This window comes from Opisthocomus hoazin, chromosome W (assembly GCF_030867145.1).
Source record: "Opisthocomus hoazin isolate bOpiHoa1 chromosome W, bOpiHoa1.hap1, whole genome shotgun sequence".
Lineage (NCBI taxonomy): Eukaryota > Metazoa > Chordata > Aves > Opisthocomiformes > Opisthocomidae > Opisthocomus > Opisthocomus hoazin.
The window spans coordinates 25887145-26031323 of record NC_134453.1 but is presented as its reverse complement, the minus strand read 5'-3'; the positions used below and the strand labels follow the sequence as shown (position 1 = coordinate 26031323).

The 144179-nt window shown below is 46.5% G+C and overlaps 1 protein-coding gene, 1 non-coding gene and 2 pseudogenes across 2 annotated transcripts; 1 reads left to right on the top strand and 3 right to left on the bottom strand.

Annotated features, from left to right (window-relative positions):
* Nucleotides 1-40588: 40588 nt before the first annotated feature.
* LOC142365728 (U6 spliceosomal RNA) lies at nucleotides 40589-40687 on the bottom strand (annotated as a pseudogene).
* Nucleotides 40688-46468: 5781 nt separating this feature from the next.
* LOC142365472 (complement component C9-like) lies at nucleotides 46469-66798 on the bottom strand (annotated as a pseudogene).
* A 14595-nt stretch (nucleotides 66799-81393) lies between these two features.
* Nucleotides 81394-81554, top strand: LOC142365727 (U1 spliceosomal RNA). The gene has a single exon (XR_012766594.1). It is a non-coding gene; the product is annotated as a U1 spliceosomal RNA (small nuclear RNA).
* Nucleotides 81555-88266: 6712 nt separating this feature from the next.
* LOC142365569 (disabled homolog 2-like) lies at nucleotides 88267-126860 on the bottom strand. Its single transcript, XM_075446451.1, has 15 exons — nucleotides 126708-126860; nucleotides 106886-107005; nucleotides 105609-105748; nucleotides 104775-104873; nucleotides 104330-104461; nucleotides 101100-101183; nucleotides 100835-100857; nucleotide 100769; nucleotides 96252-96314; nucleotides 93867-94502; nucleotides 92866-93019; nucleotides 91778-92284; nucleotides 91165-91256; nucleotides 90419-90486; nucleotides 88267-89694 (listed from the first exon to the last, which is right to left on the bottom strand). The coding sequence occupies exons 1-14, from the start codon at nucleotides 126718-126720 to the stop codon at nucleotides 90424-90426; spliced, it is 2127 nt and encodes a 708-aa protein (XP_075302566.1). The 5' UTR covers nucleotides 126721-126860; the 3' UTR covers nucleotides 88267-89694; nucleotides 90419-90423.
* Between the last annotated feature and the right edge of the window lie 17319 nt (nucleotides 126861-144179).

Genomic DNA, 144179 nt, shown 5'->3' with positions numbered 1-144179 from the left:
CCGGCCCTGCAGTTGAAGAAGGAGGCCAAAGGCTCTTCTGCTAAGCCAGACTCTACCCTGGGCTGCAGGAGAAGATACTGTGAATCTCCTGCTTCCTCCTTACTCTGCAGGTACTTAGGTAAGAAAAGAGTTTGGGCTCAGTTTCAGCTCCACACCCCACATAGCTGTATGGCGGGGATGGCTAGCACACTAAACGATGCATACTGTGCCTAGCACAGACCGAGTCCTCCCAAGGAGAAATTAGAAGGCAGACTAAAATTCTGTGTGTCACAATCTGATTCTCTGGCTGCTCCTGGTACAACTCAACGACTCATTTCCTCTTGTTGAAGTCAGACCACAAAGCAACATTAAAAGCACAATCAACAAATTATTTATTTGTCAGGTATAAAACAATGCCTGCTCCACCAGAGCACACAACTTCAACTCTTAAAGAGCAGCATTCATATTGGTTCAGATTTGAAAATCTGGCAATTTACAGTCCCAGTATATTTCTAACAAGAAAAAAGGGAGAGAGAGTGGAGATATTTAAAGCAATTCCTGAGAGTCTGTCATATTAAATATAGAACTGTTAGTGTTATGAGACAACTGTCTTGACCCATAAAACTGCAGAACCAGCATAATTAGTAACACAAGTCACTCATTAATACAATGTGCTTTTGCTTATCTTATAAATACAATATGGTTACAGCTTCATATAGCTGCCATTAATTAAAATGTATTCATCTTACCCTGTGGAACAAATTCAACATCATCATAATTTTCTTCATTGTCTAGACTTCTATAAATATGAAAAAGGGGAGATGTGTAACCTATGAAAATTGTTTAATGATTGCACGTTCATTCACCATTGTTCTGATGCTTTTTTTTGTTATTTTATACAGTGGCTGGACAGTCTGTTCAGCCCTATATGCAACTTAAGTACCCATGAGATTCACTAAATTGTTATTCCTGACTGTAACTCGTTTTTTCACATGGGGATACCTTGATCTTGAGTATAAAAGGGGAAAATGACCCAAAGGTGTTCAGATACCATGGAGATGAACGTGGTATGAAAAATATAATAGACAGATGTAATGGACATTCATCCAGTGGTACTGTTCTGGTTTGGCTGTGGCCGGCAACAAAAGCGCCACACGGCCACCCCTCCCCGCCGCCGGGGTGCAGAGGAGAGTGGAAAGAAACAGGCAGAAACCGGTGGGTCGGGATAAGGGCAGTTTAACAGAACAGCAAACAAAGGGAATAGGAACAACAACGATACAGATAAGGAGAAAACACAACACAAACCGCACAACCCAGAGAGCCGTTCTCCCGGACCGACGCCACGTGCTCCCCAGCCATGAGAGAGTTCCCGCCGCCCAGATACCCCCCCACCGGAACCCAGCATGACGGCACATGGTATGGAATACCCTGCTCTGTTTGGCCAGGTGGGATCAGCCCGCCTGGCTGTGCCCCTTCCTGGATTCCCCTGAAAATTAACCCTGTCCTGGCCAAACCCAGGACATTATCCACCCCTTATTCCATACCATCTACGTCATGCCCAGGTCCCCCATGGTCCAGTTGATCACCACCACTTCTCCTGTCTCCAGATATCATTTCCTTAGTCTATGGATCATCACTCTGAAGTGTCCGCTGAGTTCATTTAATCCATGACTTCAGGCTCCATTTGTCGTAATGGTCTTCCGTGGCAGGAGAGGTGATGTGTGGTGATGGGCGGTCACTTGCTGCATCCGGAGCTCACGGCTGATGCATCTGGTGCGGCCCGTGCCCACAGTCTGCAGGAGATGTTGATCTTGATGAAGTTGCTGGATGCCAGTTGTTGAAAACCTGGTCCAGTCCCATCACCGCTGTGCTCTGCTAGGTTCTCATCGACAAAGTCCATCCTTCTTTAATCTGTACGATTCTTACTACGATACTACTGATATAACATATAACAGTGATAACAGACAGTGACAGGGTGATTTAACAACTAACTTTATACAATTTATTTATGGACTATTCTCCCCCAAAATCAAATCCCCATGAGGTACACATCGGACTTGCCCATCCTTCCGCATTACCCACCAGGTACACCCAGGTCCTTGAGCAAAAGCAATCCCGCGGACGGGCTTGCCTTTGCCAGAGGCAGGACTAACCCAGACCGTCTTCCCTAACATCTTCCGCATGTGCACTACGGGGACTTTATCCCCTTCTACGGGGTGCTGAGGTTTTGACTGGGCAGGACCAGCCCGGTTGGTGGACCCTCTGGTGTTAACCAACCAGGTGGCCTTTGCTAAATGAGTATCCCAGTTTTTGAAAGTCCCACCCCCCATTGCTCTCAAAGTGGTTATTAGCAGCCCATTGTACTGTTCAGTCTTTCCAGAGGCTGGTGCATGGTAGGGGATGTGATACACCCACTCAATACCATGTTCTTTGGCCCAGGTGTCTATGAGGACATTACGAAATTTGTGGCATCACGCCACAATAAGTTACGGCAGTCACAAAGCAAGCAAAAGCAAGCAGAAGCAGCAGCAGAAGCACTTTAATGGTTAATCATAACATTTTTATATCCCCTTGTCCCCCACCCCCAGAGTCTCATTGGTGAGGGTCTTTTGGCATGTAGCTCCTTTGTTCTTCTGATTGGTCATCATGCGTCCATTCCCACGACGTTCATGCTTATCGAAGATTTGGATTTTCCCATCCTGTTTCTTCGTTCCTTTCCTCCTGTTTTTCAACCACAGGTGCACAAAATAATTAGCTCATATATATGGCTCTAATCCATCAAGATCGTCAAGGCCGTCCATGGCCCAGCCGATTCCCACATCTCCCCCTTTTTGTTTTTCTACCAAAAATGCAGTGTTTACCATCTTCTGCAGGGCCCTTTGCAGACAGGATAGCAAACACAGAATGATGAGGAGGCCACAGATAACACACAGTGGAATTAACCCAATCTTCATCAAACCTTTAAGCCAACCACTGATTCCCCAATCACTAAAAAGACTTTCTATCCAACCCCATCCATCATCAATCTGCAGCTTTTTAACTTCCTCTTTCTGTCGTTGAAGGCTACGATGAATAGATTCCGAGTGATCGGAGAGATTCATACAACACATACTGTCAAATTCTTCACACCCATGCCCTTGTGCTAAAAGTAAAAAATCAATTGCCACACAATTTTGTGAAGTCGCGTGTCTAACCAAATCAACATCTAAAAGAAAACTACTTAAGGCCTGAGAAGTAGCATTAGTCTTCTTGGTTAGCCAACATCCCAATTTCTTTGGGGTAGCTAGAGCCTGAGAGGCTGCAGTCCTGGGAGCTAAAAATGACGCAGTGATTATTTCACCACTATTCCAAAATCTGATGTTACCTTTGCGATCTGAGGTAAAAGCGTGAATTGCTCTTTTCCCTCGGTATCATGTATTTCGGTGGCCAATTATCATGATCTGATTTGGTGTTAAAAGCGTTAATCTCCCTAGACTACAGGGACCTCCCTTTATATGGAATGGGATGGGATGGCTGGCCAAGCATGGTCCCCACAAATGAGAAATACTCCATGGGGTAAAGCAAGTGGTTGATTAATCGATTTAGATATGTTGCTTGTGGTATAGTTGCACCAAGCGCTTGCACTGCAATGTATAATGTTTGATGTATTAACGCTCCATGCATGTGTTCGATTTCTCCCTGTATAGTTAAAAAACAAAAAAAAGTCCATTCATATGCAGTCAAGTAACTCTGTCTTTTGAGGCTCTAACTGGGCCAATGGCAGTTGAACAGTCCATAGCTCCCACATGTCAGTGACTGTGCCGTTGTACGGGGGGACCACAATGGTCAGTGCTGGTGGTATGGGCCATGAATCCAAAGGGACACCAACAAGGCATGTTGAAAAAGGGGTTTCCTGGAGGAGCAATGGACAGGCAAATTGAATCTTGTCCTGTTAGATTTGCTAGCATGACCCACACATTCGGTTTTGGTTGTGGTGGCACCCATATTGCTTGAATACAAGCTTAAGAGGATTGTTATCATTTCAATCCTATATACCGGTCTGCGTTACAGCAAAAATAGCGGATTGAATAGATCTTACTTACAGTATCGATTCTTTTACAGCGAATGCACAATGGTGTTAAGGTACGATTCAGATAAATGTGTTGATTACCATTAAAACAAATCACAGAATCACAGAATCACAGAATCACAGAATGGTAGGGGTTGGAAGGGACCTCCGTGGGTCATCTAGTCCAACCCTCCTGCCGAAGCAGGGTCACCTACAGCAGGCTGCACAGGACCTTGTCCAGGCGGGTCTTGAATATCTCCAGAGAAGGAGACTCCACAACCTCCCTGGGCAGCCTGTTCCAGGGCTCCGTCACCCTCAGAGGGAAGAAGTTCTTCCTCATGTTCAGACGGATCTTCCTGTGCTTCAGTTTGTGCCCATTGCCCCTTGTCCTGTGGCTGGGCACCACTGAAAACAGCTTGGCCCCATCCTCCTGACACCCACCCTTCAGATATTTATAAGCATTTATAAGGTCCCCTCGCAGCCTTCTCTTCTTCAGGCTGAAAAAGCCCAGCTCCCTCAGCCTTTCCTCGTAGGGGAGAAGTTCCAGTCCCCTCACCATCCTTGTAGCCCTCTGCTGGACTCTCTCCAGTAGCTCTTCATCTTTCTTGAACTGAGGAGCCCAGAACTGGATGCAGTACTCCAGATGAGGCCTCACTAGGGCAGAGTAGAGGGGAAGGAGAACCTCCCTCGTCCTACTGGCCACACTCTTCTTGATGCACCCCAGGATCCTATTGGCCTTCTTGGCAGCCAGGGCACACTGCTGGCCCATGGTTAACCTGTCGTCCACCAGGACACCCAGATCCCTCTCCACAGAGCTGCAAATCAAATGCCTTTTACAAAATATATCATGTGCAATAATATATTCACAACAGCGCTTACAGACTAAACATATAGACACCTGCAGCCTAGTGAGGCCTGACACACCACTCTTTACAGTCTCAAATGAATCACTTGCCATCAAACAGTGTGTTATTACTCAAAATGTCTTCTGATGCTTCAGCAGGTGCTTCAGGGTCTTTTGTGGTTGCCTGTTGTTTGTCTAGCGCCGGCTTAACGCACTTCGCTGGGAACCATTTAGGTCCTACATCTGTGGAAACACAAGCATACCTGCGCCCCCACATTAATAGTTCCCATGGGCCTGTCCAAGCTCCTGACTGCAAATCCCATGCCAACACCTTTGCCTGAGGCCGTATATCAACATTCTGTAAAGACAGAAAATGAGTTAGGATAGGAGGCGATTCTCAAGACATCGGAAGCGTTAGGTGGTTCCAGGTGAACACGGCTATGTGCAAACGGTCATGTACCCGGATGTTAGTTCCTGGGAACTTTCTATCCCGATCAGGCAGCTATTTGCACGAGGGTCTCTGTTCTACTTCTGTCCAGTCCGTAGCCATATCACATGCCAGGTCAGCCGATGAGGTTGCTGATCACGTGCTCTCCATGCGCTGGCTGGCAGTACACAACCGCTGTTTTTTAACTCCTGATCATGTACTCGGCTCCTTCAGCACATCCACAAGTCCTGTTTACATCAGCATTTTTGTCTTCTGTTTATTACAGCAACCTGCTTTTGTCCCGTTCCTCTACATCTCCCCCGTTTTTATTTAATGAATTTAAAGCAAGCGCTACATTGACACGCGTGAGCATCACTCTTGGCATTATGATCCAGTAACAGCCCTGCTACATTGCAATACTAAAAACAAACATAAGAACACAAATGCTCATAAAAAGACATAGAGATGTGAAGCACATACCATAACCTGCCGGGTGTAAAGAAGGGTCAAATTAGCCTGAGAATGGTACATATTGATGGCAAATCTGTTATGTAACGTATGGGTGTAGATTGATTTACTTGCATCCAATGTTCTTCCTGTGTGGATGGTGGGACCCAAGCACCGCCTGACCACAACATATCATTATTGCCAATTGGAGCGGATGCATCCCCCCTGCCAGGCGTCGAAGTAATGGTGTATCAATAATATGAGCCCAGTAAATTTGCACTTGGGTTATAGGTATACTCATCACACATACAAACATCCATAACATTCAGTATTGGCTATCCATATTAATCACCTAGGTTAAGATCAATGTATCTAGAAGCATGACTCATTAACTATATAGGCTAAAATTAATGTACATAAAAGCATAAAGCTGCAAACATCACCACATCTATTCCCTGCTGCATCAAATGCTTCCAAAGTCCCGATAAATCAGAGTCCAAATGCAACAGTCTAAAGTCAAAAACTGAAATAATCAATACCTGCAGAACTTACCAAACCGGAAGACACAAAACGATTACTTAGTCCAGACAAATCCGTTAGATCACAGAAACCAAATAAATCCATCAGATCACAGAAATACAAACACTATGACAACAAACACATAAAACCACACAATTATAGTCGCAACCACACACACACAGGCACAGCTAGTGTTCAACATAAATCTAAATATTGCAAAGACTTATGAACAGACAAGGACTTACAATAATATTCAACATTTAACAGACAAATTCCCAAGGCTCGGTTTCAGGAAGGGTACTCTCTTTTCAATTCTGTTTTAGGAAGGGCACTTTCCCTTCTCCCCAGGGATATAGCCCAATGCTGTGAAGCTTTCACTACGACTAACAGGCAGGCAACAAGAAACAATACTGGAAGAATGCCTTTACCTTATTAATGGTCCGTGCTCAGAACTTTTTGGTCCAGGGATCAGAGGTTCTCCGCGAGAATCCCTTGGTGCCGGCTGGAGGTCCTGCGATCCCTCGGACCATTGATGTTCAAGAGCAGGGTCCTACCTGGGTACCCAAAATCTATTACCAGAAAGCAGCAAAATAATTTACTTTCCAAAACTTAAACCCTGAAGCCCTAGAAAGCAGCCACTCTCGAGAACTCATTAGCATGCATTAATATCATAATTAGCTAGAGCGGCCTGCAGCAATATGGATTCTCTATTTAATACCACAAAGTCATCTTTAGCCAGCAGCAGGTAAATAGCATCAGGATCACGTCCTGTCAATTGCTGACAACGATTCCGACCTTGTGCTATTAAGGACACTATCATGTCTACCTTTGTGGTTAATGTTTACATGGGCGTATGAGACAAAAAGATCCATTCCAGAGTCTTCAACTCCTGCATGTTAACACACCACTGACCTAAAAGAGCATAAGGCTGGAAAAAAACCACATAAATTATATACAAATCTATTGGCAACTTGACATTGATTCTGGAGGCAAAGGAAGTTGTGATTGTATCCGAAACTTTCTGCAAGACAGTTTTCGCTTCTGGTGTCTATCTCCTGGAAGGTAACAAATCTGAGTCCCTTTCAACAAGGTAAATAGAGGGGACAACTCTTCAGTCGTAATGCCTAAAAGGGGTCGGACCCAATTAATTGTTCCTAATAATTTCTGTAGATCATGAAGCGTGGTGGCCTGGTCAAAAATATGCACTGGTTGTGGGAACACTTGTGAAGTAAAAAGTTTCCATCCTAGATCCTTCCAGGGCTGCTCTGTCTGCACCTTTTCCGGGGCTATCTGTAACCCGAAGATCTTTAATGATGATTCTAATTTAGCGAAAGCAGTGAGCAGCACATTTTGTGTTTCAGCAGCAAGGAGGATGTTGTCCATATAGTGACAGAAGTAAATCTGTTTAAAAGATTGCCGTACCTCTTTTAGTGCTGCATCTACGACTACCTGGGAAATTGTAGGGCTATTCACCATGCCCTGTGGCAGAACGACCCAATGGTATCGCTGCATGGGTTTACTGTTGTTAATTGAAGGCACAGAAAATGCAAAACGAGTACAATCATCAGGGTGCAAAAAAAAAATTGTAAAAAAGCAATCCTTTAAATCAATAACAAAAAGAGGCCGATCTTCTGGGATCATAGCTGGGTTAGGGACACCAAGCTGTAGCGGCCCCATTGGGCTCATTACTGCATTTATAGCCTGCAGATCCTATAATAATCTCCATTTACCAGACTTTTTTGGAATGACGAATCTAGGGGTGTTCCATGGGCCAGTAGATGGTACCGGGTGACCTAATGCCAGCTGCTTGTCCACAAGGAATTTTGCTGCAGTAATGGAACTGTACACACTTTTTCCAACCAAAGGCGTGAATGTAAGGAAGACGGTTCTCGCCGCGCCGCTTCTAGGTCGGGCCGGGCCGGGCGGGCGCGTCGGGGACGGGGGGGTGGGGCGGGGGCGAGGCCGGGCCGGTCCGCGCCACCGGTTGCCGAGCGAGGGGAGTCTGCCGGCTCGGCGGGAAGGGGCGGCCACGGGAGGGGGGCCCAGGCCCCAGCAGTGTCCGGTTCGCTGACCCGTCCGGTGCGATGACCGCTGGCGCTGCGGCCAGACCCGGCCCAGCGCTGCGGCCGTGCTGCATCGCAGGGATTGCGCGGCTTTACGCTGGAGTTCACCCTGCTCTGATCCCGGGTCGGGTACGCCGATTGCTGCAGAAGGACCCTGTTGTATACTTTCGGGATGCCGGGTTTTGCACCCCACTTCCCGTTTCTCTGGATTTAAAGGATGGTCAGGTTCTGGCTGATTTACTTCCCGCATTCCTCGTGTTGGGTTAGGAATTTCATCGTATGTGGGGTTAAATATTTCAAAAGACTGCGGCTCTGTTCCTGCTTTTGAGATAACGGTGGAGGAGTAGCAGCTGCTTTTAAGAGAGTTTCTGCGGGGTTTAGAGCATTTAAAGCGGTATGCACTGATTTCCAAGTAATGATTTCCTCAGGGATTTTAAGCTGCAAGACTGTTCTTTCAAAATTCTCTGTAAAATCTTTTGATGGAGCTTTCGTTCCTTTGTAGCTGACTGTTCCATCCTTCAGTGAGCCGGGGGGGGGGGGGGGGGGACAGACCCGATTCCTGCTCAGGGTCTGTTGGACCCATCCCCTGCTCATGGCCCCGGCCCCTGCTCACGGGGCCGGCCCCTGGTTAAGATGGTTTGTGCGATACCCTTGCAATCATGTGGTGTGAGCTCAGTGGTAAAAATTGAGCGTAATAGTGACTGAGCATACGGGGATCCTAAGCCATGTTGCATGCATGTCAAACGCAATTCCTTGATGACTCCCCACTGAAAATGTTCCCATTCTACTGCTGCACCATCAGCCCCATAAACCGGATAAGCAGCTATTTCCCCCCTCATTGCCTTAGCTGTTTCAACATCACCATCATCCCAAGCCTGCTGGCATAGGTGTTTCCAGAACTTAGCTGGATCAGGACCAGCGATAGTTACACTTGCGGGGGAGACACTGAACAACTCAGTAACAACAGAAGACTCAGGTGCCCTGGCCCTATTAATACAAGGTGTACGTTCCATCCCAGTACCCCCCGTATCAGAGAAGTCAATCAGCAGAGGCTCAGGTAATGGGGGATGATGAGACTCAGGGAGAGGTATTGATGCAGCATCAACCGATTCTCCCGCAGTCTGCTGAGACCCTTCAGTAGGGGGGAGTTGTGGTGCGTGGGCACAGGGAAGATAGAAGGCGACACTGGCTGACAAGGCTTGGGGTCAGTAGCACTCACAGCAGCAGCTTTTGCTTTTTTATCCACCCGCAGCTGAGCTAGTGAGTCTTTAACCAATTGCCACGTCTTCAGAGAATGGGTTGCAACTGGATCCTCTTTAGAAGCAGCCTCAAACAGTTTTTTTCCTGCTTTCTCCCATGTTTCTATATCAAAGGCAGTTTTAGCAGTAGCAGGCAACTCATTACACTTACACCATAGCAAAAGCGTGCACACAGCTCATTCTTCATACTTAATGATGCACTTGTTGAGTATACGCATTAGTATATTCAGGATAGACATTTCTTCTACAGAAATTTGCACGCCCATGTTCCCAACAGCTCGTCTCTCCAAGTGTTGAAATTGCTGGCCGGCTGCGGACTCTCCTCGTCCAACCAATAGCTTCGTTGGGCTCTGCCATCACCGCTCACCGTCCGCGGTCGATGCCTCAGCGAGATTTCCTGACGTCGGGGTCACCATTTGTGGCAGCACGCCACAATAAGTTACGGCAGTCACAAAGCAAGCAAAAGCAAGCAGAAGCAGCAGCAGAAGCACTTTAATGGTTAATCATAACATTTTTATATCCCCTTGTCCCCCACCCCCAGAGTCTCATTGGTGAGGGTCTTTTGGCATGTAGCTCCTTTGTTCTTCTGATTGATCATCATGCGTCCATTCCCACGACGTTCATGCTTATCGAAGATTTGGATTTTCCCATCCTGTTTCTTCGTTCCTTTCCTCCTGCTTTTCAATCACAGGTGCACAAAATAATTAGCTCATATATATGGCTCTAATCCATCAAGATCGTCAAGGCCGCCCGCAGCCCAGCCGATTCCCACAGAAAGTGAGTCCCGTTGTCCGACTCAATTCTTTCGGGGGTGCCATGTCACCACAGGACTTGTTTTTCCAGGCCCAGGATGGTATTCCGGGCAGTGGCATGGGGCACAGGGTAGGTTTCCAGCCATCCGGTGGTGGCCTCCACCATTGTAAACACATAGCGCTTGCCTTGGTGGGTATGTGGCAGTGTGATGTAGTCAATCTGCCAAGCCTCCCCATACTTATATATTAGCCATTGTCCTCCATACCACTGAGGCTTTACCCGCTTGGCTTGCTTGATTGCAGCGCATGTTTCACATTCATGGATAACCTGTGCAATGGTGTCCATGGTCAAGTCCACCCCTCGGTCACGAGCCCATCTGTATTTCGCATCTCTTCCTTGGTGGCCCGAGGTGTCATGGGCCCACCAAGCTATAAAGAGTTCACCCTTATGTTGCCAGTCCAAATCCACCTGAGCCACTTCAATCTTGGCAACCTGATCCACCTGCTGGCTGTTTTGCTGTTCTTCAGTGGCCCGACTCTTAGGGACATGGGCGTCCACATGACGGACTTTTACAACCAACTGCTCCAGACGGGCAGCAATATCTTGCCACAATGGGGCAGCCCAGATAGGTTTGCCTCTGCGCTGCCAGTTGTTCTTCTTCCATTGCTGCAGCCACCCCCACAAGGCATTGGCCACCATCCAGGAGTCGGTGTAAAGATAGAGCCCTGGCCACTTCTCTCGATCAGCAATGTCTAAAGCCAGCTGGATGGCTTTCACCTCTGCAAACTGGCTGGACTCACCTTCTCCCTTGGCAGTTTCCGCGACTTGTTGTGTAGGGCTCCATACAGCAGACTTCCACCTCCGCTGCTTCCCCACAATGCGACAGGACCCATCCGTGAACAGGGCATACTGTTTCTTATCTTCTGGCAGCTTGTTATACAGTGGGGCCTCTTCAGCACGAGTCACCTCCTCCTCTGGCGATGCTCCAAAATCTTTGCCTTCTGGCCAGTCCATGATTACCTCCAGAATTCCTGGGTGACTGGGGCTTCCCATTCCGGCCCGCTGTGTGATCAGCGCGACCCACTTACTCCACGTAGCATCAGTGGCATGATGCGTAGAGGGGACCCTCTCTTTGAACATCCAGCCCAGGACCGGCAATCGTGGTGCCAGGAGGAGCTGTGCTTCAGTGCCGACCACTTCTGAAGCAGCTCGAACGCCTTCATATGCTGCCAGAATCTCTTTTTCAGTGGGAGTATAGCGGGCCTCGGATCCTTTGTATCCCCGGCTCCAAAACCCCAGGGGTCGACCTCGAGTCTCCCCTGGTGCTTTCTGCCAGAGACTCCAGGTTGGGCCATTCTCCCCGGCTGCGGTGTACAGCACGTTTTTAACATCATGCCCTGACAGGACTGGACCAAGGGCTACGGCATGAACTATCTTCCATTTAATTTGTTCAAATGCCTGTCGCTGCTCAGGGCCCCATTCAAAATCATTCTTCTTCCGGGTCACGTGGTACAGAGGACTCACAATCTGGCTGTAATTTGGGATGTGCATCCTCCAAAAACCCACAACACCTAAGAAGGCTTGTGCTTCCTTTTTGCTGGTTGGTGGAGACATAGCTGCTATTTTGTTGATGACATCCATTGGGATTTGACGGCGCCCATCCTGCCATTTTATTCCCAAAAACTGGATCGCTTGCGCAGGTCCCTTGACTTAACTTCGCTTAATGGTGAAACCAGCTTTCAGGAGGATCTGAACTATTTTCTCCCCTTTCTCAAAAACTTCCTCCACTGTGTCACCCCATACAATGATGTCATCGATGTACTGCAGATGTTCTGGAGCTTCACCATTTTCCAGTGCAGTCTGGATTAGTCCATGGCAAATGGTGGGACTGTGTTTCCGCCCCTGGGGCAGTCGATTCCAGGTGTACTGGACGCCCCTCCAGGTCAAAGCAAACTGTGGCCTGCACTCTGCTGCCAAAGGGATGGAGAATGCATTAGCGATGTCAATTGTAGCGTACCACTTGGCTGCCTTTGACTCCAGCTGATATTGAATTTCTAGCATGTCTGGCATGGCAGCACTCAGCGGTGGTGTGACTTCATTCAGGCACGGTAGACTATTGCAGTCTCCACTCTCCAGTAGATTTTCTCACTGGCCATATGGGACTATTAAAGGGTGAGCGAGTTTTGCTGATCACTCCTTGACTCTCCAGCTGGCGGATCAGCTGATGAATGGGGATCAGGGAGTCTCGGTTGGTACGGTACTGTCGCCGGTGCACCATTGTGGTCGCGATTGGCACCTGTTGATCTTCAACCCTCAGCAACCCCACAACAGAAGGATCCTCCGAGAGACCAGGCAAAATGGACAGCTGTTTAATTTCTTCCATCTCCAAAGCAGCTATGCCAAAAGCCCACCGATACCCCTTTGGGTCCTTGAAATACCCTCTCCTGAGGTAGTCTATACCAAGGATGCACGGAGCCTCGGGGCCAGTGACAATGGGGTGCTTCTGCCACTCCTGCCCAGTGAGGCTCACTTCAGCCTCCAATACACTCAGCTCTTGCGACCCCCTGTCACTCCCGAAATGCAAATGGACTCTGACCCTTTGAACTCTGATGGCATTACAGTACACTGTGCACCAGTGTCCACTAGAGCTTGATACTCTTGTGGATCTGACGTGCCAGGCCACCGAATCCACACCGTCCAATAAACCCGGTTGTCCCTTTCCTCCACCTGGCTGGAGGCAGGGCCCCTCTAATCCTGGTCAGAGAATTTGCTGCTCCCCTGCTGTAAGAATGACTTGGAGGTCCCTTCCAGAAGATCAGAATCAAGATCAAACTGTCTACCTGGTCTGGAGAGCTGGCTGCTGGAAACTGGAGTGGCATTTTTCCTAAGAGAATCCCCTTTGGTGATTGTTTTACCTCGCAACTCACGCACTCGTGCCTCTAGACTTGAGGTAGGTTTTCCATCCCACTTCCTCATGTCCTCTCCGTGGTTATGCAGGTAAAACCACAGGGTGCCCCGTGGTGTGTAGCTTCTGTATTCTCTCTGCAGAGCAGTGGAACGCTTGCCCCTAATAGCTGAGATGCTGGCCCGTACAGGTGGGGAGTAGGACATGTTCTCTTTGTTTTGCTGGACCTCCCGGGCAAGTTTCTCCACAGCTGAGACAAGGGAGGAAGAGAGACTTTCCTCATATTGCCGGAGTCTGACAGCCACCTCACCCACTGTTGGCGCCTCCTTACCTTTCCAGTTTACAACTGCCAATGTGTTGGCATACGAGGATGGTACGCTCCACACAAACTTCCTCCACATGTGCCGTGTGCACTGGACTTCATCTGGGTCTGTGGGTACCTGCTCATCGTCTGCTTCATAGTAAACCAGCTCCTGCACAGCTAATTCCCTCAAGTACTGAATACCCTTTTCCATATTGGTCCACTTGCCAGGATAGCATACAAAATCATCACTGAAGGGGTACCTCTCCCTCACGCCTGACAGAAGTCTCCTCCAGAGGCTGAGGACTTGTTCCTTTTTCCCAATGGCCTTGTCAATGTCCCCTTCCCTGGCCAGGGATCCCAGCTGCTTGGCTTCCTTGCCCTCTAATTCCAAGCTGCTGGCCCCGTTATCCCAGCACCGCAGCAGCCAGGTGACAATGTGCTCGCCTGGGTGGTGGCTGAAATCTTTCCGCATGTCTCGCAGCTCGCTCAGGGATAGGGACCGGGTGATTATCTCTGTCTTTATCGCCTACGATGACCCTGGCTCATTGTCATCCTTCCCGGAGCGATCTGCTCTCTTTGCGTCTTTCTTTAGTTTTACTGGGGCGACTGCTACCAGCACAGGTTGGTTATTGGGCTCAGCCGCGATGCCTGCTGCCGGAGCTGGGGCTGGAGCAGCTGCCATTCCCATCGGGGCAACCGGGGCTGCCCCTGCAACTGTGGCAGTCGTGTTGTTGGTCTGGGGCGCTGTGACTGCCTGCTGGGCTGGAGGGGCTGCAGGGCCGCCTGGGGGAGCAGCGCCAGTCACAATGCCTGCCGCTTTGTTTCCCCCCCTTTCCCCTTTAGAGCCCTGAATCAGGTTTAACAGGGCTCGGTAGGCATGGGCCAGACCCCAGCACATGGCGGTGATTTGTGTCTCTCTGGAGTTCCCAGGGTGGCAGCACACTTTCTGCAGATATTTTACTAGTTTGTCCGGATCCTGCACTTGTTCAGGGGTGAGTTTCAAAGACACCGGGGGTGCCCACCTCCCTAGACACCTGCCCATGCTGTCCCACACACCCAGCCACTCACAGCTATCCAGCCCCGGGGCAGGTCTCTGCATGATGTTCTTAACTACTTGTTTAACCCTAAACAAAACCTGCAACCCATCCCACGGGTACTCGAAATTCTCAAAAGCTGTTAGGACTAGCCTGAAGGAGAGAGGGGGGGCAAAAGAGTGGGGGGAGGTATCCCCTTCGGTTTTCCCCACAGATTGGGTTTGATTATTCACAAATTCTAAGAAATAGGATCCGAGGTACGGAAATGACCGCAGTGCCGCATTCAAATACAAGCCTAATTTCATGCACAGTGATGTTATCATGTCATAAGTCGACATCATACTGTACAGCAAAATCGTCATCCTGATCCTTTTCCCCGAGGTAATGAACACCACCACAGGGAACATGTACACCAGATACGGATTTACATACCACAGCCATTTGATCAAAGTCAGAAACATTTTTTACCCACGACTGTTTAACTAACACAGTAAATGCGTATAAAAAATTATAACAAAATCTAAGAAAGCTGTTTTAACACCCTCTGCTCAGCCCTGCCGTTATCCCCACCCCACGCTTGGGCGCCAAATTTAATGTTATGGTTTGGCTGCGGCTGGCAACAAAAGCACCACGCGGCCGCCCCTCCCCCTGCCGGGGTGCGGAGGAGAATGAAAAAAACAGGCAGAAACTGGTGGGTCGGGATAAGGGCAGTTTAACAGAACAGCAAACAAAGGGAACAATAACAACAACAATACAGATAAGGAGAATACGCAAAACAAACTGCAGAACACAGAGAGAGCCATTCTCCCGGACCGATGCCGCGCGCTCCCCAGCCGCGAGAGAGTTCCCGCCGCCCAGCTCCCCTGCACCGGAATCCAGAATGACAGCACATGGTATGGAATACCCTACTCTGTTTTGCCAGGTTGGGTCAGCCCGCCCGGCTGTGTCCCTTCCTGGATTCTGGTGAAAATTAACCCTGTCCTGGCCGAACCCAGGACAGGTACCTAACCCTTATACCTTGCTAACTAGTATAACTGATTCCAATGTTTATTTTACATTATTAGACCTGAAAGATGCTTTGTTCTGCTTCCCCGTAGAAGAACAAAGCCAGAAGCTGTTTGCCTTTGAGTGGGTAAGCCCCATGACAGGATGGAAAATGCAGTTGTGCTGGGTGGTACCTCCCAAGGGATTCAAGAACAGCCCTACAATTTTTGGTAACATATTTGTGAAAGACCTAGAACAACGGCAAGGTAAAGAAACTAACATTACCTTATTGCAGTACGTAGATGATATACTGTTGTGGGCAGACACAGCTGAAGAATGCAAAGAAGCGACCATAAGTTTACTAAACTTTATGGGGCTGGCTGGGTATAGAGTGTCATGGAAAAAGACACAAGTCGTCCAAACAACTGTAACATATCTGGGATTCGAAATATCCCAGGGAGAGAGAAAGCTGGGGACAGAAAGAAGCAATCTGTCAAATTGCACCCCCCGCAGATGAAAGAAAGAACTTAGAACACTTGGGGGAATGGCCGGATGGTGTCAATTGTGGATTCCCAATTTTGGATTAATGGTCAAGCCCTTGTATGAAGCTGTTAAGGGGCCAGAAGAGCTCCTGGAACAGACTCCAGACTGTCGAAAGTTGCTCTCATGAGTGCCCCGGCTTTGGGCCTCCTGAACCTGACAAAGCGTTTCGAACTCTATGTACATTAGAGAGAACACCAAGCGTTAGGAATACTTGTGCAGCCCCTGGGAAGCTGGAAAAGGCCTGTGGCTTACTTCTCAAAGCAACTAGACAAAGTAAGGGCTGGATGGCCAGGGTGTCTGAGGGCAGTGGCAGCTGCTGTACTGTTAATTCAAGAGGCACAAAAGCTAATCTTGGGGCAGATAATTACCATCTATGTACCACATGCTGTTGCAGCAGAGTTGGATCAGAAAGGATATTACTAGCTGTCTCCGAGCAAGATGGTACAGTATCAAGCAATACTGCTTGAATAAGGGGATGTGATAATGAAAGTATCTAGTGCCTTGAACCCGGCATCTCTGTTGCCTTTGCATGAAGGAGAAGAATTAACACACACGACTGTTTACAGACTATTGAGCAAGTGTACTCCAGCCGTGGGAATCTGAGAGATGTCCCCTTATGGGATCCTGATTGGGAATTGTTCACTGATGGGAGCAGCTTTGTCATCAAAGGGGAACAAAAAGCTGAATAAGCCATTGTCACTCTGGAAGAAGAAGTAGAAGCATTATCATTGCCAATGAACACTTCTGCCCAAAAGGCTGAATTAATTGCATTGATTCAGGGGTCGGTACTGGGGCTGGTGTTGTTTAATATCTTTGTCAGCGACATGGACAGTGGGACTGAGTGCACCCTCAGCAAGTTTGCAGATGACACCAAGCTGTGTGGTGTGGTTGACATGTGGAGGGAAGGGATGCCGTTCAGAGGGACCTGGACAGGCTGGAGAGGTGGGCCTGTGTGAACCGCATGAAGTTCAACAAGGCCAAGTGCAAGGTCCTGCACCTGGGTCAGGGCAATCCCAAGCACAAGTACAGGATGGGCGGAGAGTGGCTCGAGAGCCGCCCTGCCGAGAAGGACTTGGGGGTACTGGTGGATGAGAAGCTCAACATGAGCCAGCAATGTGCGCTTGCCAACCGTATCCTGGGCTGCATCAAGAGAAGCATGGCCAGCAGGTCGAGGAAGGTGATTCTGCCGCTTTACTCCGCTCTCGTGAGATCCCACCTGGAGTACTGCATCCAGCTCTGGAGCCCCCAACAGAAGAAGGACATGGATGTGTTGGAACGAGTCCAGAGGAGGGCCACAAAGATGATCAGAGGGCTGGAGTACCTCTCCTATGAGGACAGGCTGAGGGAGTTGGGGCTGTTCAGCCTGGAGAAGAGAAGGCTCCGGGGTGACCTTACAGCAGCCTTCCAGTACCTGAAGGGGGCCTACAGGAAGGATGGAGAGGGACTTTTCACAAGGGTGTGTAGTAATAGGACAAGGGGGAATGGCTGTAAACTAAAAGAGGGCACATTTAGATTAGATATAAGGAAGAAATTCTTCACCATGAGGGTGGTGAGGCACTTGAACAGGTTGCCCAGAGAAGCTGTGGATGCCCCCTCCCTGGCAGTGTTCAAGGCCAGGTTGGATGGATCTCTGAGCAACCTGGTCTAGTGGAAGATGTCCCTGCTCGTGTTAGGGGGCTTGGAACCAGATGATCTTTAAGGTCCCTTCCAACCCTTACCATTCTATGATTCCATGATTCTATGATTCAAGCTCTAGAAATGATAAAAACATACGCAATTGGCATTAATATGCTAAAAATTACCAAAGGTATTACACTGGGATGTGAAACTTGTTTGAGAAACAACCCCAAAATTCAAAAAAGACCTTCCCCAGGAGAGGTAAAAAGAGGCTTTGTACTTGGGACTTATTAGCAAATTGATTTTTCAGGATTACCTAATTGTAAAGGGTATAAATATTTATTGGTAGTTGTTGATACCTTTTTGGGCTGGCCAGAAGCTTTCCTGTGTCGCACCAACAAAGCTAGGGAAGTAATCAAAGTGCTGTTAAAAGAGATAATAACTAGATTTGGAGTCCCTGAGAGATTTTTGTCAGATAGGTGACCCCATTTTGTAGCAGAAATTATTCAAGAGGTTTCAAAATTCTTACAGATTAAACAGGATTTACACATTCCATGGAGACCACAATCTAGTAGGAAAGTAGAAAGAATGAATCAAATGGTTAAACAACAGATTAGGAAATCATGTCAGGAAACCCAGATGAAATGGACCAAGGTGCCTTTGGACTCACCAGTACACCCCTTCAAGTCCAGAGATTCAGTATATCTATGGACATGGAAAGATGAGCCACTTGTAGAAAAGTGGAAAGGACCTTACCAGGTGTTGCTGACTACGAACACAGCAGTGAAACTTCAAGGGACTGAATCTTGGATCCATTACACCAGGATAAAGAAAATGCCTTCCCCACTGCAGATCTCCACACTAAAGGAACATTGTAAATATTATTTGAGAAATCGAAAATGAAATGGTTGATTGCTGATTCAATGTGCACCTCTTTGTATCCCAGGGAGATATAAAGGAATGAGTTGAGACTTAAAGGTGTTAATACATATTAAGCCTCAAAAAGGGGGAGATTGTAATAGAACAAGTTCTTCCCTTGGAAAGAAGGGGTATGGTTTGTGTTTAAGTAGCGTTCCTTCGATCAAGTATTGCATGACCAGAATCATGTTAACGTTTAACCTAAGCTTAGAGACAAAATATCTTGTCCATCTGTACTATCCACTTAATCAAAGACAAATGCTCCTTCTTGAAGGAACAAAGGAAAGTTGGCAAGAGAAAGTAGCCTTAAGTTGTCCTTAGATGACATGTGACCATATATGGTTAGGGTACTTCATCCGGGAAGATCACCGGGGACCACCAGAGACACCCAAAAGGAGGAAGACATGCACAGAAGGGTCTGAAAAGGAGCCAAGAAGAATGACGCCACGTGGTTGCACAACTCATGTAGATTAGAATTAATATGTATTAGATAGGTAGAATATGCATGAATTTAATGTATAAATGTAACAAAGAAGCCGGTCTTGAGTGTGCTTGATTTGTGGAAAATCCACCAAGCACCCAGGCCTGAATAAAACAATATCTCTCCTGAATGTGTGAGGATTGGCTTATTGCACACCGGGAAAAGAATCTGCTTTTCAGACAACAGGCTGGCTGAATTGGTGGTTTTGGTGGGCACCTGGCATTTATCCAGGCCAAACCAAAACACCATACTGAAAGACAGACAAACTACTGACAGAGCTTTGGGAGTCTGAAATTCTATCATTGGGACAGACAGGAAAAGGGGAATTGATAACTATTAGAAGAACCTCTCATATGTCACACAGAAATCAAACCAACATTACTAAGCCTGTGATTTTTCTGCTTACTAACAAAGAACTAAAAAAAATTATGGATAAACTGGGCTTCATGGCTCCTTGGAGCAACTTGTCAACATATGTGTCAACAACAGTGCATTAGAAACTTAAGTTCCTCCATTAAACAGCAAAATACTAAAAGTCCTAACACTGCTAATTACACAGATGAATTAATTGGTATTCCTGCCAAGGAACATTCATCTTGCAAAATCAGACCCTTACAATTTAAGATATGCCAAGATTAAAGTTGCATGGTATCACATATTTTAAAGCCAAAAGCATGATTTTTGTTCAAAATTATAGTCCAAAAGTCAAGTGAAATAACCTTTTGCTTAGTACTGAAGAGGCTACATTAAGGATAATGTGTGCTAGCTGGAGAGAGCCCAAAGGAGAACAATGAGAATGATTAGAGGTTTAGCAAACATGAATTCCTGGAGATATCGAACAAATTGTGGTTGTTTAGGCAAAGATGATAAGACTGAGGGAGAACAAAATAAATACCTAAGTCTCTGTCAGAGAAGAAAGGGATTTTTTTTTTCTGTGGCGGAGAAGGCAAGAAGTAATGTGCTTAAAGGCCAGCAACATTTGTTAGGAGGCACTTTCTAATAGTGAGAGTGGAATTTCCATGGCTTGAGGTCCATTTTGAATAAGTTGGATAAACTTATGGCAAGAATAAGCTCTAGTACAGTTGTTCTTACCTTGCACATAGGGATGGACCAGACAACTTCTTTAAATCCCTTCCAATTCGACGATGTCATCCTCTGTTGTCCTATATTTTACAAGGCTTTACATTTCAAAGACTTGTCCCTATATTGAGCCCAACAGACAGAGATCAACTAAAACATCATTTTGGCTAAAACTTGTCTTCCAGAAAGATGTCCTACTTGTTTGAAGACAAGAAGGGAGAAAGAATGTACCACTACAGAGTTTGTTTGGTTAAGTCCGCTCACTGTTAAATTCTTATTTTTTTCGAAGTTCATCAAGCTTCAACTTCTATTACTTTTGTTTCTACGTTTGCTTACTAGATCAAAAGCCTTTCTATATCCACTGTTTTCTACCCATAAGGTATTGATACCACTGAACTTAGCCAATATCTCAGATTTCTTTTTGATAAGTTTAAAGACCCAACCTTTTAAGTCTCATCTCAAGACATTGTTTTTTTCCATCTCAATTAATTTGTAGCTATTTCTGTAACCTCTCAAACTTTTCCAGCATTGTATAAAATCTGGCACTGGAATTCTACACAGCATGCAGTTGTCTGCCACATGCGGTGATGAAAATTACAAGTTGTTCTTCGTCTGGCCATATCTCTACTGATTGCATCTAGGGGGATTCAGTACATTCTACAATTCTCCCTCCTGCTGTTTTGGAAGTGCAGACACTTGAATATTAAACTAAGCCCCATTAGTAAAAAGCTTTTTTTCCCAAAACTATGTAACTATATGAAGATTCTTTAAGGGTAAAACCCCACGAATTTAGGGTTACAGGCTGAAACCCACTATGCATTAGACTTTTCTGTCACATCGTTGTCCTTACTCAATTGTAGAGTTGTTTATTCTCTCTCATGTCTAGATTTTTTTACCAAGACATTACACTAGTTTTGCAGGTAAGGTTTACATTTCTTCATTCTACACGTATATTTGCATTTGAGCAAAGACACTTTGTTTAAATGAGCCAAGATTACAAATGATTGTGCTCTCCTTGTATCCGAGTCTCTGAGGACTTTGTGTTCGTATTTAACTCTTCACAGTCTTTATTCATCCAGACTTAATCGGCTATAATCTCTTATTGTTCCAAAATCCCTGATAAAGATGAATAGCACTAACAATCTAAGCATGTATCTGCAATTGAATTCTTTCAAGCAGCTTCTAACCAAAGAATGAAGCCAGACAGATTGTTTTCATAAAAGCCATGTTAATTGGTATTAATTATACATTCCAATTTTTGTGTTTTAACAGTGAATCCTATATCAGTTTTTCCATGGTTATATTTATGTTGCCCTAATGCAGGTTGTGCGTATGGATACATGCATTATATCATCATAATGACTCAGTAGCGGAGGCGAGCAGCTCCAGTGCCAGCATGATCCACAGTGGAGTGCTCTAGCACAGTGCACAGGGGGGTTTCCTGAACCGGGGAACCTCAGGGAGAGCCAGAAGAGCTGCCAGAAACCCGCAGCTCGTTCGATAGTGGCTGACGAGACCTGGGCGGGGCCAAGCGCCCTCCCCCCCCCCCCCCCCCAAAAAGAAACCCCTAGGGAGCACTAGTGATCAGGGTGGGTAAACGCAGTGCGGCAGTTTGTGCAGGAAGGATGCTGACGCTCTACCAGCTCGACCAGGGAGCAATGGTATCCACTCAGCAGAAAGCCATGACCCCTCTAAGCTCTGCAGCCGCCATGACTGATGCAGGTTCCCAGACAGAGCTCCAGTGGGAACACGCTGCTACCCAGGTGTCAGGCTGCAGGGTGTGCCCTGCTCTTATGTCTGTACCGGGTGGCAGTAGTGAGTACACCTGTGGGAGGTGTGCCCAGGTAGGGGAACACCTCTGCTTAGTGACAGAGCTCTGGGAGGAGGTGAGTAGGTTGAGGAGCATCAGGGAGTCTGAGAGCTAGAATACGAGAATCACACCGTAAGTTCCCTGAGACAGGCCTGACAGGATGCATGATATGAAGGATTCCCTATCCTCTCTCTGCCTGGCTGAACACAGTGACTTAAGGCATAAGGGGCAATGGTGATAAGTTCCTGCCCAGCGCAGCAGGTGGGTCTCCTCCATGACTACCCCACCTTCCCAGGTGCCCTTGCATAATAGCAATGAAGCTCTGCAAGTGGAACCAAGCAATAACAAGGATGATGGTTCATCTAGCTTGGAGATGTTTCCAAGGTTAAGGTGGCCTATGCCCTGCATCAAAACTGCTTCCATAAAGAAAAAAAAGATGTATCATTGTCATAGGAGACTCCTGAAGGGAACAGAAAGCCCAATATGCAGACCGGACTCACTTCTTAGGGAAGTCTGCTGCCTCCCTTGAGCCTGGGTTAAAGATGTGAAGAGAAAACTTCCTACCCTGGTATGGCCCTCAGATTATTATCCGTTATTGATTTTTCAGGTAAACAGCCATGAAGTTGCAATAAGAAATCTGAGGGCAATTAGAAGAGACTTCAGGGCCTTGGGATGACTGGTTAAGGTATCAGGAGCACAAGTAGTGTTCTCCTGTGTCCTTCCAGCTGCAGGGAATGATGAGGGAAGAAACAGGAAGAGCCAGAAGATCAATACCTGGCTCCAAGCCTGGTGTCACCAGCAGAATTTTGGGTTTTTTTGATCATGGGTTGGTTTACATGACACCAGGCCTGCTGGCAACAGATGGGGTATACCTGTCTCAACCAGGGAAAAGAATCTTTGCACAGAAGTTAGTAGGGTTCATTGAAAGAGCTTTAAACTAGATTTGAATGGGGGAAATAATAGATAAAACCAGACTTGCTACTGATAAGCCTGGGGGTGACATGCCAATGTTTGAGGGACAGTGTGGTAGCGAGGTCCTTCGGTCTGCCGTTTCAGTGGAGGTAGGGGATGGAGATCGATGCGGCAGCAAACATGCAAGGATTATTGATGTTAGAAACCATGGAAGCACGTGAGAATGGTCAGGTAGGAACTGGGACTTCTCCTGCCAAAAAAGGTGGTGGGATCAATAGCCCAGCTCAAGTGCATCTACACCAATGCATGCAGCATGGGCAACAAACAGGAGGAGTTGGAAGCCATTGTGCAGCAGGATAGCTATGATATAGTTGCCATCACAGAAACATGGTGGGATAACTCTTGTGACTGGAGTGCTACAATAGATGGCTACAAGCTCTTCAGAAGGTACAAGCAAGGAAGGAGAGGGAGTGTTTTGACTGTCTAGAGCTTAATGACGGTGATGAAAGGGTCGAGTGTTTATGGGTAAGAATCAGGGGGAAGGCCAACAAGGCAGATATCTTGGTGGCAGTCTGTAACAGACCACCCAACCAGGATGCAGATAAAATATTCTATAATCAGCTGGCAGAAGTCTAACGATTGCTAGCCCTTGTTCTCCTGGGGAACTTCAACTAACCAGATGTCTGCTGGAAATACAATACAGCGGAGAGGAAACAGTCTAGGAGGTTCCTGGAGTGTGTGGAAGATAACTTCCTGATGCAACTGGTGAGTGAGCCAACTAGGGAGGGCACCCCGTGGGACCCGTTGTTTGCAAACCGTCTTGGTTTAGCCCCGGCCAGCAACAAAGAACCACGCGATCACTCTATCACCCCTCCCCCCACTGGGGTGAGGAGGAGAATGGGAAGAAAAAAAGGAAAAACTTGTGGGTTCGGATAAGGACAGTTTAACAGAACAGCAAAGGAAGAGAAAAATAACAACAGCAACACTGATAAGAATATACAAAACAAACAACTGAATACACAGAGCAACTCTTACCGCCCAATGCCCAGCTCATTTCTGTGACTAACCTCCTCCCGGCCAGCTCGCCCACTCAGAATAGAGCATGACGGCACATGGTATTGAATACCCTGTCTTTCTGGCCAGTTTGGGTCAGCCGTCTGGGCTGTGTCCCCTCCTGGCTTCTTGTGAAACTTAACCCTACCCCAGCTGAACCCAGGACACAAACAGAGGACTTGTGGGTGATGTGATGGTTGGAGGCTGTCTTGGACACAGCAGTCATGAAATGATAGAGTTTTTGATTCTTGGAGAAGTAAGGAACGTGGTTAGCAGAACTGCCACCATGGACTTTTGGAAGGCAGACTTCAGCCTAATTAGGCGTCTAGTTGACAGTGTCCCTTGGGAGGCAGTCCTGAAGGGCAAAGGAGTCAAGGAGGGCTGGACATTCTTCAAGAATGAAATCTTAAAGGCGCAGGAGGAGGCTGTTCCCATGTGCTGATATACGAGCCGGTGGGGAAGACGACCAGCCTGGCTGAACAGAGCACTTTGGCTGGAATTCGGGGAGGGGGGAAGAAGACTTTATGACCTTTGGAAGGAGGGGCAGGCAACTCAGAAGGACTACAAAGATGTTGTGAGGTTATGCTGGATAAAATTAGAAAGGCCCAAGCCCAACTAGAACTTAATTTGGCTACTGTGGTAAAAGACAATAAAAAATGTTTCTATAAATACATTAACAACAAAAGAAGGATTAAGGAGAATCACAGAATCACAGAATGTTTGGGGTTGGAAGGGACCTCTGTGGGTCATCTAGTCCAACCCTCCTGCCGAAGCAGGGTCACCTACAGCAGGCTGCACAGGACCTTGTCCAGGCGGGTCTTGAATATCTCCAGAGAAGGAGACTCCACAACCTCCCTGGGCAGTCTGTTCCAGTGCTCCGTCACCCTCAGAGGGAAGAAGTTCTTCCTCATGTTCAGACGGAACTTCCTGTGCTTCAGTTTGTGCCCATTGCCCCTTGTCCTGTATCTGGGCACCACTGAAAACAGCTTGGCCCCATCCTCTTGACACACACCCTTAAGATATTTATAGGCATTTATTAGGTCCCCTCTCAGCCTTCTCTTCTTCAGGCTGAACAAGCCCAGCTCCCTCAGCCTTTCCTCATAGGAGAGATGCTCCAGTCCCCTCACCATCCTTGTAGCCCTCCGCTGGACTCTCTCCAGTAGCTCCTCATCTTTCTTGAAGTGGGGAGCCCAGAAGTGGACAGAGTACTCCAGATGGGGCCTCACTAGGGCAGAGTAGAGGGGAAGGAGAACCTCCCTCGACCTGCTGGCCACACTCCTCCTAATGCACCCCAGGATGCCATTGGCCTTCTTGGCAGCCAGGGCACACTGCTGGCTCATGGTCAACTTGTCATCCACCAGGACACTCAGGTCCCCCTCCACAGAGCTGCTCTCCAGCAGGTCCACCCCAAGCCTGTACTGATGCATGGGGTTGTTCCTCCCCAGGTGCAGGAACCTGCACTTGCCCTTGTTGAACTTCATCAGGTTCCTCTCTGCCCAGCTTTCCAGCCTGTCCAGGTCTCGCTGAATGGCAACACAGCCTTCTGGCATATCTGCCACTCCTCCTAGTTTTGTGTCATCAGCAAACTTGCTGAGGGTACACTCCAACTCTTCATCCAGATCACTGATGAAGAAGTTGAACAAGACTGGGCCCAGTACTGACCCCTGGGGGACACCACTAGTTACCGGCCTCCAACTAGACTCAGTGCCGCTGATGACAACCCTCTGAGCTTGGCCATTCAGCCAGTCCTGTATCCACTTCACCGACCACTCATCTAGCTCACACTTCCTGAGCTTGCCAAGCCACTTTCAATCATCTATCAGCAGTCTTGGCTAACAGGGGAGGTCCCAGATGACTGGTGATTAGCAAATGTGATGCCCATGTACAAGAAGGGCCAGAAAGAGGATCCCGGGAACTACAGGCCTGTCAGCCTGACTTCGGTGCCGGGGAAGGTTATGGAGTAGATCATCTTGACTGCCATCACACGGCACATAGAGGACAACCAGGTGATCAGGCCCAGACAGCATGGGTTCAGGAAAGGCAGGTCCCGCTTGACTAACCTGATCTCCTTCTGTCCTTGACAGTATGGATTGATGGGCTGAGGCCAGTTGTGTGAGGTTCAACAAGGCCAAGCGCCAGATCCTGCACCTGGGTCATAGCAACCCCATGCAACACTACAGGCTTGGGGAAGAGTGGCTGGAATGTTGCCAAGCAGAAAAGGACCTGGGGGTGCTGGTTGACAGCTGGCTGAACATGAGCCAGCAGTGTGCCCAGGTGGCCAAGAAGGCCAACAGCATCCTGGCTTGTGTCAGGAATAGTGTGGTCAGGAGGAGTAGGGAGGTGATCGTGCCCCTGTACTCGGCACTGGTGAGGCCGCACCTCAAATACTGTGTTCAGGTTTGGACCCCTCACTACAAAAAAAGATATTGAGTTGCTGGACTATGTCCAGAGAAGAGAAATGAAGCTGGTGAAGGGTCTAGAGCACAAGTCTGATGAGGAGCGGCTGAGGGAGCTGGGGCTCTTTAATCTGGAGAAGAGGAGGCTGAGGGGAGACATCATTGCTCTCTACAACTACCTGAAAGGAGGTTGTAGCGAGGTGGATGTTGGTCTCTTCTCCCAAGTAACAAGCCATAGGAGAAGAGGAAATGGCCTCAAGTTGTGCCAAGGGAGGTTTAGCTTGGATATTAGGAAATATTTCTTCAACGAAAGGGTTGTCAAGCATTGGAACCGGCTGCCCAGGGAAGTGGTGGAGTCACTATCCCTCGAGGCATTTAAAAGACTTGTTGATGTGGTGCTTAGGGACATGGTTTAGTGGTGGACTTGGCAGTGTTAGGTTAACAGTTGGACTTGAAGATCTTAAAGGTCTTTTCCAACCTAAATGGTTGTATGATTCTATCATACAGCATTACTTCATTGCGATTAGTTTGTAGGAGTAAGGTAAAAATTCTGACCGAGTTCCCGTGCATAATACTTTTTTAATCTGTTGTCTCTTGAGAGCCAAATCCAGGCAATAGGAAACTGAGCCAGGAAAGGACAGCAGATACATTTTAGGTTAAGTGCTTTTTTTTAAGTATAAGGGCTGAATGACCTGTCTCTTTTAATCTATGTGCAGAAACTGAAGCTCTTAGCAAAGAAATGAAAGAATGGATGAAAAGGAATGAGTTCCTCAAAACCTGTGCATCTGTATAGCTGCTAAGAGAATCTTGCCATAGAAACTCTATAGAAAGTACCAAATATCACATTATGCTGCTGCTTGTGGTATTAACCTTCTTTAATTGTCCTCAGAGCTTTAGCACTTACAGCAGAACTGTGCACAAAACACTGCAAACACTTCTCTTGTGTTCTTGGGGAACCATCTCAAACAACTTCCATACATGCAGTGACCAAAAGGTCACCTGTGTTCTTGGAGAATGTTTGTTTGTCAGGAAGTTCAGGACACTGAAGTTGTCTTGATGTAAAACTTGTGACTTTGACCCTTGCCGTTCCTGACTTGTGAAAGAGAAATGCTGATAGCTCTTTGGTAGCTAATGTAACATCTAAAGAAAGAACCCATCTTCCCTTCATGCCCAGGTATTCTGTGTTCAACAACCTCAGGAGAAATCAACCTGAGTATAACAGTTCTCAATAATGTCCATGCCTCTCCTCCGTGAGCTCAAAGAGAAACTAGTAAAAAACCCAAAATAAGTCCAGCTATTTGGAATCCATGTACTCTATGTAATCACAAGCAATTTTCAGGGCAGGATGAGAAAAAGATATCTGTTCCCACCTTGCTAAAATCTTCAGTGGCTATCCTGAGATGCTAATACCAGAAAAGGGTGACACACTCTGATGGGAAATCCCAGAAGTGCCTGGAGTCCTTACTGGAGGAATACATATAACAAGCAGCACTGAGGTGGGATAGGAATCTGATGGGAACCAATACTTTGGCCAGGACAAGTTCTCCCCAGTCCTTTTCAAAATAGTAAGATAAAGCGGACTCATGTGCAAGGCTGATATGGGCTCCAGTACTGATAAAGCTGAAATGACATGTCTCTATTTATCCCCTCCCTAAATATCACAGTGTCTCACTGCTTGGATGAGCGATTGACACATGGATGAAGAACAGTATCTAATTATCAACCTGAGCAGAACAGAAGCAGTCAAAGAAAAAAACATTTTTAAGCAGTCACACCTGCAGTTCAACATCCATTGGTTGAAGATACAAACCCTGGTGATCAATTAAACCTGTATTGCAATAGTATGTGATTATTTGGCACAAAGATTTTAATTGGCAACAATGAAAAATAATAATTTTGATAATCTCCCTTGAAGTAGGAAACTATCCCATCCTGGCAGAGGGCAGCCTGACTTCAGTTATTCATATTTTTTCGCACCTTGGCTGGATTGCAGCAATAATGTATACCTGCTCTAGACCACTAGAGCTTAAAAAATTCCAGTTAGTTCAGAACAGCTGTATTGTATCTTCTCAGCAACACAGTCTCTTGCAAATGTATTATCCTGGCCTCCATTCTCTATGCAGTCCAGACTCAACTGCAAAGACTTAACTCTTAATTATGCTTAAGATATCAGGCTGTAGCATCTAAGGTGTCCATTGCCTTGATCAAGAAATTTCTAGTCCACAATTGCATAATAAACAAAGCTGGAACTCAACAGCAATGCATGCCACACTACCTTCCATTTCAAGTTCACTCTGATTGCACCTACTTTACCATAAATACATAGAAATAGACATATGTAAGAAAATCCCTTCCATAACAAGGCAGTCTCTGGGATGTACAGGGGAAAAACTGTTTTTTCACTTCATATCCTAAAAATCAGACCATCTCCCTCTTTCTTTGGCCTAAAATATGGCCTTTGGCAAGACCTTATTCCCTTTAATGTAAAGAAAAACTGACAATGATCACCTGCTGCAAGGAGACTCCAAGCATTCTACAGGAAAAATGCCTAGAATTTTACATTTCTTAATGAATTTCACTAGTTTTTATAAAAAAGGACTTCAGGATTTTTCAAGCAGTTACACTATTGGACAAAAGTTTTGCATTTTGAAAGCATTCGTTTTATAAAACAAAATGCTTTTGAGATACTCTGCAAATGCAACATCGATTTTCAGTTTTACTGCAAAACACATCACCATTTCTACATGCAAGATCTGGGAAGATTTCTGGGTTTTACAGAAGGTTTGCCAAGAAACTGCAACAACATTTGTGGCAGCTGATCACTTACTTCCTAGTTTATTCATAATTTGCAGGGAGCTGTTCTCTTCTCTGCATCCCTAACCTGCATATTCATTTAGATAGAAGACATAGTTTCAGGTGTCCTGGTTTTGGTTAAAACAGAACCAATTCTCTTTTAGTGAATCTTCCTTACAGCTAAGTTCTTCTAAGTAACTACATTTTTCTGAAGTTGGCTGCATATTTTACAGACGCTGTCCAGTCCAAAGCTGATAACACCTAATGTTTGTAGTTATACTGAGCTAACAGTAGGAATGGAAGGCAGTGAAGGCCCATGTTTAAAATTATTACTGTAGCAGCCAAGATCACTGATAGACCTCTTATGTTCCACAAGTGAGGAGTCGTAAAGGGTCATACTTGCAGGGAGGGGTGGACAGAACAAGTGACCCAGTATTGACCAGCTAGGTATTCCATGCCATACATGTCATAGTTTAAAGCTGGGGGTTCATGAGGGTCTCGCTCTCTTTGTCCATAGCTGGCTTCTGAAGAGGACCCTGCTCATTGTCCTGCCTGAGATCCTGATCCGGATTCTGATCTGTGCATTCCTGAGTCCAGTTCCCATCTACTGCAGAGTCCAGTCTGGGACTTCCTGGTGCCTGACTGGCAGCTGCTGACAGGACACCAGCGCCCTGGCACCCAACTCCGGGAAACTCAGTATGGGGTTTTTATATTTTGCCTTATTTCTCTTATTAATAGTATTATTAGTAAAGCTGTTTTCATTTCCAATTTGTAAGTCTCTCTCCCTTTTCCTCCTTTTTCCTTTCCTCTGGTGGGAGGGCTGGGGTTAATAGAGAGCATCTGCCACTGTTTATTGCTGCCCTGCTCTAAATGGCGACACAGGGACACGAGTTTCACAGTTATGCTGCTTTGGAGCTGCTCAAAGTAAGCAAGTACACTTGCAACATTACTGAAGCTCAGTGCTTTTGATTATGCTGTTGTCAGACATACCGTAACAGCAGAGATACAAAGATTATTTGCGACACTGCTCACATCTTGAAAACAAAAACCACAGCATGTTTTTAAATTGCCCTCCTGGAGTCCAGACCCCACTTTAAGGAATGCCTGGGTACAATCTTTTCTTTTTTTTTTTTTCTTTTATTCTCCTCATCTCTCCTGAGGCTACTTCCAGTTAGATGGTAAAGCTGCTTTTTCAGCTTTGTGCAAAGGAAATCACCTCCAAAAAAAGGGGGAATTTTGGATGAGGGGAAAAGGGAAAAATAGAGACCTAGTACAGGTCTCCATCCATTTTAAGACTATTTTGCTGATAGTTGCTCATACATCATGAACAACATGATCAGAGTGTTGTAAAATAGGGTACACGATGTACGGGGAGGGGGGGGGGAGTACGTGATGCATAAGAGTGATAAGGAACTTCACAAAGATCAAGCAGAAAACAAAGGGCTGACTATCAGAGGCCTCAGGCAAGAATACACCCAAGGACATCCTAAAGAAGTGCAGATAAACCAGCAGACACCAAGATAAGGAACCTGAGAAATCCACAAACTGCTCAGTGAGCCAACTCATGACTATATATGGAAGGAAAGACTCAGAATTCATGCAAAGGATGCTGAGACACCTCTTCAACAACCACTAGGGGCCACCAGAGACCATCGAGGACCCCATGGAAGCCCCACAGAGACCCAGGCAGCATGCGTAATGACTACGCAAATATGATAATTAGTTCCAGGAAACAGAATAAATAAGTATGAACATTCCGGGAAACTTAATGCACATGTATGTAACAAGGTGATATAAGCTTGGGGTGAGGCAACATACGGCGTGCACGTTAGGCGGAGTGATCCCCTGTGCATCCAGCGCTGCAATGAAGAGAATGTCTGCTTCTTAATGCTGCATTGGTGTTAAGAGGTTTATTCCCGATTTTGGTGACAAGAGCAGACAGAGAATTTGCCTTTTTTTAAGTGGAACTTCTCATTGATCTCAACTATGAAATCTTGTTTCCAGAGAAGATACACAGACTACTTCAGTGGTATTTCACATAACACCTATTCAATGCCTTATATTCTCAAAATGACATTGAGATGACATATTAAGTCCCAGACCACATACGTGGTAGAGGGTTTTTCCCATTCTGTGTGAGAATGTAGAGACAAACAGATGAAGGATAGACAACACTTGAAAGTGAGCATCTAAATCTACATTTAAGGCTGACAGCTGAAAAAAACTAGACACACAAATAATCTTACTCCCAAAAGAAAAACCCACAGGCTTCATACAAAGTACTGAGGTACTTAAAAGCTTGCAGGACTGAGCCTTCTGGTGACTAAATATGAGGTTAGATATTCAGAACGCTTAGTCTGGGCAGCACTGACTAGCATGAAGAAAGTGATTTCAAACTACAGATGTGTAATCATATGCAGATTCCTATCCTTATCTAAAGGGGAACACAAAATTAATTCCTCTTTGGACTACAGGTGAAACTTTTCATTGTCTGATGAAAAGCTTTAGCGATTACTTCTGTTTTTAATAAGAAATATTTATGAACCTGAGACAGTTAATTTTGTATTGCATGGTATCATTTCATATGCAAGAGAAAAGAACAGTAATTGGAAGTACTCAGAGATGAAGGACATGTAAGGTAGCAATAGTTTAAAATAAATCTTTGGTAAATCATTTATATTTGAAAGAGAAGGCAAAAGAAAATGCATACATGGGTGCAAAGGCAAGCAAAAGAAAATGTACTGAAAGAAAATTAATTAAAATGTGACTATTTCACAAATCAACAAATTGATGAACAAATTGATGCTATCATACATAGCATGCAATTCTAGTTAAAAAACTAATCATAGGAGTATAAACACTGATATATAAAACGTCAGTTGTATTAAAAATTCCCACACAACAAAGCCTTACATTCAAATAGTGGGGGTTTGCACATTTTCTCTTCAGGATCTGGAAACAAGGAACACCATTGTTCCAAATGCACACATTTTAGGAGGGTTCAGTTTTGGGTGGAAATCAATGACATCAGAAATGTTCATTAAAAAAATGAACCTTTTAGGATAAAGTTAGTTGTTAGCATACTGTTTGAAAAGCTTCCTAAAATCTTTACTATGAAATGCTTAATGTTTTGTCTCTGTCAGCACCGAATATTTACCTTAGTATTTAATAATTAAGATCAAAGCTTTCAGAAATGACTAGCTGTTTCCTATAATGAACTATTCAGATGACTAACTTAATTAGTCAACTTATTAACTTGTACATTGTGACCCATGTAATGCAACCAAACGATGAAGATTCATTAAAAGTGTTTCTTCCTGTAAACCAAAATAGGTCTAGGAAATAAAAAGATGGAAATAATTGCTCCAGTTTTGTACATATTGTCTCAAATTCAAATGTTATGCATGATGCATATGAAGGAAGGGGTTAAAAGGGATTTTAATAAAAGTGGCATTACCTAATAGTTGCTGTGCATTTAAAAAACTGATAGTGCCTATCTATTGTCTAAATTAACTGAAGCAGAGAGTCTTGCATCTCCATACAAAGGGGTTAGTTCCTGATAGGGGCTGGGAGTCGCCTAGAACCGGTCAAGACCGACCCTGCTGTATGGATGGGAGCCAGGGGAGAACTGAGTTTGCGCAGAAACAAAGGTCAATCAGCGGACACCGTGATGAAGAGGATGGGCCTTCATCTTGGGACCCCCGATGACCACCACTAGGAGGCACTGCGCAAGCGCAGCTGGGAGGAGACTATGGAAATTACTTCTTAGAACTAATTATAATATGGAAATTATATCTCGGAACTGATTTTGATATGCAATGAGGATAGATGCATATGTATAGGTGTATTGGGAAATCTAATGTATATATAATATTTGATTGTATAAATTGAAGAGATACATTGCTGCTCGGCGCGCACGACTTTGGTGGGACTACCCCCCGTGTTGCCCGGTGCCGAATAAACATACCTACTTTACAATCTTACAGATTGTGGAGTCTGCTTTCCGCACGTCACATAGGTTTTACATCTGTGAGTCACTAAGAAAATAGTATTTAAACAATACTGAGAAATTAAGGCCTCCCAGCTCAGAGAAACTTCAGTACGTATCAAGCTTCAAATACATGAGTATATTGCAAACATTCTTGTAATTATGAGTAAAAGAAGTACAAAGCATTTTTTTGAAGCTAGCTAAACACAAGACCTTTAGGGTTTGTGGGATAATAATGGAAGATTAGTGAGGAGGATTGTAAACACGCTCAAGTGACTTGCAGTTGAGGTGTTGAAAAACACATATATCATACTAATTGTTGTTTAGCCTTGTGTGCTTGACAAGTGGAACATCTGTGTTTAGATAACATAGGCCTGTGATTGACTTAGAGGCACCCTATTGAACATGCTTGAGATTCCTGCCCTGCTGTGGGAAAGATCAAAGCACAGTGGTAAACTATGCCTGTGTGAAACCCTGATATATAGGTGAAAGCAGCAGGTTCAATAACACACTCTCTCTCTAGCAAGGACCAAGCTCCGCAGTGCCTGCGTTCCTGCTTGTGTGCCCCTGCCCGGGTGCTGCTTTGGAGATCCCCAAGTTCGCGAGGTAACAAAAATAAATCTACTCTTTGCATTTCATCTGTGGTTTTGTGGTTGTTCCTGCATCCTGCCTGTTTCAGCTCACACAGGGTTAAAGATGCATTCTTCAATAACTGTACCAGCAACATGTCCAGAACATCATGACCATAATATTTTTGCATATCTGGGAAAAATGTTTTTTTCCCCCAGCTTTACTATAAAGCTGTCAATAAAGTAACGTAACACACTTCATTGCTACAATTAGTTGCAAAGTAGATTTTCAGCAAAATATGTATCAACTTAAAGAATGGGAAAATTTCAGCAAATTCATATAATTCTTATTGAACTCTAAGGAAAAATTAATAATATAATTTGCATTCATATTAATTTCTGGGATATGGACAGGTTTCAAAATTCTTGCAGCTTTGGTAACAGAACTGCACAAGCGACCAGGAGTGCAGTGAACAGGGTGCGGCACAGCAGTTCGAGCAGGAAGGGAGTGCAGGGAAGGCGTGCGGGCATGGCGCAGTCCCCCCTCCTGGCAACCCAACTAGTGGACATTGCACTCCCAGGAGACGTTCTAGCCATGGTTTCCACTCACGCGAAAGCCATCGCCAGGAGTGTGGCGACCCAGAGAGAGGTGCCACACAAACATACCAGGCCATTCTGATTGACTCAGATGATATTGATATTGTAGTAACCAATGTTACAAACCTGGCTTCTTTTCTCTGTGGGTCAATCTCTGAACAGCTGGTACTTGATTGCTTAGAAACCATAGAGACTGTGTACTCCAGCAGACCAGATTTGAAAGAGGAACCCCTGGAAGATGCACAGGACTCCTCATTCACAGATGGAAGCAGCTTTGTCCGACAAGGTATTTGAAAGGCCGGGTATGCAGTGACAACAACAGATGAAGTAGTTGAGTCTCAATCACTACCTGCTGGAACATCAGCTCAAAAGGCTGAAATTATTGCCATAACTACGACTCTGGAGTTAGCAAAAGGAAAAAAGATAAATATATGGACAGATTCCAAATATGCTTTTGGAGTTGTCCATGCTCATGGGGCAATTTGGAAGGAGCGAGGACTACTAACTGCACAAGGGAAGCGGGTTAAATACACTGAGGAAATCCTTCGCCTATTAGAAGCCGTTCAACTACCAACAAAAGTTGCCATCATGCACTGCTGAGGACACCTGAAGGGTAACACTGACCAGGAAAGAGGTAACAGGTTGGCTGACTATGAAGCTAAACAGGCAGGAGAGAGAATGCAAGAGATTTTGGCCTTAATCCCAGATAACAGAAATAGAAACCTGAGTGACCAAGAAAATACTGAGTATTCTAAAGCTGATGAAGAATTAATAGAGGGATTAGGAGGACAGGTTCCATCCGAGGGATGGGCCTATTCAAGTGATGGCAGAATCATAATCCCTGCTCAACAGATATGGGGGGTGGTTAATGAAGAACACAGTAGGACACATTGGGCAGCAGACTCCCTGTAGAAATTTTAAAATCAGAAATTAATAGGGAAAAATTTGTATACTACAGTCCGACAAGCAACCCAACAGTGTGAAATATGTTTAAAAAATAACTCCAATACAGGTAACCAGCTGATCCTCATTACTGTTCTCTAGAACCCTCAGCAGCCTCATTGTGCTTCTGTGGACACTCTTCAGCACCTCAGTGTCCTTCTTGTAGTGAGGGGCCCAAACCCGAACACAGTACTGGAGGTGCAGTCTCACCACTGCAGAGTACAGGGGGATGATAAATCTCCTGCTCCTGCTGTCCACCCTATTCCTGATACAAGTCAGGATGCCATTGGCCTTCTTGGCCACCTGGGCACACTGCTGGCTCATGTTCAGCCAGCTGTTGACCAGCACCCAAGGTCCTTTTCCGCTGAGCAGCTTTCCAGCCACTCTTCCCCAAGACTGTAGCGTTGCATGGGGTTGTTGTGACCCAAGTGCAGGACCCAGCATTTGGCCTTGTTGAACCTCATACAGCTGACCTTGGCCCATCGATCCAGCCTGTCCAGATCCCTCTGTAGAGCCTTCCTACCCTCCAGCAGATCAACACTCCCGCCCAGCTTGGTGTCAAGGGAAAACCAATGGATGTCATCTATCTGGATTTTTGTAAAGCCTTTGACACGGTGCCCCACAACATCCTTCTCTCTAAATTGGGGAGCCATGGATTTGATGGGTGGACCGTTCGGTGGATAAGGAATTGGTTGGATGGTCGCAGCCAAAGGGTAGTGGTCAACGGCTCAATGTCCAGATGGAGACCAGTGACGAGTGGAGTCCCTCAGGGTTCCGTACTGGGACCGGTGCTGTTCAATATATTTATCAATGACATGGACAGCGACATCGAGTGTACCCTCAGCAAGTTTGCAGATGACACCAAGCTGAGTGGTACGGTCGAGACACCAGAAGGACGGGATGCCATCCAGAGGGACCTGGACAAGCTGGAGAGGTGGGCCTGTGTGAACCTCATGAGGTTCAACAAGGCCAAGTGCAAGGTCCTACACCTGGGTCGGGGTAATCCCCGCTATCAATACAGGCTGGGGGATGAAAGGATCGAGAGCAGCTCTGCTGAGAGGGACTTGGGGGTACTGATAGACGAAAGGCTGGACATGAGCCGGCAATGTGCGCTGGCAGCCCAGAGGGCCAACCTTGTCCTGGGCTGCATCAGGAGAAGCATGGCCAGCAGGTCGAGAGAGGTGATTCTGCCCCTCTACTCTGCTCTGGTGAGACCTCACCTGGAGTACTGCGTTCAGCTCTGGAGCCCTCAGCACAAGAAGGACATGGAATTGTTGGAGCGGGTCCAAAGGAGGGCTACAAAAATGATCCGAGGGCTGGAGCACCTCTCCTACGAGGACAGGCTGAGAGAGTTGGGCTTGTTCAGCCTGGAGAAGAGAAGGCTGCGGGGAGACCTGATTGCAGCCTTTCAGTACTTAAAGGGAGCCTATAGGAAAGATGGGGACAATCTTTTTAGTAGAGACAGCAGCGACAGGACGAGGGGTAATGGTTTTAAACTAAAACAGGGTAGGTTTAGGCTGGATATAAGGAAGAAATTCTTTACAATGAGGGTGGTGAAACACTGGAACGGGTTGCCCAGAGAGGTAGTGGAGGCCCCATCCCTGGAAACATTCAAGACCAGGTTGGACAGGGCTATGAGCAACCTGATCTAGTTAGCGGTGTCCCTGCTCGCTGCAGGGGGGTTGGACTAGATGACCTCTAGGGGTCCCTTCCAAGCCAAAACTTTCTATGATTCTATGATTCTATGATTCTATCCGCAAATTTCCTGAGGGAGCACTCAATCCCCTCATCCAGATCATTGATAAAGATGTTAAGACTGGACCCAAAACTGAGCCCTGGGGAACACCACTCATGACCGTCCGCCAGCTGGATTTAACTCCATTCACCACCACTCTCTGCACTCGGCCATTCAGCCAGTTCTGTATCCAGCAAAGAGTACACCCATCCAAACCATGGGCAGCTAGTTTCTCCAGGAGGATACTGTGGGGAACAGTGTCAAAGTCTTTACTAAAGTCCAAGTAAACAACATCCATTGCCTTTCCCTCATCCACTAGGCAGGCGAGCTGGTCATAGAAGGAGATCAGGTTGGTCAAGCAGGTCCTGCCTTTCATGAACCAATGCTGGATGGGACTGATCCTCTGGTTATCCTTCACATGCCCGGTGAGAGCACTCAGGATGAATTGCTCCATAACCTTGCCTGGCACCGAGGTCAGGCTGAGAGGCCTGTAGTTCACGGGATGCTCCTTCCGGCCTTTCTTGTAGATGGGTGTTACACTGCCAATCCTCCAGCGATCTGGGACCTCCCCTGTTAGCCAGGACTGCTGGTAGATGATGGAAAGTGGCTTGGCCAGCTCCTCCCCCAGCTCCCTCAGCACTCTTGGGTGGATCCCACCTGGCCCCATAGACTTGTGAGTGTCCATGTGGCATAGCAGATCGTTAACTGCTTCCTCCTGGATTATGGGAGGTTTATTCTGCTCTCCATTCCTATCTTTTATCACTGGGGGCTGACTACCCTGGGAATAACCAGTATGACTATTAAAGACTGAGGCAAAGAAGGCATTAAGTACCTCAGCCTTTTCTTCATCCTTGGTGGCAATATTCCTCCTCGCATCCAATAAAGAATGGCGATTCTCCTTGGCCCTCTTTCTGTTGTTGATGTATTTGTAAAAACATTTTTTGTTGTCCCTTACAACAGTGGGCAGCCTGCGTTCTAGCTGGGATTTCGCCTTTCTTATTTCCTCTCTGCAAGATCTAATGAGACCCCTGTACTCCTCTTGAGTCTCCTGCCCCTTCTTCCAAAAGTGGCAAACCCTCCTTTTTTTCCTGAGTCCCAGCAAGAGCTCCCTGTTCAGCCAGGCCGGTTGTCTTCCCTGCCAGTTTGTCTTGCGGCACATGGGGACAACCTGCTCCTGTGCTTTAAGACTTTCTCCTAGAAGAAAGCCCTGCCTGCCTGGACCCCTTTGCCCTTCAGGACACTTTCTCAAGGGACCCTCTCAACCAGCATCCTGAGCAGGCCAAAGTCTGCCATCTGAAAGTACATGGTGGTGATTTTGCTGGCCCCCCATTAACTTCACCTGGAACCGAGAACTCTATCATTTCATGGTCGCTAAGCCCATGACAGCCTCCGACCACCACATCTCCCACCAGTCCTTCTCTGTTAGTAAACAGCAGGTCTAGCAAGGCATCTCCCCTGGTAGGCTCACTTACCAGCTGCGTCAGGAAGTTATCTTCCACACACTCCGGGAACCTCCTAGACTGTTTCCTCTCTGCTGTGTTGTATTTCCAGCAGACGTCCGGTAAGTTAAAGTTCCCCCACGAGGACAAGGGCTAGCGATTGTGAGACTTCTGCCAGCCGCTTGCAGAATGCTTCATCTACCTCTTCATCCTGGCTGGATGGTCTATAACAGACCCCCAGCAGGATGTCTGCCTTGTTGGCTTTCCCCCTCATCTTCACCCATAAGCATTCGACCTTGTCATCACAATCGTCGAGCTCTGTACAATCGGAGCAGTCCCTAACATACAGTGCCATCCCACCACCTCTCTTTCCTCGCCTGTCCCTTCTAAAGAGCTTATAGCCATTCACTGCAGCACTCCAGTCATGAGAGTCATCCCACCATGTTTCTGTGATGGCAACCAAGTCATAGCTGTCCTGCTGCACGATGGCTTCCAGCTCCTCCTGTTTATTGCCCATGCTGCATGCATTGGTGTAGATGCACTTGAGCTGGGCTGTCGATCTCACCCCCAGCCCTGGCATGCCATTCCTGGGCTCATCTCTAATGAGCCTGGTTATATCCCCTTCCCCCTTCGAACCTAGTTTAAAGCCCTCTCGATGAGCCCCACCAGCTCATGGACAAGAATCCTTTTCCCCCTTTGAGACAGCTGGACTCCTTCTGTCGCCAGCAGGCCCGGTGCCGTGTAAACCTCCCCATGATCAAAAAAACCAAAATTCCACAGATGGCACCAGTCCCTGAGCCACCTGTTAACCAGGTGAGTTTTCCTGTCCCTTTCAGTGTTCTTCCTTGCCACTGATGGGACTGAGGAAAACACCACCTGTGCCCCTCATCCTTCAACCAGTCGTTCCAGTGCCCTGAAGTCCCTTTTGTTGGCCTTGGGACTTCTCTCCGCGATCTCGTCCCCACCAACCTGCATAACCAACAGCGGGTAATAATCAGAGGGCCACACCAGACCAGGGAGTTTCCTAGCAACATCCCTAACCCGGGCCACAGGGAGGCAGCAGACTTCCCTGTGGGATGGGTCTGTTTGGCATATCGGGCCCTCTGTTCCCCTCAGAAGGGAATTGCCTGTGACAACCACCTTCCTTTTTTTCTTAACCAGGGCAGTTATAATGCATGGGGCTGACTGACTCGCCCTAGGCAACCCCCTGGATGGATCTTCACCCACATCCTCATTTGCCGGGCCCTCTCATTCCAGAACCCTGTATCTGTTGCTTAAGGGCAACTGGGTAGGTGAGGGAGGCCGGGAGGGGATTGGCCTGCCACCCTGAGCAGAGACCTGTTCCAATTTCCCTCTGTCTCTTAGGTTCCCTCTTTCTGCTTGGTGGCAAAAAGTAGGGGGATCCTGTGCTTCTTGTGGAGCCACCTCCTGCTGCCTTGGCCTCAGGGATGGCAGGGTGTGGCTCCAGCAATCTATCTCCCTCTCACACTCCCTCATGCTCCTTAACCTCTCCACTTTGTCTTTCAGCTCTACCACCAGGCTGAGCAGATCATTTACCTGGTCGCACTGAACACAGCTGTTGTCAGTGCCATCCTCCGGTACGAGTGCCAGGTTGAGGCACTCCCTGCAGCTGGAGACCTGGACAGTTGTATGTTTGTGTGGCACCTCTGTCTGGGTCGCCACACTCCTTCTGACAATGGCTTTCATGTCAGTGGAAACCATGGCTAGAACGTCTCCTGGGAGGGTGATGTGCACTAGTTGGGTTGCCAGGAGGGGGACTGTGCCCTGCCCGCACGCCTTCACCGCATGCCCTGCCTGCACGAACTGCCGTTCAAACTGCCACGCCGCACCCTGGCTGACGCGCCGCACCCTGTTTGCCAGCCCTGTTCGCCCGCGTTCCTGGTCGCTCATGCTTCCTGGGGGCTGCTCTTGTATGTGAGGGGGGTTTGGCCACTGTCACACTCGTCCCCGCCCACCCTGAGTCAGACCTGCTGCTCGTTAGCAGCTCCATCTTTACTGCTCTGGGCAGGGGTGGGCTGGGGTCTTCTCTCTCTCCTTTTTGCTACCTTGCCACCACAGTTTTGCCAAATTAGGAAGGGTCCCTCGGCATGAACCTCCACTCCAGATCCCTTCGCTTTCGGTGGCTTCAAAAAATATGGAACGCTTCACGAATTTCACATCCTTGTGCAGGGGCCATGCTAATCTTCTCTGTATCATTCCAATTTTAGTATATGTGCTGCCGAAGCAATCTTTTGATCCACCTGATGGCTTATCTGAAGCAAGTGCTGTGTTTATCTTATAGAACTCAGGATAAGAACCACCTGATTCTTCCTGGATCATTTTGTTGACAAAGATGTTCTTGGCAACACTCACTCCCTTTTCTTCAGTCTTTTCCTCCACATTTCTTGGGTTGCCTCGAGATGAGCTGGACCAGTGGCCAGTGGGCTTCAGAGCCATGTTAGAAAAATGACTGCCTGCAGCTTCTGCAGCACAGTTACCGTTTTCATCCATTTCCTTTGCTGCTTTAAATACATAAATATTTGGTTTAAGGCCTGACAGTCCTTAATCCAGAAAAACATTTTTATTAGAAATGTCTTCATTGTGGGAGACCTCATGGTTTAGAGAAGGTTTCTGCACAAGAGGTGGTTTAGATAAAGAAGGCTTGGGCTTGTTTTCTTGTGTTGCAGGCATGCAACTTGTTCCCTTGCAGGTTTTGGTTATAGAGGCTTTGGCTCTTCTTTTACCAAGTCACTGGTTTTGGTGGTGGGGTTAGTGCATCCAGCTTTTCCATCATTTTCTCTGTTAGCTGCCTGAACCTTTGTGCCACTGGTTTCAAATACGGGGGCTTTGGATCCTTCTCTGTTTTATCATCAACAGAAGGCTTGACCTCCCAAGGAGGCTTAGTGTCCTGGGTTTGGCCAGGACAGGGTTAATGTTCACCAGAATCCAGAAAGAGACACAGCCGGGCGGGCTGTCCCAACCTGGCCAAACATAGCAGGGTATTCCATAACATGTTCGTCATGCTGGGTTCCGGGGAGGGCGGAGCTGGGCAGCAGGAACGGACTCGCAGCTCGGGAGCGCGCAGTGGCGGTGGTTCGGGAGAGAGGCTCTGTTGTGCGGTCTGTTTTGTTTTGTGTATTCCCCTTATCTGTATCGTTGTTGTTCCTGTTCCCTTTGTTTGCTGTTCTGTCAAACTGCCCTTATCCCGACCCACCAGTTTCTGCCTGTTTCTTTCCATTCTCCTCCGCACCCTGGCAGGGGGGGAGGGGCAGCAGTGTGGCGCTTCTGTTGCCAGCCGCAGCCAAACCACAACAATAAATTTGGCACCCAAGTGTGGGGCGGGGATAACGGCAGGGCTGAGCAGAGGGTGTTAAAACAGCTTTCTTAGATTTTGTTAAATTTTGTTATACGCATTTATTGTGTTAAATAGTCGCCGGCAAAAAATGTTGCTGACTGATCAAATGGCTGTGGTATTTGAATCCTTACTTGCAGTATGTATTCACTGATGTGCTGTTAATCATCGCTGGGAAAAAGATCAGGATGATGATTTTGCTGTACAGTATGATGTCGACTTATGACATGATAACATCACTGTGCATGAAATTAGGCTTGTATTTGCACGCAACACTGCGGTCATTTCCGTATCTTGGATCCTATGTCTTAGAATTTGTTAATAATCAAACCCAATCTGTGGGGAAAACCGAAGGGGATACCTTCCCCCACTCTTTGGCTCCCCCTCTCTCCCTCAGGCTAGTCCTAACGGCTTTTGAAAATTTCCAGTACTACTTGTTTAGGGTTAAACAAGTAGTTAAGAACATCATGCAGAGACCTGCCCCGGGGCTGGATAGCTGTGAGTGGCTGGGTGTGTGGGACAGCATGGGCAGGTGTCTAGGGCAGTGGGCACCCCTGGTGTCTTTGAAACTCACCCCTGAACAAGTACAGAATCTGGACAAACTAGTAAAATATCTGCAAAAAGTGTGCTGCCACCCTGGGAACTCCAGAGAGACACAAATCACCGCAATGTGCTGGGGTCTGGCCCACGCCTACCGAGCCCTGTTCAACCTGATTCAGTGCTCTAAAGGGGAAAGGGGGGGGAAACAAAGCAGCAGGCACTGTGACTGGCACTGCCCCCCCAGCCAGCCCTGCAGCCCCTCCAGCCCAGCAGGCAGTCACAGCCCCCCCGACCGGCACCACCACTGCCACTGCCACAGCCGCAGGGGCGGCAGCAGGCATCGCGGCTGAGCCCAACCTGTGCCAGTAGCAGTCGCCCCTGTAAAACTAAAGAAAGACGCAAAGAGAGCAGATCGCTCCGGGAAGGATGACAATGAGCCAGGGTCATTGTGGGAGATTGAGATCATCACCCGGTCCCTGTCCCTGGGCGAGCTGCGAGACATGCGGAAAGATTTCAGCTGCCACCCAGGCGAGCACATTGTCACCTGGCTGCTGCAGTGCTGGGATAACGGGGCCAGCAGCTTGGAGTTAGAGGGCAAGGAAGCCAAGCAGCTGGGATCCCTGGCCAGGGAAGGGGGCATTGACAAGGCCGTTGGGAAAAAGGACCAAGCCCTCAGCCTCTGGAGGAGACTTCCGTCAGGCGTGAGGGAGAGGTACCCCTTCAGTGATGATTTTGTATGTCATCCTGGCAAGTGGACCACTATGGAAAGGGGTATTCAGTACTTGAGGGAATTAGCTGTGCGGAGCTGGTTTACTGACACAGACGATGAGCAGGTACCCACAGACCCAGATGAAGTCCAGTGCACACGGCACATGTGGAGTGAGTTTGTGCGGAGTGCACCATCCTCATATGCCAACTCACTGGCAGTAGTAAACTGGAAAGGTAAGGAGGCACCAACAGTAGATGAGGTGGCTGTCAGACTCTGGCAATATGAGGAAAGTCTCTCTTCCTCCCTCGTCTTAGCTGTGGAGAAACGGGCCTGGGAGGTGTGGCAAATGAAAGGGAATATATCCTACTCCCCACCTGTATGGGCCAGCATCTCAGCTATTAGGGGCAAGCGTTCCTCTGCTCAGGAGAGAGAATACAGAGGCTACACACCACGGGGCACCCTGTGGTTTTACCTGCATGACCACGGAGAGGACATGAGGAATTGGGATGGAAAACCTACCTCAAGTCTAGAGGCACGAGTGCGTGAGTTGCGAGGTAAAACAATCACCAAAGGGGATTCTGTTAGGAAAAATGCCGCTCCAGTTTCCAGCAGACAAATGTCCAGACCAGGTAGACAGTTTGGTCTTGATTCTGATCCTCTGGAAGGGACCTCCAAGTCATTTTTACAGCAGGGGAGCAGCAAATTCTCTGACCAGGATTAGAGGGGCCCTGCCTCCAGCCAGGTGGAGGAAAGGGACAACCGCGTTTATTGGACGGTGTGGATTCGGTGGCCTGGCACGTCAGATACACAAGAGTATAAAGCTCTAGTGGACATTGGTGCACAGTGTACTTTAATGCCAATAGCTTTCAAAGGGTAAGAGTCCAACTTAGGAGAGGGTATTTCAAGGACCCAAGGGGGTATCGGTGGGCTTTTGGCATAGCTGCTTTGGAAACGGAAGAAAGTAAACAGCTGTCCATTTTGCCTGGTCTCTCGGAGGATCCTTCCTTTGTGGGGTTGCTGAGGGTTGAAGAACAACAGGTGCCAATCGCTACCACAACGGTGCACCGGCGACAGTATCGTACCAACAGAGACTCCCTGATCCCCATTCATCAGCTGATCCGCCAGCTGGAGAGTCAAGGAGTGATCAGCAAAACTCGCTCACCCTTTAATAGTCCCATATGGCCAGTGAGAAAATCTACTGGAGAGTGGAGACTGACAATAGACTATCCTGGGACTGAATGAAGTCACACCACCGCTGAGTGCTGCCATGCCAGACATGCTAGAACTTCAATATCAGCTGGAGTCAAAGGCAGCCAAGTGGTATGCTACAATTGACATCACTAATGCATTCTTCTCCATCCCTTTGGCAGCAGAGTGCAGGCCACAGTTTGCTTTCACCTGGAGGGGCATCCAGTGCACCTGGAATCGACTGCCCCAGGGGTGGAAACACAGTCCCACCATTTGCCATGGACTAATCCAGACTGCACTGGAAAAGAGTGAAGCTCCAGAACATCTGCAGTACATCGATGACATCACAGTATGGGGTGACACCGCGGAAGAAGTTTTTGAGAAAGGGGAGAAAATAGTTCAGATCCTTCTGAAAGCCAGTTTCGCCATTAAGCGAAGTAAAGTCAAGGGACCTGCGCAAGGGTCCAGTTTTGGGGAATAAAATGGCAGGATGGGCGCCGTCAAATCCCAATGGATGTCATCAACAAAATAGCAGCTATGTCTCCACCAACCAGCAAAAAGGAAGCACAAGCCTTCTTAGGTGTTGTGGGTTTTTGGAGGATGCACATCCCAAATTACAGCCAGATTGTAAGTCCTCTGTACCACGTGACCCGGAAGAAGAATGATTTTGAATGGGGCCCTGAGCAACGACAGTCATTTGAACAAATTAAATGGGAGATAGTTCATGCCGTAGCCCTTGGTCCAGTCTGGTCAGGGCAAGATGTTTAAAACGTGCTCTACACCGCAGCCAGGGAGAATGGCCCAACCTGGAGTCTCTGGCAGAAAGCACCAGGGGAGACTCGAGGTCGACCCCTGGGGTTCTGGAGCCGGGGATACAAAGGATCCGAGGCCCGCTATACTCCCACTGAAAAAGAGATTCTGGCAGCATATGAAGGCGTTCGAGCTGCTTCAGAAGTGGTCAGCACTGAAGCACAGCTCCTCCTGGCACCACGATTGCCGGTCCTGGGCTGGATGTTCAAAGAGAGGGTCCCCTCTACGCTACTTGGAGTAAGTGGGTCGCGGTGATCACCCTGTGCGCCCGAATGGGAAACCCCAGTCACCCAGGAATTCTGGAGGTAATCATGGACTGGCCAGAAGGCAAAGATTTTGGAGCATCGCCAGAGGAGGAGGTGACACGTGCTGAAGAGGCCCCACTGTATAACCAGCTGCCAGAAGAGAAGAAACAGTATGCCCTGTTCACGGATGGGTCCTGTCGCATTGTGGGGAAGTAGCGGAGGTAGAAGGCTGCTGTATGGAGCCCTACATGACAAGTCACGGAAACTGCCGAGGGAGAAGGTGAGTCCAGCCAGTTTGCAGAGGTGAAAGCCATCCAGCTGGCTTTAGACATTGCTGATCGAGAGAAGTGGCCAGGGCTCTATCTTTACACCGACTCCTGGATGGTGGCCAATGCCTTGTGGGGGTGGCTGCAGCAATGGAAGAAGAACAACTGGCAGCGCAGAGGCAAACCTATCTGGGCTGCCCCATTGTGGCAAGATATTGCTGCCCGGCTAGAGCAGTTGGTTGTAAAAGTGAGTCACATGGACGCCCATGTCCCTAAGAGTCGGGCCACTGAGGAACATCAAAACAAACAGCAGGTGGATCAGGCTGCCAAGATTGAAGTGGCTCAGGTGGATCTGGACTGGCAACATAAGGGTGAACTCTTTATAGCTCGGTGGGCCCATGACACCTCGGGCCACCAAGGAAGAGATGCGACATACAGATGGGCTCGTGACCGAGGGGTGGACTTGACCATGGACACTATCGCACAGGTTATCCATGAATGTGAAACATGCGCTGCAAGCAAGCAAGCCAAGCGGGTAAAGCCTCAGTGGTATGGAGGACAATGGCTGAAATATAAATACGGGGAGGCTTGGCAGATTGACTACATCACACTGCCACATACCCACCAAGGCAAGCGCTATGTGTTTACAATGGTGGAGGCCACCAAGTTCTGTGATATAACGTTACCCATCAAGACATTCAAATAGAAATCTAACCATTCACAAATTAGAGCTACAAGTTGGCTGTTTTTAAAAGCTATATTAAGTTATAGATGTAAATGAAACATGTAGTTGGGCTTGTCCATCACTTCTTCAACTGTATCACTGCAATGCCCCAAATATTGGCTGACCATTTATTCTAAAGTGAAATAACACATTAGTACTTAAGAAAGGCTGCTTATCTGTTTCCGAGCAGCATAACTATTTTGCTTCTCCACAGGGCCATTTTTCAAAGCTTTCTCCTTTGCATGGTCTGGCACCAGGTTCTGATGTAGGATTATTACACTGGCAAGTTTGAGTGCTTTCTCCATTGATGCAGGTGGTCTAGACACTCCAACAGCTCCAGCCTCCGTCAGTGACAATTGGATTTAAGACACAATACTAGGATTAGTCCAGCATCTCTCTATCTTCTTTGCAGTGACAGAAAGATTAATTAGAGCTTTACACTCAGCACTTTTGAGGGTAGACAAGGTGGACCATGATTCAATTCACACATTCTCAGTTATGGTGACTTTGAAAATCATTGAGCCCTCCAGCATACATCCTGTCTGCACAGATTTGGCTTTTGAAAACACCCTTGTCAGTGGCACTGTTTAAGGGCCCAGAGGTTTCAACATTTTTGTCACCCTAGGAAGCTGCCTGAATATCAAGTTCTAAGGCCCCATTTCGAGCACCTGTGCTTTAAAAACTTGGGCACATGGAATGAGTTTACTGCACAATAAATGCTTTACATTATCAGTTGCATAACTGCATTCATCTCCCTCTTCCCCTTTATGGACCAATCTGATATTAAGATAGCACAGTACAGAATCACAGAATCACAGAGTCACAGAATCACAGAATCACAGAATGGTAGGGGTTGGAAGGGACCTCCGTGGGTCATCTAGTCCAACCCCCCCTGTTGAAGCAGGGTCACCTACAGTAGGTTGTAGAGGACCTTGTCCAGGCGGGTCTTGAATATCTCCAGAGAAGGAGACTCCACAACCTCCCTGGGCAGCCTGTTCCAGTGCTCCGTCACCCTCAGAGGGAAGAAGTTATTCCTCATGTTCAGACGGAACTTCCTGTGCCTCAGTTTGTGCCCATTGCCCCTTTTCCTGTCGCTGGGCACCACTGAAAAGAGCTTGGCCCCATCCTCCTGACACCCACCCTTGAGATATTTGTAGGCATTTATTAGGTCCCCTCTCAGCCTTCTCTTCTTCAGGCTGAACAAGCCCAGCTCCCTCAGCCTCTCCTCGTAGGAGAGATGTTCCAGTCCCCTCACCATCCTTGTAGCCCTCCGCTGGACTCTCTCCAGTAGCTCTTCATCTTTCCTGAAGTGGGGAGCCCAGAACTGGACACAGTACTCCAGATGAGGCCTCACTAGGGCAGAGTAGAGGGGAAGGAGAACCTCCCTCGACCTGCTGGCCACACTCCTCTTGATGCATCCCAGAATGCCATTGGCTTTCTTGGCAGCCAGGGCACACTGCTGGCTCATGGTTAACCTGTCGTCCACCAGGACACCCAGGTCCCTCTGCACAGAGCTGCTCTCCAGCAGGTCCGCCCCAAGCCTGTACTGATGCATGGGGTTATTCCTCCCCAGGTGCAGGACCCTGCACTTGCCTTTGTTGAACCTCATCAGGTTCCTCTCTGCCCAACTTTTCAGCCTATCCAGGTCACGCTGAATGGCAGCACAGCCTGCTGGTGTGTCTACCACACCTCCCAGTTTGGTGTCATTAGCAAACTTGCTGAGGGTACATTCTAGCTCTTCCTCCAGGTCATTGATGAAGTTGAACAAGACTGGGCCCAGTACTGACCCCTGGGGGACACCACTAGTTACAGGCCTCCAACTAGACTCAGCGCCGCTGATGACAACCCTCTGAGTTCTGCCATTCAGCCAGTTCTCAATCCACCCCACCGACCACTCATCCAGCCCATACTTCCTCAGCTTCCCTAGGAGGATATTATGGGAGACTGTGTCAAAAGCCTTGCTGAAGTCAAGGTAGACAACATCTACGGCTCTCCCCTCATCTACCCAGCCAGTCATGCCATCGTAGAAAGCTATCAGATTGGTCAGGCATGATTTCCCCTTGGTGAATCCATGTTGACTACTCCTGATAACCTTCTTTTCCTCCACTTGCTTGATGATGGCCTCCAGGATAAGCTGCTCCATCACCTTTCCCGGGATGGAGGTGAGGCTGACCGGCCTGTAGTTCCCTGGGTCCTCCTTCTTGCCCTTTTGGAAGATTGGAGTGACATTGGCCTTTCTCCAGTCCTCGGGCACCTCTCCTGTCCTCCAGGACCTCTCAAAGATGATGGAGAGTGGCTCAGCAATGACATCCGCCAGCTCCCTCAGCACTCGTGGGTGCATTCCATGCTTATGTTTGAAGTACTTATGAAATGTGATCATGTGTTAGCAAACACAGTGCTTTTGTGGGAAATTGAAGACAAAATAGATTATGACATGGTGAGATTGCTTGCTTGATTACTTTAATTGATTGGTTACTGAATTCAGTTTATCATTACTGCACCATGCTTCAATAATGCTTTTATTTACTTAAATGAATTTGGGGTGTCATTCCAAGACACAACGATGTATGTGGGACAATGAACTCTAATTCGGAGTGCCCTCTTTATGGAAAGAACCCAATAACTTACACTAACTTCCATACCATATACCCATGAGATTTAACAGCAGTATGTGTAAAGGAGTACTATGACATACTTCTGTCCTTATGAAGGCTCCTTTTGTCAGGATATTGTTCATAATAACAAATATGCTCATTTCAGTCTGTCTGAAGTATTTACTAACCTTTAGTTAATGTAGATTTGGGTATCTGACAAGCAATTCCCTTAAAGTAGCTTGACCACATGCATGTACAGGCTCCATCTACCAGCACAAGGGTGCCTCCATTTTTGCAGGGTTCACATTTGCACACACTGTATTTGGTAATGTAGTCTTCAATCGCTCTTTCCAAATTTTGCTTCTTTAAATATGCATTTCTCATCTGTTGTGGGTTTGTGTGGCAAGGTTTTGGTAGCGGGGGGGCTATAGGGGTGGCTTCTATGAGAAGCTACGAGAAGCTTCCCCCATATCTGATACAGCCAATGCCAGCCGGCTCTAAGACGGACCCACTGCTGGCCAAGGCAATCAGCGATGGTAGTAGCGCATCTGTGACAACATATTTAAGAAGGGGAAAAAACCTGCAGTGGGACGGCAGTTTGAGAGGAGTGAGACGATGTGAGAGAAACAACTCTGCAGACACCAAGGTCAATGAAGAAGGGGGGGGAGGAGGTGCTGCAGGCGATGGAGCAGAGATTTTTCCCCTGCAGATCGTAATGAAGACCATGGTGAGGCAGGCTGTCCCCCTGCAGCCCAGGGAGGTCCACAGTGGAGCAGATATCCACCCACAGCCTTGGAAGACCCCACGCCAGAGCAAATGTATGCCTGAAGGAGGCTGTGACCCCATGGGAAGCCCATGCTGGAGAATGCTCCTGCCAGGACCTGTGGGTCCTGTGGAGAGAGAGAAGCCCATGCTGGAGCATGTTTGCTGGCAGGACTTGTGACGCCATGGGGGACCCACGCTGGAGCAGCCTGTTCCTGAAGGACTGCACCCCATGGAAGGGACCCACTCTGGGGCAGTTCATGGAGAACTGCAGTCCCTGCAGTTCTTCTCCATTGGAGAAGTTTGTGGAGAACTGTCTCCCGTGAGAGGGACCTCACGTTGGAGCCAGGGAAGAGTGTAAGGCATCCTCCCCCTGAGGAGGAAGGAGCGGCAGAGACAATGTGTGATGAACTGACCGTAACCCCCATTCCCCATCCCCCTGTGCCACTCGGGGGGAGAAGGTGGAAAAATGGGAGTGAAGCTGAGCCCTGGAAGAAGGGAGGGGTGGGGGGAAGGTGTTTTAAGATTTAGTTTTATTTCTTACTATCCTCCTCTGATTTGATTGGTGATAAATTAATTTTTTTTTCCTCCGCAAGTTCGATCTATTTTGCCCATGATGTTAATTGGTGAGTGATGTCTCCCTGTCCTTATCTCGACCCACAAGCCTTTCATGATATTTCCTCTCCCCTGTCCAGCTGAGGAGGGGGAGCGATAGAGCAGTTTTGGTGGGCACCTGACATTTATCCAGGCTAAACCAAAGCATCATCTTAACTGGAACAAGTGTATGTATTAGAGAAGGATGTAAAAAAGGCTGAAAAAAGCCCATGCATAACAGACTTTTCCACAGTACTGAGTCCTTTTGATATACACATCACTAGAGTAAACATCTGAAGAAACTGTCAAGATGAAGAAAATACCTGAAAGTTCATGATAAACTTGGAGCCTCACCTCCATCTTAGAACAAAAGCTTTCAAACTGTAAGAGCCACACCTTTGAAGAGGTTGTGCTTACCCATTGCTATATCAACCAAAGACTTAGCCCACCGTATGCAATCCTCTATGTCAACCATTTTGGATCCTTGCAGTAACATTTATTTTAACTGGAAAGTCAGTCTTCCCTCCATCAGCTAAGGAAATGACAGCATCATCCTTAAGCTCTGCTCCAGAAAGAAAGAAGAAGGGATGAAGAAAGTCCATACATTTTGAAGAACAGTTGTCCTTTTAGTGCAACCAGTCCATCTCTGCAAAATGACAGTAGAGGGAAGAACCCTTCACTCACTGGTTGTGGTGGAATTCAATCTTTCTTTGCTCATAACACTTATGTGGGAGGAAATCTATTTTGCAATTAAATTAGAAAACCCTGTATCAGAAAGGAAAAGAAGGGGAAGAGCAAAAGGAGAGACATTATGGAGATCATAGCTATTTGATAACAAGCCAAAGATAATATGAGTAATACTACTGTATCACCTGAGCTGAACCAGAAAAGGGTGGGAATTGGAATAGTAGGAGCTTGTGCTTCATAACTAAAACACAAGAACAGAGCACTACAAGACAGAAAATAATTGCCTCTTCTGTGCTTGGTAGTAAATCTCCTTGCCCTTTGCAATTTTTAGGTCATGTGATAAAATACTCATCTCCAGACACACAAAGGAGCAGAAAGGAACAGTGACAGGCAGGGGAACACAAATAGCCTCATCAGAGAAAGGGAGCCCTTGCCTTGACTCCTCCCAGGCCTGTCCCAGCAGAGCCATTGCCTCCCCAGGATGGGGCTGAGGATGAGTTAGTGGAAAGGCTCTCTGGATGCAAAGAAGGGTGATTTGGGATTGTACAAAACTTAAATACTTAGGGTATATTTAGGGGAGTACCACTGAAGAGGTAAGGGGGGATCAAGATGGCTGTGGGAGGAAAGAGCATGGGAAAACAGAGGGATAAAGGGAAAAAGGGACTGACTGACTGTATGTAGAAAGGTGGCTGATCAGTGAGCTTCTCTGCCGTGTACTGTCCTTGATCTTTGCAATCTGTCCTGGCTTCCCATTAAATTCCATTTCTAACTATTTTCCTGGGTGAGTGGACTCTATTCTGCATGCATGCATACACATGTATGGAGATCTGCGTGCCAGCAACTGGAGTTGGACAATGGGTGATAGACACCTGGTGTTTGTGGCACCATTAACTGGAGTGAGTGAGGATACATAGGTCAGTGTGTAATCACTAGCAAATATCAAGCAAGACTAGTAGATGAATAAGGTAAGTGGCTTAGGAGCAAGTATCAAAGTGGCTGTAAGTCTGGCCTGGATATGCACATGTCTCTAGAAGTGAGACAACCGCAGGAGGTGGCTACTGGAGTGACCAGGGGTTCTAGGCCAAATACAGGAGAGACCCTGAGGTCCTTGGGTTGACTAAGACCTGTTTGCACGTATGTATGTGTGTGTGAGGCAATTTGAGACAAGAGGATCCAAGGGCCAATTGCTGGGTAGACTGAGCACCTAAGGCCAGATACTGGAGGCAGCCATAGTGGGTGCATGTGTTGGTGTGCATCAGGGGGTCTATACCAGCACTGGGAGTGGAGCTGTGGGCTTTGGGGGGTTGTATATCCAGGTGCCAGCAACAGGGGAGACTAAGGATCAAGTCTATATATTTATACTGAGGAGGGACTGAAATATCTGAGGGTTGTGCTGCCTGGGGAGCTCATCTGCTCTAGAAGATCCTGCTTGAGCAGGAGAGTTGGATAAGATGGCCTCCAGAGGACCTTCCAACCTCAACCATTCTGTGATTCTGTGACATTTCCCACTAACAGACTTTAAACCTGATCAGAGAGAACAGGATGAAGCGATTGGTGCTGTTTGTGTTTTTCTGATTGCTGTGTTTCTGTCTATATTGATTTGTGTGGCCAGCCATATGTATTACGTATATATGTGTTATATAAGTGCATTTGTGTGTGTGCCTACTGGGAACACATGCTCAGCCTGGTTTGACCTGTGAGCGTGGAAGTAGGTCAGCCTCACCTCTACTGGGCTACTGGATTTGTCCTTTCCCCAACAGCAATAATTACATTGATTATAAAAGGGGAAGAAATTGGTATCATCTTTCCTTAAGGAAAAGATATAATGTAAAATAAGGATATCCTTACAATTGTCCTTCACATTAATCTTTTCACTATTAATATTAACATTGGCATTTAAGTCTTTATATGCAATACTGGCATCTAAGTGATAGCTGAGGCATCTTTTCACATCTTTTACAGTGATACCTGGAAGTAGAAACAGGTGATTAGAGGAACAGAATGACCATAAATAATGGGATATTATTATTCTTGGACAATAAATTTCAGGGCTATTGGAAATGTTTATGGCTTTCTTCTTCCCATTTCTCCTCTGCTTTCTCCTCTTCCATGAAACGTATGTGAGAATGATTGCATTTGAAGTGCCTGCACAGAAGCAGATGAGATCTACAGTGACTAGGAAAATACCAAAACCCTCCAAAAAAGTGTTTCGATTTTCCTTCATCTAGTTGAAAGTAGATGTCCCTAAATTATTCAGTCCTCCCAGTCTCTGTCTCCCAACCTCAAACACATTGTTTCTCCACTCCTTTTCCCCATAAAGTTAAAGTCGACAGTTGGACTTGATGTAACGGTTGGACTTGATGATCTTAGAGGTCTTTTCCAACCATAATGATTCTATGATTCTATGAATTAATGCTGCTAATCTCTTACAAGTACTCTATTCCCATAAGTTCCAGTCCTCCTCTGTCCTCTACTACCTCCAACACCTCCTTTCTATTTATTAAACTCAGTCATATCATCTGAAACTTTACCTTTGTGTTCAGAAAGAATTTTGCTTATGATAGGCATTTAAAAAAACAGCACCACAATCTCCAGGTGCTGAACAGAATAATACTAGAATACATAAGTGACATCTTTGCCCCATGTCTCTCTGCATATTCTGAACACCTGATAGATATTGCTGTTGGTGCTGCATGCAGCAGGTACTTATTTGCTGACCTCCAAAATCAGCACGAAAATTGCCTTTTCTAACTTTATTCCAGAATGATCACTTTAATCCATTACAAAACCACATGTATCTGAACTACACATGAGGGAGGATTAAGTTACTACTTTCCTATCTTAACCAGGAAGGAAGCAAGGACAATTCCAGTGTGAATGTTAAAGTCTATAAAAACAGTTTCAACACACTTAAGAGTACAATGTGATTTCTAGGAAGTTCTTAAATTTATTTCTTATTTTATGCCACCACCACACTCTTAGAGTGATTGTACCACAAGAAGGTAACAACTAGCAAATTGGGTTTAAGGTTTAGGCAGATTTTCTAGGCATTCAGATCTCTTGTGAATCATATCACACCAATTAGTATTGCTAATATTTTGAAGAGGTTTGTTTAAGATTTTTTTTTCTCAGTTACAGATTTAAAATACAGACTTCAAATAATGCTGGAAGTTACAAAGACTGACTCTCATCTCTGTTGAACTCATGTAATTCTATAATGTCACTGGTGTGCCACAAGCAGCACACACTGAACTGTGCTGTTCTCAGTAGTGCTCCATATACACAAGTCTATCCTCATCCATCTCTTTGCATGACTGGAGACGATGATAATCTGCATACCATAGCTAGGCCAACAGAATGCATACCTATTCAAGACGTAGCATAAGCATCCAGCACATACACAAGTTTATATTTTTCTCCCACAGTTCCAGAGACCACATAGTGAATTCCATAATCTAGTAGGAATTTGAAATATTCCCCCTTATCATATTCAGCAGGCACAAAGTTTATATCATGAAGGAAACTATCTGTGAGATGGACATCATGACTCCGGATTTGGAATATTCCCAGCTGAATCTTTTCTTTTACATGCAGAAAGGTTTTGTTCTGAATGCAGGGAGAAGAAAGCACATGAAAGCGCCATTCTGGTATGCACCACAGCAAGAAAATCTGTTCTATTATACTTATAAAGAAACTCTAGCACTTTTAAACATGGTATGTGATCTAGCATTTTGGAACATGGACAAACTTGTGTAATTGAAATTAAAAGTTCTCCAGTTTAAACTGAGGAAGCAGCAAGAGATTTAGGTAATTTCAGTTCTTCCAGTTTTGCAGAACTCTCCCCTTACTAATTTCAGCAAGCCCTTTGTGTTCTATTTGACAAGAAGTTCTTCTCTTTAAGTGCAATATCTACCGAAAGTGCCTTTCTGACTTTCGTAACATAGAAAAGTAATTCCACACGGCTTGCCAGATAACAGAAGCTGCCAGCTGAGGTCAGCTGGAGTTTCGTCTTTCTTTATAGTCAGAGCAGAACTAGAGTTCTCTCTTTTTTTGGATCACTTCTCTGTTATTCTCAGACTGTCAGAAGGAAGGGCACAGCTCCGATTAAAAACAAAAAATACAAAATAATATAATAAAAAAAAAATTATTCAGGAAAAAATCCCTTTGAGGCATATGACCCATGCATACATTCTAAATCTAGGTTTAGTGACTGATATTTTCATAAATTACACTGTGGATGGCTTTATATCATAATCTAAACTAGGACCTAGCTGCTGCCCATAACACATGACATCTTGTGAAACAGTTGCACCTAAGGCTCTAAGCAAACACATGCCTTCCAAACCCTGTTATCTGCAGTACTTATGCAACTCCCTTAACAATAGTGCCTAATAGGAGGTATATAAAAGGGATTTAGTAACTGACCATCACATTAGCTGACATGGTTTAAGGGATCTTAAACTGCTGATTCAAATGCTGTTTAGGACTGGCAGAAATCTCCAGGCATCTAAAGCTCTGTGAGGAAATTTTTGTAGGTGCAAATATTCCTGCCGTCCAGCACGTACAAAATCCCTTACTCTCCTGATGTCCCCAGGCTGCTCCTAGCTTTAACTTGCAGGTGAGCCCTGGAGGGTTCTTGACAAGGGACTGCCATTCCACTAACCTGCAGCAATGTGAGTTTATGGTGACAGACCTCTGCCAGTGACAGATCACGAATCATTTTCTGAACTGATCTCCAAGCAAGAATTTGAGGCCAAAACTCCTATTAGACTACAAGCAGCCTGTAACATAATATGGGCTACAGAACCTGATCTTTTGAGTCTGTGGAGATGAATGATTTTAGATTTAAATGGTCCATTTCCATCCCAAGAAAACTCATACCAATAAAAAGACAGTGCTGTATGTCATTTTTTTTCATAGTTCAGACCTTTCTCTTCAGCATTATTTTAATTAATCAGTTAAAAAAGTTATTTTAGTTTTCCCTTATATCCATTTGATCTCCTGAGTTCTGAAGGTGTCCTAGACAACAAGGCTGACAAGAAACTTGAACAACTGAATTAGCTGAGGCAGATCTATGCTTCTTTGCATGTGGTGCATTTCAGCACTATGGAGTTGATGCACCTTGTACAAGATAGCATGATGCGATCACAGACCTTGATGTATATGGTGGGAAAGGATATACGACCCAGTCGGTTAATTCCACTAGCTCCCAGTTGCTGGATTAAGCCATAGTGTCTAGTACTATTTTTTGCGGTCTCTCTCTCTCTTTGACCTCATTAGATGCTAAGGCTGTGTCCTGGATTCGTCCAGGACAGGGTTAATTTTTCATCAGAAGCCAGGAGGGAACACAGCCGGGCAGGCTGACCCAACCTGGCCAAACAGAACAGGGTATTCCGTACCATGTGCCGTCATGCTGGGTTCTGGTTCGGGGGAGCTGGGCGGCAGGAAGGCAGTCGCGGCTTGGGAGCGCAGGGCGGTGGCAGGCAGTGAGAGTTGCTCTCTGTGTTCTGCTATTTTGTTTTGTGTATTCGCCTTATCGGTATCGTTGTTGTTACTGTTTTCCCTTTGTTTGCTGTTCTGTTAAACTGCCCTTATCCCGACCCACCAGTTTTTGCCTGTTTCTTTCTATTCTCCTCTGCACCCCAGTGGGGGGAGGGGTGGCAGAGTGGCCACGTGGCGCTTCTCTTGCTGGCCACAGACAAACTATAACAGGCTGTTTCTGTACTAGTAAATAAAATGCGATAGGGTCTTTTCTCTGTCTCAAAGGGCAGATATAGTGGCATGGCTCCTCTGCAACCCCCAAATAGGCTTGCTTTCTCCAGACTGCCTACTAGGAATATTCCCTTCAAACATGCTGCAGGACACCACAGAATGGGCATTACTTATGAGAGCTGGCATAGACCAAAATCTTGGCAGCGTGCTAGTAAAACTACAGATTATCGTGTGCCAGTACTAATGCCCATGCTTCTTAGGCCAGCCTAGTTTACTAGTACAGATATACCTGAATGGCTGAGATTTGACCTTCGGTTATTAGTATACATGACTATTTTGCATGTCCAGTTTACCTAGTTTAGGCCTACTCAGTGGCAATTTTTTATCCCAGGACTTGATCTAATTTGCCCACACTACTCTAGATCATAGAATCATAGAATCATAAAATAGTTTGGGTATGAAGGGGCCTTTAAAGGTCATTGTTATAGTTTGGCTGCGGCTAGCAACAAAAGGGCCACGCGGCTGCCCCTCCCCCTGCCGGGGTGCGGAGGAGAATGGAAAGAAACAGGCAGAAACTGGTGGGTCGGGATAAGGGCAGTTTAACAGAACAGCAAACAAAGGGAACAGGAACAACAACGATACAGATAAGGGGAATACACAAAACAAAAAAGACTGCAGAGAGAGCAACTCTCACCAACCCCCGCCACGCGCTCCCGAGTCGCAAGTTAGTTCCCGCTGCCCCACTCCTCCCCACCGGAACCCAGCATGACGGAACATGGTATGGAATATCCTACTCTGTTTGGCCAGGTGGGGTCAGCCCACCCGGCTGTGTCCCTTTCTGCATTCTGGTGAAAATTAACCCTGTCCCAGCTTTCAGAAGGATCTGAACTATTTTCTCCCCTTTCTCAAAATCTTCTTCCGCGGTGTCACCCCATACAATGATGTCATCGATGTACTGCAGATGTTCTGGAGCTTCACCCTTTTCCAGTGCAGTCTGGATTAGTCCATGGCAAATGGTGGGACTGTGTTTCCACCCCTGGGGCAGTCGATTCCAGGTGTACTGGATGCCCCTCCAGGTGAAAGCAAACTGTGGCCTGCACTCTGCTGCCAAAGGGATGGAGAAGAATGCATTAGCGATGTCAATTGTAGTGTACCACTTAGCTGCCTTTGACTCCAGCTGATATTGAAGTTCTAGCATGTCTGGCACGGCAGCACTCAGCGGTGGTATGACTTCATTCAGTCCCAGGATAGTCTATTGTCAGTCTCCACTCTCCAGTAGATTTTCTCACTGGCCATATGGGACTATTAAAGGGTGAGCGAGTTTTGCTGATCACTCCTTGACTCTCCAGCTGGCGGATCAGCTGATGAATGGGGAGGAGGGAGTCTCGGTTAGTGCGATATTGTCGCTGGTGCACTGTTGTGGTCGCGATTGGCACCTGTTGTTTTTCAACCCTCAGCAACCCCACAACGGAAGGATTCTCCAAGAGACCAGGCAAAATGGACAGCTGTTTAATTTCTTCCGTCTCCACAGCGGCTATGCCAAAAGCCCACCGATACCCCCTTGGGTCCTTGAAATGCCCTCTCCTGAGACAGTCTATACCAAGGATGCACAGAGCCTCGGGGCCAGTCACAATGGAGTGCTTCTGCCACTCCTGCCCAGTGAGGCCCACTTCAGCCTCTAATACACTCAGCTCTTGGGACCCCCCTGTCACTCCAGAAATGCAAATGGACTCTGACCCTTTGAAATCTGATGGCATTACAGTACACTGTGCACCAGTGTCCACTAGAGCTTTATACTCTTGTGGATCTGACGTGCCAGGCCACCGAATGCACACCGTCCAATAAACACGGTTGTCCCTTTCCTCCACCTGGCTGGAGGCAGGGCCCCTCTAATCCTGGTCAGAGAATTTGCTGCTCACCTGCTGTAAAAATGACTTGGAGGTCCCTTCCAGAGGATCGGAATCAAGACCAAACTGTCTACCTGGTCTGGAGAGCTGGCTGCTGGAAACTGGAGTGGCATTTTTCCTAACAGAATCCCCTTTGGCGATTGTTTTACCTCGCAGCTAACACACTCGTGCCTCTAGTCTTGAGGTAGGTTTTCCATCCCACTTCCTCATGTCCTCTCCGTGGTCACGCAGGTAAAACCACAGGGTGCCCTGTGGTGCATAGCCTCTGTATCCTCTCTCCTGAGCAGAGAAACGCTTGCCCCTAATAGCTGAGATGTGGGCCTTCACAGGTGGGGAGTAGGACATATCCTCTTTGAATTGCTGGAACTCCCGGGACAATTTATTCACAGCTGAGACAAGGGAGGAAGAGAGACTTTCCTCATATTGCCGGAGTCAGACAGCCACCTCATCCACTGTTGGTGCCTCCTTACCTTTCCAGTTTACAACTGCCAATGTGTTGGCATATGAGGAGGGTGCTCTCCGCACAAACTTCCTCCACATGTGCCGTGTGCACTGGACTTCATCTGGGTCTGTGGGTAACTGCACATTGTCTGTGTCATAGTAAACCAGCCCCCGCACAGCTAATTCCCTCAAGTACTGAATACCCCTTTCCATATTGGTCCACTTGCCAGGATGACATACAAAATCCTCACTGAAGGGGTACCTCTCCCTCACGCCTGACAGAAGCTTCCTCCAGAGGCTGAGGACTTGTGCCTTTTTCCCAAAGGCCTTGACAGTGCCCCCATCCCTGGCCAGGGATCCCAGCTGCTTGGCTTCCTTGCCCTCTAACTCCAAGCTGCTGGCCCCGTTATCCCAGCACCGCAGCAGCCAGGTGACCATGTGCTCGCCTGGGTGGCAGCTGAAATCTTTCCGCATGTCTCGCAGCTCGCCCAGGGACAGGGACTGGGTGATGATCTCTGTCTCTGTCGCCTACGATGACCCTGGCTTATTGTTATCCTTCCCGGAGCGATCTTCTTTCTTTGCGTCTTTCTTTAGATTTACAGGGGCGACTGCTACCGGCACAGGTTGGTCATTGGGCTCAGCCGCAATGCCTGCTGCTGGAGCTGGGGCTGGAACAGCTGCCGTGCCCACCGGGGCAACAGGGGCCGCCCCTGCGGCTGTGGCAGTGGCAGTGGTGGTGCCGGTCGGGGGGGCTGTGACTGCCTGCTGGGCTGGAGGGGCTGCAGGGCCTCCTGGGGGAGCAGTGCCAATCACAGTGCCTGCCGCTTCATTTCCCCCCCTTTCCCCTTTAGAGCACTGAATCAGGTTGAACAGGGCTCGGTAGGCGTGGGCCAGACCCCAGCACATTGCGGTGATTTGTGTCTCTCTGGAGTTCCCAGGGTGGCAGCACACTTTTTGCAGATAATTTACTAGTTTGTTCCGATCCTGCACTTGTTCAGGGGTGAGTTTCAAAGACACCAGGGGTGCCCACTGCTCTAGACACCTGCCCATGCTGTCCCACACACCCAGCCACTCACAGCTATCCAGTCCCGGGGCACGTCTCTGCAAGATGTTCTTAACTACTTGTTTAACCCTAAACAAAACCTGCAACCCATTCAGGAGGCAGAACTAAAGGAGAGTGCTGGCCGGAGCATCCCATGGTACTCGAAATTCTCAAAAGCTGTTAGGGCTAGTCTGAGGGAGAGAGGGGGGGGCGAAAGAGTGGGGGAAGGTATCCCCTTCGGTTTTCCCCACAGATTGGGTTTGATTATTAACAAAATCTAAGACATAGGATCCGAGGTACGGAAATGACCGCAGTGCCTCATGCAAATACAAGACTAATTTCATGCACAGTGATGTTATCATGTCATAAGTCGACATCATACTGTACAGCAAAATCGTCATCCTGATCCTTTTCCCCGAGGTTATGAACGACGTGGCAGTGAACACATGATGCAAGTACGGATTTACATACCACAGCCATTTGATCAAAGTCAGCAACATTTTTTACCGGCGACTATTTAACTAACACAATAAATGCGTATAACAAAATTCAACAAAATCTAAGAAAGCTGTTTTAACACCCTCTGCTCAGCCCTTCTGTTATCCCCGCCCCATGCTTGGGCGCCAAATTTAATGTTATATTTTTGGCTGCAGCCGGCAAGAAAAGCGCCACACGGCCGCCTCTCCCCCCGCCGGCGTGCAGAGTAGAATGGAAAGAAACAGGCAGAAACTGGTAGGTCGGGATAAGGGCAGTTTAACAGAATGGCAAACAAAGGGAAAAGGAGCAACAACGATACAGGTAAGGGGAATACACAAAACAAAACAGACTGTAGAGAGAGCCGTTCTCCCAGACCGATGCCGCGTGCTCCCCAGCCCTGAGAGAGTTCCCGCCGCCCAGCTCCCCCCAGACGGAATCCAGCATGACGGCACATGGTATGGAATACCCTACTCTGTTTGGCCAGGTGGGGTCAGCCCGCCCGGCTGTGTCCCTTCCTGGATTCCGGTGAAAATTAACCCTGTCCTGGCTGAACCCAGGACAGTCATCTAGTCCAACCCCCCCCTCCAATGAGCAGGGACATCTACCACTACATCAGGTTCCTCAGAGCCCCATCCAACCTGAGCTTGAACGTTTCCAGGGATGGGGCATTTACCACCTCTCTGGGCAATCTGTTCCAGTGTTTCACTAGTCTCATCGTAAAAAATTTCTAGTCTGAATGTACCCTCTTTTAGTTTAAAACCATTGCCCCTTGTCCTATCACTACAGGCCCTGCTAAATAGCCTGCCCCCATCTTTCTTATAAGGCCCCTTTAAGTACTGAAAGGCTGCTATAACATGTCCACACAGCCTTCTCTTCTCCAGGCTGAACAAGCCCATCTCTCTCAACCTTTCCTCATAGGAGAGGTGCTCCAGCCCTCTGAACATCTCTGTGGCCCTCCTCTGGACCTGCTCCAACAGGTCCAGGTCTTTCCTGGGCTGAGGGCTCCAGAGCTGGACACAGTACTCCAGGCGGGGTCTCACAAGAGCAGAGTAGAGCGGCAGAATCAACTCTCTCGACCTGCTGGCCATGCTGCTTTTGATGCAGCCCAGGATACTGTTGGCTTTCTGGGCTGTGAGTGCACATTGGTGACTCATGTCCAGCTTTTCATCCACCAGTACCCCAAAGTCCTTCTCAGCAGGGCTGCTCTCAATCCCTTCATCCCCCAGCCTGTATTGATACTGGGGGTTGCCCTGACCCAGGTGCAAAACCTTGCACTTGGCCTTGTTGAACCTCATGAGGTTCACATGGGCCCACTTCTCCAGCTTGTCCAGGTCCCTCTGGATGGCATCTCATCCTTCTGGTGTCTCAACCGTACCACTCAGCTTGGTGTCATCTGCAAACTTGCTGAGGGTGCACTTGATCCTGCTGTCCATGTCATTGATGAATATCTTGAACAATGCTGGTCCCAATACCCGCCCCCTGAGGGTCACCACCTGAGCTATTGACTACTACCCTCTGCATATGACCATCCAACTAATTCCTCATCCACCGAATAGTCCACCCATCAAATCCATATTTCTCCAATTTAGAGAGATGGATGTTGTGGGAGACGGGGGTCAAAGGCCTTACAGAAGTCCAGATAGATCACATCCATAGCTCTTCCCTCATCCATTGATGCAGTCACTCCATCACAGGAGGCCACTAGGTTGGTCAGGCAGGACTTGCCCTTGGTGAAGCCGTGCTGGCTGTCTCGAATCACCTCCCTGGCCTCCACGTGCCTTAGCATATCTTCTAGGAGGATCTGTTCCATGATCTTCCCAGGCACAGAGGTGGGGCTGACAGATCCATAGTTCCCAGGGTCCTCCTTTCTACCCTTTTTAAAAATGGGCACAATGTTTCCCTTCTTCCAGTCACCAGGGACTTCACCTGACTGCCATGACTTTTCAAATATCATGGAGAGTGGCTTGGCAATGACATCACCCAATTCCCTCAGGTCTCTGGGATGCATCTCGTCAGGCCCCATAGACTTATGGATGTTCAGGTTCCTGAGGTGGTCATGAACCCGGTCTTCCCTTACAGTGGGAGGGACTGCTCCCCCAGTCCCATCTTGCAGTCCATCTACTTGAGAGGTGTGGGAAGAGAGGTTGCGAGTGAAGACTGAGGCAAAAAATTTGTTGGGTACCTCAGCCTTCTCCTCATCTGTTGATACGAGATTGCCATTCTTGTTCATCAGGAGGAGTACACTTTTTTGACCTTCCTTTTCTGGTTGACATACCTGTAGAAGCCCTTCTTGTTATTCTTCGCATCCCTTGCCAAATTCAGCTCCACCTGTGCCTTGGCCTTCCTGACCTCATCCTTACACAACCAGGCAGCATCCCTATACAACCAGGCAGCATCCCTATACTCTTCCCAGGATCCCTGTCCCTGCTTCCACTGCCTGTGCAGTTCCCTCTTGCTCTTTAGTTTGTCCAGCAGGTCTGGACTCAGCCATGCTGGTCTCTTTCCTTCCTTGCCTGGCTTCTTAAACCTGGGGACTGAGAGCTCCTGCGCTCTATGGAAAGCATCCTTAAAGATCTGCCAGCTCTGTTCTGCTCCCTTGTCCCTGAGGACTGTTTCCTAGGGGGTCCTTCTGACTAACTCCTTGAAGAGCTGGGAGTTGGCTTTCCTAAAATTCAGGGTCCTGACTTTACTCTTTGCCTGACCCATAACCCTCAGGAGTGTGAACTCCACCAATGCATGATCACTTCATCCCAGGCTGCCTCCAGTCTTGATGTCACCGATTAGCTCACTTGTATTACAGAATCACAGAATAGTAGGGGTTGGAAGGGGCCTCTGTGGGTCATCTAGTCCAACCCCCCCGCCGAAGCAGGGTCACCTACAGCAGGCTGCACAGGACCTTGTCCAGGCGGGTCTTGAATATCTCCAGAGAAGGAGACTCCACAACCTCCCTGGGCAGCCTGTTCCAGTGCTCCGTCACCCTCAGAGAGAAGAAGTTCCTCCTCATGTTCAGACGGAACTTCCTGTGCCTCAATTTGTGCCCATTACCCCTTGTCCTGTCGCTGGGCACCACTGAAAAGAGCTTGGCCCCATCCTCCTGACACCCACCCTTCAGATATTTGTAGGCATTTATAAGGTCCCCTCGCAGCCTTCTCTTCTTCAGGCTGAACAAGCCCAGTTCCCTCAACCTCTCCTCGTAGGGGAGATGCTCCAGTCCCCTCACCATCCTTGTAGCCCTCCGCTGGACTCTCTCCAGTAGCTCCTCCTCTTTCTTGAACTGGGGAGCCCAGAACTGGACACAGTACTCCAGATGAGGCCTCACCAGGGCAGTGTAGAGGGGAAGGAGAACCTCCCTTGTCCTGCTGGCCACACTCTTCTTGATGCACCCCAGGATCCCATTGGCCTTCTTGGCAGCCAGGGCACACTGCTGGCTCATAGTTAACCTGTCGTCCACCAGGACACCCAGGTCCCTCTCCGCAGAGCTGCTCTCCAGCAGGTCCACCCCAAGCCTGTACTGGTGCATGAGGTTGTTCCTCCCCAGGTGCAGGACCCTGCACTTGCCCTTGTTGAACCTCATCAGGTTCCTCTCTGCCCAGCTCTCCAGCCTATCCAGGTCACGCTGAATGGCAGCACAGCCTTCTGGTGTATCTACCACACCTCCCAGTTTGGTGTCGTCAGCAAACTTGCTGAGGGTACATTCGAACTCTTCATCCAGATCACTGATGAAGAAGTTGAACAAGACTGGGCCCAGTACTGACCCCTGAGGGACACCACTTGTCACCAGCCTCCAACTAGACTCAGCGCCGCTGATGACAACCCTCTGAGTTCTGCCATTCAGCCAGTTCTCTATCCACTTCACCGACCACTCATCCAGCCCACACTTCCTCAGCTTCCCCAGGAGGATATCATGGGAGACTGTGTCGAAAGCCTTGCTGAAGTCAAGGTAGATAACATCCACAGCTCTCCCTTCGTCTACCCAGCCAGTCATGTCATCGTAGAAAGCTATCAGATTGGTCAGGCATGATTTCCCCTTGGTGAATCCATGCTGACTACTCCTGATAACCTTCTTTTCTTCCACTTGCTTGATGATGGCCTTCAGGATAAGCTGCTCCATCACCTTTCACCTTGATGTATTGGTGAGCATCAGGTCCAGTATCACATCCCCTCTGGTAGGGCTGTCTATTACCTGGCTTAAGAAGCTATACTCCATACACTCCAGGAGTATCCTGGATTGCCTACAGCTCGGAGGATCAGAGCTACTCTTTAATCAAGATTAGATCAGAGATCTCTGGCCTTTTCTAATGTCAAACCCCTGCTGAAGATGAGAGTGGTCACTAATCAAGGGTAAACAGTGAGAAGATTAAGCTACACTTGGTTACCCTTTGGCCACATCTGAAATCTTAACCCTAGTATTGCCAGTATTTCATTTTTGCAAATAAATATCAGAAAAAGAGCAGGCAACCAGAACACTTAGATTAATATTGCATTATTCTAACCCTGTCTAAATTTTACTGCTTGTAAAATAGTTACATTAAACATTTTAGCTCAATTAACCTTACCTTTTCTGTGAAGCTTTTCAGGATAGAATTTAAACTTGTATCCTTACTATAGTGATACTTGAAATTTCCTTCTGAACCATTTTTGTTACTTCCTTCAGTAGTGATATCGGACAACAAGGCTTAGGCCATAGTGACACTGTTTAATTTAGGCCTGACTACTTTGTACAGATAATGCATGTCTTACAACTGTTCCCTTGAAGAGGAGGTAACAGACTGATAAAAGGGGAACATCCAGCCCAGAAGGCGCCGAAAGCTGGACGGTTGCCGATGACTGCCAACAAAGCTTGAAGTTAACAAAAATCTAGGGTAACCAGGAAAAAGGTAAAGGCAGCAGGGGGAGATCGCGACTGCTGACTCAATTCAGAACCGAAAAGACTGCACCCCCCCAGCGTGCAAGCATGCGTAGTTAAGTAAGGAAGGAGTATAGCTGTAAGATAAGCGTATAACGCGATGAACCAATCAGAATGTAATGAGTAATTTCATTGTTTTTGTAAGAGTATATAGTCCTTGTGACTCTGCTAAACGGTGTGCTAGCTTTGTGGAATTATCACCTAGCACCCATATGTGCATAAATTTGCAATAAAGACAATGCCTCTGCTCTGTGTGTATATTGGTGTATCGAACACCGGGTAAACAATCTCAGTTTTGGGAAAACATAAGCACATGGTGCTTGCCTTGGTGGATTTGTGGGAGTGTGATATAAACAGTCTTCCAGGCCTCCCCATATGTATATTTCAGTCATCGTACTCCATGCTACGGAGACGCTTTACCCACTTGGCTTGCTTTATTGCAGTGCATGTTTCACATTCATGGATAACCTGTGCGATAGTGTCCTTGGTCAAGTCCAACCCTTGATCACAAGCCCATCTATATGTGCATCTCTTCCTTGATGCCCTGAGATATCATGGGCCCATCGAGCTATAAACAATTCACCCTTGTGCTGCCAGTCTAGATACACCCGAGCCTCCTCAATCTTGGCAGTCTGATCCACCTGCTGGTTGTTTTGATGTTCCTCAAACTGACTTGACTCACCTTGTCCTACACTGGCAGTCAGGGTATCTTCATATGCTGCCAGAATATCTTTTTCAGTGGGAATATAGCAGGCCTCGGATCCTTTGTATCCCCAGCTCCAAAACCCCAGGGGTCGACCTCGAGTCTCCCCTGGTGCTTTCTGCCAGAGACTGCAGGTAGGGCCCTTCTCCCCGGCTGTGGTGTAGAGCATGTTTTTAACATCTTGTCTTGACCGGACTGGACCAAGGGCTACTGCATGAACTATTTCCTCTTTAATTTGTTCAAATGCTTGTCGATGCTCAGGGCCCTATTAAAAATTGTTCTTCTTCTGGGTCACTTGATAGAGAGGGCTTACAGTCTTGATGTGCAGAAAACAGACTCCATAATCTGTAAGACTGTAAAGTAGGTATGTTTATTCGGTGCCGGGTGGCACGGGGGGGGGGGGGTAGCCCCACCGAAGTTGTGTGTGCTGAGCAGCAACTTGTCTCTTCAACTTATACAATCAAGTATTACATATGCATTAGATTTCCCAATACGCCTATACATATGCATAACCTATCCCTGTTTTGTATTAAAATTAGTTCCAAGGGGTCATTTCCATAGACTCCTCCCGACTGTGCTTGCGCAGTGCCTCCTTGTGGTGGTCGTCGGGGGTCGTGGGGATGAAGATAGGTGACTCCTCTTCGTCACCTCTAGTTAACCTTTTGTTCTTGCCCAGACTCAGTTGTTTCCTGGCTTCCATCCAAACAATGGGGTCAGTCTTAACTGGTTCTTTAAGGCGCCTCCTAGCCCCCATCAGGCTACACAATAGTTAGTAAAACATTAAACACCATCAGCCCAGCCCCCCCTCTGTGCATGTCAAAGAGCTAAACTGATAGCGCTCAATGATCCACCAAAATTCCTTTTAACGCCTTCCTTCAATCTGACTGTAATTTAGGATATGCATCCTTCAGAAACACACAATGCCTAAGAAGGCTTGTGGGGTTTTTTCGCTGGTTGGTGGAGACATAGCTGCTATGTTGTTGATCACATCCATTGGGATCTGACGACTCCCATCTTGCCATTTTAGTCCTAAAAATTGGATCTCCTGTGCAGGTCCCTTGACCTTACTTCGCCTAATGGCAAAACCAGCTTTCAGAAGGATTTGAATTATTTTCTCCTTTTTCTCAAAAAACTTCTGCTGTGTTGTCCCATACAATGATGTCATCAATGTACTGCAGATGTTCTGGAGCTTCACCCTTTTCCAGGGCAGTCTGGATTAGTCCATGGCAAACGGCAGGACTGTGTTTCCACCCCTGGGGCAGTCGATTCCAGGTGTATTGGATGTCCCTAGAAGTGAAAGCACACAGTGGCCTGCACTCTGCTGCCAAAGGGATGGAGAAGAATGCATTAGTGATATCAGTGGTGGAATACCACTTGGCTGCCTTTGACTCCAGCTGATACTGAAGTTCTAGCACATCTGGTATGGCAGTGTTCTGGTTTTGGCTGCAGCCGGCAACAGAAGTGCCACGCGGCCGCCCCTCCCCCTGCCGGGGTGTGGAGGAGAATGGAAAGAAACAGGCAGAAACTGGTGGGTCGGGATAAGGGCAGTTTAACAGAACAGCAAACAAAGGGAACAGGAACAACAACGATACAGAAAAGGGGAATATACAAAACAAACCAGCAGAACAGAGCCCGCAGAACAGAACCGCTCTCTCGGACCGAACCACCGCTGAGCCCTCCCGAGCCTCGAGAGAGTTCCCGCCCCCCAGCTCCCCCCCACCGGAACCCAGCATGATGGCACATGGTATGGAATACCCTGCTCTGTTTGGCCAGGTGGGGTCAGCCCGCCCCGGCTATGCCCCTTCCTGGATTCCCCTGAAAATTAACCCTGTCCTGGCCAAACCCAGGACAGGCAGCACTCAGCAGTGGTGTGACTTCATTCAGGCCACAGTAGTCTATTGTCACTCTCCACTCTCCAGTAGATATTCACGCTGGCCATATGGGACTGTTAAAGGGTGAGCGAATTTTGCTGATCACTCCTTGACTCTCCAGCTGGTGGATCAGCTGATGAATGGGGAGGAGGGCATCTCGGTTGGTGCGATACTGCTGCCAGTGCACTGCTGTGGTAGTGACTGGCACTTGTTTTCTTTGACCCTCAGCAACCCCGCAGTAGCAGGGTCCTCCGTGAGACTGGGCAAGGTAGACAGCTGTTTAATTTCATCCATCTCCAAGGCAGCTATACTGAAAGCTCACCGATACCCTTTTGGGTCCTTGGAATACCCTCTCCTGAAGTAGTCTATGACAGGGATGCATGGAACCTCAGGGCCAGTCACAATGGGGTGCTTATGCCAGGCCTTCCCAGTGAGGCTCACTTCAGCCTCCAATACACTCAGCTGTTGGGACCCCCCTATTCACTCCAGAAATGCAAATGGACTCTGAGCCTTTGTAAATTGATGGCATTCAAGTACACTGTGCCCCAGTATCCACTAGAGCTTTATACTCTTGTGGATCTGACATGCCAGGCCACAATAAACCCGGTTTTCCCTTTCCATCCACACCGTCCAATAAACACGGTTGTCCCTTTCCTCCACCTGGCTGTAGGCAGGGCCCCTCTAATCTTGGTCAGAGTATTTGTTACTCACTTCCTGTAAAAATGACTTAGAAGTCCCTTCAGGAGGATCAAAAGTAAGATCAGGCTTTCTACTCTGACTGGGGAACTGTCTGCTAGAAACTGGAGTGGCATTTTTCCTAGAAAAATCCCCTTTTGTGATTGTTTTACCTTACAACTCACACACTCGTACCTCTAGGGTTGAGGTAGGTTTTCCATCCCACTTCCTCATGTCCTCTCCGTAGTCACGCAGGTAAAACCACAGGGTGCCTCGTGGTGTGTAGCCTCTGTATCCTCTCTCTTGAACAGAGGAATGCTTGCTTCTAATAGCTGAGATAGTGGCCTTTACAGGTAAGGAGTATGACATATACCCTCTTTGAATTGCTTGAAATCCTGGGACAGTTTCTCTGCAGCCGAGATGCAGGCCCATAGGGAGGAAGAAAGACTTTCTTCATATTTCCAGAGTTAGCCAGCCACCTCATCCACTTTTGGTGCCTCTTCACCTTTCCAGTCTGTGGTCTTGGCCTTACTGGACTTGTCAATGACATGAGCGGACTCAGGCACCAAGAGCTGAGGAGTTAACAAAGGGAGCAATAGACTTGTGCTTATCTATCAGGCATAAGTAAGGGGGGATAGCCCATCACTGTAAACCAAGTGATCTGTGGGGCGCTGAGGAAGCTGCGCAGACAGAGATTGCTTCGGATAAAGAACAGATGGCCCCCGGATGCGCATACCAAGATGTCCGCTCCAAAGGCATGTCAAACTGCTGAGTCCCGCTTGTGATGACACGACATTCCATGCCAAGAGCCAATCGATACACAATAATTGACTTAGTCCCACCTCACAAAAAGATTTCCAAACATATAAAAATTGGCAATTGAAAACTCTCTTTGGGAGGAGAACTTCACCTGACAGACGGGTTGATGGGCCTGAACCTCTCTTCCCCCCCCAAGAAGGGACGCCTTTTTGGTAAGAGTCGCGCCTCTGACTTTGTCAGACGTATCCCCGGGAACACATTGTTAACTAAAGCGCTTTGAGCTCCACTTTTGTAGACAGTGCATTTATCAACGGCAATCCTGAATCTGTGATACCTGTCGTCTGAATAAATTACCTATTGTTTCAACTTTGCAAAACTCTTTCAGTGAAAGTCCTTGGAAGGGCTCTGACAGGCAAGTTGAATCTGGTAAGTGGCTACACACTTAACCCCTTAGATATAAACCGTTGACAAAGTCTGGGACTAGGAGTAGATCCAGCCGCACCTAGACTCCTCTCTGAGAGAGAGTTAAGAACTCAAAGGGGTCTCCTCTGAACCTCATGACTTAATGGGAGGGCTTTCCTTTTGCCGCTTATCAGACTCCCTCACCCTTTTAATGCGACACAGTCCATTACTGCTAATGAGTTGGCATACACTGATGGTGCACTCTATACAAACTTCCGCCACATGGGTAGCATGCAGACTTCATCTGGATCTTATCTGGATAAGTGCTCGATATCCGGGTCATAATAAACCAGCTCCCGCACAGCTAATTCCCTCAGGTACTGGATACCCCTCTCCATATTGGTCCACTTGCCTGGATAACATACATCATCCTCACTGAAAGGGTACCTTTCCCTCATGCCTGACAGAAGTCACCTCCAGAGGCTGAGGGCTTGTGCCTTTTTTCTAATTGCCTTGTCAATACCCCCTTCCCTGGCCAGGGATCCCAGCTGCTTGGCTTCCCTGCCCTCTAATTCTAAGCTACTGGCCCTGTTAACCCAGCATGGGAGCAGCCAGGTGACAATGTGCTCGCCTGGACGACGGTTGAAATCTCTGCATATCTCACAGCTCACTCAGGGATAGGGATCAGGTGGTTACTGCCTCGTTTATGATTTCTTCCTCTTTCTCCTCCTGTTCTCGTGATGGCCCTGCTTTAGAGTCTTCTCTTACTGAACGAGCTGACTTTCGCATTCAGTATTTTTTCTTGTGTGTAGGAGCAACTGATACTGGCACAGTTGGTTCTCTGGTTCAGCTGCAGTGCCTGTCATGGGGGTTTGAGTGACCTCAGTGCCTGTCACCAGGGGCTGGAATAACTGCAGTGTACGCCTCACATCTGTGAATCACATATTTAAGAATTATTATTAAAATACACATTCATCACATAATCTTCACAAATTTCACTTACATCAACAATAAGAATTCCCCACACCAAAATCAAAATAACGTAATCGCAACACAAATGAAAGTGGACAACTTAAGCACAATCCACCCCTCATCCCTTCACCAGAATTACAACCGAAATTCCCCATGATCATTCCCCTCTTCACTGTCTAGCTGTGTTCAGTCCATGTTTTGCCTGTTACCTCTCCCAGTTACTGGCCTTACCTCGAATTCCTCATGCACCAAGGACAACTGTGGTGGGTTGACCTTGGCTGTATGCCAGGTGCCCACCAAGTCACTCTATCACTCCCCATCCTCAGCAGGATGGGGCAAGGAGAATACTACGAAAGGCTCATGGGTAAAGATAAGGACAGGGAAAGATTATTTATTACCACTTAAAATCAGAGCAGGATAATCAGAAATAAAACCAAATCTTAAAACATCTTCCCTGTGGTGAATGACTTCACGGACCCCGATCTTGTGCTCGATCAGAATCATTTTATTGCTCAAGTGAATACCTTATATACGAATACAATAGTTACTAGAGCCAATCAGCTTTGGATTCGTGGCTTTGCGAATGCCCGTTCACAGTTGCTGTTTTCCAGGATCTTTTGCAGCTGGATGTGTGAAAACAGCTTATCTCCTGAGAACAGAGAAGGGAGGAATAGGATGCGCTGATCCTTCAGGGTCATGAGACAGTGCTGTTCTGTCTCAAGTTATATGATTTCCCACATCTCCCCCTTTTTTGTTTAGCCAGACACTGTTGACGATAAGAGCTGACATAATTCGGCCTTCAGCTTTCTACCACTTTCTCAGAGGCCCACACAAACTAAAATACTAAAAACAGACATAAGAACACAAATGCTAATAAAAAGACATAGAGATGTGAAGCACATACCATAACCTGCCGGGTGTAAAGAAAAGATCAAATTAGCCTGAGAATGGTACATATTGATGGCAAATCTGTTACCTAACATATGGGTGTAGATTGATTTACTTGCATCCAATTTTCTTCCTGTGTGGATGGTGGGACCCAAGCACCGCCTGACCACAACATAACATTACTGACAATCAGAGGGGATGCATCGCCCCATGCCAGGCATCGAAATAATGGCGGATCAATGATATGAGCCCAGTAAATTTGCATTTGGGTTATAGGTGTACTCATCACACATACAAACATCCATAACAGTTAGTATTGGCTATCCATATTAATCACCTAGGCTAAGATCAATGTATCTAAGGGTGTAACTCATTAACTATATAGGCTAAAATTAATGTACATAAAAGCATAAACCTGCAAACTTCACCCCACCTATTCCCTGTTGCATCAGATGCTTCCGCAGCCCCGAGAAATCAGAATCCAGATACAGCAATCCAAAGTCAAAAACCAGAAATAATCAATACCTGCAGAACTCACCAAACCAGAAAACACAAAGGCAGTTACTTAGTCCAGACAAATCCTTTAGATCACAGAAACCAAATAAATGCATCAGATCACAGAAATACAAACACTAGGACAACAAACACATAAAACCACACAATCATAGTCACGACCACACACGCACAGGCACACCAAGTTTTCAACATAAATCCAAATATTACAAATCGACAGAAATTTACAATAATATTCAACATTTAACACACAAATTCCTGAGCCTCGGTTTCAGGATCAGTACTTTCTTTTCAATTCTGTTTTAGGAAGGGTACTTTCCCTTCTCCCCAGGGATATAGTCCAATGCTTCGAAGCTTTCACAATGACTAACAGGCAGGCAACAAGAAATAATACTAGAAGAATGCCTTTACCTTGCTCAGAACTTCTCAGTCTCGGGTTCGGAGGTTCTCCCCAAGAATCCCTTGGTACCGGCTGGAGGTCCTGTGATCCCCCAGATCGCTGAGGTTCAGGAGCATGGTCCCATCTGGGGTGCCAAAATCTGTTACGAGAAAGCAGCAAAATAATTCACTCTCTAAAACTTAATTCTGGAGTTCTAGAAAGCAGGCATTCTTTATTGCAGTGCTGGACACACAGGGGATAGCTCCGCCCAAATGTGCATACCGAAAAGTCACAACTACTAGATATTTATGTCATGTTAACATAGATAATCATTACATTTCCGAGAAATGCTTATAATTTTCCCCACTTTTTTTTTTTTAATATATTAATATCCTTTGTACATCTCTTGGCACCTCTGGGCAGTTGTCGGGAGCCCTCAGGTGAAGGTTCATACTTTTCCTCACAGTGTCTGCTAGCTGACCTTTGCTTCTGCGCAAACTCAGCTCTAAAATCACGTATACCATGTCCTCCAAGACTGTTTTGTTATACAAAGAGCTGTTATGGGAGATAATTGCCAAATATGCCAAAAATGTATTAATCGGAGTAGGTGGTGCACCCACTGCAGCTGTCGGAGTACTTGCATTTGAGTACTTGCATTTGCTGTAATTTTTTCAGTTTTCCCTGTGTAATAGGATCATCTGGAGTGGATCTCTTCTGCTTCCACATCAGAGGTTGTTCCCTGAGAGTGAGCGTGGTCATCTCTGGCATCGGATTCTGTGTTGCGTTCTTTCAGCTCATGATATGGTTTCACATATTTTGCCGGTAACCATCGAGGGCCTGTTGAGAGAAGAACACACGCATACCCTCTTCCCCACGTTATTAGTTCTACAGGACCTGTCCATTGCGATTCCCCAAATTCTTTATACCATACTTTTGGTCGAGCCACAAATGGAGGGACCATCCCGAATTGGCGGACAGCTGCTGTTGTAAATAATTGATGACCAGAACAATTTTAAAAATTAAGTACATATAATGCTTTGTCTAACTGTTCCTGTGGGGTAACACTGCCCGTAGGATTCCCCCTTTTTTGTTTATTTAGCTTAGCTTTGAGGGTCACATGGATACATTTAACAATGGCTTGTCCATTGGGAGAATGTGGTATACCTGTAACATGTTGTATACCCCAGTCCTGTAGGAAAACAGAAATTGTCTGTGAAACACAAGCAGGACCATTATCAGTTTTAATTGTTTTTGGAACGCCCATAGTGGCAAAATATCTTAGCCAGTGGGGTTTCACATTGTGTGCCTTTTCTCCCGTATGTGTAGTGGCTACCAGAAACCCTGAGAAAGTATCCACACTAACATGTACACAGCGCAGTTGGACAAATGTTGATATATGTGTAACATTACTCTGCCACAACTCATTAGCTTGCAAACCATGAGGGTTCACTCCTGTATATGATGATACAGGTGTAATACATTGACAATCAGGGCATGCACGAACAATTTCTGTGGCTTGCCCTCGGGACAAAGCAAATTGTTTACTCAAGAAAGAGGCATTTTGATGAAAGAAGTCGTGAGATAATCGGGCTTGCTCAAAACTGCACGGCAGTACTGCTGCATTGTCCATTTGTCTGCTACAGCATCTACTTCAGTTATTGGTCCTGGTAGAGTAGTATGTGACTGTATATGCATTATGAAATATAAATGTACACGATTTTTAAGTAGTGTAGCTAATTTCAAAAGCAAGGAAAAAAGTTGTTTGTTATTGACCTCTTTTATCATTGCATCTTCAATTCATTGAACAATACCCACAACATATGCAGAATCTGCGACAACAGTGAGTGGTTCAGTCAAAAACAATTCAAAGGCGTGCAAGGCCGCTGATAGTTCAACAATTTGTGTGGATCCTTCAATGACTAAAATAGATGATTGCCAATCTGATGACTCTGTTTCCACACAACCACAGCTTTGTGTGTTTTCCCTGATCCGTCCAGAAACACTGTTCGTGCTCCTTTAATAGGAACAGGAACACATCGGTTCTTTGGCTGCAATGGAATTTGAGAGAGGGAATGTAACAGCTTATGCTGTGGAAGGGTATAACATATCTCATTTAAATAATCAGCTAGAGTGGCTTGCAGTGATAAGGATTCCCTGTTTAATACCACAAAGTCGTCTTTAGTCAGCGGCAGGTAAATAGCATCAGGATCACGTCCTGTCAATTGCTGACAACGATTCTGACCTTGTGCTATTAAGGACACTATCATGTCTGCCTTTGTGGTTAATGTTTACATGGGCGTATGAGACAAAAAGATCCATTCTGGAGTCTTCAACTCCTGTGCATTAACACACCACTTACCTAAAAGAGCATAGGGCTAGAAAGAAGCAAAAATTATATACAAATCTATTGGTAAATTGACATTGATTCTGGAGGCAAAGGAAGTTGCGATTTTATCCGAAACTTTCTGCAAGACAGTTTTCACTTCTGTCATCAATCTCCTGGAAGATAACAAATCTGAGTCTCCTTTCACCAAGGTAAATAGAGGGGACAACTCTTCAGTCGTAATGCCTAAAAGGGGTCGTACCCAATTAATTGTTCCTAATAATTTCTGTAGATCATGAAGCGTGGTGACCTGGTCAACAATACGCTATGGTAGTGGGAACACTTGTGAAGTAAAAAGTTTCCATCCTAGATCCTTCCAGGGCTGCTCTGTCTGCACCTTTTCCGGGGCTATCTGTAACCCGAAGATCTTTAATGACGATTCTAATTTAGCAAAAGCAGTGAGAAGCACATTTTGTGTTTCAGCAGCAAGGAGGATGTCGTCCATATAGTGATATAAGTAAATCTGTTTAAAAGATTGCCGTACCTCTTTTAGTGGTGCATCCACAACCTCCTGGCAAATCGTGGGGCTATTCATCGTGCCTTGTGGCAGAACGACCCAACAATATCGCTGCATGGGTTTGCTGTTGTTAATTGAAGGCACAGAAAATGCAAAACGAGTACAATCATCAGGGTGTAAAAGAAATGTAAAAAAACAGTCCTTTAAATCAATAACAAAAAGAGGCCGATCTTCTGGGATCATAGCTGGGTTAGGGACACCAGGCTGTAGCGGCCCCATTGGGCTCATTACTGCATTTCTAGCCTGCAGATCTTGTAATAATCTCCGTTTACCAGACTTTTTTGGAATGACAAATCTAGGGGTGTTCCATGGGCCAGTAGATGGTACCAGGTGACCTAATACCAGCTGCTTGTCCACAAGGAATTCTACTGCAGTAACTGAATTGTATATACTTTTTCCAACCAAGGGCTTGGATGTAAGGAAAACTGTTCTCGCCGCGCTGCTTCTAGGTTGGGCTGGGCCAGGCCGGGCCGCGCCTTCGGTTGCCGAGCGAGGGGAGTGGGTGGGGCCACATGGTGGGGGGGCCCCAGGCCCCAGCAGTGTCAGGTTCACTGACCCGTCCGGTGTGGTGACTGCTGGCGCAGCGGCCAGACCCAGCCCGGCGCTGTGGGCTGTGCTGTGTTGGAGGGATTGCACGGCTTTAGGCTGGAATTCACCCTGCTTTGATCCCGGGTCGGGTACGCCGACTGTTTTAGAGCGATGCTGTTGTACTTTTTCGGTTGCAAGCTGAAATAGCAAGATCTCAGTGGCTTCCTCTTGTTCAATTTGTCTCGTCATAGCAGTTTGTAACCGATCTAAGAATTGAACATAGGGTTCCTGAGATCCCTGTCGAATTGATATGAAAAACATTTCTCGCCGGCCAAGATCTGGCACCTTTCGCAAGGCCTTGGGAGTTAAATCCATGGCTTGCGTAAATACTGCTCTTGATAGTGCTGCTTGCACTCTTCCCGTGGCGTAATTATCTTGACCCAGCAACTTGTTTTCTCCAATACCTAATCCAGCAGAAATATTCTCCATAAACTGTACAATTACAAGTTCCTTATATTCTGATGCCCAGATGGTATATTGTGCAGATGATAGAACCATTCTAAGTACTGATCGCCAATCAGAAGGGGTCGTGACGTAAGATACTCCTATAGCCTGTATAAGGTTCATAGTAAACGAAGCCTGGAGACCATATTCTCGTACGGATTTCCGAAATTCCTTAATAACCTCATATGGTAAGTAAGCATACTCTGGGGCTTGGTTAGGCTTATATACTACAGGCATAGCCTGAAGGATAGAAACATCTCCTTTGCAGAGCACATCAATCCTACATTTATCTAACAATACGTTCGACTGTCTGACAACATTAAATGGTCCCGTAAGAGTCAGAGGCTGTGGGCTATGTAGGAGCCAAAGTGGGGGGGGGTGTGTAGGAGCAGAAGGGATCGGTTTAGGAGCAAAATGGGGGTGGTGGTGTGTGTTAATAAGTGACATGCACGATACTGATTTTTGTCGTTGTGCCTGTAAAATTTTGTCTGCTGTGGGAGCGAGGGTTGCCGTAACCTTCACCGGAGTTAGTGGTGGGTATACATCAGGTCCATCCTTGATGTCTGTTTCCCCGGGATCTAAAGGATCATCAGGTTCTGGTGGATCTACCCCCCGGATTCCCTGTGTTGAGTTAGGGGTTTCATCGTAAGCAGGACTAAATATTTCGAAAGACTGCAGCTTGGTCTGTTCCTGCTTTTGCGGGAACGGAGGAGGGGCAGCCGACACTTGTAAGATAGTTTCTGCGGGTTTTAGAGCATTTAAAACTGTATACACTGTTTTACAAGTAATAATGATTTCCTCAGGGACTTCAAGCAGCAAGTCCTTTTTTGTCTGCAATTCCTCCCCCACCTTTGCCCACAACGAGCTATCATAGGAACCTGAGGAAGGGTACCACGGGCAATAGTCTCTTATCCAAACTAACAATTTAACCAACTTTGTAACTAATACCGCAAAACCTTGTTCTTTCAAAATTCTCTGTAAAATCTCTTGATGGAGCTTTTGCTCCTTTGTAGCTGACTGTCCCATCTTATAATTTCTGCAGCTGTTCACCTTAATTGTTCCAGCAAAGGGTGATGTCTCCTCTTGTGTATGCACACATGTGCATATGTGTCTCCTCTTGGTCCCAGCTGCGGTTCACCACCGGTAACAATCTCCAACTCTGAATATCTTCATGTCCAAATATCTTTATATCCAAAATTTCCCACACTTCCCCACACCCTTCCCTTCTTCCTGGACTGTGGGAAACCACATAACTTGAGACAGAACAGCACTGTCTCATGACCCTGAAGGATCAGCGCATCCTGTGCCTCCCTTCTCTGTTCTCAGGAGATAAGCTGTTTTCACACATCCAGCTGCAAAAGATCCTGGAAAACAACAACCCTGAACTGGCATCCGCAAAGCCACGAATCCAAAGCTGATTGGCTCTAGTAACTATTGTATTAGTATATAAGGTATTCACTTGAGCAATAAAATGATTCTGATCTAGCACAAGATCGGGGTCCATGAAGTCATTCACCACACTGGGCTCAACTTCACTCCCAATTTTTTCGGCCTCCTCCCCCCAAGCAGTACTGGGGGATGGGGAATGGGGGTTGCAGTCAATTCATCACACGTTGTCTCTGCTGCTCCTTCCTCCTCACACTCTTCCCCTGCACCAGCATGGGGTCCCTGCCAGGGGAGACAGTTCTCCACAAACTTCTCCAACGTGAGTCCTTCCCACAGGCTGCAGTTCTTCAGGAACTTTAGCCTCCTTTCTGAACATCCACCTGGTCCGGTGTGGTGTCCTTCATGGGCTCCAGATGGATATCTGCTCCTCTGTGGACCTCCATGGACTGCAGGCGGACAGCCTGCCTCATCATTGTCTTCATCGCAAGCTACAGGAGAATCTCTGCTCCAGTGCCTGGAGCACCTCATCCCCCTGAGGATGGGGGAAATTTCTAGCAGCTTTTCACAGAAGAAACCCCTGTAGCTCCCCACTGCTACCACAACCTTCCCATGCAAACCCAATACAGTTATACATATTTTATATGCTTTAAAGTCTTTCATTTTTTTGAATTCTCATAAAAAGTTCCCTAAGAAAACAAAAACCTTATCTGACAAAAAGATTACTTTTTACTTAAAAAGGGAATATGTATTAAAAGTAAGTTCTTAATAGAATCACAGAATCATACAATCATTAAGGTTGGAAAAGAACTCTAAGATCATCATGTCCAACCATCCACCCAAAACCACCATGCCTATTAAATGATATCCCAAGTGCCACATCTACACATTTTTTAACACCTCCAGGGATGGGGACTCAACCACCTCCCTGGGAAGCCTGTTCCAATGTCTGACCACGCTCTCAGTAAAGAAATTTTTCCTAATATCTAATCTACACCTCCAGTGATGTAACTGGAGGCCATTGCTTCTCATCCTATTGCTAGTTACCTGGGAGAAGAGACCAACACCTGCCTCACTACAACCTCCTTTCAGGTAGTTGTAGAGAGCAATGAGGTCTCCCCTCAGCCTCCTCTTCTCCAGAACAAACAGCCCCAGTTCCCTCAGCCGATCCTCATTAGACTTGTTCTCTAGACCCCTCACCAGCCTCGTTGCCTTTCTCTGGAAACTCTCCAGCAACTCAGTGTCCTTCTTGTAGTGAGGGGCCCAAACCTGAACACAGTACTGGAGGTGCGGCCTCACCAGTGCATAATCACCTCCCTACTCCTGCTGGCCACACTATTCCTGATACAAGCCAGGATGCTGTTGGCCTTCTTGGCCACCTGGGCACACTGCTGGCTCATGCTCAGCTGGCTGTCGACCAGCACCCCAAGGTCCTCTTCCTCCATGCAGCTTTCCAGCCACTCTTCCGCAAGCCTGTAGCATTGCATGGGATTGTTGAGACCCAAGTGTAGGACCCGGCACTTGGCCTTCTTGAATCTCATACAGTTGGCCTCGGCCCATCGATCCAGCCTGCCTAAACCCCTCTGCAGAGCCTTCCTACCCTCCAGCAGATCGACACTCCCACCCAGCTTGGTGTCATCTGCAAACTTCCTGAGGGAGCACTCAATCCCCTCATCCAGATCATTGATAAAGATGTTAAACAAGACCGGACCCAAAACTGAGCCCTGGGGAACACCACTAATGACCAGCTGCCAGCTGGATTGAACTGCATTCACCACCACTCTCTGGGCTCAGCCATCCAGCCAGTTTTTGTATCCAGCAAAGAGTACACCCATCCAAACCATGGGCAGCTAGTTTGGCCAGGAGGATGCTGTGGGGAAACAGTGTCAAAGGCCTTACTGAAGTCCTGGTAGCCTGAGTCTTTCCTTCATCCACTAGGCGGGCGAGCTGGTCATAGAAGGAGATCAGGTTGGTCAAGCAGGTCCTGCCTTTCATGAACCCATGCTGGCTGGGCCTGATCCCCTGGTTGTCCTTCACATGCCTGGTGAGAGCACTCAGGATGAATCGCTCCATAATCTTGCCCAGCACCGAGGTCAGGCTGACAGGCTTGTAGTTCCCAGGATCCTCCTTCCGGCCCTTCTTGTAGATGGGTGTTACACTGCCAATCCTCCAGTAATCTGGGACCTCCCCTGTTAGCCAGGACTGCTGATAGATGATGGAGAGTGGCACGGCCAGCTCCTCCACACTCTTGGCTGGATCCCATCTGGCCCCACAGACTTGTGAGTGTCCAGCTGGCAGGCATAGCAGGTCATTAACTGCTTCCTCCTGGATTGTGGGAGGTTTGTTCCGCTCTCCATCCCTACTTTCCAGTACTGGGGGCTGACTACCCTGGGAATAACCAGTATGACTATTAAAGACTGAGGCAAAGAAGGCATTAAGTACCTCAGCCTTTTCCTCATCCTTGGTGACAATATCGTATCCAGTAAGGGATGAAGACTCTCCTTGGCCCTCTTTTTATTGTTAATATATTTGTAAAAGCATTTTTTGTTGTCCCTTACAACAGTGGCCAGCCTGAGTTCTAGCTGGGCTTTTGCCTTTCTAATTTCCTCTCTGCACAACCTAACAAGATCCATGTTCTCTTCTTGAGTCTCCTGTCCCTTCTTCCAAAAGTGGAAAACCCTCCTTTTTTTCCTGAAGTCCCAGCAAGAGCTCCCTGTTCAGCCAGGCCAGTCGTCTTCCTCGCTGGTTTGTCTTGCGGCACATGGGGACAGCCTGCTCCTGTGCTTTAAGACTTCCTCTTTGAAGAATGTCCAGCCTTCCTGGACCCTTTTTCTCTTCAGGACTCTCTCCCAAGGGACCCTCTCGATCAGCATCCTGAACAGGCCAAAGTCTGCCCTCTGAAAGTCCATGGTGGTGGTTTTGCTGGCCCCCCTCTTAACTTCACCTGGAACCGAGAACTCTATCATTTCATGGTCGCTAAGCCCATGACAGCCTCCGACCACCACATCTCCCACCAGTCATTCTCTGTTAGTAAACAGCAGGTCTAGCAAGGCACCTCCCCTGGTAGGCTCACTTACCAGCTGCGTCAGGAAGTTATCTTCCACACACTCCAGGAACCTCCTAGACTGCTTCCTCTCTGCTGTGTTGAATTTCCAGCAGACATCCGGTAAGTGAAGGTCCCCCACGAGAACAAGGGCTAGCGATTGTGAGACTTCTGCCAGCCGCTTACAGAATGCTTCATCTACCTCTTCATCCTGGCTGGGTGGTCTATAACAGACCCCCAGCAGGATGTCTGCCTTGTTGGCTTTCCCCTCATCTTTACCCATAAGCATTCGACCTTGTCATCACAATCGTCGAGCTCTGTACAATCGAAGCAGTCCCTAACATACAGTGCCATCCCACCGCCTCTCCTTCCTCACCTGTCTCTTCTAAAGAGCTTATAGCCATTCACTGCAGCACTCCAGTCATGAGAGTCATCCCACCATGTTTCTGTGATGGCGACCAAGTCATAGCTGTCTTGCATACTTACTTTGCAGGGGAGACACCATGATCAGGCAGGTGGTTTTCCCAGGGCGAGGCTCATCCCTTACACTCCGGGTGTGCTGACCCCTGCAATTTCCCCAAATGCGGGAAACTCGACTGCATAATTTGTGGTAGTGGGGGACTGCGTTGGAAGCCACTGAAGGTGAAGGCCTCTGGAGCAGAGGCTCGCACCGAGGGACGCTTTCTGAAGCGGCAAGGTGGCAAAAGCGCTGGGAGAGAGAGGAGGGAGGAGCAGGGAAGAGCAAGTTGCCAATGAGTGGCAGTTCTGACTCAGCATGGGCGGGGTCGAGTGTGACAGCGGCCAAACCCTCTCATGTGTAAGAGCAGCCCCCAGGGAGCGCGGGTGAACAGAGCCGGCAAACAGGGGCGGTGCATCAGCCAGCGAGCGTCACAGCAGTTCACGCAGGAAGGGCATGAGGGGAAGGTGTGCGGGCAGGGTGCAGTCCCCCCTCCTGGCTACTCAAGTAGTGGGCATCGCCCTTCCAGGAGATATTCCAGACATGGTTTCCACCCGCAGGAAAGCTGTTGCCAGAAGGAGTGTGGGGACCCAGACAGAGGTCCTGCACAAACACATGGCTGTCCAGGTCTCTGGCTGCAGGGAGTGCCTCACCCTGGCACTCGTAACAGAGGACAGCAGAGACAACAGTGTGTTCGGTGCAACCAGGTAAATGAGCTGCTCAGCCTGGTGGCAGAGCTGAAGGAGGAAGTGGAGAGGTTAAGAAACATCAGGGAGTGTGAGAGGGAGACCGACTGGTGGAGCCGATCCCTGCCATCCCTGAGGCCAAGGCAGCAGGAGGCGGCTCCACGAGAAGCACAGGATCCCCCTACCCTCTTGCCACCAAGCAGAAAGAGGGGGCCTAAGAGACAGGGGGGAATGGGAACAGGTCTCTGCTCAGGGTGGCAGGCAAATCGCCTCCTGGCCTCCCTCATCTGCCCAGTTGCCCTTAAGCAACTAATAGAGGGCTCTGGAATGAGAGGGCCCGGCAAATGAGGATGCGGGTGAAGGTCCATCCAGGGGATTGCCTAGGATGAGTAGGTCAGCCCCATGCATTATGAATGCCTCGGCTAAGAAAAAAAGGAGAGTAATTGTCATAGGCGACTCCGTTCTGAGGGGAACAGAGGGCCCGATATGCCAAACAGACCCATCCCACAGGGAAGTCTGCTGCCTCCCTGTGGCCCGGGTTAGGGATGTTGCGAAGAAACTCCCTGGTCTGGTGCAGCGCTCTGATTATTACCCCCTCTTGGTAATGCAGGTTGGCGGGTTACCCCCTCTTGGTAATGCAGGTTGGCGGGGACGAGATAACAGAAAGAAGTCCCAAGGCCATCAAAAGGGACTTCAGGGCACTGGGGCGATTGGTTGAGGGATCAGGGGCGCAGGTGGTGTTTTCCTCAGTCCCATCAGTGGCAAGGAAGAACACTGAAAGGGACAGGAAAACTCACCTGGTTAACAGGAGGCTCAGGGACTGGTGCCATCGGTGGAATTTTGGTTTCTTTGATCACGGGGAGGTGTACACAGCAGCAGGCCTGCTGGCGACAGACGGAGTCCAGCTGTCTCAAAGGGGAAAAAGAATTCTTGTCCATGAGGTGGCAGGGCTCATGAAGAGGGCTTCAAACTAGGTTCGAAGGGGGAAGGGGACATTGCCCAGCTCACTAGGGATGAGCCCAGGCATGGCATGCCAGTGTTAGGGGTGAGATCGACAGCCCAGCTCAAGTGCATCTACACCAATGCGCATAGCATGGGCAATAAACAGGAGGAGCTGGAAGCCATCGTACAGCAGGACGGCTATGACTTGGTCGCCATCACAGAAACGTGGTAAGACAACTCGCATGACTGGCATGCTGTCATGGATGGCTACACACGCTTTAGGAAAGACAGGCCAACAAGGACAAGTGGTGGAGTTGCTCTATATGTGAGGGAGCAACTGGAATGCCTTGAGCTTTGCCTGGGGGCAGATGAAGAAGGAGTAGAGAGCTTATGGGTTAGAATTAAGGGACAGCCTCATAAGGGTGATGTTATTGTGGGTGTGTACTACAGGCCACCTGACCAGGAGGAGGAGGTTGATGAGGCCTTCTACAGGCAGCTGCAAGCAGCCTCACAGTCACAGGCCCTGGTTTTCATGGGGGACTTCAACCACTCTGACATCAGCTGGGAAGACCACACAGCTAGGCAGGCCCAATCCAGGAAGTTCCTGCAGAGCATCGATGATAACTTTCTGGTGCAAGTGGTGGAGGAGCCAACAAGGAAAGGCACTCTGCTGGACCTTGTATTAACAAACAAGGAGGGACTGGTGGAGGATGTGAAGGTTGGAGGTAGACTCGGCTGCAGTGACCATGAAATGGTGGAGTTCAGGATCCTGTGTGGAGGAAGCAGGGCGATAAGTAGGATCAAAACCTTGGACCTCCGGAAGGCTAACTTTGGCCTTTTCAAGGAGCTACTTGGAGGAATCCCATGGGTCAGGGCCCTCGAAGGCAGGGGGGTCCAAGAGTGCTGGTCACTGTTTAAATGTCACTTCCTCCATGCTCAGGAGCGGTGCATCCCCCTGAGAAAGAAATCTAGCAAAGGAGGCAGGAGACCTGCATGGTTGAGCAAGGAGCTTCTAGCGGAGCTCAGAAGGAAGAGAAAGGTCCATGGAATGTGGAAAGAGGGGCAGGCCTCTTGGGAAGAATACAGGAATGTGGTCAGAGCATGCAGGGATGCCACGAGGAAGGCCAAAGCCCACCTGGAACTGAAGCTGGCAAGGGATGTCCAAAACAACAAGAAGGGCTTCTTCAACTACATCAGTAGCAAACAGAAGACTAGGGACAATGTGGGACCACTGCTGAATGAGGCGGGTGTCCTGGTGAGGGAGGATGCAGAGAAGGCAGAGTTACTGAATGCCTTCTTTGCTTCAGTCTCCAGTGCCAAGGCAGGCCCTCAGGCATCCCTGGCCCTGGAGGTAAGAGAAGAAGCCTACAGAGAGGATGATTTTCCCTTGGTCGAGGAGGACTGTGTGAGGGATCGCTTAAGCAATCTGGACGCCCACAAATCCATGGGCCCCGATGGAATGCACCCACGAGTGCTGAGGTTGCTGGCGGATGTCATTGCTGAGCCACTCTCCATCATCTTTGAGAGGTCCTGGAGGACGGGAGAGGTGCCCGAGGACTGGAGAAAGGCCAATGTCACTCCAATCTTCAAAAAGGGCAAGAAGGAGGACCCAGGGAACTACAGGCCGGTCAGCCTCACCTCCATCCCGGGAAAGGTGATGGAGCAGCTCATCCTGGAGGTCATAATCAAGCAAGCGGAGGAAAAGAAGGTTATCAGGAGTAGTCAGCATGGATTCGCCAAGGGGAAATCATGCTTGACCAATCTGATAGCTTTCTGCAATGGCATGACTGGCTGGGTAGGTGAGGGGAGAGCCGTGCATGTTGTCTACCTCGACTTCAGCAAGGCTTTCGACACTGTCTCCCATAACATCCTCCTAGGGAAGCTCAGGAAGTGTGGGCTGGATGAGTGGTCAGTGAGGTGGATTGAGGACTGGCTGAATGGCAGAACTCAGGGGGTTGTCATCAGCGGTGCTGAGTCTAGTTGGAGGCCTGTAACTAGTGGTGTCCCCCAGGGGTCAGTACTGGGCCCAGCCTTGTTTAACTTCTTCATCAATGACCTGGATGAAGAGTTGGAGTGTACCCTCAGCAAGTTTGCTGATGACACAAAACTGGGAGGAGTGGTAGATACACCAGAAGGCTGTGCTGTCATTCAGCGAGACCTGGACAGGCTGGAAAGTTGGGCAGAGAGGAACCTGATGAGGTTCAACAAAGGCAAATGCGGGGTCCCGCACCTGGGGAGGAACAACCCCATGCACCAGTACAGGCTTGGGGCTGACCTGCTGGAGACGAGCTCTGTGGAGAGGGACCTGGGAGTGCTGGTGGATGACAAGTTGACCATGAGCCAGCAGTGTGCCCTGGCTGCCAAGAAGGCTAATGGGATCATGGGGTGCATTAGGAGGAGTGTGGCTAGCAGGTCGAGGGAGGTTCTCCTTCCCCTCCACTCTGCCCTAGTGAGGCCTCATCTGGAGTACTGCATCCAGTTCTGGGCTCCCCAGTTCAAGAAAAATGAAGATCTGCTGGAGAGAGTCCAGCGGAGGTCTACGAGGATTATGAGGGGACTGGAGCATCTCTCCTACGAGGAGAGGCTGAGGGAGCTGGGCTTGTTCAGCCTGAAGAAGAGAAGGCTGAGAGGGGACCTAATATATGCTTACAAATATCTGAAGGGTGGGTGTCAGGAGGATGGGGCCAAACTCTTTTCAGTGGTGCCCAGCGACAGGACAAGGGGCAATGGGCACAAACTGAAGCACAGGAAGTTCCGTCTGAACATGAGGAAGAACTTCTTCCCTCTGAGGGTGACGGAGCATTGGAACAGATTGCCCAGGGAGGTTGTGGAGTCTCCTTCTCTGAAGATATTGAAGACCCGCCTGGACAAGGTCCTGTGCAGCCTGCTGTAGGTGACCCTGCTTCGACAGGGGGGTTGGACTAGATGACCCACAGAGGTCCCTTCCAACCCCAAACATTCTGTGATTCTTTGATATTGATTATTTCTGCTTTTTGACTTTGGACTGTTGTATTTGAACTCTGATTTATCCGGGCTGTGGAAGCATTTGATTCAACAGCGAATAGATGGGGTGAAGTTTTCAGATTTATGCTTTTATGTATATTGATTGTAGGCTATATAGTTAATGAGTTATGCCCTTAGATACAATGATTTTAGCCTAGGTGATTAATATGGATAGCCAATACTAAATGTTATGGATGTTTGTATGTGTGATGAGTACACCTATAACCCAAGTGCAAATTTACTGAGCTCATATAATTGATCCACCATTATTTCGACGCCTGACATGGTGGGATGCATCCCCTACAATTGGCAATAATGATATGTTGTGGTCAGGCGGTGCTTGGGTCCCACCATCCACACAGGAAGAAAACTGGATGCAAGTAAATCAATCTACGCCCATATGTTAGGTAACAGATTTGCCATCAACATTCTCAGGCTAATTTGACCCTTCTTTACACCCAGCAGTTTATGGTATGCACTTCACATCTATATGACTTTTCATTAGCACTGTGTTTGTTTTTAGTGTTGCACTGTAGTGGGGCTGTTACTGGACCATAATGCCAGTAGTGATGTTTACACATGTCAGTGTAGCGCTTGCTTTACATTCATTAAATAAAAACGGGAGATGTAGAGGACAGGGACAAAAGCAGATTGCTGTAATGAACAGAAGAGAAAAATGCTGAAGTAAACAGGTCTTGTGGATGTGCTGAAGGAGCCGAGTACATAAGGAGTCAAAAAACAGCAGTTGTGTACTGTCAGCCAGCGCATGGACAGCATGTGACCAGCAACCTTATTGGCTGACCTGGCATGTGATATGGCTACAGATTGGACAGAAGTAGAATAGAGAACCTTGTGCAAATAGCTGCCTTATCGAGATAGAAAGTTCCCAGGGAACTAACGTCCAGGTAAAGATGTGTAAAGCACTGCTTGCAAAATAAACATTTTCTCACTTGCACCACAAGCTGAGTCTGTGCGGTCATATGCCACACTGTTCCCCCTTTTTGCATATGTGTGTGTGGGAAATGTGGAATAAGGCAGGCAATTCCCCCCCCCCCATTCAATTGTTAATTTGGGATAATTTCATTTAGAGGAATTTCACTCTGATGCAGACTCAATCCAGCTTGATGAGTCCAGTTGCACTAATTCATTTGTTGAGCAAGAATGCAAGACAGACACTTGTAATATTGTACTGTTTCATCATACCTGCTTCAATTGATACACCACCACATTTCATGGTTCTTTAAGATAGAGACTAAATCAGGGTAAACAGCTATTCAAGCTAAACTAGCAGACCAGCAAGCATCTTTGACCAGCCTGTAAGAGGTCCTACTAACCAGCTCTTCACAATCATCCTGACAGCTATTGCATAACTCCGACATAGTGAGACTATTAATTATAGCTTGACCAAGAAACAGTCATTTAGATACTTAGCTCAAATGCTAGTAAACATATCCCTTCTCTCAAGCACCAAAACAATTGTTTTTTTAGTTTTAGACTAGGTGGTATCTTTGAATACTATATTACACATTACCACGCAGCCAAAAAAAAAAAAAAAAAAAAATTCAGTGATTCTCTGAAGCACTCCAAGACCTGTATTTCAAGTTGGATATTAACTCCTTTTCAATGAGTTCTTTTCTCAGTTCTTGTCCCTCCCCAATCAAATGGCACTGAAAGAAGTAAGCAAGCATCCATTCTATTTACTCAGTGATACATCAAACTGAGTTACAGGTCTGTCTCCACTATTAAAGGCTAGTCTAAAAAAAGGTAACTTTATGATCAATTTTCTTGTTAGCCATCTGCATTAGTGGAATTTTAAAATTCGTTTTGAACACAAGTTAAATGTTTTCTCCATTCTAATTTACTTTTCCCAGTATCAGTTTAGACCTCTTGCAGAGTTGGAATAGACAAGTTGAATGAACAAAACTTCTGAATGCAATTTAAGTACCCAGCTTCCATGGTCCTGCAGAAGGGAGCAAGAAAGCATCTTTAGTAGTAGCAAACTCAGGCTGAGCAGCTAATAGAATGAGCTTCTAGTGACATCTTACTAGGGCAGCTGGAGATTTTGTTTTGCCGTGGGGCAGCTCATGTTGAACAGGCCTGATACAAGAAGCTACAGAAAGACTTAAGACTATGCTGTCAGACAGCTATGGTAAGAACCTGCAAGACAAATTTTTTAGCAGGCTCTGAACTGTTAGTGTCAACTAGACCATAAGACTGAGTTATGGAAGATAGAATCAACAGCCACACTGATGGTAGCTTGCTGTGAATAGTTGCTTCTTTTTAATGTCATTAGGTAACATCACTTGAGATACTACAGTTTTATATAACTATGTAACATCTATAAGTTTCTACATTTCCAGTTTGAGACAAATACTTAAATTCATAGGGTTTTTTTATTACAGAAAGTGCAAGAGATGTTTATATACAAGACTAACTGCATGACTGGCTGAATTTGGTACTAAGACTGCCTTCAAGTTGACTTTCTTAGCTCTCCAGTTCAGCAACTGCTTAGACATTTGATTTAACAATACTATTTTAAGTTTATACTTAGCATTAACAGAAAAACCTCTGACACATCAGCCATCACCACTGGCAAGAATGTAGCTGTTACAGTCAGTTATAGTCAACTGATTTAGAGATCTGTTAGTAAAGAGGTTCTTTAGAAAAGACTCTGTTTTCAAGAGATTGAGGACTACCTCACATTAATGGCACAGAGGTGGGTACATCTGTTCACAAAGAATCTAGGCATGGAGAAAAGCCATGATTGTCTTTCTGCTGTCTAACATACTGGAAACATGCCACATTATACCACATGACAACTCAAACTGAGCAACATCAGGGACATTCATTGACATACACATGCAAGAAGCCTATCTGCCTGTTCCATTTGTCTGCCAAGCCACCTTAATAAAAGGCAATCCTAGATGTCCCTCCCTAAAAAATACTAGATTAGCACCAAGACAACAGTTAGTGTCCATTACTACCTCAATGTTCTGCAAGAAGTGTTTCCTCTAGTACTCAGGAGCCCAGCAGTTGTGTTACAGACCCCACAGTTAGTCCCTTTATTACACTTTTATGGCAGAGTGCTACTTTTACCATTAATTAAATGGACAAGTATTGGATTTCCCCCACCACCACACAGTTTACATCTTTGTGCCTCAGAGACTCAAGTCATATGTTCAGTCACTAATTAAGAGTAGTATCCACTTAGCTTTACAACTGGCTGCTGTTGTGATAACATGCAACTGACCTCGTTTAAAGTATGAAGTTTTAGCTACTAATTCAATTCCCTTATGTGAAGGCAGCATTTCTTCCCCAGGTACATTCAGTTCCTATATTTTAGGACAGTGAGTGCCACAGAAAGATGAATTGTGATGACCATATTTACAAGATGCACAACTTAGTGTTGCTAAGCTCTTCTGGGGAAGATTACAAAGAACTAAAATAAAACTAGCATCCACCAATTTGAATTTGGGTCTTCAGCATGAGTCCAGCTTTCCATTTGCTTTGCCCTGAATTATCATCTTCACAGCATGTTCTTTGAGGGTTCATGTTTCAATCCACCTGGACGTGTTTTAGATTACAGACATCATGGAACAGCAGCAAAAGTGGCAGACAGAAAAATGAAACGAGTAGAAGAGTCATGTTGAGAAGAGGGCCAGTTATTCCATTTGTCCTTTTCTGGTTATGCCTAGCATGATGAAAATGACTTAAGGTTAGTATGGCTATAAGTTATAGTTTTATTGCTTAAAATAGCTTAGAGCTACTAAGAGAACAAAAACTAAAGCAAATAAACGGCAACACTTGTCTTCTGTTAAAAGCTAGACAGTATTTCAGGGGAAGACTTAGAGGTGTGGCAGAAGAATAGATTTGCTGGTTTAACAGTTCATGTTCTCTAGTCAATGGTAAAAAATGTTTGAGTTATATTAGTTTCTAGTGACAAAAGCACCAATAGCCCTTATCCTGTTTTTACTGTAATTCACCCAGAGTACAAACCCGCAATATTTTGAGGATTAAACTTCAGAAAGCTGTACAGGGCACTGTGTGCTTACACTCTCCTAAAGAAATATCTGAAAGGTTTTAGTCAGCCTCTCTGAGTTTTTTAGCATGTTTACTCATTAGCTTTCCTCAAGGAAGGGAATCTAGATCTATTGTGACCTTGATATTTAAGTCCATGGAAGAATAAAATCTTTATTTCTAAGAAAGTGAAGCCAGCTAAGGCTTAGCCAGAATGCAACTATATACAAGTCTGAATAGAGGTACTCTAGCAGAAGTGTTATTTTAGGGACTGTTTGCTATACTTCAGAGAAGCATTAAAGTTATGTCAGTATAGTCATTTATCCAGCTCTTTGCCAAAGGTTTTCCAAATCAATTTCAGAGAATGAAATAGGTTGTCTTATTAGTGGAAGACTTACCTGATCTATGCAAACGGGTTGCCAGAAGGCTCACCAAAAGGCCCAGAAGGTGGTTTCTGAGATTCCTTCTAGGAAAGAGAGATCATAGGCTGTTAGTGGATTTCCAGGTTTCATCAGGCTTATTCTGCATGTTTATTCTACATGTGTAGCAGATAGTTTCTGTTCCAAACACCTTCTGGAAAAAGAATACTGCAGAGTGGCTGCTAAATAAACATTAACTATACTGCTTTAACAAGAGAAAAGGGCTCTAAATCCATGTTAACAGCTATCCTAGTCTGAGGCAATGTATTTTTCAGAAAAGCCATGTGTGCTTAATGAACACTCATTTGGAGCTAAGCCAGTATAGTCATGATGAGGTCTGTATTAGCCAAATGCTAGATGTCTTAAGTTAGCATTCCAGAATTGATCCAGAGTTTCCACTAAGGGCTTCAAGTGCTGTATCCCAAATGGAGTAATGTGGTAAAGCCACTTCCTCCCTCAGGGAGTACTAAACATGGGAGCCTCCTATTTATTCAGCTAAAGAACTGCACAGCACACACTCAGTCTACTCTGCAGAGAAGTAAGCATAGCCAAAGTGGAAGACTTCTTCAGCTGCATTATTTTACAGTCTTCTGTAGAAGCTCCCAATACAGGGCTGAAGAACTTCCTGGTAGGGCTTGCAGCTTGGGGAACTGGTTACAGACTCCTTGGGGGGGAGGGGGAGGCAGGGGTGAGTGGGTGGTGGTGTTTGGTTTTTTACTACTTACAGATGAGGCACTGAAAAGGTCTGTTTTAGCTTGATTTTCAAACAGGCCATCAGCTGGCAGCACAGTTTGTCGGGTAACAGGTTTTGGTGGTTCTAGGGGAGAGACATACTGCTATATCACTAAACAGCTTTAACAAGTACTTGGCTCTGTCTGTATAGCAACACCAAAGCTCATCTAATTAGGTGCACAAAAAAACCCACACAGAAGTTGCTTTGAATGGCCCCACAATTTTATCTCCTGCTTGTTCCTCAGTACACTTAAGCTAGATGGGACTTCTAACACTGTACAGACCTAGTTTACCTCAGTCTAGTCAAGTAGTTTAGGCACTAGGTGTCAGTGTTTGGCCACTGACATTGGTAAATTCTTTAACATTATTAGGGGAGATAATCCTTTAACTCTGTTTCAGTAACCATTAAATCAGATTTTTAGTTCTATCAGAAAGGAATAGTGATCAGCCATCCCACTGTCTGAGCAGCTATCCAAGCAGGAAAAAAAAAAAAAAAGATTTTCAGTCATTCTAGCAGACGGCTTGCTAGCTTCCATGTCATCGTGATCTGTATTATCTTAAGGAATGCCTACTTTACTATTAAAATAATTGCTGAAAGAGAAGCACCTGAAAGGCTTTGCTGCTCTCCTCTCCTTGCTGGTACTGCAGGTGGCTTTGTCAGCTGGAAGTCTTTGAACATTTCCTTGACATCCTTCATCTCTCTATCACCAAGTGGATCCAGAGCAATAAAAGCATCACTCTCTCTTTTGAACAGCTCCTTCTGAGGTGCACTTCTAGGTGGCAGCTGAGGTGGGCTAGTTGTTGTTGACATGGAGGGTAGTACAGATGAGGTCTGAGCAGGTAGTGTTGAAAATGGGAACACACTACTCTGGAAGGGATTTACAGCACTGGATGGCTGTGCCCATGAAGTAGATGGGACTTGTGCTGGCTTTGCCCAGAGACCAGAGGTCTGAGAGGCTGCTGGACCAAAAGATGCAGGCTGACTCCAGCTTGGCATTGCTTGAGTAAATTCTGTAGGCTGAGAAGGGATAATAGACACAGGAAAGACTGATGCAGCCTGAGTGAAGGCAGATGTCTGTGCACTCCATGGTGATGAAGTTACTGGCAAGCCACCTGGGGGGAGATTGTTGTTACACAGCACTTCAGTGATCTGAAGACCTCAAGTAGGAATGTATCAATTCCACCAAGGGTACCAGTAAAACATTTTTCATGTGCTATTTGCAAAACACTGTTGATTTACACTCAAAATTAAGTCATTGGAAGGGGGAGAAGGGGGTTAACTTTTTTACTTGGCTCCATTTTGGTCCTGGAAGAACAGAACTGAGGTTGATAGGAGTAGAAACATACATCTATCACTTCTGTTCTGGGACTAAGTATTTACCATATAGTAATCATTTACACAAATTAACTAAGACTCTGCGGTAGTGCTACCCTGGCCTCCCAAGTTGTGCTTGGCACACTTGAACCTTGCAAACCTAAAGCAGCAAGCTGCTGTCAAAGTTTAAGCAAAACACCCTGTTCCAGTTAAGGATGCAAAGTTTAGGGCTCTATTCACAGAATTTAATAGTTTAGGGTAGACAGCACATGAATTAAAGGGCAGGGCACTGCACGTGAATTAAAGGACAACTAGAACCCCTGTGTTGGTGTTAACAGATATCTTAGACTGGAGCAAGAGCTTCACTTTGTGAACTAACCTAGACCAGCCAATGGAGGTGCTGTGGTAGGACTTGTTTTGAAGAGGTCCAGTGGATTAGTTAGCACAGGTCCTATCTGTGTCACTGAGGTCAAGCTGAAGCTCTCTGTAGTTGGTACAAACAAGTCTGAGCTAAGTAAGTCATTTGAGGCAGTCTAGAAAGAAAAAGGATGTTGTGAGATAGCATGGCAGAACACATGCTAGCTAGATCAAGACCCATCAGTTCAGAGCTACAAGCTTTTATTTCAGCTACAGCAGAGCAGGGAAATTTGATGTATCCTTTAGAGACCAAGTACAAGAGTTTCAAATCTTACCATTTTGTTCACACCTACTGAGATGCATGGCATTAAGTAGGTATAATACACAGTAGTTACAAGTCAACAGCAGAAGAATAAGACTTAAAGTGACTGAATTATTTGCTAGCACAGTGAGCTCCCCAGTCCACCCCCACTTCCCCCAACATTCTTGCTCAGTCTGCAGTGACCCCTGCAGTTGTGGCAAGGTCAGCAACTGAGTTTTGCATCATTTTGGTGCAAGACAAATGCAGCTGACCCAGACCCACCCTGTGTCTAATCAGGCAAGTAATTGAGATTGTCCACAGTAGGCAGGTACTGCAAAACTACATAGGTTTCTGTAAGCTAGTACTAGTACCTCATTGTTATGAAACCACAGGCTGATGAGCATACAACTATCATAACAGGTTCTGACATGATATCAAGTGATAACATACATAGCAGTATACTTACCAGACTTTTACAGAAGTATGGCAGCATTAAGGAAGAAAGTATATAATTTAGTGACCATAGCTACTATGAAGCATTCATGAATGTTAGAATGTACCATGGCTGTAGAGAGGTTAGAGTAAGCATGGCAGGTGAAACAGCAGATGTGCTGTGAAGCTGTTTAGCCAGTTACATAGTACAAAGAAAGAAAAGCTTCCTTCACCCAGCTTCTTTAAGTAACAGCATGCATATCACCATTAATTACTTGAACATTGTTCACCTTGACAGACCTCCTTCCTCCTCCTGGCTTGGTGCTTTGTGGTGGTGGGCTAATTGTTATAGACTCATGTGACATGAGCTGGATGTTGCTTTCAGAATCCAGTTTTATTCCATTCTGCAGAGATACTCCTTTGGAAAGGCCTTCCACAAACAGGTTTGACAGGGCTTTAAGAAAGCCATTCTGTTCTCTCTCTGGTATCCCATTTGGAGTTTTTGCTGCAGGCAACTTACTCTCAAATGGCCACTGGTTTGTTAGTGCTTCTTGTTTGCCAGTTCTATTAGAAATCTGGTCAAACTGTTTACCAAAGTAGTCAATATCACCATTTGAAGCACTATTACCCACCGGTGTCAAGGTACTCAGACTTTCCTTCTTCTGATCAGCAGATTTTAGAGAATCAAATAAAGGCAGCATAGGTTGGTCTGGCTGTGCAAAAGGATCATCACTGAAAGGGTCTGGATTAGGTGTGGGAAAGAAGCAGAGACTGGTAGAGAAAGAACTCTCAGGCAAGAAGGGTGGCTGTGGCTTTGGTTGTGGAAGAGAGGTTGTGATGCCATAAAAGAAGAGATCCTCTTTTACAAAAGTCTGTTTGGTCTCAATTTCAGAGTTTAGATCCACTAACAGAATCTCTTTAGTTTCCTATTTGTTCAGAAAGAAAAAATAAAGTTAGCTTTATGTATTACTTGCTGCATAGTATACAAGCTGAAGGAAAATAGCTGCAAAAGGGGATCCTGGTATCCAACACATCATACTAATAAGTATTCAGTGTCACCATGAAGTTACATTAAAGCTTCATCTTATAAGCCATTAAGGCAAGCACCACAAGCTGTGGTTAAGTCACAGCTACTTAGTGTCAGAAGCTCAATGTTAAAAGCACCTATTTTAAGCATCTGATATATTTAACTAAGGGATCTTGTTCTACAGCCTAGAGACCCTAGAGTCATTAAGCACTAATTGTACCTAGGCTTTTGTCCTGGTTTCAGCTGGGATAGAGTTAATTTTCCTCCCAGTAACTACTGTGTTTTGGATTTAGTAGAAGCATGTTGATAACACACTGATGTTTTAAGTTGTTGCTATGATTTCAAGGACTTTTTCCAGTCTCCCATATTCAGCTAATGAGCAGATGTGCAGGAGCTGGGAAGGAGCACAGCCAGGCAGCTAGCTCAAGCTGACAATTGGAAATACTCCATACCATAGACATCATGCTCAGTTTATGAATGGAGATGGGCCAGGGGCATGAATCCTCTTTTTCATGATTCCTCCCCCCCAGGAGTTTGAACTTTTCTATGAGTTTGTTTCTTTTCCCCCGGGAGTTCCACAACATTCACGAATTACATATTCTGTGATCACTGCTTGGGGACTAGCTACACAATTGGTTGTCAGGCAGCCAGAAAAAAAAATTGTATTGTGTATTGTTTGTTTTGCATATTCATTATTATTAGTATTTCCTTTGTTGTCTTATTAAACCATGTTTATCTCAACCCACAAGTTTTACTTTTTCCCATTCTCCTCCCCATCCCACTAGGGGGGAGGAGTGAGAGAGCAGCTGCGTGATCCTAGTTACTGGCAAGTGGCTGCATGGTCCTAGTTGCCAGCTGCTGGGTTAAACCACAACAGCTTTCACTTGAGTCAACAAGCCCTGGTTTCTAGCCCTTTGTTTTGACAAGTTGTGAAGTCACACTGCTTTAGCATGACTTCAAGTTGCAATCTCAGCTTTGGAGTAAGATTAGGGAGCTATGTGCAGGTGGAAGAGGTGAACATGCCATCTTCTCCACCAAGTTGGCAGTAGAAGGGTAAGACTTGGTCACCAGCTGGACTGAAAACTACTGCAGCACCAATTGGATCATGGCTGATGGTGGCTTATAGTACTAGAATAAGCCAGTAAGATTTTGGGGGTCACACTGAGCTATGACAAGCTAAATGCATACTTTTGTGGAGTTAGGCCATATAATGAGCTAGAGCCACCCATCTAGAATGAACAGGAGTCCACTCTGAGGGACTTAAAGCATTTGCTTGTCCTTAAAATGAGCTTCAGCATTAAGGGTCTTCAGTTGAGTTTCTGTAATATCTCTCTCATAACAGCAGAGGCATGTACTGCTAGTAAATATTTCTAAATGCATCTGACTAACAATACAGGATCATCTCTGTCACACAGTCTCAAGTGAACTCTGCGGGATAAGAAAGACATTGGCTACTCTAGTCAGTAATAGATACTATTACAGCCTTAAGACATTTGTACACTGATGACAGTTAAACAGATGTCGTGATGAAACCAGGACTAACCAAGTAAAAAAACAAATCACAAAAAAGCCACCAGAACACATCTATTACTAGGGCAAAGATTGCTCGCAAATAAATAACAAGACAGCTAAGATAGATTCTACTTACTGTGGGACTGCTCACATGAGGAGGTGTTGACATATCCCCAAACAAGTCCATCTGGTCAACTCCCTTGAAGCCAGAAATATTGAAAAAATAAGTATCTGTTACAGTTCTTGCAAGAGCAAGAATCAAGAATTACGCAGATCTATTGCAAACACATCCATAAATACTGCATTTCCAACACACTGTGGGACAGTCAATTATGAATTCCTTAATGGCATCAGCACAAAGCTATAAAATTTAACCTATCAGTTTCAGTTTGTCAGCTTGATCAGCAGGTAGTGCTTTGCTACCATTCTGCAATAAATGGACAACAATGTCAATGATAATTGGAATATCAAAGCTTGCCTTAACCAAGCAACTTAAAGGCCTGAAAAAGCAAGTAATTGAAAGAGGAGGTATGAAGGAGATCATTACTTAATACTAGTTCTGGAGACCCCTTTTACTCCCATTTCCAATGCAACTGGGCATCTGATGTTGCCTCCATAATGCTAGCAGAAAGTCAAAAATAGTTGCATTGCAGCAGCACACCTAGAATCATACAATCATTAAGGTTGGAAAAGACCTCTAAGATCATAAAGTCCAACCATCCACCCAACACCACCATGCCTACTAAACCATATCCCGAAGTGCCACATCTACACGTTTTTTAAACACCTCCAGGGATGGGGACTCAACCACCTCCCTGGGAAGCCTGTTCCAATGCCTGACCACTCTTTCAGTAAAGAAATTTTTCCCAATATCTAATCTAAATCTCCCCAGACACAACTTGAGGCCATTGCCTCTCATCCTATCGCTAGTTACCTGGCAGAAGAGACCAACACCTGCCTCACTACAACCTCCTTTCAGGTAGTTGTAGAGAGCAATGATGTCTCCCCTCAGCCTCCTCTTCTCCAGACTAAACAGCCCCAGCTCCCTCAGCCGATCCTCATAAGACTTGTGCTCTAGACCCCTCACCAGCCTCGTTGTCCTTCTCGGGACACTCTCCAGCAACTCAGTGTCCTTCTTGCAGTGAGGGGCCCAAACCTGAACACAGTACTCGAGGTGCAGTCTCACCAGGGCCGAGTACAGGGGCACGATCACCTCCCTACTCCTGCTGGCCACACTATTCCTGATACAAGCCAGGATGCTGTTGGCCTTCTTGGCCACCTGGGCACACTGCTGGCTCATGTTCAGCCGGCTGTCGACCAAGACCCCAAGGTCCTTTTCTGCTTGGCAACATTCCAGCCACTCTTCCCCAAGCCTGTAGTGTTGCATGGGGTTGTTGTGACCCAAGTGCAGGACCTAGCAATTAGCCTTGTTGAACCTTGTACAGTTGGCCTCGGCCCACTGATCCAGCCTGTCCAGGTCATTCTGCAGAGCCTTCCTACCCTCCAGCAGATTGACACTCCCACCCAGCTTGGTGTCATCTGCAAACTTCCTGAGGGAGCACTCAATCCCCTCATCCAGATCATTGATAAAGATGTTAAGACCGGACCCAAAACTGAGCCCTGGGGAACACCACTAATGACCAGCTGCCAGCTGGATTGAACTGCATTCACCACCACTCTCTGGGCTCAGCCATCCAGCCAGTTTTTGTATCCAGCAAAGAGTACTCCCATCCAAACCATGGGCAGCTAGTTTGGCCAGGAGGATGCTGTGGGGAAACAGTGTCAAAGGCCTTACTGAAGTCCTGGTAGACAACATCCACAGCCTTTCCCTCATCCACTAGGTGGGTGAGCTGGTCATAGAAGGAGATCAGGTTGGTCAAGCCTGCCTTTCATGAACCCATGCTGGCTGGGCCTGATCCCCTGGTTGTCCTTCACATGCCTGGTGAGAGCACTCAGGATGAATTGCTCCATAATCTTGCCCGTCACTGAGGTCAGGCTGACAGGCCTGTAGTTCATGGGATCCTCCTTCCAGCCCTTCTTGTAGATGGGTGTTACACTGCCAATCCTCCAGCGATCTGGGACCTCCCCTGTTAGCCAGGACTGCTGACAGATGATGAGAGTGGCACGGCCAGCTCCTCCACACTCTTGGCTGGATCCCATCTGGCCCCATAGACTTGTGAGTGTCCAGCTGGCATAGCAGGTCACTAACTGCTTCCTCCTGGATTATGGGAGGTTTGTTCCGCTCTCCATCCCTATCTTCCAGCACTGGGGGCTGACTACCCTGGGAATAACCAGTATGACTATTAAAGACCGAGGCAAAGAAGGCATTAAGTACCTCAGCCTTTTCTTCATCCTTGGTGACAATATACCCCCTCGCTTCCAGTAAGGGATGAAGACTCTCCTTGGCCCTCTTTTTATTGTTAATATATTTGTAAAAGCATTTTTTGTTGTCCCTTACAACAGTGGCCAGCCTGAGTTCTAGCTGGGCTTTTGCCTTTCTAATTTCCTCTCTGCACAACCTAACAAGATCCATGTTCTCTTCTTGAGTCTCCTGTCCCTTCTTCCAAAAGTGGAAAACCCTCCTTTTTTTCCTGAAGTCCCAGCAAGAGCTCCCTGTTCAGCCAGGCCAGTCGTCTTCCCTGCCAGTTTGTCTTGCGGCACATGGGGACAGCCTGCTCCTGTGCCTTTAGGACTTCTTCCTTTAAGAATGTCCAGCCTGCCTGGACCCCTTTTCCCTTCAGGACTCTCTCCTAAGGGACCCTCTCAACCAGTGTCCTGAACAGGCCAAAGTCTGCCCTCTGAAAGTCCATGGTGGTGGTTTTGCTGGCCCCCCTCTTAACTTCACCTCGAACCGAGAATTCTATTATTTCATGGTCGCTAAGCCCATGACAGCCTCCGACCACCACATCTCCCACCAGTCCTTCTCTGTTAGTAAACAGCAGGTCTAGCAAGGCACCTCCCCTGGTAGGCTCGCTTACCAGCTGCATCAGAACGTTATCTTCCACACACTCCAGGAACCTCCTAGACTGCTTCGTCTCCGCTATGTTGCACATGCAGTGCCACCCCACCGCCTCTCTTTCCTCGCCTGTACCTTCTAAAGAGTTTATAGCCATTCACTGCAGCACTCCAGTCATGAGAGTTATCCCACCATGTTTCTGTGATGGCGACCAAGTCATAGCTGTCCTGCTGTACAATGGCTTCCAGCTCCTCCTGTTTGTTGCCCATGCTGCACGCATTGGTGGAGATGCATTTGAGCTGGGCTATACATTTCACCCCCAACCCCGGCATGCCATGCCTGGGCTCATCCCTAGTGAGCTGGGCAATGTCCCCTTCCCCCTTCAAACCTAGTTTAAAGCCCTCTTGATGAGCCCTGCCAGCTCGTGGGCAAGAATCCTTTTTCCCCTTTGAGACAGCTGGACTCCATCTGTAGCCAGCAGGCCTGGTGCCGTGTAAACTTCCCCATGATCAAAAAAACCCCACCAAAATTCCACCAATGGCACCAGTCCCTGAGCCTCCTGTTAACCAGGTGAGTTTTCCTGCCCCTTTCAGTGCTCTTCCTTGCCACTGATGGGACTGAGGAAAACACCACCTGTGCCCCTCATCCTTCAACCAATCGCCCCAGTGCCCTGAAGTCCCTTTTGTTGGCCTTGGGACTTCTCTCCGTGATCTCATCACTGCCAACCTGCATTACCAACAGCGGGTAATAATCAGAGGGCCTCACCAGACCAGGGAGTTTCCTAGCAACATCCCTAACCCGGGCCACAGGGAGGCAGCAGACTTCCCTGTGGGATGGGTCTGTTTGGCATATCGGGCCCTCTGTTCCCCTCAGAAGGGAATCGCCTGTGACAACCACCCTTTTTTTCTTTTCTTAACCAGGGCAGTCATAATGCATGGGGCTGACTGACTCGCCCTAGGCAAGTCCCTGGATGCACCTTCACACATATCCTCATTTGCCGGGCCCTCTCATTCCAGAACCCTGTATCTGTTGCTTAAGGGCAACTGGGTAGGTGAGGGAGGCTGGGAGGCGATTCGCCTGCCACCCTGAGCAGAGACCTGTTCCCATTCCCCCCGTCTCTTAGGTCCCCTCATTCTGCTTGGTGGCAAGTGGGTAGGGTGATCCTGTGCTTCTTGTGGAGCTGCCTCCTGCTGCCTTGGCCTCAGGGATGACAGGGTGTGGCTCCAGCAATTTATCTCCCTCTCACACTCCCTGATACTCCTCAGACTCTCTGCTTCCTCTTTCAGCTCTGCCACCAGGCTGAGCATATCATTTACCTCGTCACACCAAACCCTGCTGTTGTCAGTGCCATCCTCCGGTACGAGTGCCAGGTTGAGGCACTCCCTGCAGCTGGAGACCTGGACAGCTGTATGTTTGTGTGGCACCTTTGTCTGGGTTGCCACACTCCTTCTGGTGATGGCTTTCATGCAAGTGGAAACCATGACTAGGTCTTCTCCTGGGAGGGCGAAATCCACTAGTCAAGGTACCCTTCAGAGCCAAGAGGACGACTGCACCCTGCCCGCACACCTTCCCTGCACGCCCTGCCTGCCCAAACTGTCGCGCTACACCCTGTTCGCTACACTCCTGTTCGCTCATGCTCCCTGAGGGCTGCTCGTGTATGTGAAGGAGGATTTGGCTGCCGTCACTCTTGTCCCCACCCTCGGTGAGTCAGAGCTGCATCAGTAAGTAATGAAGTGAGGCCGAGTTGGAACGACTTATCTCACTCAGTCTTACTTGCTTCTTCACTCTAAAGACAAGGCTTTTAGTACCTATACATCACATAGAATATCCAAAGCCGCCTGCTTTGGAGGTCTTACCAGATCTAGGAGGTGATCAAACTGCTGGTACAGCTACCAACCAATAGCCTCAAGTGATCCTGCATCTAGACAGAGCTTAGTGTCAAGTCTCGCAAGAGCCCAAAAACAAAGCCAAAGCTGAAACAAGCTTTATTTCTATGCATACTAAAGCAGTTTCTATAGTTTTACTTGCCTTTTTCTTATCTTCCTCTTCCTTCTTCTTCACATTATATATTAGCTGGAAGAGGTCCTTTAGATCACCAACTAGAGGCTCAGCCTGAAAAATAATATAGATTTTAGGCCACGTACTACTTCACAGCTTGCTTCAGTAGAAGTCCAGGAAGCAGCAAGCCAAACTTTCCTAAACGGTTGTTATGGGTTTGCATGGCAAGGTTTTGGTAGCAGCGGGGGGGCTATAGGGGTGGCTTCTGTGAGAAGCTGCGAGAAACTTCCCCCATGTTTGATAAAGCCAGAGCTAGCTGGCTCTAAGACGGACCTGCTGCTGCCCGAGGCCAAGCAAAACAGCAACGGTGGTAGCGCCTCTGTGATAATATATTTAAGAAGGGGAAGAAAAAAACTTGGGGGTGAAATGGCAGTGAGGAGAGAGGAGTGAGACTATGTGAGAGAAACAACTCTGCAGACACCAAGGTCAGTGAAGAAGGAGGGGGGGGGAGGAGGTGCCCGAAATGTCGGAGCAGAGAGCCTTCCCTTGCAACTTGTGCTGAAGACCATGGTGAGGCAGGTTGTCCCCCTGCAGTCCATGGAGGTCCACAGTGGAGCAGATATCCACCTGTAGCCCATGGAAGGGACCCCATGCCAGAGCAGGTGGATGCCTGAAGGAAGCTGTGACCCCCGTGGAGCTTCTGCCAGGACCTGCAGACCAGGAGCCCACTCTGCAGCAGGTTTGCTGGCAGGGCTTGTGACCCCATGGGGGACCCACACTGGAGCAGCCTGTTTCCTGAAGGACTACACCCCGTGGAGGGGACCCATGCTGGGGCAATTTGTGAAGAGCTGCAGCCCCTGGGAAGGACTCACATTGGAGAAGTTTGTGGAGAACTGTCTCCCGTGAGAGGAACCTTCACGCTGGAACAGGGGAAGAGAGTGAGGAGTCCTCCTCCTGAAGGACAAGGAGCGGCAGAGACAATGTGTGATGAACTGACTGACCATAACCCCCATTCCCTGTCCCCCTGTGCTGCTCGAGGGGAGGAGGTAGAGAAATGGGAGTGAAGTTGAGCCCAGGAAGAAGGGAGGGGTGGGAGGAAGGTGTTTTAAGATCTGGATTTATTTCTCACTATCCTCCTCTGATTTGATTGGTGATGAATTAAACTTCCTTTTCTCCACAAGTTCAGTCTGTTTTGCCCATGACAGTAATTGGTGAGTGATGTCTCCCTGTCCTTATCTTGACCCTTCTTCATCATATTTCCTCTCCCCTGTCCAGTTGAGGAGGGGGAGTGATAGAGTGGTTTTGGTGGGCACCTGGCATTTATCCAGGCCAAACCGAACAATGGTGCAACACTAAGGTTGAGATAACAGGAAAAAGCAAGAGTATAAATGACTATCTAGTCTCTGCATAAGCTCTGTTATGCAGAATCCAAGGGTAATGGGGCACAACCAGCTTAGAACTGTTAACTCCCCAGGGAAAGTGACTGTACTTGTGGAAAGCCTATGGTTTTGGTTTTTTTTTTGCTAGAAGCATGTAGCACAACATTTCATAAGTACACAGCAAGTCCTAATCATATTTCCTCAAAAGTGCAAAGGGTATCCAAGCCCTTTGGTAGTCTCATAAGGAAAGCAATTTACATCCCTCTGTTTTCTACCAACTCCAAGACTGAACCTGGAGAAAGCTTCTATAGCTAGTACTACATTTAAACACTCTGCAAGTGGTAAATCAGTGATGCAAGCGTATGGTAAGGTTATCATCACCTCAAATGTGTGGAGCAGACACCAGTTTTAAGTGATATCTGTATCAGGATAGAAATGTAGTGTCAATTAGAAAGGCACTGCATTCCCTGCACACCCATTAACAAGAAAGTTTTGAGTAGTTGCCAAGATAGTGGCAGGTTCAGCTACACTGATTTGGATCTTTTGCTTGAGGCACATAACAGCTGTGTCAGTATCTAAGAGTAGGACAAGTCCTCATGTTCAGGCACTACCTTAGCTCAAGCAGATAATCTGTTGAACAGATCTCACTGTTTACATGTGAGCATCATCCTCTCCTAATCAAGGGTTTCAGACGTGCAACTGCAGGAAGAGCCATTTCAAGAGTTATCACCTTTGACAAACAATACAGCTGCAGCAGTCTAGAGCTGCGGAAGTCCTTACTTATCAGCTAGACCAGTTTGTGTTAAAAACAACTAGCAGCAAGTCAAGAGCTTTCTACAGTTTGGCTAAGCTTATAGGCTGGCAAGTAGCACCCCATGGTGAAAAGCTCAGAGAGCAGACTCCACTCCAGAGCACACACAGAAGGCTTTTGTACTTGACCTACAATTCCAGTGAAGCCAGTACAACACAAGACTGATAAAGTAATAAAACAGGCTTAGGAGAGCATGTTACAGCTATTACTAAAGTAATAACATGCTCCAACAAGGAATCCTTCAGTCTCACATGTAGTTGATCTGAAGCTGCCAACAGTTCTCCAGGAGGGCAGGCAGGGATGAGTATGAGGAAATTACTAACTTTGAAGCCTTGGCTCTATAATAGTCATTTTAATGACTTGAAAAGACATTATAATGACAAGCTAATAAATGATAAATATTCAACTTCAGTTCATGCCATTTAGGAAACTGCATAATACTCAGCAGTAATTCCAAGTACTTGTTTTCAGTACTGCTTATGCACAACTTCTCTTCATAGAGACAGACCCTGCATATGGTTTTCCCCCCCATACAGATATCCTGTAACAGAAAGATCAGAATCCCTCCCAGAAGTAACTCAAGGAGAACCAGACCTGCCATTCATTGACCCCAGAAACTCTGTTGCACAAGACAAAGCATTATGAGAACTAGACTAGTGTGGTTCTAACTTCTTTCCTGCTAATTGCAAATGAAGCTCTGGATATCTGACTCAAGAATTAGCATTCTCACTGACAGCAACAGGCTACTGTACAGGAAAGCCCATGATAATGGCTCCATTCATCTCACTAATGACTTTCATGGTGCACGGACATGTTAAGCAAGATCAATCATAGTAAGCAAGGCTACTTGAGTGTTTTTATCCTGGACTACAGAGAAGCGGAACAAGATAAAAAATCCAGTTGTGATACAGTCAATTCCCACTGCCCTTCTCTAGGGGAAGAGGCAATCTATCTGTGCTGATGTTCCCCTACACCTCATAGGGCTACCACCCACTACACTGTTATCAGATATTAAGTGTTTACACAATAGCATTACTCACAGCAAGTGAAAAAGGGCCTCTGATCCATACCTGTTGTGCTGTTTTTATTGCAATAAATTGGTGCTGGCCTTCTCCTCCACAAATATAGCCAAAGGCACGATTGTCTGTTACATCCCGAGCAATAAAGGAGACTTTGTTTACTGGATGCTCATGCTCTATGACCTAAAATGAGAGGGAGGGGGATATTAGTTTAAACTGCAGGAGACATAATAGCTGCTCTTCTCTATAGTTAGAATTAAGATTGTTAGAAGGTTCCAGTTCAAGACTCAGGTTTATCAGGCTTTGACTAACCAGAATAGGATGTAGCTATCTTTCTGGCAGGAGGCTTCAGCTTTACAACCCATTCCACAAGCCGATTGTTACATGCAGAAGGGGGGCAGCATAATGCTATTAATTAATCTAGTTCAGATTGGCCTAACTTCCAAGTGCCTCACTTGCTTTAAGAATCACGTTAAGAGAATGAGTCATATCTTACCCCGGTTTTCTCATCTATTATCTTGATACCAGCAAGGGAGATGTTCACCCAGATCTTCTGTTTGTGTTGACCTTGGGAGCGGGCTGCCACTGCCATTCCCTGAAGAGGATGAATATCAAAGTATTGATGAGACTTCTGTTAGACTGAGCTTTAACTTGTTTCCTTACATTTCTCATGAGCCCACGGCTGTGACTGTACTAATGCTAATCTAGGTATTCCTATGCAACTGTACAATTAGAGCAGCATTCTTCTTGCAAAATATGCCTGACTAGGTTAGAAATGATACCTCAGAACTAGATTGTGTTTTCTCTGTAAATGTTTAGGAACTTTAAAGCTTCCCATCTTAGTTCACAAAACTGCTGCAGTAGCAGCATCTTTACCAGCTTTCATGGCCCAACTGAAGCTATGTGAGGGTTCTGCTCTCCAGAATTAATCATCTTTGTTGCCGCAGGGTCTCATTTATTGTTTGGCTTATCTATATCTCTTGGTGTCACCATTGCCATAGGATGTCAACTTGTGCTTTGAGTTCTTATGTCAAATTGCACAAAGTTCCCCCCCCTACCCAAAACCCAAGCTCACTATTTGTGACCAAGTTCATGCTATTAGCATCCATACTGAATGCCAACAGGAGACCCAAAGGAGTATTCCCAAGCCATTAGAGAAACACTGTCCTTTGAGCAAGGGGTTACAGCTTTAGAAGTAATGTCCATCTAGGATGGTGCTGTTATTACTATGTTACCATTAAGCTGTATTTTAAGTTATGCCAAAGTGACCATTTGATCAGCTTTCTGAAGGCTACCCAGATGTTCCTTACATGTCAGCTCAAACTTTTACCTTCAGCTTCATCATTGAATCCTGACTCATTTTGTCACCTCTTGTCTCTGGGACATCATCAATGCCAATGAGTTTAGCTTTGTATCTTACACCATCACCTTTGAATCTGGACAAGAGAGATTCATCTGTCTTTTCTGGCCCTGGAGATAGAGAAAGGCTTGTGGGTTTTTTTGTTTGTTTGTTTTTTGAAGAGAAATGTCTATGTTGTGGCTTTGAAAACTTTTTTTAATATATAAAAAAATACATCATGTTAGTACATATTAAAACTGTCCCTTCAGTGCAACTGAATAACAGCCTTAGTCCTTCCAGTAGTGCATGCACTGCAAGACAGTTACTCCTTAAAGGTTACAGTGTTCTTACAGAATCTGGCCTCAGTTCAAAGAGCAGAGCCTAATGCTTAATATTTGGGGACTTCAAGAACAATTGTTTGCCACATAAGAGACTAAAATATTTATAGGCAACAGCCAAGTAGATATAAGTGCTAAGCAACAACACCAAGCAAAGTGGTACTTCCCATGGCCATACAGGATGTTCAATAAGCCTTTCAGATGTTAGCCTCTAGTTCTGGTGTAGTCAGATCTCTTCCTGGCATGCAAGAATCACCTAGTAGTCCCTGTGCTAAAACTTTCATCAGCACCATCATTTCTACAAGTCCTGGTACCCCCATCCCTGTAATCACTTGATATTTTAGCTATATTTGCCATTTCCACTGTTCCCACTACTTCTCAGAACTGCTTGGTTTTCTCCTCTGCATGCTCAACATACTCAGAGTGTATGCCTAGGTATGTACCTCTGTTTGAGGTAGTTACATTTACATGACCTAATCTATAAAGAAAATATATTATCTTATCTACAAGAGTTCTCATGAAATTATTTTTCTAGCTTCTCTGGACTACAGTATGTCACTCCCTCTAGAGGAAGGGAAGGAAGTTAATTCAGGTTCAGACTGACAGCTACTGGGATGGTCCTGGGTCTGGTCACCTCCTCAGCAGGCTTTAATTTCTCCAGGCTTTTGGTGACTTGTCAGGCTCAGAAAAGGAGTCATTTAGCAAGTGGAACCGAGAGCTTCAGAGCTTAAAGCTAGAAAAAGCCCTTTCAAACTAAAAGCTAACCTTCTGGCTATATTTATTTTACTAGCTTATTTATTCATTCTTCCAGTCAGCTTAAAACCTCAGAATTATTTCAACTACAGTGGGAGAGAGATCTTAGTTTTAGGCAAGTGCAAAAGATCAAGGAGACTGACTAGAGGAAGTGTTCAAGAGGTAAGTATTCCTTACCTTTCTTTTTTTCCTTCTTTGAAGGTTGTGCTTTCAGTGAAGCCTGTTGCTCAGGCTGGATGTTGGTAGTAGTAGTTTCAGTAGACATGATGAGATGGTGATCAGCTATGCTTGCTGTAGCTTTTAAAAGTCCAGATAACAATCAGTAGGCAGGCATAATATTTTACCTTGAAGAATAAGTATTCTCATTAAACCTTAGTCCATTTTTTTCTGCTGAACACTGAAGTCCACTAATGCCTGAAGACATGCTCTCCAGGAGCTGAGCTTTAGGACATTCTGCCCAGTTCCACGCCGGAAAGAAGAAACATCAACCTCAAGGCAGAGTCCTCCCCATCAGTGATCCTGCTTCCCCAGTTTAGTTGGCAGAGCTACACCCAGCTCTGGTGTTATACAGCCACAGTAAGTACCTGACTGAAGTAAAGTTAAGGGGCAATAACAAATAAATAACCTAGGAAGGAGCAAATATACACAAGGAAGACCTCACTTTACAGTCCCAAAGTGGTAGAACTCCAGATGGACAGTTGTCATCTTTATGCTCTAGTCATCACTCCATTACTGCCATCTGCCTCCATCCCATGGACGCCAGACCACTTATCTCCATAGACCCAGACAGCCACAAAACCCCAAGGTGGGGGAAGATGGTGTGGTAGGTTGACCTTGGCTGGATGCCAGATGCCCACTCTATCACTCCCCTCCTCAGCTGGACAGGGGAGAGAAAAATACAATGAAAGGCTTGTGGGTCAAGATAAGGACAGGGCAATTACTCGCCAATTATCGTCATGGGCAAAACAGACTCAACTCAGGGTAATTAATTTAATTTATTACTAAATCAGAATAAGATAATAAGAAAATAAAACCAAATCTTAAAACACCTTCCCCTACCCCTTCTTTCTTCTCAGGCTCAACTTCACTCCCAATTTTCTCTACCTCCTCCTCCCTCAAGCAGCACAGGGGGATGGGGAATGGGGGGTTGCGGTCAGTTCATCATATGTTGTCTCTGCCACTCCTTCCTCCTCACACTCTTCCCCTGCTCCAGCTCTCTCTCACGGGAGACAGTTCTCCATGAACTTCTCCAACATGAGTTCTTCCCACAGGTTACAGTTTTTCATGAACTGCTCCAGCATGGGCCATTTTCCACAGTGTACAGTCCTTCAGGAATAGACTGCTCCAGTGTGTGCCCCCCCCCCCCCCCCCCCCGAGTCCACATGTCCTGCCAGGAGCCTGCTCCGGCATGGGCTTCCAACAAGGTCACAGCCTTCTTCAGGCACATCCACCTGCTCTGGTGTGGGGTCCTCCACGGGCTGCAGGTGGACATTTGCTCCACCATTAACCTCCATGGACTGCAGGGGGACAGCCTGCCTCACCATGGCCTTCACCACAAGCTGCAGGGGAAACTCTGCTCTGGTGCCTGGAGCATCTCCTCCCCCTCCTTCTTCACTGACCTTGGTGTCTGCAGAGTTATTTCTCACATATTCTCACTCCTCTCTCCCAGCTGATGTTGTGCAGTAGTTTTTTTTCCCCACCTCCTTCTTAAAAATGTTATCACAGAGGTGCTACCACATCGCTGATTGGCTCAGCCTTGGTCAGCAGTGGGTCCATCTTGGAGCTGACTGGCACTGGCTTTATTGGACATGGGGGAAGCTTCTAGCAGCTTCTCACAGAAGCCACACCTGTAGCATGCCACCGCCCTGCCCCTTGGCACAGAAAGAATTCCCCACACCAAAATCAAAATAACATCATCACAACACCAACAAAAGTGGACAACTTACACACAATCCATCCCTCATCCCTTCACCACAATTACAGCAACTGAAATTCCCCACAATCATTCTGCTCTTCCCTCTCTAGCTATGTTCCATCCATGTTTTGCCTGTTACCTCTCCCAATTACTATCCTTATCTTGAATTCCTCATGCCCCACATTGGGCACCAAAAAGGGTTGTGGTGGGTTGACCCTGTCTGGATGCCAGGTGCCCACCAAGCCACTCTATCACTCCCCCTTCTCAACTGAACAGGGGGAGAAAAATTACAATGAAAGGCTCATGGGTCAAGATAAGGACATGGAGATCACCAAGCAATTTTACTGTCACAGGCAAAACAGACTTGACGAAATTGATTTTGATCGGCAATAAATCAAATCAGAGAAGGATAATAGGAAATAAAACCAAGTCCTAAAAACACCTTCCCCCCCACCCCTCCCTTCTTCCTGGGCTCAACTTCACTCCCAATTTCTCTACCCCTCTATCCAGCAGTACAGGAGGACAGGGAATGGGATACTGTGGAGAAGCTCAGACTTGTGTGCAAGACGGGGGTATTTACAAGGGTTCAGCCATTCTCAGTGTCAACAATTCAGTTTGAGAATGTTAATGACAGCTTTCTGACCAGTTTACAGGACCAACTCTCCTATTTAAGGTCTGGCACAGCTCATCTCACCTGGTGAGAGCTCACAGTACATGACAGTTATTTATCATACCTTTGGAGAACTCAGTATCTTTGAGAATCATATCTCTGGAGCAAGAGAATTAGCTGCTAAACTAAGAATGCAAGGATAGATAAAGGCTTCCTTAACACAAGTTCATATTTTAAATAACTACTTCTTGACATCTTATTTAAGCCACTAGACTAGCACAAAATCCCCTCAGGCTTTACTTCAAAATTTCACTGGGGCAGGGAGCACCATTATGTAGCTTGATCTAGCAGTAATCTAGTCTGCTCGGGGTACAAGAGAGTCTCAGTCACAACTAAATTTGGATTCTATGCTTTAGATCCAAGTTAAAGCTGTGCTACAGTGCAAGGTATTTGTCACACAAGTTTGTCTTAAATGAAAGTGCTGGTGCGGTCTCCATGCAAGTAACTAAAGAACTTCACTTTAAAAAAACTGTTTGCAGTTCTTGCTCACACTTGGAGGCTTCCTTTTGCAGTACTCAGTCCCTTTGTCTTCCCTCAGTCAGACTGCAGGTGTAAGGCAACAAGAGACTAGAACTGTTCTATTACACTTGAATTCCGAGTACATCTGAAAAGAGACAGCCAGCAGTGTTGCAGGATTAGAGATGTATGTGCTTTCACGCAGGGACAATCATGCCTTCAGTTATACTGGCATAGTGAAGAGCAAGGTCATTCCCACAGCAACTACATCAGCAGACTGTTAAGTGATGTCTTTTGAATCTTCTCCATGTAGATAAACCCATTGCTATCACCACAGCTTAATTACTTGCTATGCAATTGTATGGCCCATTTTAACTACTATGCTAAATGCACTATTTCAAAAGTCTTAGACCACAGATTTCTGGATGTTACTACTCTAGGAGAAGTGCCCCAAACTCTCACCTGTACCAGTAGATACACACCACATTATGCTCACCCACTTTTCAATTTACTCCAGAAAGAGCTTGTTGAGAGGCCATTAGTAGCATCTCCCTCCTTTCCTACAGGGACTATTCTGTTAAGAGCAAGTACTGATCACTCCTTAGGAAAAGACCATTTCAGGCCCTCAACATGTAGGCCTTGAAGTATGAGCTGTTACCCACTATCTGAAGTCAGGCAATTCTCCATTCAAGCATTGTACTTCGTTTCCACACACCTACCCTGGGAAAGTCAGCCTTAAACTTCAAGCATACTATGCTCTTGGCATCTTCTCTGAACTCCTTACAAGGAGAGCTGTTGGAAGTGACAAGACATCCTTGCAATACCAGTTTCTTAGCAAGAACTGAAGCACGCGCCCAATAGTTTTGTTGAGCAACATTTCGTTTCCCTTAGGAGATGCTTTCACAATTATGCCTTATTTGAGCAAGGGGTGGCAACACAGTAGCTACCCTTAATGATTAGATTATGTCCTGTGCACAGAGGATTGAGAATCTTTGTTATGGCTGTAGTCTGTCACAGGATTTAAAGAATGGACAATAATCTTCATCCAATAGACAGGCAAAGATAATTGCTTTAATGTTGATGAAAGGCTGCCTGAGAAGACATTAGGGACACTGAAAAAACTCAGAGGCAAGACAGATAAACTAAACACCTGCTCAGCACTCTAATACTTAGCCCTTTTCACAGCCCATGCTCCTCCTTTGTCCCTTGATACTGCAAGTACATGATTCATCTTAAAGAGTTATGGCATGTAAATATTAACCTCAAATTAGAATCTGAGAAGGCAGGAGAGGACAAGAGAAGCTTTCACTGCCAAGTGCAACATAGTCTGTTAGGATGAAGTAGTAACCAGAAGCACAGCAATAGTTCAAGTGCTGAACATGCTTCCAAGGCAAGTTGTTCCCGTCCCCCCTTCTTGAGAGTTAATCAAGTTCTTCCGGTTAGAAGGCTGCATCAGGACCTGCACAATGTATACTTAGAAATATCTCTAGTCAGCAAGTTCTTGACAGAAGAGCTGTTTTCAGAAGGCTGGCAGACAAGCTGTCCACTTGAGTGAGTTCAACACTTCATTTTTATTTTTTTTCCCCAGCTGAAGAAATAGACTAAAGGCTAACAGCAATACATACGATGACTAGCAAGAGTCAAAGCTGTAAAGCCAGATACATTTACAAATAATGGCCAGTCTTGACTAGCATGATTCTACCCACATTAGAAGTATAATAGTGCATTTGGAAGAAGCAGGGCGATAAGTAGGATGAAAACCTTGGACCTCCGGAGGGCTAACTTTGCCCTATTCAAGGAGCTACTGGGAGGAATCCCGTGGGTCAGGGCCCTCGAAGGCAGGGGGGTCCAAGAGTGCTGGTCGCTGTTTAAACATCACTTCCTCCATGCTCAGGAGCGGTGCATCCCCCTGAGAAAGAAATCTAGAAAAGGAGGCAGGAGACCTGCATGGTTGAGCAAGGAGCTTCTAGCGGAGCTCAGAAGGAAGAGAAAGGTCCATGGAATGTGGAAAGAGGGACAGGCCACTTGGGAAGAATACAGGAATGTGGTCAGAGCATGCAGGGATGCCACGAGGAAGGCCAAGGCCCACCTGGAACTGAAGCTGGCAAGGGATGTCAAAAACAACAAGAAGAGCTTCTTCAACTACATCAGCAGCAAAAGGAAGGCTAGGGACAATGTGGGACCACTGCTGAATGAGGCGGGTGTCCTGGTGAGGGAGGATGCAGAGAAGGCAGAGTTACTGAATGCCTTCTTTGCTTCAGTCTTTGGTGCTAAGGCAGGCCCTCAGGAATCCCAGGCCCTGGAGGTAAGAGAAGAAGCCTGCAGAAAGGATGACCTTCCCTTGGTCGAGGACGACTGTGTGAGGGATCGCTTAAGTGATCTGGACGTCCACAAATCCATGGGCCCCAATGGAATGCACCCACGAGTGCTGAGGGAGCTGGCGGATGTCATTGCTGAGCCACTCTCCATCATCTTTGAGAGGTCCTGGAGGACAGGAGAGGTGCCCGAGGACTGGAGAAAGGCCAATGTCACTCCAATCTTCAGAAAGGGCAAGAAGGAGGACCCAGGGAACTACAGGCCGGTCAGCCTCACCTCCATCCCGGGAAAGGTGATGGAGCAGCTCATCCTGGAGGTCATAATCAAGCAAGTGGAGGAAAAGAAGGTTATCAGGAGTAGTCAACATGGATTCACCAAGGGGAAATCATGCCTGACCAATCTGATAGCTTTCTACGATGGCATGACTGGCTGGGTAGATGAAGGGAGAGCCGTGGATGTTGTCTACCTCGACTTCAGCAAGGCTTTTGATACAGTCTCCCATAACATCGTCTTAGGAAAGTTCAGGAAGTGTGGGCTGGATGAGTGGTCAGTGAGGTGGATTGAGGACTGGATGAATGGCAGAACTCAGAGGGTTGTCATCAGCGGCGCTGAGTCTAGTTGGAGGCTGGTGACAAGTGGTGTCCCCCAGGGGTCAGTACTGGGCCCAGTCTTGTTCAACTTCTTTATCAACGACCTGGATGAAGAGTTCGAATGTACCCTCAGCAAGTTTGCTGATGACACCAAACTGGGAGGTGTGGTAGACACACCGGAAGGCTGTGCTGCCATTCAGTGTGACCTGGATAGGCTGGAAAGTTGGGCGCAGAGAAACCTGATGAGGTTCAACAAGGGCAAGTGCAGGGTCCTGCACCTGGGGAGGAACAACCCCATGCACCAGTACAGGCTCAGGGCGGACCTGCTGGAGAGCAGCTCTGTAGAGAGGGACCTGGGAGTGCTGATGGATGACAAGTTGACCATGAGCCAGCAGTGTGCCCTGGCTGCCAAGAAAGCTAATGGGATCCTGGGATGCATTAGGAGGAGTGTGGCCAGCAGGTCGAGGGAGGTTCTCCTTCCCCTCTACTCTGCCCTAGTGAGGCCCCATCTGGAGTACTGCATCCAGTTCTGGACTCCCCAGTTCAAGAAAAATGAAGATCTGCTGGAGAGAGTCCAGCCGAGGGCTACGAGGATGGTGAGGGGACTGGAACATCTCTCCTATGAGGAAAGGCTGAGGGAGCTGGGCTTGTTCAGCCTGAAGAAGAGAAGGCTGAGAGGGGACCTTATAAATGCATACAAATATCTGAAGGGTGGGTGTCAGGAGGATGGGGCCAAACTCTTTTCAGTGGTGCCCAGCGACAGGACGAGGGGCAATGGGCACAAACTGAAGCATAGGTAGTTCCGTCTGAACATGAGGAAGAACTTCTTCCCTCTGAGAGTGACGGAGCACTGGAACAGGCTGCCCAGGGAGGTTGTGGAGTCTCCTTCTCTAGAGATATTGAAGACTCGCCTGGACAAGGTCCTGTGCAGCCTGCTGTAGGTGACCCTGCTTCGGCAGAAGGGTTGGACTAGATGACCCACAGAGGTCCCTTCCAACTCCTACCATTCTGTGATTTTGTGATTCTGTCATTTGTGTGAGCCCCTGAACGACTAACATTTGCAGCTAACAAACCCCTATGTGCATAACTGGCTATCACATTTTCTGCTTAGTTTCTGCTGCAGTGACAGTGTCCCAAGTAGCCTTGAGAAGCACTAGGCATGCATTAATGAATCAGAAACATGAATATGCTATTCAGACTTTACTTTTTAAACAGGGTCATTCATGCAGAGGAGTCAAAATATCATGTGTTGTTTCATTACTAGAACACCCATTGTTCTAGCATCTGACAGCGTCAGAGTTCAAGTTAAATAAACCTCCTGTAACATGACACAAGATTACTATGATTCAGATGGAAAATTCCAGCTGCTTGCTCTGATGCAAGCACTACCACTAGTTTGTCTCCTCTATGAAAATAATCAATGCAGTGTGTTAAGAACTAGCATAGTGTCCTGGGTTCGGCCAGGACAGGGTTAATTTTCACCAGAATCCAGGAAGGGGCACAGCCGGGTGGGCTGACCCAACCCCAACCTGGCCAAACAGAGCAGGGTATTCCATACCATGTGCCGTCATGCTGGGTTCCGGTGGGGGGGGCGGCACGGCAGGAACTCACTCGCAGCTCGGGAGGGCACAGCGGCGATGCTGTCTGAGAGAGCGGTTCTGTTCTGTGGGTTTGTTTTGTATATCCCCCTTTTCTGTATCGTTGTTGTTACTGTTCCCTTTTTTTTACTGTTCTCTTAAACTGCCCTTATCCCGACTCACCAGTTTTCTGCCTGTTTCTTTCCATTCTCCTCTGCACACCAGTGGGGGGAGGGGCGGCTGCGTGGCGCTTTTGTTGCCGGCAGCAGTCAAAACCAGAATATTAATTTGGCGCCCAAGCATGGGGCGCGGATAACGGCAAGGCTGATCAGTGTGTGTTAAAACAGCTTTCTTACATTTTGTTAAATTTTGTTATACGCATTTATTGTGTTAGTTAAACAGTCGCCGGTAAAAAATGTTGCTGACTTCGATCAGATGGCTGTGCTATTTGAATCCTTACTTGCAGTATGTATTCACTGATGTGCTGTTAATCATCGCTGGGAAAAAGATCAGGATGATAATTTTGCTGTACTGTACGATATCGACTTATGACATAACCTCACTGTGCATGAAATTAGGCTTGTATTTTCATGCGGCACTGCGATCATTTCCATACCTCGGATCCTATGTCTTAGAATTTGTTAATAATCAAACCCAATCTGTGGGGAAAACTGGAGGGGATACCTCCCCCCACTCTTTGGCCCCCCCTCTCTCCTTCAGGCTAGTCCTAATGGCTTTTGAAAATTTCGAGTACCCATGGGATGCTCAGGCCAGTGTGTTTATATTGTTCTGCCTCCTGTATGGGTTGCAGGTTTTGTTTAGGGTTAAACAAGTAGTTAAGAACATCATGCAGAGACCTGCCCCGGGGCTGGATAGCTCTGAGTGGCTGGGTGTGTGGGACAGCATGGGCAGGTGTCTAGGGCAGTGGGCACCCCCGGTGTCTTTGAAACTCACCCCTGAACAAGTACAGAATCTGGACAAACTAGTAAAATATCTGCAAAAAGTGTGCTGCCACCCTGGGAACTCCAGAGAGACACAAATCACCGCAACGTGCTGGGGTCTGGCCCATGCCTACCGAGCCCTGTTAAACCTGATTCAGTGCTCTAAAGGGGAAAGGGGGTGAAACGAAGCGGCAGGCACTGTGACTGGCGCTGCCACTCCAGGCGGCCCTGCAGACCCTCCAGCCCAGCAGACAGTCACAGCCCCCCCCCGACCAGCACCACCACTGCCACAGCCACAGGGGCGGCCCTTGTTGCCCCGGTGGGCACGGCAGCTGCTCCAGCCCCAGCTCCAGCAGCAGGCATCGCGGCTGAGCCCAATGACCAACCTGTGCCAGTAGCAGTCGCCCCTGTAAAACTAAAGAAAGACGCAAAGAGAGCAGATCATTCTGGGAGGGATGACAATGAGCCAGGGTCATCGCGGGAGACAGAGACCGAGATCATCACCCGGTCCCTGTCCCTGAGTGAGCTGCGAGACATGCGGAAAGATTTCAGCTGCCACCCAGACGAGCACATTGTCACCTTGCTGCTGCAGTGCTGGGAAAATGGGGCCAGCAGCTTGGAATTAGAGGGCAAGGAAGCCAAGCAGCTGGGATCCCTGGCCAGGGAAGGGGACATTGACAAGGCCATTGGGAAAAAGGAACAAGTCCTCAGCCTCTGGAGGAGACTTCTCTCAGGCGTGAGGGAGAGGTACCCCTTCAGTGAGGATTTTGTATGCTATCCTGGCAAGTGGACCAATATGGAAAAGGGTATTCAGTACTTGAGGGAATTAGCTGTGCGGGGGCTGGTTTACTGACACAGACGATGAGCAGGTACCCACAGACCCAGATGAAGTCCAGTGCACACGGCACATGTGGAGGAAGTCTGTGCGGAGTGCACCATCCTCATATGCCAACTCACTGGCAGTAGTAAACTGGAAAGGTAAGGAGGCACCAACAGTGGATGAGGTGGCTGTCAGACTCTGGCAATATGAGGAAAGTCTCTCTTCCTCCCTTGTCTCAGCTGTGGAGAAACTGGCCCGAAAGGTGCGGAAAATCAAAGGGAATATATCCTACTCCCCACCTGTATGGGCCAGCATCTCAGCTATTAGGGGCAAGCGTTCCTCTGCTCAGGAGAGAGAATACAGAGGCTACACACCACGGGGCACCCTGTGGTTTTACCTGCGTGACCACGGAGAGGACATGAGGAATTGGGATGGAAAACCTACCTCAAGTCTAGAGGCACGAGTGCGTGAGTTGCGAGGTAAAACAATCACCAAACAGGATTCTGTTAGGAAAAATGCCGCTCCAGTTTCCAGCAGACAAATGTCCAGACCAGGTAGACAGTTTGGTCTTGATTCTGATCCTCTGGAAGGGACCTCCAAGTCATTCTTACAGCAGGGGAGCAGCAAATTATTTGACCAGGATTAGAGGGGCCCTTCCTCCAGCCAGGTGGAGGAAAGGGACAACTGTGTTTATTGGACGGTGTGGATTAGGTGGCCTGGCACGTCAGATCCACAAGAGTATAAAGCTCTAGTGGACATTGGTGCACAGTGTACTTTAATGCCATCAGATTTCAAAGGGTCAGAGTCCATTGTAGGAGAGGGTATTTCAAGGACCCAAAGGGGTATCGGGGGGCTTTTGGCATAGCTGCTTTGGAAACGGAAGAAATTAAACAGCTGTCCATTTTGCCTGGTCTCTCGGAGGATCCTTCCTTTGTGGGGTTGCTGAGGGTGGAAGAACAACAGGTCCCAATCGCAACCACAACAGTGCACCGGCAACAATATCTTACCAACCGAGACTCCCTGATCCCCATTCATCAGCTGATCCGCCAGCTGGAGAGTCAAGGAGTGATCAGCAAAACTCGCTCACCCTTTAATAGTCCCATATGGCCAGTGAGAAAATCTACTGGAGAGTGGAGACTGACAATAGACTACCGTGGCCTGAATGAAGTCACACCACCACTGAGTGCTGCCATGCCAGACATGCTAGAACTTCAATATCAGCTGGAGTCAAAGGCAGCCAAGTTGTATGCGAAAACCGACATCGCTAATGCATTCTTCTCCATCCCTTTGGCAGCAGAGTGCAGGCCACAGTTTGCTTTCACCTGGAGGGGCGTCCAGTACACCTGGCATCGACTGCCCCAGGGGTGGAAACACAGTCCCACCATTTGCCATGGACTAATCCAGACTGCACTGGAAAAGGGTGAAGCTCCAGAACATCTGCAGTACATCCATGACATTATTGTATGGGGTGACACAGCAGAGGAAGTTTTTGAGAAAAGAGAGAAAATAGTTCAGATCCTTCTGAAAGCCAGTTTCGCCATTAAGCGAAGTAAAGTCAAGGGACCTGCGCAAGAGATCCAGTTTTTGGGAATAAAAAGGCACGATGGGCGCCGTCAAATCCCAATGGATGTCATCAACAAAATAGCAGCTATGTCTCCACCAACCAGCAAAAAGGAAGCACAAGCCTTCTTAGGTGTTGTGGGTTTTTGGAGGATGCACATCCCAAATTACAGCCAGATTGTAAGTCCTCTGTACCACGTGACCCGGAAGAAGAATGATTTTGAATGGGGCCCTGAGCAATGACAGGCATTTGAACAAATTCCATGGGAGACAGTTCATGCCGTAGCCCTTGGTCCAGTCCGGTCAGGGCAAGATGTTAAAAACGTGCTCTACACCGCAGCCAGGGAGAATGGCCCAACCTGGAGTCTCTGGCAGAAAGCACCAGGGGAGACTCGAGGTCGACCCCTGGGGTTCTGGAGCCGGGGATACAAAGGATCCGAGGCCCGCTATACTCCCACTGATAAAGAGATTCTGGCAGCATATGAAGGCATTGGAGCTGCTTCAGAAATGGTCGGCACTGAAGCACAGCTCCTCCTAGCACCACGATCGCCGGTCCTGGGCTGGATGTTCAAAGAGAGGGTCACCTCTACGCATCATGCCACTGATGCTACGTGGAGTAAGTGGGTCGCGCTGATCACACAGCGGGCCGGAATGGGAAGCCCCAGTCACCCAGGAATTCTGGAGGTAATCATGGACTGGCCAGAAGGCAAAGATTTTGGAGCATCGCCAGAGGAGGAAATGACACGTGCTGAAGAGGCCCCACTGTATAACAAGCTGCCAGAAGAGAAAAAACAGTATGCCCTGTTCACGTATGGGTCCTGTCGCATTGTGGGGAAGCAGCGGAGGTGGAAGGCTGCTGTATGGAGCCCTACACGACAAGTCGCGGAAACTGCCAAGGGAGAAGGTGAGTCCAGCCAGTTTGCAGAGGTGAAAGCCATCCAGCTGGCTTCAGACATTGCTGATCGAGAGAAGTGGCCAGTGCTCTACCTTTACACCGACTCCTGGATGGTGGCCAATGCCTTGTGGGGGTGGCTGCAGCAATGGAAGAAGAACAACTGGCAGCGCAGAGGCAAACCTATCTGGGCTGCCCCATTGTGGCAAGATATTGCTGCCCGTCTGGAGCAGTCGGTTGTAAAAGTCTATCATGTGGACGCCCATGTCCCTAAGAGTTGGGCCACTGAAGAATATCAAAACAACCAGCAGGTGGATCAGGCTGCCAAGATTGAAGTGGCTCAGGTGGATCTGGACTGGCAACATAAGGGTGAACTCTTTATAGCTCGGTGGGCCCATGACACCTCAGGTCACCAAGGAAGACACACGACATACAGATGGGCTCGTGACCGAGGGGTGGACTTGACCATGGACACCATTGCACAGGTTGCGCATGAATGTGAAATATGCGCTGCAATCAAGCAAGCCAAGCGAGTAAAGCCTCTGTGGTATGGAGGACAATGGCTAAAATATAAATATGGGGAGGCTTGGCAGACTGACTACATCACACTGCCACAAAGCCGCCAAGACAAGCGCTATGTGCTCACAATGGTGGAGGCCACCTGGTTGGTTAACACCAGAGGATCCACTAACCGGGCTGGTCCTGCCCAGTCAAAACCTCAGCGTCCCATAGAAGGGGATAAAGTCCCTGTAGTGCACATGCAGAACATGTTAGGGAAGACGGTTTGGGATAGTCCTGCCTTGGGCAAAGGCAAGCCCGTCTGCGGGATTGCTTTTGCTCAAGGTCCTGGGTGTACCTGGTGGGTAATGCAGAAGGATGGGGAAGTCTGATGTGTACCTCATGGGGATTTGATTTTGGGGGAGAATAGTCCATAAATAAATTGCATAAAGTTAATTGTTAAATCACCCTGTCACTGTCTGTTATCACTGTTATAATTGTTATGTGTTGCACCAGTAGTATCATAGTAAGAATTGTCCAGATTAAAGAAGGATGGACTTTTTGATGAAAACCTAGCAGAGCACAGCGATGACGGGACTGGACCTGGTTTTCAACAACTGGCACCCAGCAACTTCATTGAGATCGACGTCTCCAACCTGCAGACTGTGGGCACGGGCCGCACCAGATACATCAGCCGTGACCTCCGGATGCAGCAAGTGACCGCCCGTCACCACACATCACCTCTGCTGCCATGAAAGATCATTACAACAGATGGAGCCCCAATTCATTGATTAAATGAACTCAATGGACACTTCAGAGTGATGATTCATAGACTAAGGGAATGATATCTGGAGACAGGAGAAGTGGTGGTGATCAACTGGATAATGGGGGACCTGGGCACAACGTAGATGTTATGGAATAAGGAGTGGATAATCACAGAATCACAGAATGGTAGGGGTTGGAAGGGACCTCTGTGGGTCATCTAGTCCAACCCCCCCTGTCGAAGCAGGGTCACCTACAGCAGGCTGCACAGGACCTTGTCCAGGCGGGTCTTCAATATCTCCAGAGAAGGAGACTCCACAACCTCCCTGGGCAGCCTGTTCCAGGGCTCCGTCACCCTCAGAGGGAAGAAATTCTTCCTCATATTCAGATGGAACTTCCTGTGCTTCAGTTTGTGCCCATTGCCCCTCGTCCTGTCGCTGGGCACCACTGAAAAGAGCTTGTCCCCATCCTCCTGACACCCACCCTTCAGATATTTGTATGCATTTATAAGGTCCCCTCTCAGCCTTCTCTTCTTCAGGCTGAACAAGCCCAGCTCCCTCAGCCTCTCCTCGTAGGAGAGATGCTCCAGTCCCCTCATCATCCTTGTAGCCCTCCACTGGACTCTCTCCAGTAGCTCCTCAACTTTCTTGAACTGGGGAGCCCAGAACTGGATGCAGTATTCCAGATGGGGCCTCACTAGGGCAGTGTAGAGGGGAAGGAGAACCTCCCTCGACCTGCTGGCCAAACTCCTCCTAATGCATCCCAGGATGCCATTGGCCTTCTTGCGAACAAGGGCACACTGCTGGCTCATGGTCAACTTGTCATCCACCAGCACTCCCAGGTCCCTCTCTACAGAGCTGCTCTCCAGCAGGTCCACCCCAAGCCTGTACTGATGCATGGGGTTGTTCCTCCCCAGGTGCAGGACCCTGCATTTGCCCTTGTTTAACTTCATCAGGTTCCTGTCTGCCCAACTCTCCAGCCTGTCCAGGTCTCGCTGAATGGCAGCACAGCCTGCTAGGGTATCTGCCACTCCTCCCAGTTTGGTGTCATCAGCAAACTTGCTGAGGGTACACTCTAACTCCTCATCCAGGTCATTGATGAAGAAGTTGAATAAGACTGGGCCCAGTACTGACCCCTGGGGGACACCACTAGTTACAGGCCTCCAACTAGACTCAGCACCACTGATGACAACCCCCTGAGCTCTGCCATTCAGCCAGTTCTCTATCCACCTCACCGACCACTCATCCAGCCCACACTTCCTGAGCTTCCCTAGGAGGATGTTATGGGAGACTGTGTCGAAAGCCTTGCTGAAGTCCAGGTAGACAACATCCACGGCTCTCCCCTCACCTACCCAGCCAGTCATGCCATTGTAGAAAGCTATCAGATTGGTCAGGCATGATTTCCCCTTGGTGAATCCATGCTGACTACTCCTGATACCCTTCTTTTCCTCCACTTGCTTGATGATGACCTCCAGAATGAGTTGCTCCATCACCTTTCCCAGGATAGATGTGAGGCTGACCAGCCTGTAGTTCCCTGGGTCCTCCTTCTTGCTCTTTGGACGATTGTAGTGACATTGGCACCTCTCCTGTCCTCCAGGACCTTTTAAAAATGATGGAGAGTTACTCAGCAATGATATCCGCCAGCTCCCTCAGCACTCGTGGGTGCATCCCATCAGGGCCCATGGATTTGTGTGTCCAGATTGCTTAAGCGATCCCTCACACAATCCTCCTCGACCAAGGGAAGGTCATCCTTTCTGCAGGCTTACTCTCTTACCTCCAGGGCCAGGGATGCCTGAGGGCCTGCCTTGGCACTGAAGCAAAGAAGGCATTCAGTAACTCTGCCTTCTCTGCATCCTCCCTCACCAGGACACCCGCCTCATTCAGCAGCAGCCCCACATTGTCCCTAGTCTTCTGTTTGCTACTGATGTAGTTGAAGAAGCCCTTCTTGTTGTTTTGGACATCCCTTGCCAGCTTCAGTTCCAGGTGGGCCTTGGCCTTCCTCATTGCATCCCTGCCTGCTCTGACAACATTCCTGTACTCTTCCCAAGCGGACTGTCCCTCTTTCCACATTCCATGGACCTTTCTCTTCCTTCTGAGCTCCGCTAGAAGCTCCTTGCTCATCCATGCAGGTCTCCTGCTTCCTTTTCTAGATTTCTTTCTCAGGGGGATGCACTGATCCTGAGCGTGGAAGAAGTGAAGTTTAAACAGCGACCAGCTCTTAGACCCCCCTGCCTCCTGGAGCCCTGACCCACGGGATTCCTCCCAGTAGCTCCTTGAATAGGGCAAAGTTAGCCCTCCGGAGGTCCAAGGTTTTCATCCTACTTATCGCCCTGCTTCTTCCATTCAGGATCCTGAACTCGACCATTTCATGGTCACTGCAGCCGAGTCTAACTCCAGCCTTCACATCCTCCACCAGTCCCTCCTTGTTTGTTAGTACAAGGTCCAGCAGAGTGCCACTCCTCATTGGTTCCTCCACCACTTGCATCAGAAAGTTGTCATTGATGCTCTGCAGGAACCTCCTGGACTGCACTTGCCTGGCTGTATGGTCTTCCCAGCTGATGTCAGGGTGGTTGAAGTCCCCCATGAGAACCAGGGCCTGTGACTGTGAGGCTGCTTGCAGCTGCTTGTAGAAAGCCTCATCAACTTCCTCCTCCTGGTCAGGTGGCATGTACTACACACCCACAGCAGTGTCACCCATATGAGCCTGTCCCTTAATTCTAACCCATAAGCTCTCTACTCCTTCATCTGCCCCCAGGCAAAGCTCAAGGCATTCCAGTTGCTCCCTCATATAAAGAGCAACTCCACCACCTCACCTTGTTTGCCTGTCCTTCCTAAAGAGTCTGTAGCCACCCATGACAGCATGCCAGTCATGCAAGCTGTCCCATCATGTTTCTGTGATGGCGACCAAGTCACAGCCGTCCTGCTGTACAATGGCTTCCAGCTCCTCCTGTTTATTGCCCATGCTATGTGCATTGGTGTAGATGCACTTGAGCTGGGCTGTCAATCTCACCCCTAACACTGGCATGCCATGTCTGGGGTCATCCCTAGTGAGCTGGTCAATGTCTCCTTCTATACCAGAGGTGAAAACAGGATGTAACCATGATTTTCAGAGCTCCACTGCAGCTTCTTCAGTAGCTGTCCTACTGAACAGCTAGTCAAGTTTCACAGGTTACTCTTCTGCAGTAAGTTTCCCTATAGGTAATTGTAGTTACATGTTTGCAATGTACATTAGATCAAGTTTACATTATTGCTCCTAAATCCAGACTCTGAAGTAATCCTGACCAGGCTCCCTCTAACTTTCCCTTCCTGATGGTCTTTATATCAGATTATGTGGATCTATCAGAAGCATGTAAGGACAAGTGTCAGCCTTCCTTCCTGCTCTAGAACTTATCTTCCATCAGCTTGGCTAGCAGCTGTTTGCAGCTAGATCTGCTATTCCAGCTACTAGAAGACTACTTCTTACTCTTAGTGACCCATGTGCTCTCCTTTAAAACACAAATAACCCTGTTTTGAGAGAGCACAGAAGACCACCTGTAAGGTAGAAATGCAGGTTGCAATATTAATACTACATCCTTAGTGTTCCCAACTTGTCCTGTCCTTTCCTAGGAAGGATGTCTCATCCTGAAGTGTTTTAGCCATAAAGCAGGTGTACTAGAGTTCTCATAGGAGGAGACTTGCAGTTGTGTGACATCAGTTCAGTATACTTTGCTAGAGGAGTCAGTTCCTAGCTGACATTGTCATGAAGCCTCCTGAATGCCAGGGTAAAAGTCATTATCCTGTCTCTGATCTACTTGTTCTCTTCAAGAGATAATCTTTATCAAGCATTTCACTTATTGATTAGGGATGCAACACCAACTGACAGAGCAGCAGGAAATTCAGCTCCAAAGCCAATAGTCTGTCCTTAACTAGTCCCGTAATGTCTGAGCTTTTAGCTTTAAGGTGACATGGACCAACTATGAAGCTTTATTAGAGGCTTTTAAAAACCCCACAGATATTTGGGAGTAAAAGTCTGCAGGGCATTTCAGCTGAGACTTCATCCTCAAGCACTTCATAGCATTTGCAAGGCACAGCCTTTTAGCAGAGGGGAAACTGGAATGGTCTTTGTCCCCATCAACCAAGGCTGACATGAGTTAGATGGAAAAAGATGCTTTGTTCAGTACTCAGCTGCCCAGCTTCTATAAACAAGCTAATCCTGTTGAAACTGGTACCTCTTGTTTATTGACTAGGCTTGCCACTATGCTTAATCCAGCTTCTTTATAACCGTGAGAACCTTGAACTCAGATACAACCTCAAAACCAGGTTCCTCAAGTCAGTTTGTTTTGTCAGTTATGGTACTTAAACATCTTATTCTATTTGATCCTTCTGACATAACCCCAAGTTATATTACTGTGGAGTCCATGCTGAGATAGGGGAGTACTGGCTTATTCTTGGTTGCATTTCACAGCAGAAGGTCATTAAGACCTTTTAGTGTTCTTACTCTGAAGTTTCCCAGGGATGGGGGTGGGGTGGTGGTATCTTGATTCTACTAATAATCCCTTAGTCTACATGCAAGAACTGGGGTTTTTCTCCAAAAAATCCTTGCAGATTACAAGGTTCATGCTATTTCTTCGTCATTTCTTTTGACAGAATCTAGCCAGCAAGCAGGATTTGTACTATCAGTACTGTCTCTAGAGGAAACTGGCTTTTTCTGGATATCAAATGTATTGCTTCATTGTCTAAGCAACTTCTTGCTTCTGAAGCACTCACATATTGCTAGCCTTACTGAATAAAGTCCAAAAGCATTCCCAAGAACTGGGTTAACCCAACAGGCCACACAAACATCCTAGCAGTGTAAAGGTCACCAGGAGAAAAGAGCATCAATAGGAGAGAAAAAAAATCTGTAGGTTTGGCAATAATATTCAGTGACAACAAGATTCACTGACAGCATATTATGTGCTTCTATTTACTTCCTATCTCAAGCTGTCATTTTTATCCTAAACATCCTGTCCAGACATCAGCCCTTGAGTCGCTCTTCCTTGAGACTAAGTACATTTATTTGCTTCTGCACAGAGACAAAAATTCAAGAGCTCTTTTTGCCAGCCTTTGCATCCATCACATTCACCTGTTTAGAGTGCTTCTTTCCATATCTACTCATGAAGTAAAGGCCTTAAGCAAGAAGTATATCCATAGCTGCTACTGATCTGTAGTGTCCAATAATAGGGTTATGCAGGCACTTGAACAATACTCTTCTCAATGAGAAAGTGGGTTGTGTACTACAGATGTATGGATACTTAGAAACACAGCAGAAGGCACACATTAGAACTGATAGTTCTGAGAACAGCTGCTGGTGCTCAGCCAATAGCTTTGTTTGAAATAAAAGCACAACAGATGAGAAGTATCATAAGTCACAGAACTGGGTGGTGCTCATTGTTCTCCCAGTCTCCTGTCTGCAGTAACAAGCACTAAAGACCCTGTTAGATTCCCCTCAGCAGAACCATCTCTATTATGATTTGAGGCACCTGGCATTCACTCCACTTTACCCTGAACCTTCCTAAACTAGCAAACTTCATGACTTGCATAAAGCCTCTGTTTTAATGGTTCACCTGACATTCATTTATCACTCACATACTCCTTACTATTTCTACCACTTGGTTCTCCAAATGCAAACTCTAGTGAGTTACTATTAATAAAAATTTCTGCTTTAGACTTGACCATGTCCTCGGACTATTCAAGGAATTCTGAAAGCCCAATTATGCCTCAAGAGCAGTTCTGTTGGATGTGACCACAGTTATTCTTTAAACATATACGGTGGATTACTCCCTCAGACAATCCCCTTCTCAGCTGAAGAGATTTCATTTGGTATCCATCTACTGCCTCACCCACCTCCTAGAAGGTCCTATAATCACCTAATGGAAACTGATCTGAAGACCTACTAGCATTATAACTGCCAACAGGTCACTGTCAGACACCAGGACATATTTTCAATTTATCAGTGCCTGATAAGTCTTCACAGCCAGCTAGAATACAGGCAAAATAGAGGTGCAGATTATATTGGAGAAATGTAAGTATAAAGCATATCTACACAGGAGTGCCCATCTCTAAGCATACCTATGCCTATTCCTTACTATACAATGGGCAAATCTAAACCTATATGCTATCAGATTTGGTCCATTTTGGACAGTCTTATTTATGGAAGTTACAGAAGACTTCTGAGGATGAGAAGTTAGTTTTTCTGACAAGATAAAGGACTCATTTCTGTTAATCCTGGACATCTTTAACAATACTTATTCACTACAGACATAAGTCCTGAGACCCACCAGCAGATAGAGGGGAGCCCAGCAAGGATGCTCTATCATAAATAAAAACCCACCCCTGCTTCACAGCATCCTAACCCTTTCCTCATCTCTGCTACTAGAAAGATTCTTTCATCTCAGTTATGTGAAGTTTTGCGCTTATATGCATATTTTTTTCACGTCTTAATCCCCTCCTCTCCACGCACACAAAAGTGAAAATGCATGTTTAATCTGCTTTGCACTCAAACTTCCTCAGGGCACCAGCCCTGCTAGAGCCCAGAGCAGGATACAGGCAGCTTCCACCCCATCTCAGGACGCGCTCCGCCGCAGCACGGCTCAGGCAGCGCCAAGCTCCCCCCACCACCCCCACACGCCGCAGTGCAGCGAAGCTCAAGCGCTCCCGGCACCCTCCCCCCACCCCTCGGCGCTGCCAACGCCGCAATTTCGCCGGCTTTCAATGGAAAAGCACACCCCCACCGACACCTTTTGTCCAGGGCTACAGCAAGATGAAAGTAGGCGAGACAGGCTGAGCCATAGCCCGGCCGCGGTTGGAGCCTCCCCCCGGTGCCCCCTCTTTGTTAGCACCTACCACGCGAGGCCCAGGGGGCCAGTGCTCCACCACAAGCACCGACTATCACGTCCTTGGAGGAAAAAATTCTCTCTCTTTTTTCCCCCGGTGATAGCCTTCACATGCTTTGCGGGAGCCGAGCCCCGCTCACAAGGCTACTTACAAGCTAGATCCATACTGCTCTGTACATGATCCGACGACTGCAACAGGTAGCCTAGCTAGGCCCGGGGGCCCGGTTAAATATTCAGCTGTACTCTCGCCTTCAGATTAGTTAGCCACTCACAGCGAGAGATATGGTTTTAATCAGATGCTGGCAGCTGAGGACTACCCAGGAATGTGCTATGATGTTTTTGCTGCTTGGTCTTTGGCTACTCCCTCTCAATGTGTCGGTGCTCACAAGCTTAACCCCTTGCGAGCCGCCCCTCCGGTCCCAGCTGCGGGTGCGGGTGTGGGGGGGGGGAGTTGGGGCCCAGGGCAGCCCCCTCCCAGGAGGGGGTCGGAGCCCCCCGGAGGACACGCCGGGAGAGGAGTGGGGTGGGAGACCGGGGGACCCTGCGGGGGCACGGAAACGTGTAGCGCCCACAGTTTGCAAGACACAGGTATTTATGCTTCTTAGGCAGCAATGGGCTCGAAATGCTCTTCTAGAAAATGGGTCCCCTCATGTGTCTGTATAAACGTGGGTGCGGTGATGGTGTTAAAAAGTCCAAGTTTAAACCAACAGCTTTTTTTTTTTTTTGAAAACTACCAAAACCAAAATACCACCCTCTCCCCTCCAAATCTGTGGCTAGCTGAACCAAAATATTGGGTCAGTGCAATTCAGTTTCTGGATCACATCCAGACCTGACCTTTGTACTTCCCACTCAATCTTTATTCAAACATCTATCATGTTTTGTTTCCCAGTGCAGTACAGCTGTTTTCCAACTTGTATGAAAGAGCCTCTGATAAAAAATCCCGTTTTTGTCCTTGTAGTAGAGTTGCTTTTTTTTTTTCAAGGCTGTAAACTTAGCCTAACATTTGCAACAGTGCAAAATATTTCTGTTCAAAACTGTGATATTGCCCTCTACAGCAATACCCAATTTAAAAAGAGAAAAAAGAGCAATATTTTCCCTACAGTTGTAATACATTTGTTTGATATTTCTAAGTGTTTTGGAAGAGGAAAATATTTAATACAAAATGATTTTACTGCTGGGGAGTTCAGGGCTCAAAACTGGTGGATGCATTTGGTCATCATCCACATACAAAGCTACAAAATGATACAACACTTTCCTTGATATGGTGTGGTCCTCTTTTTTTTTTTTTATGACCGACCACTCAGGCCTGGAATAGCAAAAGTGGTAGGAGCCCTTTGCCTGAGGTGACTAAAAGCTAGTAGTTACATCTCACTTGCCTGTATCTGTCTTTCATTTCAGAAGTGCTAATTTTAACCAAAAAGGATTCATGAGGGATGTGTTTTTATAGACTAGCCTAGTATTCACGGAAGGAAGTGCATGCTACATAAGTAAAGAGGTGTTTGTTACAGTGAACAGGTTGCTGGCTATGGACATGTTGGTATTTGCAGGATTAGATCTGAATTCTTTGGGACACTTGTACTCATGTTTAACAATGTTGGTTTTGTACAGCTTGACTGCACTGTACATTGTTTTGAACACCTTGCACTTGGAGACCTACCAGCAGGACTGGAGCTTCTTGGTGCTGGGGCAGTATATATTTTGAAAAATAATACTTTGCTCAGCATGCTTTGTGGAAGTGAGTTACACAGACTGCCTAACATGAAGGATGAGATTGTGCCTAGTTTAAACATGGTGCAGTAGCAAAGCAACTTCTATAAAGCAGACCAGCCTGGTGCTGGCATAAGCAGGATTAACATTTATGCTTTACCTAACACAAAACCTAGGCAAATTTCACTGAAATACCTTGACTCATCACACTAATGGTTACAAATATGATTTATACTATTTGTTGTTAAATTTGGAAGAGATGAAAATGCTTTTCATTTGCCAATAGAGAGCAGTTTCAAAGCCCTTTTAAGGTGCAATGAAATTACATCTATTACAGAAATGCCAAGAGGTCCTTCACTATCTACCAGCACTTGGGACGTCACTAATAATCTCACAGAAAAACTTTTTTACTGATAAATGGTTAATAACTAACTGGAAAAAATGATAGTTTTCTTAGAGAATAAAATGTCTCAAGCCTTGAAGGACTGCACTATCTATTTTGTAATTCAACTTAGAACAGCTCCCCTGATGTCCCACATTGTTGAGCTAAATGCTAAAATTCAGAACTGTTACATTAAACATATGTAATAGGATTGCCTTCTGAACGTGGAAGGAATCCAGGCAGAAAGCCCCACAGGAATTCAGTTATTTCATCTATATAGCACTGCAGGACTTAAAGGGCATGCTTTACACTTTATGAAAAGCAAAAGGATGTTTATTTTGCTACAGTAAAAACAAAATCAAATGGACAGTGGCTGTTATGACTTTAAGTCTGACTATTAAAAGATTATAGCAGAGAGAGTGCTATGTTTTCCAGGATGATGACTTTTTTTTCTCCTCATATTTGTTGTGTCTGATCTTACTATTGCTGGCATAAGTTCAGTGCCCTATCCAAGGTTTTTTTTTGTTTTAAGTTAACCGCTTATTATACAGAACAGTATCAGCCTCAGCACTTCCCGAACACAAGCCATTTTTCAGCAGGTCTAAAATTGTCTTGAAGTTGCAGATGGAAACCTTCACCTCAGTGAGATTTTCTATCACTTTTCCAGACATTAACTCTGCCCAAGCTACAGTATGTCATTAGGATCATTGGGATTCCAGTCTGGGTGGAAACTGGGGTAGCAGCGTGAAATAAAAACACCAAAATGCAGAGACCTTCGTAAGATATCAACTTTAACTTTAGAAACATGAATGCCTTGAAAGCAGTTTGTGAAAAATCTGCTTGCAGCAAAGCAATGGGGTAGCTAATCCTGCGATGGCTTGCTCAAGAATGCATGGTTTATTATTGAAGTAATCTTTTAAGATGTTATTGGAATGTGCTTCCACAGCAGTGTCACTGCCTTTGTGGGCTTCACTATGTGTGTGTCATCTTGTCCATAATTAAACTTTTCACTGACAGACCTGGGACTTTTTTTTTGTTAAACCTCCCACTTTGAATGCTGGAATTTCATTTGAACTTTAAATACTGCCTTGGAATTTTCCATAAGGTAAACTGTCTGCTTCTGGAAGCTTCCCTGCACTGCTACAGATGTTGTAGACACACAATAAGTGACTGAATGTAAGAAGACTTGCAAACTTGTGTCTTAGTGTTAAAAAAAGGCCAACAGGAATGAAGTAGTTGTTCAGATGCTCAGGTTGTCCCTAGAGAATTCTCACTTTGGAATATATGGGAATGAAAATTAATGGAAAACTGGCCTAGAAAGTACATTTTCAGTGAAGCTTCACTGCTGTCAACTGAGAGAAGGTGAAATATGTCAAAGGAAACATGAAGGAAGAATTTGTACTTCAGCCTTTGGATTTCTCAGCCAAGTTTCTCATATGACTTGGACTTGCTGACCACTTCTTTTTACAAATTCAGTTAAAGATAAAGTCCACTGAATATCTGAAGCAAAAAGCATCCTTGCTATTTTAAAAATCTTAAATTACAATCTACAGTTCATTTTGGTATAGCTCTAGGCATATCTCTGGGAAATGCAGTCCACAGCTAACAGCCTTGGTACCAAAATGCTGGATCATCAACAGATTTCAAACCTGTCTTGAAAACAGTTTCTCCTAGAATCAAGAGTAGACTTGAATAACTATTTAATCCAAGGCATATTTGTTGAAGCCCAAGTTTGGGCATCTCAGGCTTAGACAGCCACAGGGATTTAAACTGGTAATATGTTCAGCCCTTTAGAAGTGATTGAGTAAGAGAAGTGTAAGAGCTACCACCCCTCAGCTGAGGTACAACAGCTCTCAGTCTATGCCTTAACCAGCTGCAATGCAAGGTAAACCAAATTATTTTAAATTGGCTTCAGCTAACCTCTCTCTCAGCTGATGACTGCTAATATTTGGCTGAGAAAGGATGACTTCCCATAATCCTTTTCCCTCTGTTATGCTTCAGGCAGGCATATTTCAGGAAGAGTTGGTGAATTTTAGGACTGGAAGCTCATGCATTGCTATTATAGCTCTGTGGCTCTCCAGTCCTGAGATTCTACGCATCTGATGTGGTCACCAGCATAATGCAGGCTTCCAAAACAAGAGAGACATTATGGGGCTGTTCAGCATTTTTTCATATCTCCTCTCGTCTGCAGCCATAGATTGCCTCAGGCCTGTCTGTGGATGTGTGCCAGCATGGAGGGTAGGCATGCTCTTAAGTCACACAACGGTCATGGTGTGCAGCTTACACAGTGCCTCTGTTCCTAGCACGGCTGTGCTTGGCTCAATGGCCAGTTGAAGCAGCAGTGACATTTCCGTCACTGAAACCCAGTGCTTGGTCACTGGTATGGTCAATCATCAGGGCCATGAATTCATCTGAGCAAAAAATATGCTGGTAGGCAATATCATCTCATTTGAAAGAGTACACTGCCCCCACTCACATTAAATAAATAAACACAGTATTTTGTTTGGCAGCCCTCAAGATGAAGAAAGGCCAACATAGAATCATAGAATCATAGTAAGTTTTGGGTTGGAAGGGATCCCTAGAGGTCATCTAGTCCAACCCCCCCGCAGTGAGCAGGGACACTGCTAACTAGATCAGGTTGCTCAGAGCCCTGTCCAACCTGGTCTTGAATGTTTCCAGGGATGGGGCCTCCACTACCTCTCTGGGCAACCCATTCCAGTGTTTCACAACCCTCATTGTAAAGAATTTCTTCCTTATATCTAGCCTAAACCTACCCTGTTTTAGTTTAAAACCATTACCCCTCGTCCTGTCACTGCTGTCTCTACTAAAAAGATTGTTCCCATCTTTCCTATAGGCTCCCTTTAAGTACTGAAAGGCTGCAATCAGGTCTCCCCGCAGCCTTCTCTTCTCCAGGCTGAACAAGCCCAACTCTCTCAGCCTGTCCTCATAGGAGAGGTGCTCCAGCCCTCGGATCATTTTTGTAGCCCTCCTTTGGACCCGCTCCAACAGTTCCATGTCCTTCTTGTGCTGAGGGCTCCAGAGCTGAACGCAGTACTCCAGGTGAGGTCTCACCAGAGCAGAGTAGAGGGGCAGAATCACCTCTCTCGACCTGCTGGCCATGCTTCTCCTGATGCAGCCCAGGACAAGGTTGGCCCTCTGGGCTGCCAGCGCACATTGCCGGCTCATGTCCAGCCTTTCGTCTATCAGTACCCCCAAGTCCCTCTCAGCAGGGCTGCTCTCGATCCTTTCATCCCCAAGCCTGTATTGATAGCGGGGATTACCCCGACCCAGGTGTAGGACCTTGCACTTGGCCTTGTTGAACCTCATGAGGTTCACACAGGCCCACCTCTCCAGCTTGTCCAGGTCCCTCTGGATGGCATCCCGTCCTTCTGGTGTCTCGACCGTACCACTCAGCTTGGTGTCATCTGCAAACTTGCTGAGGGTACACTCGATGTCGCTGTCCATGTCATTGATAAATATATTGAACAGCACCGGTCCCAGTACGGACCCCTGAGGGACTCCACTCGTCACTGGTCTCCATCCGGACATTGAGCCGTTGACCACTACCCTTTGGCTGCGACCATCCAACCAATTCCTTATCCACCAAACAGTCCACCCATCAAATCCATGGCTCTCCAATTTAGAGAGAAGGATGTTGTGGGGCACCGTGTCAAAGGCTTTACAAAAATCCAGATAGATGACGTCCATTGGTTTTCCCTTGTCCACTCTTGTTGTTACACCATCATAGAAAACCACTAGGTTGGTCAGGCAGGACTTGCCCTTGGTGAAGCCATGCTGGCTGTCTCGAATCACCTCCCTGGTCTCCATGTGCCTTAGCATATCTTCTAGGAGGATATATCCAAGGCATGTTCTCTGACTGTGAGGCTGCGCTGTAAAAGGTGGAAGGCAATCACTCTCTGTCTTGAAGGAAGAGTGGCCAATATCTGTGGCCCAGATGACAGTGCACGTGCATACAGGAAGGGATTTTGGCCATGGTGCACTTCCCTGGAGAAGTGCTATGTCCGGAAGAGAGGGAGAATTTCAGATGCATCCCTCTTGCCAGTGTTTCATGTTGGCTGGCTGTAGCTCTCTCTGTGCACATTTGTATTGGGTCTGGCTGGGATGGAGTTAATTTTCCCCATAGCAGCCCTCATAGTGCTGTGCTTTGTATTGGTAGCTAGAAAGGTGCTGATAACACACCAGTGTTTTGGCTACTGCTGAGCAGTGCTTGCACAGCATCAAGGCTGTCTCTCCAACATCCCCCCCCCTCTCCAGTAGGCTGGGGGTGGGCAAGAGATTGGGAGGAGACATAGCCAGGACAGCTGACCCAAACTGACCAAGGGGATATTCCAAATCACATAACGTCTGCTCAGAAATAAAGTCTGGGAGAGAGGAGGAGGAGGAGGGGAGAGCATTCATTATTATGACGTTTGTCTTCCGGAGCAACTGCTGTGTGTACTGAAGCCCTTCTTCCTGGGAAGTGGCTGGACATTGCCTGCTGATGGGAAATAGTGAATAAATCTTCTCTTTTACCTTTGCTTCCATGCACAGCTTTTCTTTTGCCTTATTAAACTGCCTTTATCTTGACCCACGAGTTCTTTTCCATCTTATTTTATTCCCCACCCTGTCCTGCTGAGGAGGGGAGTGATAGAGTGGCTTGGTGGGCACCTGGTGGCCAGCCAAGCTCAACCCACCACATACATGTTCTGGCTCTGTTTTTTGAGTCCACAGCTGGCACCTGACTTTTGGACTTCATAATATTTAGCATCCAAACATGTAATCCTCATCTTGGGTCTGGCCCATCATTTCTTACCTGTACAGATTTTTTACTGGACTTTGACAGTTGACCTGCTTAGCTGTGTTTGCAAATTCTGCTAAAAATGCCTTCATGTTTTAGCCATCTAAATAGCTTTATAAACCTAGTCTTACTCCTTTCAGTTAACTGAAACCTGTCTTTGCCATGCTGTACAATATTTGCCTATATGTATCAACGTGAAATCTTGTCCTTAACCCTTGTGATCTGCGAAGTGAAGTTTTCATAAATTACACATTGTAAAACTGCAAATCCAGAAGAATGTGTTAAACCCCACAGAATCTTATTTGATGTAACATAATCAGGTGTAGACATCCTTGTTAATATGGTTTCTATTGCATTTTCAAAGATTGGCTCTGTAGTTGTTGGGGTTGATGTAGCTTGAGAGTTAGCATGACTAGGCCGCTTAAGCAAAACAGTTAGCATAACTGAACAGGCAGCTGGAAAGGGCAGCTAAGAATAGCAATTGAGAAAGTTCTGATAGTGCACATGATGTGGGTTAGCAAAAACAAGATGTGTTCAAGGACGTGGAGGCAGTCTGTTGCTATTGGCGTTAGTGCATAGTTACCAATCATAAGGGAATGTGGGGCACGTGAACAGCGCGTGATTTATGTCTGTAGCCTATCCGAATAAGCGTGATCGCGTGTACAGATATGAAAAATGTATATAACCACTCAAGCGGAGCAATAAAGTGAACTGACTGTGCATTGCATCAGTGTGTGAGAGTCATTCCTGTCCCTGCACGGATGCTGAAACTCGGCATGTAGTTATAAAGTAGATTGAGCAGAAGGGAATCTGAGATAACTATCTGCAATTCTAAGAATTAAGCCTCACCTTTGAATTTGACCAAGTAAATGAGCATGCAAACAAGGAGCCCAAAAAGTATAAACGCCTGAAAGGTGTCAGGTATATCTACCTGAGATTGTGATATTAGCTTTTTGTTTAGCTCAGAAATAATCAGACCCAGGAAACAACACTGTTGGGATCAGTCATCCAGAAGAAGAAACACACACGGTTCTTTCTTCTGCTGTGTGTAGAGAAGCTGCTTTGGTTACAGCCTTTCTGTGTTCATGTACTTTCAGAAATCTTCCTCAGATGGTGTTTACTATGTAGATTAAGTCATCCTGATTGAGTTAGTGCATCCTAGAGCAGTATAGCGCTTTGAAGGGCCAGCCCTGGCATATTTATGTAACAAGACTCAAAAGGAAGTATAAATACTTTCCAAAAACATTTTTGGATTAAAATATACAATGTAGTCCCGTAGGGAGTTTTGATTTAAACAGTTTGTTTATCTGCTTATCTTCTTTCTCTTATCCCATGTACCTTGTACTTCTAAGTTAGAAACACATGCTATAACATAGTGGAATAAATTTTGGTTCTTTTCTGTGGAGCTCCAATTCCATAACATTTGTATTTTTTATTCACAGAGCCCTTCATAGGTAAATTGCTTTTATTGCCTGAACTTTAGATAGAGTAGGGTTCAGAGGTGTAGTTTATGCTACAGAGTAACTTCACATTCAAAGTGCAGACACATATCACATCAATGACAAGTGTACATTTGGAGACCATCTGTACTGACCCACCCATCTCTTCCCTTGTATGTGTTATTTCATTCATTCTAAAATTCACAAAATTTTGTTAATAGTATTTTGGTTAAGTTGACCCATTCTTACTGCCACATAGAAATTTTTATATTTCACCCAGAGTTAATATTTTTGGTTTTAGTTTACAGAAAAGGGCATAGATAATTATGCAAACTCCTATTACATGTTCCTGACCTATAACAGAAAACTGAGGCTCAGCTTTGTCATGCTTTGCCTATGAAGGAAAAACAGTGATCCTTGTTCTTTTGATTGATATTAGTTTTACAGGAGTCCATCTGGGCCCTGAAGGTCCAGGCTTGACAATACTGGATATAGAAGACAAGAAACAGAAATAGTTCAATACGATTGCTGTCAAATATGCAGGCTCCACAGCCTCATTTCACTAGGTCACCTCATTCTCCCCATTTTGTAGGTTGAAAGTCTGAAAAGAACAGGCCTTTTATGACTTGTCTTCAGGGCACTGAGCTTTAACAGCCTAAGATGATTCCTATTTAATTTGAGATGTTTTCATCTTAGACACCTGAAGTCTTGTAGCTTTGACCCTCACTTTGTGGCTTTGACCATGTCAGTTTGCCTTTGCTTTACTCAGACTGATAGGAAAGTTGGGGCAAAGCCATTTTGTGACTTCAAACTAAATAAAGTTTGTAGGGTACTTGTAAGATCAGCATCAGGATATGACTCTTACTTCTCAGACTATGCTTATTCCTCTTGACTTCCTGTTTGCTAAAGGTTTTTTCGTAAAAAGCTTCCTCTTGCTGCTTTTCAGAGTTTGATATTTTTACAAGTCAAATTAGATTTTGTGCTTCCTTTTGTCATAACCGATGTAAAACTGTTAAAAGGTATTTGCAATGTCATAAAATGATTATGATTTGACAAATCTGAGAATACTCAAATTTTATCGCCTCAACCCAGCTGTAGCATTACAGCAGCCTGGAGGATAAGGACACACCTGTTATTAGGAGACAAATGGTTTATAAAATGGATTCAGGATTTTCCTAGTAAATGCATGTTACTAGACTACTGCTTTGTGAAATAAATTTGGATTTCTGATAAACAGCGTAAAATATTAGAGAAACATGGAACAAATTCATCTACACAAATCTGGCTATAAAAATGTATGAGGTTTAACACAATTTTCTTGTGCTTGGAAAAATGATTACTGCATATACTGTAGCTCATGCTGAGGAAGTGACACTATAGACCATGAACTACTATATCAATGATCTCTCTACAGTGCATGGCACTAAATACTCAAAAGACAGCTTTGTTTTTTAACTTGACCTAGAGGTAAATACAAAGATCATGGTAGACTTATTTTCTGTACTAATAGCCACAGAACTCCTCACAAAAAGTTTACTGGCAAGAAGTCTCACTTTCCTTAATCCCCTTCCCATATTTACTTTAATTTGAGTTGACACAAGTTATACTTTTTAAGAGGGGGCATCTATCCAAATTCTGTCACATCCTATCATGCAGTAGTATATAAAACTGATTTGTTTGTATGAGAGGCCCTCTTTTTCTTTAGGGTGCCTTTGTTTAAAATATGAATTACTGAAATAGCCCAGGAACAACCCCTGTGTTATAAGTGTTTGGTAAAAATATTTCTTCTTTTTATTTTAGTTTTCTGTTAGGAATGTTCCTTTAAGGGTTACTATAGCAATGCAAGCTGCTATTGAGACTGTAAACATTAATGATGACTTGGAAGTTGACACCTTGCAAAAACATTTCAGTCATTCTAAGTAAGACTTCCAACAGCGCTGCCATAATATGCAACTCCTACTGAGAAAAGCAGGATTCAGAGTTTTTTAAGAAAATAGTATATATACTAGACAGCAAAACTGCAATGAAGGGAAAACAATATACTCTAATTTTGCAACAAACAAAAATTCCCATTTCAGCATATTCTGATGCCATATTTGTTATATTTTGGGAGGTGTGCTGGGCCACTTTTAAAGCAACATTTGCCTGCCAATTCCAAATTGGCTCTACATCTCTCTGGAATCAAACTTTTTTGCTATTGTTGTTGTTGCCTTTCTTTTGCAAATGCAATAAAAATATGTGCTTGGTTACATGTGACCATGGATATAATTTATCATGTAGGAAGCACAGAAACAAACCAACCACCAACTCAATCAGATGCTCATAGGATATTTTGAGACAGCAAAATACAAATTTGGGCTTCACTACAAATTTGGGAGCTTTAAAATAGAAAAGGAAAATCACAGGTTTTCACAAATACACTTTGTAAGATATACTGAAGAATGCTGTCTTCAGTTGCTGCTTACAGGGAAGGACACTTTATTGTAATATCAATGCCTATATCTGTATTTAATGTTCACTAATGAACAGCTCTTTTGAGAAGCAACAGAATAGTAGTTAACAAAGCTGAGACAAAAGGCTAATAATTTTAGGGACTCATGGCTATTTAATTTTTTCTTCCTAACAAAATATAATATTTGGGCTTAGTTTGCAGCTTATTTTAGGTATCTAGCACAAGTTGAAATTTATTTAACTAGCAATTGTCTAATCAGAAAGGCAAAACATAAGGCAAATTCACAAAATTTTCATCTCCCAGGAGCATTACTTTTGCAGAGGCCAAAGATACTGGTGATGAGCTGGATCTTTCCTGCCCTCTTCCTGTGGCACACTGGAGTCTTTGTGGCTTTTGGTCTTTCGCACCATAGGTCATAGGCTTGTTGCAGAGCATTAGGAAGTATTTTGTGGTTTGTGGGGAACCTTCTGGACTAACAAACTCTTTTACATTGCTGTCTGTGACTGTAGAAGCCTGGACTTATGGTCCTCTCCAGTACTGTGATTCTGGAAACTTTGTTTTCATTTGCAACAGAGTTGATCTCAAGGGTGGATTGTGTTTCCCTTCTAAGGTTGGTATGCGTAGACTCTTGTAAATACAGCAGCCATTAATTTTCTGACTTTCTCTGGTGTTGCACTGCCCTTTCACAAGACTCCACATAGGGGCTGTACTGGGGAAGATATTGATCTATAAGTCTTGAGAATTATCTAATTCATGGCTTGGCCACTTCAGGTTTTGAGAATTCCCAAATCTAGAAGGCACAAACTGTTTAGCCTTGATTATGGGCTAAAAATTTGGACAATTTCAGATTTTAAATAACTCTAATTTTTAACCCCTTTTCTGGGACAAAAATAAAAAAAATTAAAATTAAAATTTCGAAAATAAAGAAATATAAAAATTTTGAAAACAACAAATAAATGTTTGTCTTCCACTGGTTTCTTACATTGAGCTGTCATCTGACATCAGACCATCTGTACTAAGCCATGTACAAATACCCATGGTCCCTGCTCTCAAGAGCTCACAAAGCCAATAGCCTAGTGGACCAGAGCATGGGAGGTGACCAAGGGCATGAAGAGTCTGCTGCAACAGTGTCCCACGCAGAACTCACATTGTTTTAATGACAGGACAGGCTAAGCTGCTTCCATCTGTTCATTTTTAAGCATGTCCATCTTCTACAAGGATGGAATTTATCCATTATTTAGAGAAACCTGATAATCAGAATTTGAAAACACACAGGAAGGTAACTTGAAATCTACTGATATAGCTCCTATAAGGTACGTTGTTTAAGTATCCAACCTTCTCTAAGTATGTCCTTAAATGTTTCGGAATACATTCAAACAATCTGGGTACAGGACAACACTAGCTCTTAGAAGTTATTTAGCTACTTACCACTTAAATTATTAGAGACTATACTGACCACACAGTCTGTTTTGAGCTTAGAAAACACCTTCCACATCTTAGCTTCCATGCTCCTCTCATAAGTGTCACAGGCTTTGTATATTATCCTTAACTAAAAGCACCAGTAGAAAAAGATGTTTTGTAACAGAAATTTTTTAGTATTGCTATGCTTTTTAATTTTTGGTGTTAGTTGAGAGTTCTTCTCCTGTTGTTGACTGGAAAATTAACTTCTACAGGAAATAAGTGGCCAGATAATAGTAAACTAGTAATACAAATTGTGGGGAATGCATGTATCTATTTCCTTCTAGGAACAGAGTACTCTCTGAAAGACACCTGCCAGAAGCTAGCAGGTTTCTCTAGCACAGTTGTGCATTGGTATGTTAGACATATTTCTGTAGATTTTCAGCATATTGAGTATATTGTTTGGGATTCAGTGGGGACATTGCATGGAAATACCCTCTGTATCTATTCACATTTCTTCCTAACCATTTACCAGTGATAGGTGCTGTGCTGGTGATGTTGCAGTTCCAAACTTATGTGACATGCAAAACTATTGCAGCATGGCTGGACCCCAGGGTCCAGTCCTGTGTTCCTGTTGGTATCACCATTCATGGCCCATGTCAGCTGTAGAGTTCAAGGACCAATAATGAAAAAGAGAAAGTTCTCAGCAATAGCTGCCTGTCCTGGTTTCAGCTGAGATGATAGAGTTAATTTTCCTCTGAGTAGCTGCTGTGTTTTGGATCTATTATGAGAAGAATGTTGATAACACTGATGTTTTCAGTTGTTGCTGTGAAATCAAGGACTTTTTCCGGTTTCTCATATTCAGCTAACGAGCAGGTGTGCAGGAGCTGGGAGGGAGTATAGCCAGAGAGACAGTCAAGCTAGCCAATGGAAATATTCCATACCATAGACCTCATTCTCATTTTATGAATGGGGATTGGCTGGGGGGCAGGAGGCTATTGGCTGTTCTTGTTTTCCGTGAGTTCAAATCCTCTCTTGGCTGGGGAGTTCAAACTTTTTCAGGAATTTCACAAAATTCATCATTTCGGGGTTCTGCGATTGCTGCTCGGGGACTGAGTGTGAATCGATCATCGGGTGGTGAGAAAAATTATATTGCATATAGTTTGTTTTGCATATTCATTATTATCATTACTATGATCATTAGTAGTAGTAGTACTATTATTAATATTAGTATTTCCTTTGTCGCCTTTTTAAACTGTCTTTATCTCAACCCACGAGTTTCCCCTTTTGTCCATTTTCTCTTCCCCATCCTGCTGGAGGGGAAGGGGAGGGGTGAGCGAGTGGCTGGTGGCTGTCTAATGCTTAGTTGCCAGCTGCCAGGTTAAACTACGACACCGCCAGAAACCTGTCAGGGTGCTGAGTGCACCAACCAGTGCTGTAAATTCATCCTCCCATCCTAGGAAGCTGTGTTTAAGATCAGCTTTGATATGGCAGAGCCATGCAACCTTGGAGCAAGCTGCTCTGAAAACAGTTGATTATCAGAAGTCTTGTCTGGGGGGACCCCTCGGCTCAGGAGCTGTGTTCAGGATCAGGTTCTTGCTCTTGGTCCTCTCCTGAGCTATGCTTCAGGTGTTCTGGGCCTGTCCTTGTGCTCTCCTGATTCTCACCTTGCCTTGCCAGTCCGACTTTTTGGCTTGACCTCAGACCTGCCTTATCCCTACAGACATGTCCAGCAGTCAGTGGGCTGCCACTGGACCTGCTCTGTTCATCTCGTTTGGGCACTGTGGGAATGGGCCCCTGCCATGAGTCCACGCTCCTGCCTGCCTTGCCAACCCCTTGGCTCCCAGCTTGCCCTGTCGTGCAGAGCAGCCCCACCATTATATCTCCCTGACAAAACAGTAGGGATGTTTAAAATTGTTACGATATTTGTATTTGCATATGTGGATCATGATTTTTTTTTTTTGCATTAGTTTCACTAACAATTCAAAATATGGCTCCCATCACAACTCCCTAGCTATTTACTTACTGTTTTATTTTGGTAGGGACTAGACAGTTGAGCAAAGATTGAGAACTATTGTAGGTAGGATAAAATGCTTCAAAAAGCCCTGTTATCTACTGCCATCCATCATCAGCAAAGTACCTCAGTATCCTGACAACAGGTCCTTAAAAGTACAGCTAAGTGTGAGCAAATCCAAGAGTAGGACTCCAACATCTCAGTGTAATACTACTATTATAAGACCAGACCAGATAAAATATGTGGTACAAATTATGGACAACAAAAATGGTATACAACTGTTGTTCAGATAGGAAAGAAAAATTTCAGTTAGCATAAGGCCAATAACAAAGGGAAAAAAGAACTAGGAGGCACAGAGAAGGCTAAAATCTGCAATACTTATGATGAGATTTGAAAAGCCATGGAAATGTGATGACAGATGACAATACAGGACACGGGTTGTGAGAGCTGTTGTTAAGTGGTGCAATAACCTAATTGTATCCCTGCAAACTAGAGTAACATAAACTGCATCCATGTCATAGGATAGCTAAATGAGCTCAAAATGGACCTGCAATTGAATTTGCCTGACATTCAAATTCAACAAAAGTTTCAGCTTCCATGCATATTTCCATTTGGAGGGTTTGTGGTGGCTAAGGATGCTGGGGCAAGCTGAACACTGAATCCAAGCAACACTGCAGGTGTGCTGGGCCAGCACACTGAGTCAGCTGGTGAAAGATCCTTCTTGAAAGCTGCAATTGCTGCCTGTCAGCTGTGTAGTCTGTATGTCGAATACTGTGGCTGGTCTCAGTCCAATTCCTAGTAGATACTCCCAAAATTTCTGTCATCAGAGTTATTACTAGTAATCTGTAGTTCCAGAAGAGACGACACCACAGGAGGACCATGATGACAGCATAGTTCTTCCTGACAAGGGGTAACTTACACTTGCAGGTTGTGCTAAAGGAGCTGAATGTATCTGCTCTGTAGATAATGCACTCTTTGCTGTTTGCTGCTACCATCTTGGCACTTGCAGAAGCATGAAATCCAAAAAAAAAAATTGCGTTGGAAGATTTCATTTGCTGTCTTGCATGAAGTGACAAAACTGTACCAGTTCCTTTCCAACTTTCTGAAAGGAACATACAAGTTCAGTGCATTAAAAATATCCTGGAACCCAATCATCAACAGGAAAACAGGAGTTTGTAACTGAAATGGGAAAATGGGAACAGAAGTTGACAGGGGCTCATCTGTTTTATATATACAGCACAAAGTCCAGAAGTATAAACAGAGAGTAAGAGAAAGAAGTGTGTTATCTGTCTAGACTGCAATTTTACACAGTGGATCTGTCTCAGGAGCAGCCCATCTCTTGCGCTCCTGTTTGCCCTTCACTTGATTGTCAGGGTGGAAAAGCAGGGTCCTTCACTACATGGGATAGGTGATCTCATAGCTACTGTAGCCCATGTTGGAAGTAAAGGGAAAAGAGGAACGGAGAATAAAGTGTCCTTCCATTTACTATACCTGTTTCTTTCCAGTCTACTGACTTCAGAGAAGCATTTACACTCCTCCACTGCTGTCCAAGTCTCTAATAATTAATTCAGTCAAGGGTACAAAACAAACTCTGGGGCCCCATGGCTTGTCTGCATGGAGAAGTGAAAGTCAAGTAAGACTCTGTACGTTAACTTTCTGCTAAATCAGTACATAGTTGTGATGAGTGATATACTTGAATTCTTTTCAAAACCAACACCAAAAAAGTATTGCAATACCACAAAGTATTGTGAAGCCATTAAACTATCTATAATTGGGGTAAGGGGAGGCTGTGCGTAGGGGCAAGGAGGCTTTTTCTCATTATTTCACTTACTCCACATTATTTTCATGTTCTCAAATCATCCAATTTTGTTGTGGGACCGGAATTTGCCCTATGGGACTCCAATATCTGTTTATCTGGTTTCTGGGGCCCCTACTCAGACCTCTTCAGTATACCTTCCTACCCGTTCTTCTGGGGGCCATGAATGGTATGTGTATGGCAGAACTTCTCTGTTGGGGAGCTGGAGGACCTCTGCCAGATAAGGTAATGGGGATGTGTTACCTCCTGCTAGACCTTTCCTACCACATTGCTGGAGTGGAGTAGCTGCATTCAAGGTCCCCCTTCAATGTCCCCCTACCCCAGTGAAGACAGACCTCAGAATTCAGTCCAAGCCAGTTAGATCCCACTCTTACATGTGCAACTTCATGAATGTATACTGACCCTGGGAAGTGCAGAGTGACTCACATGCCACTTCCAGGACTGAGACTAAATTTGGTTCATGGAGAAGTGAAAATGGAGTGAAAATCTCTTCTTCAGGCTGAACAAGCCCAGCTCCCTCAGCCTCTCCTCGTAGGAGAGATGATCCAGTCCCCTCACCATCCTCATAGCCCTCCGCTGGACTCTCTCCAGTAGCTCCTCCTCTTTCTTGAACTGGGGAGCCCAGAACTGGACACAGTACTCCAGATGAGGCCTCACTAGGGCAGTGTAGAGGGGAAGGAGAACCTCCCTCGTCCTGCTGGCCACACTCTTCTTGATGCACCCCAGAATGCCATTGGCCTTCTTGGCAGCCAGGACACACTGCTGGCTCATGGTTAACCTGTCGTCCACCAGGACACCCAGGTCCCTCTCCGCAGAGCTGCTCTCCAGCAGGTCCACCCCAAGCCTGTACTGGTGCATGGGGTTGTTCCTCCCCAGGTGCAGGACCCTGCATTTGCCCTTGTTGAACTTCATCAGGTTCCTCTCTGCCCAACTTTCCAGCCTGAAAGTGTTCCAAATTTCTGAATTATCTTGCTCATTAATAGTTTTCTTTTCTTTCCAGGAGAGTTGACTTAGACAATATTGATTGTAGACTGGCTATTTTCAGTGTGTTGCAACTCCTGTGTACTGCTGCTTTTCTGAATTATCTGCAAGTGCCATGCAGCCAGGGTGGTGCCAGTCATCAGCTGAGTGGTGTTCAAAAGTAGGTGACAGAAAATCTTTGTAGAAATGAATCTCAATGAATGCAACTGGGTGGATCAGATAATACTTGGGATTATTCCAAAGCTTTCAGTTATGTTTCTCTACAGCTAGATAAATTGTGTCATCTAGGGTGTAGTGTAAAAACTGAACAGATAATTCTGTGCTTGCCATGAATCTGGGGTAAGTAGACTACTATATGCAATTACTTAGACTACTATATGCAATTACTTAGATTACTAAAAGACAGTATAAGACCCAATTTTGCAACTCAGTATTTACTTATGCTAAAAAGCTTTTTGCCTGAGGACGTGCTGGCAAGTGTAGCTGAAGGAGTAGTGTGAAATCTAGTTTGTTTCCTGGAGGCAGAAAGAGTCAAATTCAGACACCACCACTCTCTGGGCTCGTCCATTCAGCCATTTCTTTATCCAGCAAAGAGTACACCCATCCAAACCATGGGCAGCTAGTTTCTCCAGGAGGA

Excerpts from the sequence above, each read along its gene's own strand:
- LOC142365569 (XM_075446451.1), bottom strand. Across the intron at positions 100,858-101,099 it reads AAGAGGAAGATAAGAAAAAG|AGTGAAGAAGCAAGTAAGAC; the intron begins GCAAGTAAAACT and ends CCTTGTCTTTAG. Across the intron at positions 91,257-91,777 it reads AGAGCAGCAAAGCCTTTCAG|AACCACCAAAACCTGTTACC; the intron begins GTGCTTCTCTTT and ends TCTCTCCCCTAG.